Source organism: Antennarius striatus, chromosome 9 (assembly GCF_040054535.1).
Source record: "Antennarius striatus isolate MH-2024 chromosome 9, ASM4005453v1, whole genome shotgun sequence".
Classification (NCBI taxonomy): domain Eukaryota; kingdom Metazoa; phylum Chordata; class Actinopteri; order Lophiiformes; family Antennariidae; genus Antennarius; species Antennarius striatus.
This window is the reverse complement of record NC_090784.1, coordinates 7,808,949-7,953,127: the sequence shown is the minus strand read 5'-3', so window position 1 is coordinate 7,953,127 and position 144,179 is coordinate 7,808,949. Positions and strand designations below refer to the sequence as shown.

At 39.5% G+C, this 144,179-nt stretch overlaps 6 protein-coding genes and 1 long non-coding RNA gene across 8 annotated transcripts; 1 reads left to right on the top strand and 6 right to left on the bottom strand.

The window, feature by feature from the left end:
• Nucleotides 1-44,825: 44,825 nt before the first annotated feature.
• On the bottom strand, nt 44,826-55,449 carry trmt11 (tRNA methyltransferase 11 homolog). Of its 2 annotated transcripts, none has more exons than XM_068324234.1 (13): nt 55,285-55,449; nt 54,993-55,058; nt 54,796-54,869; nt 54,634-54,715; nt 54,440-54,532; nt 54,154-54,288; nt 53,906-54,062; nt 53,742-53,822; nt 53,398-53,562; nt 53,202-53,274; nt 50,536-50,670; nt 47,480-47,600; nt 44,826-45,133 (listed from the first exon to the last, which is right to left on the bottom strand). In XM_068324234.1, exons 1-13 carry the CDS (start codon nt 55,387-55,389, stop codon nt 44,993-44,995), a joined length of 1,428 nt encoding a protein of 475 aa, XP_068180335.1. In that variant the 5' UTR covers nt 55,390-55,449; the 3' UTR covers nt 44,826-44,992. The 2 variants fall into 2 exon arrangements, with proteins under 2 accessions (XP_068180335.1, XP_068180336.1); XM_068324235.1 differs by having other exon boundaries at nt 55,292-55,446.
• Nucleotides 55,450-55,921: 472 nt separating this feature from the next.
• Nucleotides 55,922-57,542, top strand: si:dkey-29b11.3 (actin-binding Rho-activating protein-like). Its single transcript, XM_068324236.1, has 2 exons — nt 55,922-56,046; nt 56,354-57,542. Exons 1-2 carry the CDS (start codon nt 56,043-56,045, stop codon nt 56,896-56,898), a joined length of 549 nt encoding a protein of 182 aa, XP_068180337.1. The 5' UTR covers nt 55,922-56,042; the 3' UTR covers nt 56,899-57,542.
• Nucleotides 57,543-57,811: 269 nt separating this feature from the next.
• On the bottom strand, nt 57,812-60,320 carry hint3 (histidine triad nucleotide binding protein 3). Its single transcript, XM_068324237.1, has 5 exons — nt 60,141-60,320; nt 59,463-59,580; nt 59,129-59,198; nt 58,499-58,625; nt 57,812-58,367 (listed from the first exon to the last, which is right to left on the bottom strand). Exons 1-5 carry the CDS (start codon nt 60,276-60,278, stop codon nt 58,320-58,322), a joined length of 501 nt encoding a protein of 166 aa, XP_068180338.1. The 5' UTR covers nt 60,279-60,320; the 3' UTR covers nt 57,812-58,319.
• A 1,306-nt stretch (nt 60,321-61,626) lies between these two features.
• Nucleotides 61,627-65,945, bottom strand: ncoa7a (nuclear receptor coactivator 7a). The gene is made up of 8 exons (XM_068323594.1): nt 65,844-65,945; nt 64,941-65,133; nt 64,435-64,569; nt 63,924-64,076; nt 63,656-63,808; nt 63,447-63,545; nt 63,263-63,336; nt 61,627-63,077 (listed from the first exon to the last, which is right to left on the bottom strand). The coding sequence occupies exons 1-8, from the start codon at nt 65,867-65,869 to the stop codon at nt 62,939-62,941; spliced, it is 972 nt and encodes a 323-aa protein (XP_068179695.1). The 5' UTR covers nt 65,870-65,945; the 3' UTR covers nt 61,627-62,938.
• Nucleotides 65,946-83,615: 17,670 nt separating this feature from the next.
• On the bottom strand, nt 83,616-84,512 carry LOC137602114 (uncharacterized). The gene is made up of 2 exons (XR_011037130.1): nt 84,241-84,512; nt 83,616-83,767 (listed from the first exon to the last, which is right to left on the bottom strand). It is a non-coding gene; the product is annotated as an uncharacterized lncRNA (long non-coding RNA).
• A 4,409-nt stretch (nt 84,513-88,921) lies between these two features.
• LOC137601817 (zymogen granule membrane protein 16-like) lies at nt 88,922-90,556 on the bottom strand. Its single transcript, XM_068324244.1, has 6 exons — nt 90,480-90,556; nt 90,272-90,347; nt 90,011-90,137; nt 89,576-89,675; nt 89,331-89,420; nt 88,922-89,248 (listed from the first exon to the last, which is right to left on the bottom strand). Exons 2-6 carry the CDS (start codon nt 90,333-90,335, stop codon nt 89,111-89,113), a joined length of 519 nt encoding a protein of 172 aa, XP_068180345.1. The 5' UTR covers nt 90,336-90,347; nt 90,480-90,556; the 3' UTR covers nt 88,922-89,110.
• Nucleotides 90,557-92,212: 1,656 nt separating this feature from the next.
• Nucleotides 92,213-93,876, bottom strand: LOC137601877 (zymogen granule membrane protein 16-like). Its single transcript, XM_068324332.1, has 6 exons — nt 93,793-93,876; nt 93,583-93,658; nt 93,322-93,448; nt 92,860-92,959; nt 92,615-92,704; nt 92,213-92,532 (listed from the first exon to the last, which is right to left on the bottom strand). Exons 2-6 carry the CDS (start codon nt 93,644-93,646, stop codon nt 92,386-92,388), a joined length of 528 nt encoding a protein of 175 aa, XP_068180433.1. The 5' UTR covers nt 93,647-93,658; nt 93,793-93,876; the 3' UTR covers nt 92,213-92,385.
• Nucleotides 93,877-144,179: the final 50,303 nt, after the last annotated feature.

The window sequence follows — 144,179 nt, the reverse complement described above, 5'->3', positions numbered from 1 at the left end:
TCCACAGTATGCAAGTTTGTACCAAAAAATGTGTGTATGTCATACACAGTGGAAGCATATGTGTGTGTGTGTGTGTGTGTGTGTGTGTGTGTGTGTGTGTGTGTGTGTGTGTGTGTGTGTGTGTGTGTGTGTGTGTGTGTGTGTGTGTGTGTGTGTGTGTGTGTGTGTGTGTATGTGTGTTTGTGTCTGCCTGGGACATTCCTTAATAACAGGAACCACCAGAGACTCCATTACAATCAGCTGCAGAATGGGTGTAAATGTATTCCTATTCTCAAACTCCCCAACAAATGTAAAATCATGTTTCTTGTTTCGACTGCGATCCCTCATGCAGCGTGAAGCTCAGCCAGAGCCAAAGCTGGACAGCAGCTCAGCGCTCACTGTGTAATTGAATATGAAAAAGGCCTTCTCTCAAAGTATTTCCTTGGCCCTGACAGTTCGCTAATGAAAGTATTGATTGCAATAACGCAAGCTGATGAAGGATCAATGGGCCAAGTGCTGTACACTGACATCTGTTAACAATGCTGGCTGATTAAGTGTGGCTTGGAAACACAATCTCTCTCCCCCTGGCCATTCACACTGGAGGTAGTTCCCATAAAAAAAAAAAGCTAAGGCTGCCTTTCCCTGTTGAGATGCAACATGTTTCCTGTGATCGTGGGTGCAAGAAGGGAAACAATGAGAGGAAGAAAAGTAAATGATCTATAAAATCAGTGACAGAAACCTCACAATATGTAGCCACAATGAGATGATTTTTTTTATTGAATCAAGAAAAGCTGTTCAAAGAAAGTACTAAATTAGAGGGCACTCAGAGAAAGCAAGTTTTTTTCTGAGACTTTGTGGATCCTTGTTTTTCTATTGTTGGGGACTCTTGCTTTCCTCCCTGTTGTCCTGGTGTGACCTCACTCCTCTGTGCTATAGAAACAAGATGATTATTTGCCTAATTCCCATTGCTATAGGTTATTATTTCACATTGTGTAAATTATTGTTGTTGTTTTAATGTAAGATATTTATTGCTATCAGACAACAGCACAGTGTTATTATCTTCATCCATTACACAGTTGTGCAATGTGAGAAACACAATCCTTTACCAAGCCCCAGAAGCAGAACAGAATGGGTCAAAGTAACACAATGAAAAATTTTAAATTTTATGTGTCACCTGTGAAGCGTCCGGAGTGTCCCCCGTCTCTCTTATGGATGGATGGATGGATGGATGGATGGATGGATGGATGGATGTCACCTGTTGTCCTCCCCACTACTCAAATTCAAAAAAACTTCAATTTTTTTTTTTCATTATCCTGCTCACATGTACACACAGAAAAACAAAATGACCACTGGTACCAATCACAATGCTTCTTCCAATTCTCATGTTGGAAGTCACAGTAAATTAGTGTGCGTCCTGTAAAGCTGTCTTGCTTATGAGTTGTCGGTATTATTTATAGGGATGACATATCCAAACAAGAGGAAATAGGATGCTGAGTGCATTTTAGTTTTCCACTTGTTTGGTAAAGGAACCCTAACATGCATATGGGGCTGTATCATCATTTTCAGACACTGTTTAGTTTTTTTTCCCTTAAGTTTCCACTTTCAGACACAATAAATAAAGCAAATAACTCTGTTTCCCAGAACTGCTCATTAAAGCCTTAATACTTCAATAAAATATGGTCAGTGAGTTGTAATGGATGGGGAACCGTGGGTGTTCTGCATTAATATCATGACTGGTAAAATGTGTATCACCCCCCTACCTACAATGCACACACACACACACACACACGCACGCACGCACGCACGCACGCACGCACGCACGCACGCACACACACACACACACACACACACACACACACACACACACACAAACGTCTCTATTTTCCCAAATATATTCCTCTACCTGGGATTAGACCAGGAAATTGTATTGTTTTGTTGTCAGGGTCTCATCCATCCCTGGCTTGTCTGGAGAGGCTGAGGTGGGGATCTTAACATAAACTGCAGATAGCCACATGATGGATGGAAGGATGGATGGATGGATGGATGGATGGATGGATGGATGGATGGATGGATGGATGGATGGATGCAGCATGGTGCATGTCTAACTCTTTCAGAAACAAAGCAGGTCTAAATGAGAATCAGGAAAATAAGATGAAAAGGCAAGTAATTGCCTCAGGTTTTTCTTTGGATGCTTCCTATTGTATTTGGAGAGTCTAATTTGAGTGTCAAAGCTATGATTCATAATGTTCCCCTTCTGTTCAGCTACTTCATGGTGAAGTCCTACAGAGCTAATTGAAACTGAGTTGAAACTCTCAAACAAACACAAGGCATTTTCATCCTGCTTTTTGGATCCATGAAGCCTCACATTGCTTCTTTTGATGTTTTTCGTCAAAATAGTCCAATAATGTGTCATTGTTGCTGTAAGAAATATTTTTTATTGATTGCAATAATTGCACAATTGAGATGAGCAGGTGGAAAATTTTCCCATGTGCGCTTCATGAGTGATCTTGAAACTAAATAGCCTGAGCAGCAAACTATGATCTGCATGCATGAATTAGTACTTGGTGCCACTTCACCAGTCATTTAAAAATGTTCTTGGTTCCTCTTTTTAATGACAAGGACATGGATAAATATATAATAATAATAATAATAATAATAATAATAATAATAATAATAATAATAATAAAAATAATAGTAATAATAATAATAATAATAATAATATAGAAAGTATCTCTTTTTGATCACTGTGTACACCAAGCAGGGTTTGAGTCACTTCGGTGGCTGATGATCAAAAATGTAAAAAAAAAATGACTCCCTGACAAATGAAGGGAGACACTTGTGGTGAGTCTAAGGCCTCTGTTTTAGTGGATGAGTATGCTCTGACTCATGAGATGGATTTGTGGATAGCTCTTCCATTAGTAGATCTGTTATGAAGGATTTTACCAGAGACAAGGCTGTGGGTTCTGAAGGAGTCAGAAGTTCGGGTTCCCTCAGAACTGGAAGTAAATGTTGAAAAGGAACAGTTGATGTGATGTGCTTCTATTGTAAGGGAAAGGTGTGTGTTGTGACAAGCTGTCTGTGTGAACGAAGGAGAACTAAAAACCAGTGGATTTGGTGAGAAAGTTGGATGAAACCTTGAATATCTTCTCTTGTTCTGGTCTGCCGTAGTGAGGACCTCACTGGAGATCAAGTTTTTTTTGTGTTCCCTCCTCCGTTGTTTTTTTGGTGGGTTCAGTCATTCTGGTTTTGTGGCTTTATTTCTGTTGTTTAGGGTTTATTTGGTTTCTGTAATAGGGTAGAGAGGAGAACCCTGTTCCACCAGCACTATGTGGCCAGACAGTGGTGACTCCTCTGCTTTTGTTCATTTTGACTGGCCCACCAGCATTTTGTATTTCTGTAGGAGGTATACCCCATATAGACACTCCTAAGCTCTTGAGGTTAAGTTGGTTCCTTATGTGGTTCAATAAAAGAATGTTTCTTTAGGCAACGAGCTCGGTTAATATGTCCAGTCGTATAAAGGTCCAGCTAGCGGCTCATAAAAAAATCAGACATAGACCTTTTCTAATTAACACGTTAGAAGAATTATTAATTTATTATTTTTTTCTGAGCCATTAATCAGCAGAATAATTTAAATCCTATGGAAATGGAAGTACAGAAACCCTCATACTTTCACCTGACATATCCTGTTATGAATACCTCAAAAAGTATGGTACCTGACATCTTTAGACCGCTGTGACCTGTGTGTGTGTGTGTGTGTGTGTGTGTGTGTGTGTGTGTGTGTGTGTGTGTGTGTGTGTGTGTGTAGTTTGCACAGGCTCGAGCTGCTGACTGAAAACCTCATGTCTTGAAATGACCGAATCGCCTCTTGCTTCTCTCTCTCTCTCTCTCTCTCTCTCTCTCTCTCTCTCTCTCTCTCTCTCTCTCACACACACACACACACACACACACACACACACACACACACACACACACACACACACACACACACACACACACACACACACACACACACACACACACACACACACACATACATTTCCTGTATTAAAACACGGCAAATGTCCAGAATACCTCTGAACCACATCCAAGAAAATTTTCCAAACTCTGCTAATGATTTCAATGGAACGAAAAAACAAACAGGTTTTCCTTGTGTGCCTACATGATGGCCATTTGGGTGCAATTTTAAGCTATTAATACTTCATTTTCTTAATTGTAGGGTCATCACTGGGGTGTCTGGATATTTCCCCAACAGCTGGCTGCACAAGAAAGGTTTAGTTTATTCTGGAGTGTCTGGTTAAACTTACACCTTCAAAACTAATGTGATTATTTTTATTACTTTTTTTGAAGTTGTTTTAGGAGTACAAATAATTTAAAAAAACAGCAACTGTCATTCAAAGAGATTGTGTTAATTTTTTTTAGAGTGATCAAGAAAATTTAAAAAGACAAAAAATACTTTTTGCTGTTTAGAAGTGAAAAATTGGACTAAGCTGCTAAGTTCTTAATGTGAATAAGACATTTCAACATTTTTTTATTAAAAAAACCAAACAAATAAATAGAAAATTGGAGGCACCTGTCATTAAATACAATTTTGATAAAGCTTTAAAAGAAAAGTTAAAGAAAAGTAGAAAAAATTCAGTCACTTTCCTCACATCCACTCTATCAACAGAATGTTTCTTGTCGTGCGCCCAACCCTCCCACCACATTTCATTAAATCCTTTGCAGTAGTAGTAGCAGTTTTTGTCTAATTCTGTTAACAGATAAAAGGATTCATACCAAAGAAGATATGGAAATTCCTTACCACAAGACCAAACTCACATTGTGAGAACACAGCTAACTTCACAACAGCCATAAGAACAGCCATAAAGACCATTGGTTGTGAAGGAAAACGAACGCACTGCAGAGGTAGTAGGTCGGACTCCGCTTCAGTTCAAACCTTTCCATGCTCAAGAATGACCAAAGCATACGGCCAAAACCTCAAGCCATACATGTATTCATGTCTGTGGCTTCTGCACCACTAGCATTACTACTCTTTTCATGCCCAATAAAACGTAGCTGTCATGTACTATATCACCCACAAAACATTTATTCACAAAATAATTCAAGAATGTATTTGCATGTAAAATCAGCCACACAGTAATTTAATCAAGAATGATGGAAAGATGTTGTAAGACTCAAATTGTGTTAGAGCTTAGTCCACCTGGCATACAGACTTTTTGTTTTCCCGAAAAACCTTAAACAGTTCAGTTCCAGTCCAGTTCAAAATAACAAAAGACAACAAACCGTAAAAAGAAAGAAAGAAAAAAAACGTATCCAGGTTTTCTCCCAATACATGCTCCGTAAGGTCAGCAAATCCAGCAAACACTGGCTGGGAAACGGTCATGACTACAGTATTATTCATTCAAACCTCACAAACTTCAGAGACGACTTGTATGTTTTGTGCGTATAATGGTTTAATACAGTATGGTTTTCATAAAAGTCCCACAGCAAAGCTGAACTTAGACAATCTGGAGAAGCACAGACCTAATCTAACCCCTGCTTGAAACAGCAAACAGGCACCAGGCCTCAGTGAACTGTCACTAACCTGGGTGTGGACGATCACCTGGAGAGAGACGGAGAACCTGTGAAGAAGGCGGAAGGCAGTTACTACTCAGCACTCCTGCTCTGTTGTTGACGTGAGAACATTAGGTTTAGACTTGTTGAGGTCTGGAGGATCATCTGTCTGTCCACCACTGTCAGTCACAAGTCTGCTACATAGAAGGAAGGGAGGCTGACAGTTCCACGGCTCCCTCACAGAATGCAGTCAAGTGTTTTTGTGTTCAATCAACCATCAAATGTGGCCAGGGCCATGCTTGTGGAGAGCAAAAACAATAGAACGAGACCAAAGCTGCTGCAATCACCCTGAAAACTATACAAGTATAAACACGAAGGAAAACGTCAGCTGTGAGCCTCAGATGAAAGTGTGCTGCAGGAGATGGCATCGTGACATTTGCTCATTTGTAGAAATCAGCACCTCCTCCCTGCCATGTGAAGCGTCCACTGGTTTACGTCTTGCGTGATCATTGTATTGTACAGTATAATATAGATGATTATGAACATGGTTTGCAGTTACTGAAAAATGCTAAATAATATACTAGAAATTATTTATTAAAACAGTGAAACTTTTTGCGAAAATTAGACTCTATTTTCAGGTTTTGTCTTCAGGTCCAAGGAAATTAGCTGGCCTACTACTGATTTTTTTTATAAACACATAATTTAAGATTTGAATGCAAGACAGTTCTTTACTACAATCTAAAAATATCACATGTTCATATATACATTTTATAGTAACAAAAAGAATATGGTTAGATCTCCCAGGTTCAGTTACTAAGAGGAGTTGGTAAAAAAAAAAAAGGTTAAAAAAAGTGACAAAACTAGAGGCAAACAAATGCTAATTAAATCATGGAAAAATCATTCAATCTCATGGCACCACTTATATCAAACCAATGTGATGTAAAACACACTTTTCTTCTCTGTGTCTCACTCTGCTTTCCTGCAGGATTAGACATCTGCAAAGCACGGCCACCATTCAGACAAAGTGTCCTTTTTTTATGTTTACATGCAGCACAGGTTTCCAGCTTGAGGCCTGTAAAGATGAATTATATTTGATACATTATAAAAGTCAAAGTCTTATGTAACGGAAGTCAAAAATACAGAGTTCATAGTAAGGAAAATATGACAAACAAGTGAAAAATCCTCAAACACGTGTAGAATTCCCCAAATTCTGCTCAATAATTGCGCTGAGAGGGTAAATGACAAATAGGAGTTGTCTAACGCAGAGCTCTGTGGGAACACTGCTAGTGATTGGGCTTTAATGATATTAGACAAACTGTCATCAGAGAGATAAGATCTGAACAAGCTAAGACAGAGAACAGTGGCACCTGTGGATGTAACTCTGTCTCCGAGGATGTTATTTGATCCTGTGTAAAAGACAGAACTGGAGTTTGATCAACAGCCCAAAAATGACCATCAAGAGCTCATTTGCACATTTGACCAAGAGTGTGTATGTGATGGGCACCAGGGTGGCATTGTGAGTGCTTTTGCCTTGCAGCAATAAGGTACTGGATTTGATTCCTTTCTGTGTGGAGTCTGTATGTAATGATGGATGTTTATGAAATCTATGATGATTAATCATTAAATGACATAGAAATCCTGACCTAGTCATAGTATAAGCACACATATTCAATGATATTTTAATGATGAACAAATACTTTAAAACAGATGTGCTAAAATTTTTAATTCACATTATACTTAAGAAAGTACATTACAACATCCATACATCCACTTTATGTAATGATATTTAAAGCTGTGGTTCTCTTTATAGTTGTAAATAGCCTACCACATACTAAAACAATGCATTACAATTCAGATGTATTTAGTATATTTTAATATGTCAGGATGTTTTTGGAAACACAATATTTTGAATAATTTAGTATACAGATTATCAGCATGTTTACATGTCAACTGTAGTAATTAGTTACCAGTAAGCCTTTGCATGTCTATGGCTATATTATATATATTTGTACAGTATACTGTATATCTGCATTCTAACATGAGCCATTGCTATTCTGTATTTCAAAGTCAATAGTCCTACAATTGAGACCATTTAGAGCAACTAAATATCAGATTCTGTTTCAGAAAAGAGAACTCATTTCACAGAGCACCTGTTTATTATGACCATTACCCAGCTATCTGAATGAGAGGGTGTATGTTAAGTGCATCTGGCAGGGTTTAATACAGCACGCAAGCTACTGCAATGGTAAGTAACCATAAAACCGCACATGTAGCCATTAATATCCACTTCACTCTGTACCATTAAAAACTGATTAAGGACTTCAAACAGTCTCCTTTACAGAGGCGCTCTTCTGCTTTGGTTTAGGAGAAAACAGTAAGGATTCTATAAACAGTTCTTCTTTGGACTGCTGTGGTCTGTTTAGTTAGTGATAATGATTGCACTGTACTTTGACTAGAGATTTATGTGTTTGTGGAGGACATAAAGAAAATGAGCGGTATATACAAGCAAACCTTGGTTTTCGAACGCTTTAGACATCGAACAAATCAGAATTCAACCAAAAAATTCGAAAAATTTTTGTCTCAGAAGTCGAACAAAATTTGGAAGTCGAACGTGAAACAAATGCCTTTTTGGGGCGACCATGGCTCAGTGGTATAGCGGGTCGTCCAATGATTCAAGATCGCCAGTTCGATTCCCGCCAAGTCATTTGTCGTTGTGTCCTTGGGCAAGACACTTTACCCTCCTTGCCTCCAGCACTCGCTGGTGTGTGAATGTGTGTGATTGTTCCACTGGTGGTCGGATGGGCGGTAGGCGCCGATTGGCAGCCACACCCCCGTCAGTCTGCCCCAGGGCAGCTGTGGCTACACACGTAGTCTACCATCACCAAGTATGAATGAGGAGTGAATGAATACCAGATCCAATGTAAAGTGTCTTTAAGTGTCCAGAAAAGCGCTATACAAATCTAATCTATTATTAATACTATTAATAATAATATAATAATATTATTAATAATAATAATATTAAAGGCGAGACAAGTAAAGCGAAAACGTTACGGTAATGTGCTTTTTATTTTAGTTTACTGTATTCAATAACTGATCACCACCTGGTGGTGAGTTGGGTCCGTTGGCGGAGGAAACCTTTGGATAGACCTGGTAAGCCCAAACGAGTAGTGTCGGTGAATTGGGAACGTCTGGAGGAGGACTCGGTCCGTGAGGCCTTCAATTCACATCTCCAAAGGAGCTTCTTGTGCATCCCTGTGGAGGCTGGGGGCATTGAACCTGAATGGTCGATGTTCAAAGCTTCCATTGCTGAAGCTGGAGCTGAGAGCTGTGGTCTCAAGGTCTTGAGTGCCTCAAGGGGCGGTAACCCTCGAACACCGTGGTGGACCCCGGTGGTCAGGGAAGCTGGAGGATGATGGGGGATCAGAGTCAATCTCTCGGGGCGAAGTCACCGAGGTAGTTAAACAACTTCATGGTGGCAAAGCCCCAGGTGTTGATGAGATTCGCCCGGAAATGCTGAAGGCTCTGGGTGTTGAGGGGCTGTCGTGGATGACACGCCTCTTTAACGTTGCGTGGAAGTCTGGGACAGTGTCTAAAGAGTGGCAGACTGGGGTGGTGGTTCCTCTTTTTAAAAAGGGGGACCAGAGGGTGTGTGCTACAGGGGCATCACACTCCTCAGTCTCCCTGGGAAAGTTTACTCCAAGGTGCTGGAAAGGAGGGTCCGGCGGATTTTCGAGCCTCAGATTGAGGAGGAACAATGTGGGTTCCGTCCTGGTCATGGAACAACGGACCAGCTTTTTACTCTCACAGGGATCCTGGAGGGGGCTTGGGAGTATGCCCATCCAGTCTACATGTGTTTTGCAGACTTGGAGAAGGCATATGATCGAGTCCCCAGGGATATACTGTGGGAAGTACTGCGGGAGTATGGGATGAGGGGGCCTCTCCTCAGGGCCATCCAATCCCTGTACGCCCAAAGTCAGAGCTGCGTTTGGGTTTTCGGCAGTAAGTCGAACTTTCTCCGAGTAGCTGTTGGCCTTCACCATGGCTGCGCTTTATCACCAATTCTGTTTGTGATTTTCATGGACAGGATATCAAAACATAGTCTTGGTGAGGAGGCTTTACGGTTTGGTGGCCTGAGGATTGCATCGCTGCTTTTTGCAGATGATGTGGTCCTCTTTGCGTCATCGGCCTGTGACCTGCAGCGCTCACTGGTCCGGTTTGCAGCCGAGTGTGAAGCGGTGGGGATTAGGATTAGCAACTCCAAATCTGAGGCCATGGTCCTCAGCAGGAAACCGGTGGAATGCCTTCTCCGAGTGGGGAATGAGGTCCTTCCACAAGTGAAGGAGTTTAAGTATCTTGGGGTCCTGTTCACAAGTGAGGGAACAATGGAGCGTGAGATTGGACGGAGAATTGGGGCAGCAGGAGCGGTATTGCAGTCGCTTTACCGCACTGTTGTCACAAAGAGGGAGCTAAGCCAAGAGGCAAAGCTCTCCATCTACCGTTCAATCTTCGTTCCTACCCTCACCTATGGTCATGAGCAATGGGTCATGACTGAAAGAACGAGATCGCAGAGACAAGCGGCTGAAATGGGCTTTCTCAGGCAGATAGCTGGTGTCTCCCTTAGAGATAAGGTGAGAAACACTGCTGCTCACGAGGGGCTCAGAGTAGAGCCGCTGCTCCTTCGCGTGGAAAGGAGTCAGTTGAGGTGGTTTGGGCATCTTGTGCGGATGCCTCCGGGACGCCTCCCAAGGGAGGTGTTTCTGGCACGTCCAACCAGGAGGAGACCTCGGGGCAGACCCAGGACCAGGTGGAGGGATTACTGTATATCTCAACACTGGCCTGGGAACGCCTTGGGATCCCCCAGTCAGAGCTGGTGGATGTGGCCGGGGAAAGGGAAGTTTGGGGCTCCCTGTTGAAGCTGCTGCCCCCGCGACCCGACTACGGATAAGCGGTGGAAGATGGATGGATGGATGTATTCAATAATTTTTCACTTAATTTGTGTTCCATTGCCTATGGTACGAATTATGGTACTGAAAAACTTCTCACCAAAAGACAACGGTAACTCGTACCTTAGGCTAACCTGATTACATCTATGTTTTTTTTCTTTCTTTCTTTCTTTTTTTCTTTCTTGTGTTTGCTTCTTTCTCTTACACTTCTTTGTTTTATAACAATACAATTTGATATATAAATGTCATTATGAAATAACATATTATGTTGAAAAAAGTTTTGTAGCATCTTGAAAAAGATTAAGACCATTTACATTATTTGTAATGGGAAAAATGTATTTGGAATTCGAACAAATCGGTATTCGAACAGCCTTCTGGAACGAACTGTGGTCTGAAACCGAGGTTTGCCTGTATATATATGTTTCTCATACATATATATTAAATGCTCATAAATGCACAACGATTGGATTGAATGAAACAAATCACTCCTTCATTCCCAAGTGATTTAGACCATTGAAGATGAGGTGACGTGGTCTGAACCACTTTCAAAACCACTTTCTCAAAAATTAATTAAATGCTTTTACAAGATTGAAAATGAACTTCTTTATGGAGTTATGATATACATATTAACTTTTTTTTAATCCCAGCATGGACATCAGCATCGAAAATATGAAGAATCAGAAGTAGACAGAGAATTATTTGTCATTGCTGCTGAGATGGTACAAGTGAATACCTGATAGACATGGAAATATACTGAAACAGATTGTGATTTTAAAGTTGTAGCATTTTTGTCTTGTGTCACTGAATGGGGAAAAAAAACATTTACATATGTTAGGTGCCAAAGCTATTCTTTCCCATTATCTCCCAAAAAACATGAGGTATGTGAAACATCTGTAAAGCATTTTCAGAATTAAAAATAAATTAATAAATAAAAATGAGCGTTCTGTGTTCTGCTGGGAATCTGAGTCCAGTTTAATGGCACATGGCTTCATGGTTTGCATTAATTTACCCTGGGCTTTGTCGTTTTCCAGCAGGCTGAAATGAAAGAGACTAGCCTGAGGCCAAATACATCATATTTACTAATAGACTCATGTCGGAGCTGCAGGTTTTCCCGAGCTTACCCTGCCCCCCCTAAATGACTGAGTTTGAAGTGCAAATGTGTCCGTGTCTGGTAAGAGGGCAAATTAAGGGTGAATATAATTTCCCAGCTATGCATACCAGCAGCACATGATAAGAAACTTGATAACATATTACTGTATTGGTCTTCCAGGAACACTTTTTAAGAATGAAAAGTCATATAAACATATATATATAGATAGGTAGATATAGATAGATAGATAGATAGATAGATAGATAGATAGATAGATAGATAGATAGATAGATAGATAGATAGATAGATAGATAGATAGATAGATAGATAGATAGATAGATAGATATCAATATATATACAACATCATCGAATAGTATATATACATAATATACTATGTGCGTGTGTGTGTGTGTATACACACACACACAAGCACGCACACACACATACACACACAGACACACACACACACACACGTACACACACACATGCACGCACACGCACACGCACGCGCGCGCGCGCACACACACACACACACACACACACACACACACACACACAGTATATCCACAACCTGTAAGCAGGCAGGAGAAAGGAACCTGCTCTTTAATGAAAGCACTTCATACACCACAGATGGTATCACATACCTTATTCCTGAAGAAAGGTTATGGAAATACTTTCTCATTTTGGTTGAGAGAAAAAGCAGCTTGGTAGCAGCTGCTAGTAGTGTTTTATCTGTAACCTTGATCAAATTGTGACCCTAGGCTTTTGACAGTAAACTGTGATGCTGATCAAACACATTCAAACAGGCTTGCTTGTTCTCAAGAAATTGTTAGTTCAATTAATTCACCTTCTAAGCATTTGAATGGGCTAAGAAAGTCATTTTAAACTCATTTTGCAGATAAACGCTATTGAAATATAGGTATTTTAGACAATTAGCAAGTCATTTACAACACATTTTTCTGCTTTCAGCTTTGTATTGATGCTGGCTGTAGGCTCTTAGAGTCGATCAAAGGCCCTTCATACACCATTAACCAGGAAGTGCTACTATAACGACTCTAAGCTGTTGCCAGTTCTGACACCGTTCCTGAATTCTTGATTTATCCACTCACCCTGAATAAAACCTCTCAGGTCAGATTTAACCAGTATATTCCACATCCTGATGCGTGCTAACAGGCTGGTCATTAAGCAACAATGGAACAGTTGCCCTGTTTCAACATTTAGACATATTATTTGAGCATAATTCAGTTTGTAAATTCTAATACAGTATATGCTTGAGGTGGCTTTTCTTTCACACACACACACACACACACACACACTCGCACGTACGCGTGCACACACATACACACACACACGCACACACGCACACACGCACGCACGCACGCACACTCACACACACACACACACACACACACACACACACACACACACACACACACACACACACATTGATGGCTTAGAAATTAAAAGATTTGTTATTTAGAGGAGCACTGTGTTTGATATTATTATGAGATGCTAGCTGTAGCTTTATATGACTTGCATGTGGGATTAAATCTTAATCCTTGCTGATTTTAGGCCTTGTTTGCATTTAATTGCGTGAGCCGGATGGAATTTCCCCCGGAATGCAGTGCACATGAGTTTACTGTCAGTAGCTTATTTTTAACAGTATGTAACTTATATCAGTAAAGTTTATGTGTCTACTGCATAGCTAGCTGAAAGTTGATGGCAAAAACAGTTCTGTCGAACTTACACTTTGCTCATAAGGCCTTAAATTTATTCACATTTTTCATTTCTGGAAAATGAAGAAATGGGCCTGAACCTTTCCTTCTCCTTACCTGCCTCAGTGCCCCGCCCAAAGGTTTTGTGATAGGACCTGGGTTAGTATTGACCGTCTGGCATGTTTCTGTACATTGATTTAATACTTTTTTAATTACTGACACACTCTATAATCCATAGTTAAAGTATGTGAAGTCTGTGTGATGATGCACATCCATTAGTAGATGCTCCATTAAAAACCGATAATTTGTATAGTTAAATAAACAAACAATTAAATCAATAAAAAAAACTTCTATGTAAAATGATCTCATTAAAAATTCCCTGCTTTGACATGATGTCCACGGTTCTGTATAGGATGTTATTCTCACATATTAAAACAACTTGCTTGAAATTATGAGCCGATTGAGATGAAATGGTTTCCAGTCCTCTTTGACAAGCCTGATCAAGTGCTTCTGGATATCATTTTGGTCAATGAATCACAGGTCACACCACACACACACACACACACACACACACACACACACACACACACACACACACACACACACACACACACACACACACACACACACACACACTATACATCTGTATTGCCAGAGGGCTTTCCTAAATTATTTGTTAAATGCATGACAAGTGCTGAGACCTGGCATATGAAAGTGTAGATCGCTCACTTGAACTCATGCCTGTCAAAATACCTACAGCACATTAACCCTACTTAAGCACAAAAACATTGATCAAATCAAACAGCAAACCAGCTGCATGTACAGCCGTGTTTATCCTCATATCTATGTGTTGGATCTACTCCTTTCTGAGTAGAGTACATGGTTTGAATGGTTCTTGTTAGACTCAGGCACACCCATGAGAGTGATGCTGTCATCCCCATTTGAATTGCTCTCTTCTTGTCTTGCAGCCTGTTGGCTAATCGTGACCCCAGAGCAAATACATTTGACCATTCTTCAACCTGCTTCACACACACACACACACACACACACACACACACACACACACACACACACACACACACACACACACACACACACACACACACACACACACACACACACACACACACACACACACACACACACACACACACACACACTATTGCTTCAGGGGAAGCTTATAGCTCTTGACATTATGTATATTATCAGGATCGGATAAAATATGAGTGGTAAAAATAATGTACATCCTTTATCTTTAGTTGCATTGGGATGAACACTTAGCCAACAAAACTATAGAGCCAGTTCATTGCCCCCTACTGAGTCCACACAGTCATATTTCCATAGGAAGGAAACAAGCAGAGCAAATTGTTTTGGGTCTAGAAACAGCAGGGGGTCCAAAGGCTTATTATGTGTAAAAGATGACAGCTTAATCTAGATAAAAGGCTTCGGCATGCTATGTACAGTGTACATGACTTTACATTAGATTAGATAACACATGCTATTGTCCTGCGGCACACACCTGGAGTCTGAGTTTCACTTATGTTAACATATCTTGCAACATAAAAACAAGTTCCAGTACAAATTAAAATATAGCTGAATATTTAACTGCACAGATGAGTAGATTTATGTATGATGTTAAGGGGGGCATACGTGTAAACATTCTGACAAAAAATAATCAAATAATTTTTATGTGTCTACACAATCAGTATTTGGTAATGTTGAGAACATTTTTGTTTGGTATTATATGATTACATGACCATTATGTACACTTGACGGTCATTCAATACATGTACGTGTACATGACTACACTGTAAATCACCCTAAAATACAATTAGCTGACATATTAAATTGAAATATTAAGATAAAACTGATTGAAATAGATAAAAGAGCAAGTTGACAATGACATTGAAACTAGGACAACCAGTGCCAGTATCCTCCTCTGGCTTACAGCAGAATCTGAAGAATCTAGGAAATAGCAAGAGAGGAAGATGATGATGAGAGAGGAGGCAGCAAACAATACTGACTTTCCAAAAACAGAAATGGTTCATGTTCTATTGTTAGAATAGTCTGCATTTCATGAGCTCACTTTATCATAGACTATAATAAACTCTTTTTAATTGTAACATTCAGCTCACAAATAGAAATTTCATGGGACAAGAGTATGGAGTTGCTTTATTTTGTGTTTGAAATGGAGAACTGAGACATGAAAATGACCTTCTGAGAAAAGGTTTGCTGAAAGATAAAAACAGAAAGAGTTAGCTAAGGGAGTTTGTTTGCATTCCCACACAGTGTTTATATTAGTGCACACGCACACAGTACTGCTCTCTAGGACTGCGTGTGTCCTCGAGAGCGCGCGCGTGTGTGTGTGTGTGTGTGTGTGTGTGTGTGTGTGTGTGTGTGTGTGTGTGTGTGTGTGTGTGAGTCAGTAAATCTCAATCATAGAATAGTTTGACATTTGAAGAAAAACAGTTAATTGCTTTGTGTCTCTTCAGTTTGACTCTAAAGCCAAGTAACACATAGTCTAACAGATAAACTACTAAACCCGTTTCCAGTCTTGATTTTAAAATAGGCTCCTCACTCTAGCTTTTTGCATTGAACAGCATCCTGTTCCGAAAAATACAGCAATTGTTACACAAAAGGGGTATTTGTTGGATAAAGCAGTAAAAAAATACACAAAATACCCCCAAATGAACTAAGTACTGCAAGATGCAGTGGCAGCCATTCTTTTTCCTCAGGTGACTCAGGTTGGTAAAGGAACAAATTCCCGTGGACTTCCAGCCTACAACAACACAGCTGCAGCAGCAAAATAGAGCCAGCCCATTCCTGTGGTGTCAAGGTCCAGGGGTGTCAAGAGAGCTGACCCTCAACGTACAGCAAATAAAACTGATTTACTGCGACATCGCTGGCTGCACTGCACTTTATAAAACTGTCCTGGGCAGAGTTATGATACCAGGTAACACGAACACGCGCAAACAGGCATGGTCTTATAAACACATGTACACGTTTATTTGCTCAGCAGTAGACTCGTGATTGTACAAGAAAACAGATAATTTAAAACACTGAGATGTACAGACGAACCTTATATGGAAGAAAATAGGACACTAATAAAATGATAACCATTGCTACTAAAATTATGACTTCAACACATGAGAACATTTCATTTCAAGGTTTGTATTTAACTTTTCTGTGAACTGATCATAATTTCTGAGGCAATTTTTCCAGTAATCCAGTCGTTAATCAATGGAGAGAGGAAGGGTTGCAAGACAGGGAACCAATCCAATGAAATGAATCAGTGCATATTTCCCTGTGAATGTGTGAGCGCTGCCTGCTCAGCAGCGCCATTCTCCAGGGTTGATGTCAGAGGTACTGGCTTGGGAAGGAGGAAGAAAGAGCAAAATGGGGGGAGTTTTGTTATAAAGCTTTTCTTAATTTCTACACTGTATTTCATCACACTGTGAGAAATCCTGCACCTCATACAAGCTGACCTCGGTATCATTGCATTTCACATCACTGATGGGGTAACAGAAAACAGAAGACACACTGTACATTTGAAGAAAAAGTCCAGCAAATTAAATCTGGAGTGAAACGCCGAACTAAGTGACCTTGTTAATATAGTGTAGTAATAATTCCAAATCTATTGTAATTATGGATTTATGATTTGGAAAGTTAAGAATGCTATCAATTAAGTAATACCACTTAATGATATAACTTGACAATTTTTTCTGATGTATTATATGCTTTTTGTATTGACTGTGGTCTGCAGCGACTGTCCTCACTCTACTGGAGATGATAATAACTCGCTAAAAGTATTTTAAAAGGTGAGCATCAGGTTAGCAAAAAGCTCTCCAATGTAAAACAACTCTACATTTTAGAACTCTAAACTATTTGCTGTTTTTGTAGCTGCTGTAAAAAAATAATTTTAAAAAACCCTTAAATCCGTAGCAACATCTGCTTTAAGAAATATAATCTGTCTTGTCCACCTACGTTTGAGCACAAAAAAAACAAGAAATCATGTGTTTTTTTGTTTCAAGCAGACCAACTGTTGAACTTTTTGTTTTCAAACTCAAAATGAGCCATGAACTCTTTTAATACAAGTTAATTTTCACTTATGTTGACAAGCACTGTGAAGCAAGAGAAAAGTTGCCTTACACGTGGGCAACTTCGTACCGCAAAGTGCTCACTCTCCAGAGAGAATAAGTTAAATGGATTAATTATCAGATGGTTAGAAATGTGGATGACTCTGTGATAAATTAAAACTATTAGTCAGAGGAAGAATGTAAACCTCTGACCTCTTAAAACAGGATACTACTGTGTCTGGTTGTACTTTATTGTGTATGAGACCGTGAGACCACACACACACAATGATAGACGCTACGCACACATAAACAACCAGTCTAAATAAAAACACATTCAACACCATTGCAAGAACTCCATTAACAAACTTTGCACAACACTCTAAAAACCCTCTGTTTTTGGTCACCTTAAACTTTTCCAAAAGAGCAAAAGCAGGGCCATCAACTCATGAGTTTAAATCACCCACCATGAGTTTAAATCACTGCAACACACTCCCCTCAACAAGTTCATCCCTCCAGCCCTCTACCGTGGCATATCGTTGACACTAAACAGATGTGCTGCTTTTTATCTTGCCGTGACACAGGCCTACTCGAAGAAACCCTTAAGAATCAGTTCCAAACTGATTTGGACTTTCAGTACTACCTGATACTTCATTAAATGCAGGATTGTGTGTTGTATCAATACAATAGTCTAAAAACAAAATGACTGAACTTTGACATTGAGTGGATGCTCTTGGAAGATGCATCTATAAGCCTCAGTTTCCACAGGCCTCTTTCATAGGGTTCTTGGAATATCCAAATGTCTGTGTGAACACTGTCTGGCCTGAACTCTTTCACCATCGTAAAATCTGTGATGAGTGCTGAGACTGAGCAGATGTGCACTACTTTATCTTGTCATGGTACAGCGTTACCAAAGTCAGCTCCTCCTCGGTTTTCAGAAGATTTGCCTGCCTGCTGCCCTCCTTAGCGGCCCATGACAGCTGTTACAGTTTCCTGATTAACACCAGCTGTCAGTGCGATAGGTGAGATGACCAGTCCCACAATGAACTGTTAACTCTTTGCTGTATGGTCATTTAGAAAGAGAATGGTCTTTTGACATATGAAATGTATACAGTATTCTAGGTACTGCGGTCTCATGGACTCATCGCTGACGGTTTCGTTGATTCTTCTGGACTCTCATTTCACATTGATTACTTAACAAAGGAAAAAACACTTTTCTAAATGTTGTGCAGTGAATGTGGGGTCACACTCCTTTAATAGATTTTCATGTCCACAAGAAGCCCAGTTCCACTCTGTGAACAACAATTGCATGATTAACCAATTAGTTAAGGCTACATGTGATGTATGTCAAACTGAGATTTGTCAGTTCAGCATAGGGACTTGATATTTTTTCAGATTACAGCCTATGCAACTATTTAATTGTGATGACAACCAAACTGAGAGTTAATAGTAATTGCCAAAGTGCCTTACAATAAAGAATTTATATGCTGAGTGATCTCAAAAAAGAAAGAAAATAGAAATAAGAATGGAAAGTTGATGTAAACTAATACTGACATTAGATATACATTTAAAACAGATAACAAGAATAAAATAAGATCAAATACAGATATTAATTCATCCATAGAATGCACGTGAGTACATGCATGTCTGCATACGCACTTGTGTGTGTGTGTGTGTGTGCTCCTTTTAAAAATATTTGGTGATCTGTCTTCCCTGATATCCGTAGTACAGTATTCCATAGTTTTGGGTCTTAATTGACAAAAGCTGCATCCCCGATTTTCTTTTGACTATTTCTGGGAACAACCAACAAACCAACAGCAGATGATGTCTGCATTTTTAAAGACAGATAGTGAACAAAGGAGCCAGCAATGTAGCTGGGTCTCAGTCCATTAAGAGCTTTGTCTCTGTGGAGGAGGACATTCAGGTCAATTGTGAGTGAGCCAAGAAGTCAATGCAAAGTAATTCAATCTGAACTAATGATCTCTCTGCCTTGGCTGTGCTTAATAGTCAAGCAGCAGGTGTTGAATGAGCTGAAGTCTGATGTTTGATTTTTGTTTTAGTTGTTTGGCTTCTACTAAAATGATTTAAGAATTTCAATGAGGATAACTATGAGAGTGCATTGTGGCTAGCTGGTACTGTGAAAGTATTAATTTGCTGTCTTTGTCGGCTTTTGACCAGTTAACTAACAGTAAAGAAAGAAGAAGACATTTTTTTTATTTAAATAGGATAAAGCTGGCATTGAGCTTTGTCAAAATGTTTGTCATATATCACATCTACAGTCCTCTATGGGCAGGTTTATTCAACCTTTTTCCAAATGTCTTCCCCATCTCTTTCCTGCAAAAAATATTCCTAATACTGTCAAAAAATGAGAGTATAAGAGATGATCCCAGTTGATGTGACATCATAGAGAAACAACCGTGGCTTGGTAGCAGCTGTCCAGTCTTTCCAGGGGATGTTAGATGTTACAAAAATGAATCTCTAAGAGCACCGCGCAGCGTTTCCATCAGGATGAGAGATTCATTTCCTCTCACGTACAGTTCATCTAAAAATTGATTGGAAACTTCTGAGATCATTTAGACAACTTTAGCCCCAGAGAGCAGCTCCTTCTTCTCTCCTCCCGTCAAAATTCTTTTTTGATCAGAAATGTCACCATATTTTTGCAGCAGGCTTAAAACATCAGTAATTGAGCAGATAATGGATTTTTACAGATGGAACTAATTGAGCTGCACTAAACGTGGCAAATGAGAACTGTGCGGAGTTTGGAACCTTGTCACACTGTGACTGCAGACAATATGTCAGGTTCATTTCTTTGAAATGACACAGTGATGTGAGAAAGCATTCCCCTCTTTGCTTTGCAGAGCGTAACAGAATGAATGTGTCCACGATGAACAGTCTTCTTTTCTTGTCAATTAGCCAATCATGTGCTCATTTCTTGTTCAGAAGTTTGCAGAGATGTGGATGTGGATGAAGGAAGGATGAAATTCTGCAGATGACACGCAAACAGGAAAGCTGGGCACATGAAGTCTGACATCTGAGCAAACTTTCCTTTATTTGCTGTTATTTTGACGTGAAATCTTAACCTTTGTTACGTTTTGCACACCATTTGCATTAGACTAAATCCTCTTGCCATGTTCCTGTGATCGGCCCTTATCCTTGGTCCAGAAGCCTAATTAGGACATCTTCCACATCGTAGTTGGCAAATAAAATTAAATGTTTCATGTTTTTATAAGTTTCTATAAGATGTGAATGTTCAACTGCTCTGAATTTAGGCTCATGGGATCTTCATGAACATGTTTTCTTTTTAATAATAAAGAAAAAAATCCCCTATTCTGTTGTTTGTTTGTTTGTTTGTTTTTTGACAATTCACACCCTGCATTTAACTGGAAAATATTTAACTTTGTTTTATAAATATTGTGTACTAAACTAATTTCTTCAGTCCGACAAACAAAAAGTATAAGCCCATATTTTTAGTTATCTAACTGTCTGAACTTCAGCAGAGAAAACCATTGAGTTACTGGACTTCATGCAGTCCCCTGGAGGGGAATGGAGGGCAGCACAAGTGAAAAAGAGGAAAATCTGGTGCTCAGACGCAGACCATGACAATGTCAGCTGATATGTGTGTCTGATGTGATTCATTATGCTAAGCCTCACTCTGTTGTTGCAGGTTGATCTTCTGTATTGAAGTGCATATGTGAAGAATAGCTCATGTGACCCTTACAAAGGCAAGGACACAGACAGTAAGCATGTCAGCTATGACGGTAATGTTCACCTTCTCCCTCAAAGTTAGGTCAATAATAGCAGCCACTGTTTCCATTCCAATTACATAGATAATAGAACATACAATGCATGTGCCATCATCTATTTCTGTCGTGCTGCTGCTCCCCACCCTCCCACTTTCACCTCAATGTGATAAAGACCAGCTATGAGAATTTGGCTACAGATTCCTAGAGGTGGGAGGAAGCCTAATGCCAGTCTCTGTACTAATCAATGAGAAGTGATCCTGGGATTAGAGATCTGTTGGTTCAGGAGACAGACTGAACCAACAGATCTCTTATGACACAGAGAAAGCAGACTGATTCACAGTGGAGTGAGAGTGATGAGAAATAGTAATAACGGGTAAAATTATATTGAATTGAAATTATATTGATGAGTAGTTATTAGGGGTCAATTATTGCTGGGGTTGAGCCGGGAACTCGTGTCAAGCAAGCATTTTTGACAAGCGCGATACGAGTAAAACTCGTCAATACTCGTGCTGAAGGAAAATCCTCATAACCAGCAGTCCCCAACCTTTTTCGTGCCACGGACTGGCCTTCTTTAGCTCGATAATCGTTAATGACGCCAGAAATCTGTAGTCTAATAATAAATCATCCGCAGTGGTTTTATGTGAAATGCAGACATCAACAGACAATAAACAAACTTTTTTCATGAATTAATAGTCAACATCTATTAACAAAATAATTTTAGGAAACAATTATATTAAAAACTCGATTCAAGTGACTACACTGATGAGGTTTATTTTTAAATATAGCGACTTACAATCAGGGCATTCAACATAGGAGAAATACTGATCATTTCCAATAAAAGGGTGAACAAGTCAATCAAATAATAATAATTACAATAGTGAGAATTAGTGGTTGGGGACCGCTGATCTAGGGGTAACGGTAGACAATGACACCTGAAGTGTGTTCTGGACGTCCGGTCTGCTCCGCAGTTTGGTTTTCTTTACGGTCACTGCAGAAAATCCCGCTTCACAAAGACATGAGGTTGGAAATTGAAACAGGGTTTCAGATACTTTGTTGGGCGATCTCAGGATAATCTGCCTTGGCTTTAATCCAGAATACTGGCGCGGTTGTGGGCGCTTAATTTAGTGGTAACGGCTGGTAACTTATCAAGCGGGACAGACACATGCATTCGTCTGTATGTCATTTCACACAGACGTCACTTTTCAAAATAAAACATCATTAGACTGGTACTCAATAAACAAAAGAAAGTCAAACGTTTTGTGCCACCCAGTACCTAATGTCTCGCAACCCGGTACCAGGTCGCGACCTGGTGGTTGTAACAGAAAATCTCTGCTCTTATTTTGACACTTTCTCACTTCAATTCAAATTAATAATTTATATATTGTATAGATAATTTAACTGTTACATAGCGCAAACACACACGCACACACACACACATACGCACACACACACACATAGGCACGCACACACACACACACACACACACACACACACACACACACACACACACACACACACACACACACACACACACACACACACACACACACACACACACACTCACACACAGATGTGCTGTCTCTATCTCTCTCTCTTTCTCTCTCTCTGGCTCTAGAAATTAAAAAGAAAATTAAAAAGAAAAATTATGTAGTTCATAATTTCTTATTGCATGCATTGTATTCATTAATGCACTTCATGTTCTGAGTTCATAAAAAAACTGGGTAGCGCTGTTGACGCACAGCAAGGTGGTTCCGGGTTCAAGTCCCACTCTGCGGAGTTTGCATGTTCTCCCGGTTTCTGCGTGGGTTCTCTTCAGGTTCTCCGGCTTCCTCCCACCTCCAAAAACATGTGCTTCAGGTTAATTGGCCAGTTACAAATTGCCGGTAGGTGTGAGTGTGTGCCTGCGTGTTTGTATGTGGCTCTGCGGTGCACAGGCGTTGTGCCTGGAGTGTGTACGGCCTCACGCCCCCAGACCGCTGGGATAGGCTCCGGCAAACCCACAACCTGCGACAAGGAAGAAGCTGGTAATGAAGATGAACAAATGAATGAATCTTTCCAACATGGATGTTGTACTCAAGTTGACACCAAAGATCATCAAAAAAATGAAGGTTCCACTCACACAAAGGACTAATACAAGATGGTGATTATCTATTCTGGGCTAACTGTTTGAGACCTGAGGCTGTATGACATCAATAATGAGGCTGAAAGCAGACAAGGGAACTAAACCAGGCTGCATTAGACCTCCCCTTTACACAGGTGCAGTACCTATTCCATGGGAGACAGAGGTCATTGTCACCACCACTGTGGTATTGAGGGCTAACTGGAGGGATGAAGTGACCAGAGGACAAGACCCTTTCAGGCTGTCTTTGCTTTGACAATGGGTTGCTTCTGTCTGGCTAAATGGTGGGGTTGTGTGTAGAGAGAGGGCTCAGGTGTGTTGGTTTGTGTCAGAGAGAGAGGAAGAGTTGTTACCTCACTGACGCACAAAACTACACACACACACACACACACACACACACACACACACACACACACACACACACACACACACAAACACACAGAGAGAGACAGAGAGGGAGAGAGAGAGAGAGAGAGAGGGAGAGAGAGAGAGAGAGGGAGACAGGTACCGTCTCTTTGGCTGTGCTTTGACCTTGTACTGACCTGAGCCAGTATCTGGTTCACCTGTCCACAGGAGATCTCCTCATCCTGATGTCAACTCATCACTCTTTATCCAAGCATTATACCCTCTGTGGCTGCAGACTGGGCAGAAAAGTGTGTCTATTACTTTATTAGAAAGATTATTGTTAAAGTACAAAAAAAGGTTACTTAGCGGGTGAGACTAGCGACACACCTCACTGCAACAGAAAAGCAAAAGTTGGCAAAAAAGAAATGTCATTCTTGCTCCATCCTGGGGTCAAAGCACTTTCTTATGAATAACTGTTACCCTTTTCCAATTAATTTATGCTAAAGTGAAAAATTTAAGACTAATTATGTTTAGTCATAGGTTTTTTAAGTTGATTTGATCATATCCTACTTAAACAGTAAAGACTAATGCATTTCTTTAAAATGAGAATGGTGTTTAAATGTTGTTTTGTCAAAATTGTAGGTGAAAGGGACGAGGACTTGCACAAGAGAATCACTGTGTATGAACAGAGAGTTATAAAGGGTAGATTGTTATGTGTGGAGTATAAGCAATGGAGTGGATTTAATAGTGTTGTCCAGAGTTTTCAGCGGCTCCATCGGTGAGGGCTGAGTGATGGCGGGAGGAGGGCATGGCCTTCACCTCTGTGTGACACCCATCCATCCACCGCCGTAACAGGAGCACATCAGAGCAGCAGCCAACAAAGGCAGCTGGACTAGTTTGAGTTGTGCATTCACTACAACAAAAGGTCACAGAGAATATCTGTGTGTGTATGTGTGCATAAGTGTGTGTTTCACAACAGAGACATCCATGGTTTGGTCTACGTAGTCTCTGTCCTATCATCAAAGGCCACAGGTGAGAGCAGCATTGTGGGCGCTGACTTCTCAGGTTACCCTTTCAACTCCAGGAGGGCAAATCAAAGACAGGGGCTTGAAAAGGACACACAAAATCATAAAAAATGCAAGTATATATGTGTCCACATGGAGTTATTTGGTCACACACAAGCACAGTCAGAAACACAGTGCCACATAAAGTGGTTTGCAATAATATTCATACCCCTTAAATTTTTGCAAATTTTTTATGTTACAATCACATGCATGGATATATTTTATTGTAACTTCATATTAAAGATCAAAGTGTGCATGATGATTGCTGAATGATTGAATGTTGACCTAATGACTAAATAGAGTCCACTGGTCTGTCCACTGTGCGGAACTCAGACTTGGTTAAGAAAATATTGGGAAGCAAACTACATCATGAAGTCCAAAGAACAGACCAGACATAGGGATAATTTCCCAAGCTTGGAAAATCTCATGGAACAATGTTGAATCCTTCACACAGAAATGTCATCCATCTAAACTTACAGGCCGAACAAGGAGAGCGCTGATCAGAGATGTAACCCATGGTGACTCTAGATGAACTGCAGTGTTCCACAGCACAGGTGGGGGAATTCATCCACAGGAAAACTATTGGTAATGCATTACCCAAATCTGGTCCGTATAGAAGGGGGGCAAGAAGAAAACCATTGTTAAAAGAAAACAACAAGAACTCCTGTTTGCAGTTTTCCAGAAGCCTTGTCGGGGACACGGCAAACATGTGGAGGAAGGCAGGTTATACAGACCGTTCACATTAAGCTAAAACCTCCTGTCATGTTGGTGTGATCGGCAGTTATCCATGGTCCTGAAGTCTAATTAGGATATCTTCATCATCTTCATCGTCCACATCGTTGTTGGCACAGAAAATTAATTGTCTTTTAAAGTTTGTATTAAATATAAATTTTACCATTAACCTGAAAAGAATGAGGCTGATTCATGTATTATTTTCTCAATGTTAAAAACAAAACAAAACTAAAAAAAGAAATCAGACGTGTGTGTGTGTGTGTGTGTATGTGTGTGTGTGTGTGTTTTTGTGTCCGTCCTCTTAATTATACATGATTCCCTAGTAATTAATTCTTATTCATACACCATATCCCTGTATCACTGCAGATTCACAAATTTCACAGTTTCCCCAGCTTTGTTGGTCTCAGTAGGCTCATCAGCCACCACCACCACCACCAGTGTTGACTGACATCACATATCACTAGCAGTTCATTTGTTTCTACAGGTTGAAAGAATATCTTTGACACAAAAGTTGAAATATGGTCTCATGACATCAAAGCAGTCTTCTAAAAATGAATATTTCTGCAAGAGCCGAAAAGTTCTGCCCTTGTGTAAAGTTCATTTGGTTCTTCCTCTGGATCTTCATGAAGAAGACCTGTCAGGCCCTGTTAGTGGGACATTGTGAGTATTCCAGGTGCTTCATAGCAGCAGCGGTCTGTGTAATGAACAAAATGCATGTAAGTAGATGTACCCAAACTCACAAGCACAGACATTAGTGTGCCTAAACTTTTACTGTGCAAAAAGTAGAAGGCTGTTCTGTGTGGCAAGAACTGTTAAAGCAAAAGAAAAAACAAAACAAAACAAAAACAAATTAATAGCAAACTTTCAAAGCAAAAGAAACAAAATGACTGCGACTTGAAAATTAGCCAGTTAGATGACACTTTCAAAACGTTTTTCATTGGGTTCTGTCTTGCTTATGAATGATGACAGTGAATCATAACAATGCTCAGTGAGCTTGAAAAAGCAAAGAGCCTCTGTCTTTTTTGTAATGATCAATATGCCAAAGAGATTGAGTGATACAGGTCATGTGTTTATGTCCTTGCAAATGAAAACAAACCATGTCTCAGCCCACTTTCCACAAAAGCAACTCAGATTACGATTCATTCCATTTTTGGTTTCCTCATATCGTGCACTGTGAACTTCATGAACCCAGTGTAACATGAGACCTGATATGAACAACAACTCTCCTCTACGAATCCAAGTCTACGAAGATGTCCATCTCTTGTGCTGATCTTATTTAAAGGACCAGTTTACCCTGAATTCTTCAGATTAATCATCATATTGGTAGAATGACTGTAACATACTATATTGTCATTTATGTTCACCATTTTTGTATTGGCTCACACATTTCAGACTAATCACAAGATTTGAATGTCACAGTATATTTTTCTTACTCAAAATCAAAAAACCAAACCACTCCAGCAACAGTTGGTACATTTTGTGACCATCTATGAGTCACCTGATGTGAATATATTAAATTAGACTTAGAAACACTTCCCAGAAACTAAAATTAAGAAATCAGATCAAGATAAATTATTTTGAGACAAGAAAAGGTTTTCATAATTATTGTTCCTATAATAACAACAACAACAACAACAACAACAACAACAACAACAACAACAACAACAATAATAATAATAATAATAATAATAATAATAATAATAATAATAAAAAGGCCACCAAAATGGAAAAGGCCACCAAAATACAATCAAGCACTATCGCGGTTCGGTGTTGCTGCTCTGCTGTGCTGGGGTCTGGCAGGAGGAGAGGCTGAACTTTTGGGCGGAGTCTCGTATCCACACCTGTCCCTCATCTCAACACCTGGATTTGAACAGGCTGGTTAGCCTGAGGCTTCTTAAACCTGACTCTCATCTCATTTAGTTTGTTGGATTTTTCTTGTGTGTCCTGAATTTTTGCGTTACTGATTAAAATATGATTGAAAGCTTCTACAAGAGTGTTCTGCATTTGGGTCCGAACCCTGCTGCCCTGACCAGCAGCGAGCTCTGGGATCCAGAATTAGCTGCCGAGAGGAGGCAGCCTGGGGACAGCCGCCCTGGCATGGCTGTCGGCCTACGCAGGAATCCCAGCTCCAGTTTTTTTGCCAGTCCCAGAGCCTGTTCCAGTGCCGGCTTCCACGCCTGCTCCCGAGTCTGTTCCCGAGTCTGTTCCCGAACCCCAGGCTGCTTCAGAGTCCGCACTCCAGTCCGCCCCCAGATAGTCCCCACGCCAGGACCCCAGCCCTTTCCCTCGACAGGATTCCAGCCGCTTCCTAGACCTGTTCCCAACTCTGGGCCTGAACTCGGAGCCTGATCCTGACCCTAAAGACACTCTTTTCTGCTTGCAAAAAGGCTAGTGGACAAAATGTGTCACAATAGTCTGCTCAAAGGTGACAAAAAAGCTGGGGAAAAAAATAGCCAAATTCTGAGAGTAGCATACACTCTCCCAGTAAAACGGCACACAAATATAGAAATCAACCTATTCTGGACAATATTTATATCTATGTTTATATGACGCAATTTGACATAAAATTCTGTGAGTACTGTGGTTCAATTGTGTAGGGATGTTCACTAAACAACAGAGACACTCCACAAACATTTATCTGTCCCTTTATCTCTCTAGCATTAGCATTTAAATGCATTGAGTGATGAGTAATGCAACAATGCAGCAGTAAAAATGTCTTAAATTCATTTTGTAGATTAAGCATATTTGTTTTACAGACCAGATTTTTAGTTGCCTGTTTGATTTAGAGCTAATTTCTTATAAGTATTTTATTTTGTTGATTGGAAAATCTGTTCTTCCCTTTCTCTTGATTTTCCCCTGAATGTCAAAATTAATTGATGAAAACATGAAAAGATGTCAACATTAGTGATGTCAACATTACAAGTCACAAATTTCAAAAGCTTAATGAGATTTTGGTGAACTCTACTTTCAGTTAAATTTAAATCAATGTTAGGCATTGGCTTAACATTTGGTATAACTTAGGTTCGCCTTTCTGTCTGTATTTGTGGTGAACGCGTTAGTCTATTAAGACAAAGGTGGAACCGAGCCAAAATGTCATTTTCACTTCAGCAATCACAGTGACTGTTTTATTCTCACATGAAAAAGCTGTTGATGTTGAGACTTTCCTCGCAGGGTGTAGACTCCACAGTGAAACAGATGACCTCCACATGTTTAACTTTGGGTTTGATTGAGTCCGGTCATACTTAGTTTTGTGACTGGGGGCAATTAAAGAACTGGATTTAAGACTCAATGATCACACAACTCACTATCCTCCAACTTGGTTTACTGGTCCAAGTAAGAATGAGATCCAACCATAGAAAGCTTGAGAAAACTTGAGATTTTTTTATCATATGGTCTGCGATTCTATGTCTTAAAGTGGCTGAATTGCTCCAATTGATGAACAGCTGGGGCATAGTTGGAGACAAAGAAATGAACAGAACACGCATGGTGACAACGCTACTGCATTAACAACCACTGAAGGAATGGAAGTGAGACGGCATATAGTCAGCTATGATCTCAGTGACGGCTATGACCTTGATGAAGAGGGTGGTGTCCAATTGGAAGATGTGGAGTCTAAGGACATGAATAGTGGAGTTTAAGCGTGATGGCTGGGTTGCAGTCTTTGTCCTCGTAGAGATGACTCTAGTAGATTCACACGCAACGATAAATCATCAAACAGCTGTACAAGGAGTTGAGAAACACTTAGTTGGGGTTTTAATCCTGAACTTTAGTTGTAATGACTTCATAAAAAGCATTTGTGCATCCATGATTTGTTCTAATAAAAAGAGAAAATAGTTTTTATTAGAATTTTGTCTTATTAATGCTTTATTATTTTTTCATGATGGTACAAACCTGAAATCAATTTACTTTATTAAGCTTTTTTTGCCCTTGCTAATATGATCTATAAAAACATGTTAAATAACAGAGGTTAAACTGAATTACAGCTCAATTGAAACATGCTAATAATTCTAATATAATTTGAAATTTACTCTCATTATAACATTTACACCAAACATGTGAAGTGCAGCACACGTTTCTGTACTATAGCGGGTTTGTCTCCTTATTCTTTCACTCCACGTCAGCACCTGTGGAACTCGCCTGAAGTGCTCTTTGTGGGGTTTTTAAAAAATATTACTGCTTGCTATATTGTGAAACACTTAAAATAACTGAATGTTTTCCATGTGGATGTCGAGGAGGGCCGGTCATGAAAGACTTTGGCACGTTACACACCCTCATCTGATCTCCTCAGTGTCTTCCCATGTTTGTGAGTCTCTGTCAGCTCTCAAATATGCTTTTGATCTGTAGCTTGAGGTACATTCATTCCTGTTCACTGTACATGGACACATTTGTTAATATATTCTATTTTCTATCATCTTTTTAAAATATAGCCATGCACTTCCTTTAGATAACTTGATTGCCATTTTTTGACAAGAAGTGTGTCATAAGAAAACAGTTATCAGTAGTTGAATAAAGCAAATATCTATCTATCTATCTATCTATCTATCTATCTATCTATCTATCTATCTATCTATCTATCTATCTATCTATCTATCTATCTATCTATCTATCTATCTATCTATCTATCTATCTATCTATCTATCTATCTATCTATCTATCTATCTACCTATCTATCTAGCATGAAAATTTAATTCTGAAATTATCATACATTTCCTAAAATTACTAACTAAAAATATTCCTCCAGAATACAAAGGGTCAACTTTATTATTTTTAGTCATTAATGGTAATGACGAGTTAGTTAAAAAGATCAGATAAATAAATCAGAGGCCTAATAGAGCATGTCATGGCCTTACCATTGTAGCTCACAATTCACATTCTGGTACAAAATGCATACTTATTCACAAAATAAATATGCAAATCAGGACATGTTCATTGTCTGGATATAGTCCTTAAATTGACTTAATGAAATCAGACACTTTCTCCAAAGCAGCATTTTTGATCATTCAACCTGTTTTTCATTAGATAATGATCGATTGAATCTTATGTAACAGCAGAGTAAAATGTTGGGTTTGGCTTCACTAGATGATCTGAAATGTAAATTATAACCTGATGTCGTAGAAAAGACAAAAAAATTAAATGCCTTTCAAGCACTAAAATAAATAAAAATTTCAACATTATCCAGCTACAAAAAAGACTAATGAGCGTGAACTACAATTTCAAAATGGATACTGCGAAAACAAAAAAACAACAACTGAATACTACATTGAAGATTTTATTTTGTAATACATTATTTGATCATCGTTTCATGAGTAAACCCTATGCACCTCAATAAATCTAAAGGTCAGCATGTTCCAAGATTCCATATGAAGTCTTGTTCTCCTCTAGATAGATCAGATGTCATATTACATACAAACTGAATCCATATTGGTACTGATTGTTATCATCTTAACTTGCAGCTCAAGTGTCTCACAAACCTCAGAGGTTTCAATGGCATAACAAAAAATCCTCTGTTCTCTATTGTTCCAACCCACGCTACTTTTGTTCAACCATACAGTATACATATCCTCCAGTTACTATCAAGAAAGAAAATGTTGGGGGGGAATAAAACAGAGAATAGCTGGTAAAATGGTTGTAAGTGGTGTATAAGTTACTATTATCTGCAATTTAAAACATTAAGCAAACAAGGTTTGTTTACCTACCTTCCCCTCTGCCAATGCATTGTTGCCTCGTAAATTAGCTCACGTGAGATTTTTTTTATAAGAAATAACAGATTTTTACAGTGACAAGCATTTATCCTTCATTTAATATTTTCTTTATTCTTCCTCACTATTAATCCAAATTTTCAAATTCGTGTATACCAACAATACTGTGTGCATTTTGTATGCTTGTATACTGTATATGTTTATGCATATGTGTTTCAGCGTACTGAGTCTGTGCCCTCTGCAGAGGTAGGTCTAAAAAGTTGGTGGAATTTGGGAAGTCTAAATTTGTTACACTGGATAAATAAGACTGATGAATTATCAACTCTGCTGTGAGTTTACTGGACATTAAACCACAGAGCTTTCAGAGCAGGCACATGTTTTGGAACTGATAAAGAGTATGTCAAGAAGAAATAAAGCACAGTAGTCCATTACCTCATAACTTCAAAGCTTTAGCTGTTTAGTGATGGGTAAAATGCAGAATAGGAGCATATTTATGGTCGTTATACAAGATATGTCATAAACAGCTTTGTCTCGTTTATCTACTGTAGGTGGACAGTTACAGATGTAGATCATAACTCACCACATTAAGTACTAAGTATACTGTAGCTGGTTGTGTAAAGTTTGGCTGATCAGCATTTATCAATGTTTTCAACTTATAGCAATTGCATACCTTTTACAAATACATCAGAGACCAGGGGTCACCAACATTTGAGAGAGCACAGTGGAGTTTTCACAATGATTTATGGAGGGAAAGACAACAAATATGAATGTGAGTTAGAAGGTTGTGTTTCCATGTTTGTCACGGTCGTATAAGTAGAGCCAGGACCCAGATGCAGAATAAACTGAAGATTGGTTTAATTACAACCAAGTTCAATTGAATATCACTTCACGGGAACAAATGCAAAATATACAAAGTAAGAAATGAAAATCACCAGAGTCAAAGTAAAAAATACACACAAAAAACACCTCAGAAGGAAATACTCACAAAGCCTACAACAGAAATTCAGGAGCAAACTCGAAATTGGTGAAATAATCAGAAGAACACCAGTAGTACAACAACTACTAGAGCAACGAGAGACACATGAAACAGGAGAGCAGCTAGAGAACAGGTATTACGCATGAAACAACAGGAATCTTCTAGCATTGGAGAAGTGTAGAGACTGGCGTTAGTAGCCAGCTGATTGCAATGATGCACAAGGGTATCTTGTAAACTCTGCAGACGAGGAGAAGAAGAGAGATGGGATCAGGAAATGCACCAGAGCAGGACCATGACAATATTTGCATTGTTGGTGAGCTCAGTTCAGCCAAAAGAGCACTTCATTCAGTTCTCCATGGAACATGTTGTGTATTTATGAACTGAAAGGAATTTATTACAATGCAAATTAATGGGTGACAGGTTCATCATCCTTTTTTGTAATATACTTTATTGATCCCTGTAGGGATATTGTTAGAACACCCCAGCACACGCTGTTAGTTTAATCACATATATTTACAGGCCAGTAACACACAAACACACAAGGGGCCTGTAAGCATGCAATGTGGGGGAGGTAGAGTGGCGTGCAGCTCCTTTGTGGTGCACCCTAATGAGCAACTCCTAAAGAGGATGGCGCCTTGCTCAAGGGCACCTCAGGAGGCGAGCTGACACCTCCCACTGTCAGCTCACACTCCAAGGTCACTGGGTGGGAACGGGAATCGCACCACCAATCCTGGGATCATCGGACAACCCGCTCTACCGCTGAGCCACCCTGTATCATATTAAGATCTGAAATATTTGTGCAATATAGGCACTATACATTTGTATTTTTACATTTGTAATCTATTTTTTCCTTTGAAATTTGGAAAGTGATGAAGAGCTGATTGCATTGTTTTTGTTTGGTTAAAACATGAACCCTAACCCCAATCTGACTTTCAATTTGGTGAACATCACAAACCTATTTTAGAAGTTCTGTCAGACCTCTGCACGGGTGGAAGTTGACTTACTGGACCTCTGACAAGTTTAATGGAATGCCAAACACTATCATGGGGCTCTCGGCATAACAGGCCTGTCATCCCCTGTAGCTACCGCTCAAAGTGAGGAAAAACTGATGTTCACCTGTTAAGGATTGTCCAAGCAGATCAAGTTAAAATTCCATGTAGGAAAAAAGACACTTCCACGCATCTGTTTGCATTAACTTAACTAAAGTATAAGTCATTTTCACGAGGATGACCTGATTTCCACTGCTGTCTCCATCCTCTGTTCAGCACTGCCCATTTTTAACTCAAAACCACTGGACAGGTTATAGTGGGACAGTACGAAAGAAGTGACCTGCTGATAGAGGGACACAGTGGTTGAGTGAGCTGTTTCAAAATGATGATGATGAATAATAGCAAAGTCTGCTTTTGTTTATTGGAGAAAGACAAACGTGAGAAAAGCAGATGAAGAAAGGCTATACTCAGTGGACCATTACAGAAGCACAGCTGTGTCTCTGGGCGGGCCTGAGTACACTGAGGAAGGCAGTTGTACATTTAATCAAAATTGCATGCACAGACTGCAAATGTCCCTTTATATAAAAGGAATTTATTGTTATTCAGCAATCAAAACTGGCCAATTTACTTTATCATGAACAGATTTTTAAACAGGCGGTTTTATGTGCACTTATTTTTCGATGCAGCACTACTTTTATTATATCTTTAAAATATTTAAGCAATGTCTATTCAAATACTGTTGAATGTATCACCGTGACATTTCATGATCTCACAATGATTTGAAACTGTCTGACTCTTCAATTCTTCTGGAGCACATCATCAAGTCCAAGAAATTTGTTTTCCCAGTATTTTGGTTCATGACCAAACTGCTCTAAAACGATCAGCGCTCCTGTCAGCCTCAAACATAGGCTGCGTTGTGTCAGCTGTTAAGAGAGGAAAATACTTATGTGTATTTAACATTATATTTTCTTTAAGTAATGTTGGTGCAATAAGACCATCAATGTAAGCATTTTGTTTACTGTATTCAAAGTACCCCTGTACAAAAATGTAGTATCACTGTCACCTGCACAACTGTAGACTTCTTCTCCTCGAAGATTAAATTATAAGGAGCAAAATTTTACTGTAAACTAATCCAACACAATTGGAACACAATTGCATGACTCATTCACAACTAATGCTTAACAGTACATACTGGAACTATACATACATACTTTAATATGCTATATGTCTTAATTCTTATCCATTGTACAGTAACATGATGTGCTTTTCACTGTTTTTTGGTGATTTTACTATTCCACTATTTGTGGTGGACAGAAATCAAGTTGAGTAAAATGTAAATTGATTTTTATTTTTTATGAAAACTTGCGTATAATCAGGAACAACATAACTTAAAATGACATAAGCTGAGGTATACCGATATTATATTTAATTTACATGTTTTTATGTCCTGTAATTGTTTCTGATCAGTCTTAGAGAATATCACTTTCATATTTAGAGTAGTATTAGCATTTAAATTACCTTGAATAGTGATTATAGATTGAAATTAAACAAAAAACGACTTACTGACAATTCAGTTTAAGTAAATTATTTAACCATTTGTGTTCATACCTGTATGTGTGTGTGTGTGTGTGTGTGTGTGTGTGTGTGTGTGTGTGTGTGTGTGTGTGTGTGTGTGTGTGTGTGTGTGTGTGTGTGTGTGTGTGTGTGTGTGTGTGTGTGTGTGTGTGTGAGAGAGAGAGAGAGAGAGAGAGAGAGAGAGAGATGAACTCAAAGATTATTAATAGAATTTTGTTCTATAATTGCTACTCGAAGTCATTTAAAGCTATTATTACTCTAAATATGGAAGTACTATTCCCCAAGACTTACCAGAATCAATTACAGGGCATGAAGACAACACATAAATGACATCAAATACAGATATACGTCGGCTTATGTCATTTCAAGGTAAAAAAAAAAAATCGAAATTAGTCAAATCTAATAATTAAAGGACATATGACTCATAATAGAAGAAGTTTTCAAATCTGAAAAAGGTAATGAGTGAAATTCCCATTCAACTTGTCACATTGCACAAAAAAAGTTTTGCAATGTAAAACTCACAGACACAGTTTTCTCGCACAACCTCAACAATCCTCGTTGCTTCTCTTTCCAGAGACATCTGACCTCAGCTGGGTAGACATTCTCAACATTTGTTTGGTGGCATCTTAATACTGGAAAAATATACTTCAGTTGTGGGAGCATGGCGGATGTTGGCAATGCTCTTGTGTAAGAGCATTCAGCTCTTAAGAGCCAGCCTAACAACGCTAAGGTTGATTCTCCTTGGGGCCTATGAAAGTGCATTTAAGCTCTGTCTTTGCACCCAGGCCTTAATTTCACTAGATGTGACATGTTCCCACCCCTCCACCTCCTTTGGGAGAATTGGCAGGAGACCTCACCTCCTTGCTGCCTCCATGGCATGTCTGTTTTTTATTACAGGTTAAAAGTTTTTCCCCTTAATGTTTTTTTTTTTTTTCACCCTTGGAGCTTTCATCACACAAATTGTTCTTTTTTAAAGATAAGTATGTGATGATTAATGACTGTTGGAGGCACAGTGTTAAGCTGCGGGCACATGTGCACTCTGATGTGGAATGGAGAGACGGGTGAGAGGTACGAAGCTGGTTTGGTGGAAAAACCAGCTTTGTACCTTTAAAAACAAAGGTTTCATCAAGAATGTTTAAATTAGTCATCGGAAAGTGAATTGGCACATTTATTTGAGTGAAGGAGAAAATAATTTCAATACTTATGAAGTCAGCGAGGAATTTCTCACCTAACTCAAATGCGAGCTTCACATGTGGCACCGGTCCAAACATGTGGAGCAGGGTCTTGTAGAGCTTTACAGATTATCTCTGTTTCTTTGTTTTCTATACCGAGTCAAATATGTGATAACTTGAAAGAATGTAAAGGAGTATGGCTGCCAGCGCTGGGATCCTTTCCACCTCATGAAAGAGCCAACCTGTGTCTTGACCACTTAGATGGTTCTACAGCAGCTTTTAAAACAGATGCAGCCAGTTCGCAGTATGGTGTGTGCCGGGAAATGCTACCAGTAGAAAGCCCCAGCAACACCTGCCAGTCAGTCACATTCGCTGCAGGTTGGCAAGCCTCCAATCATCCTTTTTTACTATTACTCTGTCTGGAAAAATCTGATGAAGTGCTAAGTGTCTAATAAACTAGTGAGATAAAACTCCTTTATGCGAGAGTGACTCTGTCCATAGTCTTTTAAGAATTGCTTTATCATTTGCCAAAGAATGTTCCCAATACTAATTGGCAACACATATGGTCACTAGACCCAATTCAATTATCAAGAGACTAAAAACGTCACCTTATCACAAAGTGTTGATACTTTTTATAACGACATATAGACATGGAATGCCTCTTGTACCGTGGGTAGAAAAGGCATCTTGCGACATAAACTTAAACGGGTATGATAACCATTTAGCAACTTACACAAATGACCGTAAGCAATTACTCAGAAGAAAAGCCCGTGAAATCTGTTTTTGTTTTTTATTTACCTAAATGAAACACAATTTAAATGAAGTGCCTCAAATTGCACAGATAGTCAGAATAACTGTTCATGCCTGTGGTGCTACAAATTTACATAAATGTATTCAAATAATACAAACAATATGTCACAAGAACTCTCAGACACAACAAATTCCAAAGATATAAATCTAAATCAATGAACAAAACTCTCAAAACCAACAGGCAATGACTAACAGAATTAAGAGCAAGTCCAAGCGTTACATGACAACAGTTTCTCTGGTGTCAGTAGCTATGGTGTTTGAATCATCCATGCTGGTGTAATATGATGTTTCTAATCCTTAGCCTATAGTATGTAAAGCTGCGCGTGAACTTTGGGGACCAACTTACTTTGTACCAAACTCAGCTGAAAGTTCCCACAAGGATTCTTACATGACTGAAGCAAATGGAGCTCAACAGCTAAAATAGTTCTTTTAACTTGCTAATCAAAAAAAAGCCAAAATTGAATTTTGATTTCTTCAAATATAGTATTGATAATATATCAGAAGAGGAGTGAAAATAGACCAATTTTCTTCATTTTTCATTCAATGAAGTTGATTTTGCCCTCAAACAGAGTCAGCATTCTGCTACTGAAGGATGTATGGCTGGTTTTCACGACTGAGTGTGTCCCAACACATTTCTTCAAGGTTTGCCCACTGAGACTACAGATGTTTTTAAAGTGAAATTTAATTTACATCAAAAGGAAGGCAAGAAAAACGTTTTTTTTTTTTTTATGAAGATGAAAAAAATAGTGATCTTGCACATGTCATAACAGAGATATTCCACCAGTGATTAATTCTGTTAAGTTTGGTACTGTTAAAGGGCTTGTGTTACTTACAGACAGTACTGCTAATAGTGTTACTAATATTACTATAAGAGAAAATCAACATCTATTAAAGAACCTTAAGAGAACTTGTCATAAGTTCAAATTTTGATCTAAGTATATACAGGTCAAACAAAGTCAAAACCTAAAAGAAAATCATTGAGTATGTTCAATTGCGCCGACTGGTTGTTGTTTTCTGACAGATGCTGAGTCTGGCAGGTGGGAGGACAAAATCATCAGGAGGGGCGAAGAGTGCATATTTCAACGGGGGGTAGCTGGAAGGAAAATTTGCGAGCAAAGAGAGAGATGTTCTGGAAAGCCCCCATGAAGCAGATTCACACACACGCACGCACACACACACACACACACACACACACACACACACACACACACACACACACTGGGATATGCACATGCAGAAGCTTACGCAAACATGTTATTTATTTAGATTGATAAAACCTCAAAATGTTCAACAAAAGCCACGCAAGAATGAAGTAAAGAGCAACAGCAACAACCTTTTCATCATGCAATATCCAAACACACAAAATAAACAAATGAAACCAACTTCCCACCGGCCTTGTATTACTCACTGGAGCTTGTTGCATGCCTTCCACATCCCAGTGAAGACTTCCAGGTGAATGAGGGGGCTTCTATGTCATCCACATTACCATTAATGAAAAGACGTTCTCTAAATGAACTGAATGCCCCAGAAACCTGGCAGTCACACAGGCAAGAGCCATCAGCAGGATCGCTTGCAGTCTGCAAATTGTTTCTGGTTTTAAGGCAAGAGGTAGTATAGCAACATAGTTAAAAAAATAAAAAAAAAAAACAGTAAAAAAATATATAAAGAACTCAAATAAACATCATTGCTTGCGGTTTGTTTGAGAATGTTAATCTGCCCACAACACTTAATTTTACCACAACCATTTTAAATGTCTTAAGAATCCCTGTCCTTTAGTCCGGCATCTGTTGTTGTTCAGAGAGGAACTAAAGAGTCTAAACACATTTACAAAATGCTTGAGTTGGATTAACTATACAGCTTGTTCTCTTATACAGGAACAATTGAAAGTTGGTGTTATTTATTGTATTTTTGCACCAAAAAGACAATTTAAGCACATTTTTACCAGCATTATATTTTAGTTTCCCTGCTGCTCTGGAATATAAAACAGAGTTGCTCTGCACTGGGCAACTCTAAAAGCTCCATGGATGAAAGTCAGTGTCTGTCCGCTAATGCTAAGCCAAAAAGCTGTAACAACAAGAACAAGCACTAACTCAGATCTATGGGATTTATTTGGTTTTAGTTCCACACTGTCAGATATTGGCAAGGTTGTTCTTGGCCAGACAGCACAATGGAGAGGAAAGTTAAGATACAAAATGCTTTATCCAAGAACTTGGACATGAACTGAAGATCACATCAGATGAACTTAATAGAAATATATAATTAAGCTGTCTTTAAGTTCTAATCTAAGGTTGTACCTTTCTCGCTTTTTTTGCATTTAGACGGGATGAAATATGGTAGCCTCTATTAATACTTTATGTTACTTGCATACATTTCTTGATTTAACTACTCGCAACTTTTTTTTCTAAAACATTTTTCTATTTGTCTAATAAAAATGAAGCTAGCCAGCAGATGGTTGTCTTGCAGTTGGCGTGGCTCTGTTCACAGGAGGACAAAAGTCGGCCCATGGCAACGCTTCTAAAGCTCACTAATAACATAGCTTTTCCAGTTACTACAATTTGCAAAAGATGTTCTGACTGTTTGGTGGGGATTCTGCTGTGAAGTACTGAAACCGACCTGGTTTGGTTGAGTGTTTGAGTGCCTCCCCAGCCTCCAAGTCCAACAGTACCATAAATAAAAATCCTAGTTGTCTATGACAATATTGTCAGACATAATTTATATGATGTATCTGGGCATGAACCTACTATGAAGTTCAGAGCTCCTGTGATAAAAATCTAGGAACCATCTTTGGCTGTCCAAGCACGGCAAAACCTATTGGTCACAAAGTTTGTGTGTGTGTGGCTATAGTAAAAAGCAGCTACAATTTTCTTCTAGATAACAATTTCCTTCCAGACAACACGGCAAATAGTTTTTCCCCCCAAAAATATTAAAAGAAATACTCATATTATTAATTATTAATTAAGAATTAATTATCAGGAGCGGCATGGTGGGGCAGTGGGTAGCGCTGTCGCCTCACAACACGGCAGATCCGGGTTCGAGTCCCACTCTATGCGGAGTTCGCATGTTCTCCCCGTGTGTGCGTGGGTTCTCCGGCTTCCTCCCACCTCCAAAAGCATGCACTTCAGGATGATTGGCCGGTCCCAAATTGCCCATAGGAGTGAGTGTGTGTGTGTGTGTTTGTTTGTATGTCTTTGTACGTGGCTCCGCGGTGCACTGGCGTCGTGCCCAGAGTGTCCCCCGCATCACGCCCTATGCCAGCTGGGATACGCTACAGCTCCCCGTGACCCGCTACGGCGGATACAGCGGCGGTACATGAAAATGAATGAATGAATGAATGAATTATCAATTAATGTGACTAGAATATAGAATTTACATTTACATGAGTGTAATGAGACTGAACGACATTTTAAAAAAAAATCCCTGGACCCGTCATTAAATATAAAGAGAGAAATAAGAAAGTAATTGTGGTCAGACATAGTCAAAGCAAAATATAACATAATACAGGTTGAGGATGTCTGACAGAGATGTACAGCCGAGCAGACACGCAGGTGAGCCGGGCCCCGTTGGTCCTCAGCGGGGCCACCTCAGAAGGAGACAGGTGTGAGACTCACCCAGCACTGATGAGGGTGGAATACTCTCCACCTGTCCCAGATCTGAGCACCACACATGTATCCTTGTCCCGGCTGACGCACACCCACACATGAAACACATTCCACAGTTAGTGTGATCAGCTGGCTACACATCTACGCAGCCACACTTCATGGACACACAGCTTCCCGATGGAAACACACACCAGGAGGACCCCTACACCTCAATCAAACCCTCTAAACAGACGCTGAGGTACATCCCTGAAATTCAAGCTCAGCACAGAGCAACACTTTTCACTGTAGAGAGGCAGAGTGGAAGTCATTCTGAGGGAACGGTAACGTTTAAAGGTTGAAGTGGTCTTGGGTGGGAAAGCAGAAAAGAGATTCAGAAAAGTCTAAAAACAAATTCATGCATAGGAATCTGTTAGTACACGTGTAAATATGTATACGGATACTTGTTATTTCAGAATGGCATATCAGAACAAAGTTTTTGCCAAAAAATGCACGACAGACATTTTTAAAGTGACGGTGAACTCAGTATAACATGCACACCATAATGGATATTTATATTTTCTTCCGTTGATCCTGAGTGTATTTCCTTTGGCTGCTCCAGTTTCCTCCCGCTACACAAATTCATGCAAGGCTGCTGAGACTGGAGTTTTAAATTTGCTCATTAGTGAGAAATTCAACATGACAGGGTGCATTTATATTTTGTCTGTGACAGGTCGGTAACCTTGCCAGTCTTAAGTCCAGTGCATGCTGGGAAAGCATCATTGAATAAGAGGTTTTGGAATATGTATAAATGGCTGAAACACGTTCACATACTGGCTAAACCTTTACTGGTTTCTTTGGCCCAGTTAGAAACATTAGAGCTTTATGATCCTTGCAAGACTAGAAAAGGAAATGTGTCACAACCACCATGTTTGCCCTTGTGTGTGTGTGTGTGTGTGTGTGTGTGTGTGTGTGTGTGTGTGTGTGTGTGTGTGTGTGTGTGTGTGTGTGTGTGTGTGTGTGTGTGTGTGTGTGCGTGCGTGTTCACTTGGCAGTTAAGAGTCATTAAAAAAGGGCGTGAAGGAACCATCCAGGGTTTTCTTGTCATTAATGGAAAATGGCACCGACAACCACAAGAACTGATGTAACAAAACACTAAAAACAAAAAAAAAAATTTTTAAAAATGGAGCACATATGCAGACATTAAAATACATCCATCACTGGTCGACACTTTGCACCCTGATTTTCTCCATTATAACCACATTTATTCTTCTTCTTTGTCACATTAAGTGTGACGGTCCCATAAATACATCAAGACGCAGACAAACATGTAATTATATAAAATCAACAAAGCATGTGTGAAGTCTTCTGGAGGCCTTAAAGGTCATGTGTTCAAAATCAAAGAACTGCACAAACCACTTGGAGACATTTATTTAAAGCAATGCATCGGCGGTTGTAGCTTAACTTCGAGATTTACTCTGTGATTAAAACACTGTCATAATGTCAAACCCGGTCAGTGAGCTGTGGATAGGTGGGAGAAGGGTGAGGATGTTGTGTGACAAGTCGTTCAGTCACCCTCTTTACTTCCTGGGCCAACAACCCTCACCACTTCCAGGCGAGTATTTTTAAAGAGGATGTTTTGTGTTCCGAGCTGCTCTGCACTTTCTCAACCACATCTCTATCACTTCAAAAGCTTAGCCCCTGAACTGTTTGTTAACAAGCTGCACAGCATTGATTGCATGGCAAACAGTCTCTAAGCTGCAGTTAAGTATACACAGATCATACAAGAACTCTGGGGGATCACTTTGGGGGGGATGCTTTTAAAGCTTTCTCTGCTCAAGGCTGTCATCTAGTGGCATTGAATTCAACCCAAGATAAGCTGCTGTATTGCAGACTCTAAAAACACAGGAAAACCCGTAATCTCCTCTTTGACCGCTCCCTTTTCATTGCTCATTACTCTCTTCCACTTTTTTTTTTTTTGACTGGCTTGAGTTTCACACATGTGTGAGATGGGATTCCTGCTGTGATTTGTAGCACCTTAATGGCTATTTTTCTTCTGGGCTTCTCCTCCCAAACGCAGAGATAACAGCTCTCACCTTACGTCGATCAACAACCAAGGAGCTGCCGGGGGCTTCCCGGGGTGTAGGAGGGCGGTGGAGTGACCTGAGGGTGGGGGAGCCAAAACCAAAGAGGGGTGGAGGGCTTGCAGGTGTCCAAACTCCCCTGGCTACAGACAGGTGCACCGCACCTGTGCTCCATATGTTCAGGCAATCACACGTGTGTGTGTGTGTGTGTGTGTGTGTGCGTGCGTGCGTGCGTGCGTGTGTGTGTGTGTGTATAAGTCTTGGATAATCCTGGATACTTATGCTACCTGTACTATGAACTTTCTTCTAGATAAACATCCAACTTTCACTGATCACACCTCAGATGTGAGCGTTTTGTGTGAACTTGGATGAGTGGAACATCTTTGTTGGCTCTTTTCTTCTGCTTCTACTGACTGACAAAACAAAAGACAAACAAAAGTGGGTATAGAAAATGGATGGATGGATGGAAATATGCTTATTCTCTTTCTTAAAAGATGGTTTTTCATGTTGATGTGCTAAATATGAAGCTACAGCCCATAGCTGTCTAGTTTAGCATAAAGACTATGAAAACCCAGCTTCATTGTGCAAAACAAAGAAAATCCACTTACCGGTACAAACGTAGTTTGCCGTGTGCCACAATTGTAATTGTTTGTACTATTTCTAGTCTTTATGCTGAGTTAAGAAATGAAACAGGAATAGGATGAATATCTTTTAAAATAAATGTTGAACAATCTATTTACAGGTGGCAGTTATGTGCAGTTTGTGATTTCTCATCTAACATTTAAAATATGTCAATTTTGTCGTACGTTTTATACTAGACTCTGAAAAATCTATTTACAGACCTAAATGGACTTGTGTGCACAGTGTGGATATGTCTACCAGTCCTCTCCTGCAGGGAGCTGTTAAGGTTCTCATAGTGTATATACAGTATACATAAAAGCTGAGTCAGCAGTCTGAAGGTCACTTTCAAACAGGGGAGTTTAATCAGGAGCCATTGTTCCAAAACAGTGGCTCTTTCCTTCTGCAGGGAGTTCCCCTTTGAGAAAAGGAGAAGCCTGTAGATGGTGGAGGAGAGAGGAGGAAAGGGCAAAGGTGCTGCAGGTGGACGGGTGATGGGCAGGCGCGGAGAATTTTGAGGGGAAAAAGAAACAGCCTCTCATATTTAAGGACGACACACATATTAAAATGAAGTATCAAAGGAGGGTTGTGGAGAAAGAAGTGAAGCCCAACCAAATTTTCAGATACGGCTTTTTACAGGTCAGGTCTCAAATCGTTTTATTGCCACTGGATTACACCAGGAAAGTGTTCCGCTGCAGTTAGCGTCCAACGTAAAACCAAACCAGATCTCACACATGTATACACACACAAACAGAAGTTGCATGTCTGGATAACATTAGATGTCGTAGAGAGGAACCCATCCACCCCTTCCTAATTACTGTTTGTCACGGAGAGTGAGGGCACCGTTTATCACCGCATTGCGGCCACAGAAACTCTTTTCATACAGTAATAGAGGGGCTGCGTCGAAAGGATCGTCAACATAAAAGGCTCTTATTGTGGCAGATGGTACATGTGACCCACAAAGGGTTGTGAGGTTAGGGTCCAGAAGTGAAGAGTAACGATAGACGAGGTCTCCAGCTGCCCAGCGGTGGAATCATTTGAGTTTTCTGGATGATTTTAGATACATGAAGGGGCGCTGGGGGAACGATAAACAGCCACTACAAGCGATGGGTATCATGATGGAGCCTATGAAGCAAGGCGAATGTGGAGAGGCAGAAGGCCAGCTGATAAACACAGTAAAGGGCCGGTGTACATAAAGGTCTGCTGCGCCGCTCTCATAAGATGAATAACCAGCCCGACTGCATGTAAACTGTGGTTAGAAACAACAAAAGCTGCTGACTAGCTGTAGTGGTGTGTGTTATGGAGGGACACCCCTGAGTCAGGCTGGGGTTTCTCTCAACAAGCACCTTTGTCTGAACAAGGTTGCCTCAACCTGAGCTGCTTTTAGATTATATAAACATTACAGAAACAAGACAGTTAGTAAATTAAATCTACCAGGCAATTTAAAGGACTTGAAAAAGACTTAGACTTGGAAAATAAAGTAAGGTTGTTAGGGAGCTCCAAAATTAAATATTAAGTAAACATTAAGTCAAATAGAATTCACATTGTGAAAATTTAGTTGTATTTATGCTTGTGCTGTAAATGGAAAATTGGCGTGTTCTTAAAAAAAAAAAACTAAATTCATTGTGAACATATGAATTTTGAAACCTCTATACATTTTAAAGGAACTTGTCTGTAACAAACGGGTTTCATGGGGTTTGAGTTAAATGTTTACCAGATATAACAAGAAGTGCTTTCAAGTATGTAAAGGATGTTTGGGATCCAGTCAGAGATCAGTCAGAACATCTCAGCCTCGGCTGCTTTGATTTGAATATTTCCGTTATCAATCAGTCTCTACTATCAATTTGTATCAAGTGTGTATTCAGGCAGTCCAACTTCAAGATGTTGTAACTGTCTTGTACTTTTAATAATCCACGCTTCGGGTCAGACAGAATTTATTTATTAGAAAAAAAAGAAAAAAGAAAATAACAGGCATAAAAAAAGATCATAAATTACAAAAATGAAGATTTAAAAACATTTAAAACAACAACAGACATGTTTTACCCTCGGGTCCACAAACAACCACGTCCTGGTTCTGCGTGATGGGTTGTTGTTTTCTCAATGCTGCGCAGATCTCTGATCACCTCGGGTAATGAAGTCGTTCATTGTCCATTGAAATCCGGTTTGTTGTCCTCCTTACCAGACCTCTTGTTCAGCCCACTGAAGTACTTCTCTCTGAAGGCGTTGTGTCTCTGGTTGGGGCTGGAGCACGAGTCCACCAGAGGAGTCAGGCTGTCGAGTTCCTGTAGACACACAAATGCATGGATGGCCTTACTTAACCTTACTGTCCAAAAGTGCTGTTTGTTTTCCCAATGACCTGGGAAAAATATTTAGACAAATTATTCTTTGTCAAACGATGAAATATGTGTATTCAATTTTCATCTTCTGTCTTTTTGAAAAATAACACTTCATAGAGATCCCTAATGCATTTTTTTTTTCTTTTCAGTTTTTCAGCTTGTTAAAGATTATTTTGGTAAAAAGAAATATTGAAACAAGCAGCAGCCTCTCATCCTATCCGCTGTGCTTCAGCGTGTGGATAGAGGTGGATGTTAAAAGTTGGAACAACTCTTCCTTTGTCTGGTCAGTGAAGCATCTCCCATTACATGTCAGTATCATACGAGCGTCACATGATTTGCACACTTTTTCCACATTTGCATGTCGCAACAGGAGAGTGTATATTAACAATGTACATAAACTGTTATGAACCCCCTCAGTTAAACAGTTTGTCTTGGCTGTAAGGTAGCTGGTGGTCAACAGAGGGATGAGGGGAGGAAGACGAATAATGAGGTGAGCCGAGTCGAAAGTGATGACACCTATACTGGGCCTGTAATTTGTCAGAAAACACCTCTCTTTTGCTTGCTCATGCTGCCAAGCAACCTGGAGACAACACAGAAAACGTAACCACGACTGCAAATTAATAAGGATAGGCGGACACGACTACAAACAACTGAAAACTACGAGAAACAACCACCCAGCCTTCGCCAACAGCCGTAGATGCGAGAGACTTCCATACATTCAGTGTTAAAATGGACAAATAGGTAATTTACAGCCACTAAAACCTTGTGTCACATTTCATGAAGACGAAAATGTGAAGTTTCAAAAAGAACTCTGTTCACCAGTTTAACAGGAAACATTTATAGTAATTTGGCCGTCCGTTTATTGTCAAAACGCTGAAACCAGTGCCGACACATACACATGTGTCATTGGCATACAAACACATTTAAGTGCGCACACACTCATACACACAAGCACGCAGACATCTAAGAATCCTGCCGGCTGAACGCAGACAGGTGAGGACTTATTTGAAAAGAGGAAAAAAAATTTTTTGACTTTCCCATAAGATCAACAAAATGTGTGTCTGTTCGTGTCATACAAGGGCATTTATGGGAGCAATTTGAGGTTTTGAAATGGAATGTATGTCAGATCCTTAGATTGACTGTTTTCCATATGATGTGTGATTACACCATTTAGAGCTCCAGTATAAAAGAAATGAGCCAATCATAGCCAGATGGTGTGGATTTACCCCAGATTTACAGAGACACCATCACTGCCAATGGGATGACATGTAAAAAGCCTACACATAAGCACAAGCAACACTCATGAACATGACACATACTTATGTGGTTACATATACAACAGCAATTCTAGGAACCACACGTAAAAACTTGAAAGAGCACGCACACACATGCTTTCATTTTACCAAATCATATCTGTGTTGCTGTTCATGCTCAGAAAAATCGAAAAACAGTAAACACATTCTGCAGCTCACACAGGTTTGTACAGCGCACGTAAGATGTAATTTATTACTGAACAACCACAATGCATTGCTTAAAACATTGTTCTTAAGAGGTGGTGAATAAATAGTTTTTGATGATTCTGTGGAGCTATAAATACAGCGACAGAATGTTTGATAATGATGCAACTCAAAGAACAATTCCTGACACATCTTGTTTCAGACACTTGAATTCTGAAGTATAAATCTTCATTCAATTATTTGCTCAATTAAACAGGAATGGTCACAGAAGAAAACAGTCAAACAACAAACAATCACTCGACAACACCAAAATAATAAATCAATTGTTGCTGGCCTACTGTATTTCAATTTTACTTAAAACATTACAACAAACTATTGGGAAATAAAACGTTCATTTGAAATGAAAAATCTGTCAACAAGAACCACAAACAGAAATGTCTTTACGTGATGTAATAATACTGGTTCAGTGAATTATTTTCACTTACACAGCAACTGAAACTTCTGCATGTGTGCACGTACATTCACACAACATTCAACAATCATTGTGAACCTGGAAAAATATCTGGTTTTCAATGGCATTGATAGAAAACACCAGTAATAAACATTGTTCCATTTGTGTGAATATTAAGGATCCAAGAGAATTCAAGTGTTTAACTCTCTATATATCTATATCTCAAAAAAATATTTCAATTTGACAAATCTACAGCTCCACAGAAAAGCTGTTCTACAAATTACCATTTCTTTTTGTCTGTGACTTACATTTTCATTTTTCTAACTTTATTCAACTTATCTGTTCTTTCACTGTTAAAATGTGCTGAAAAACATGCCATCACACCTCAGGCTCCTTTATCTTCTCCATGGTGATCAGGCGCCGTGACGTGTGGCTGGAGAGCATCTGCTCACAGTTGCTGATGAGCTGGAGACATGGATGTAGAGGTATCATCTCCTCCGAGTACCTGAAAAAAACACGCTCGCTGTTAGACAAAATCCATTTGCAGACATTACATGTTTACTACACACACCCAGAGAGCTGCATGGCTTCCAAACCACCTTCTCTTTCCGGTGCAGCATAACAGCAGATAAAGTAGGAGGTGGAAAAAGTAACTCTGACCTGACAGTTTCCCCTGCTGGCTCTGTCATCGCCAGCCAGGTGAGGTTAGGGCCTATTAAAAGAAGACGCTGCATGTGTTGGCAAATTTGTGTCAGAGACACTTTCTCTTCATCATCAGTCCTGACTCAAACCCAGATTTACATGTGCCTGTTTATTTGCTATGTTGCCATAGTGTTGATGCAGCTGGGTGAGGATTGTCTCCTGTCTGTCACAGGTTATTTATGGAGAGTCTTACCTGCTGAGTGACTCCACATCCGAGCAGAGACAGGGATTGTTGTTCACCTTAAGGGCTCGTTGTTCTTTAGATGCAATTATTTTGTAAAGGACATGTTCACAGAAAATACTAATGCTCTCTATTCTAGCTGCCGATGGATACAAAATATATTAGTCAACACTGAGATTATGTAACATATAGTAACCATTTTGGAAAAAACTGCATATAAAAATTGCTTGACATTTTTTGTAAAAATAGTAAAATTTACTCAGCAGAAACACAACAAGGCTAAATTTGAATAACATAACTTATCTAGTTATGTGCCTTCCTCCTTCTGGTCACTCCTAATACCAATACCATAGCTTGAATAGATCAAGAGCTGGAAAAATAATGTATAGGCATGTAATAATACCCAAAGAATCAAATCTATATAAAGGTAAAATAACTGCTAAAAAATAACTTCAGATTTTCATCGTAAGTTTGTACCTATAGCATATTGGCAGAGCATTACTTTCAAAATTAGTAGACCAAAATATTTGCTATTTTTATTACATCAAGTTCAAATTTGAGAACAAAATCTGGCTAATTGCTCAATATTTCTAAAAACATTGCACACTCTGACCTACAGGCGAGGTGAGCTGCAGGTAACTGTCACACTCGAACCAAAACAAGGCAGACAAATGGTATTGATTAGAATCCATCTGATACATTCTATATTATTTGACTCTTAAGCCATAAGGTTCTCATTTCAGGGCATCCAAGATCTGATGCTGAAACAGTCCACAGTGGGCCTCTAAATGACATTCACAAAAATGTCTGCGAGCTTTACCTGTAATGAAAATGACCTGCAAACGAAAACATGGATCGTTTATACTCGACAACATCTGTATCACCTTACTCCTGTGTCACCACTGTCACCACTATGCTTCAAATGTTTATGTTGTAAGTAGGTGATTTTATTGCTGTGCAGACTGATGTTCCATCATCTGTGCTGATAGTTCTTCTTCTTCTTTCATTCATTGTTTAATTGCAAAATGAGAAAAGAGTTCACAGGGATTGGTCTGGTCTACAGTGTCTTCTGTTGAAAAGACTTGTGTCCCCTGCCAACACACACACACACGCACACACACACACACACACAGACGCACACACCTCCTTCTCATGAAGCAAACAGACACACATACACATTCCCACTGTTTCTATCATAGCCATGGATGCAGATACACACATGTGGGGGTGACAGAAACCTGATACCTCCCCCGTTGAGCCCCAGATTAGGCTCAGGAGACAGGCTACGTCTGGGTTTACACACACACAGACATGCATATCCAAAAACACACATGCAATTGTACACAGACACACACACAGAGGTCAACTTGCAGACCACAGAGACATATAGTTCACATATCTGACTCGCCTGGCCTCGGACGTTTATTTTGGCTCAGAACTCTGACAGGCACCGAGTCAAGCACCAGTAGATGAGTAGCAAAGACAAATGTGTGAACATGATGACATACATTTATGCATGGGATCATACGAACGACCACACACATTCATGCATATGTACAGACCCATCCACACACAAAAATACAAGGTACAGTTGAACATGTGCTTGTTTTTTTTCTGACATACACTGATTCACATACATGCAAACCAAAGCCCAGAGGATGCAGGATGATCTCATCCTCCGCCTAGCCTTATAATCAGTGACCCCAGCTCTGCAGGGGGTTTTCTTCCCCCAACGCCTGCTGCTGCCAGCTTCAGTTGTGGTTCATACGCTCAGTCAAACAACCGCACTGTGAGACAGCACTTAACTTCCTTTACGTGTACAAAACATTTAACAATGCACAAGTGTGTTTCAGAAGAGCTGTATAACAAGGACAACATATAAAGGGCTGTGAGTTGTGGTAACCTCAAGACACCTGCATATAATGCTGTAAAAACACCGTCATTCATGCAGGTGGTTCCACATGCAGGACAGTAATTTATAGGAGCGGGAATGAAATAGTGCTGCAAAGGAAAAGCTGAGCAGTTGAACATCTTAGTGGACACGTGTGCTGGAAAAGGACTTTTTTGTGCCAGTGTACTGGGCTCAGACTGAAACAAGGAACAACTAACTTTGGGTTTTTCAGCAGCTCATTGACTCATTCCCCAAAACGCATAAATGAACAGACATTTTATCTTGTATGTGTTGTATTCCATTTATACCTACATACTGTATTTATATAGACCCAGTCAATTACATACTGCTATTAAATTGTATTAATTGCATTTTTACATTGTAATACTTTATTTTATATTGTTTATTTGGTGGCTTGATTAACAATGGATTTGTAGCTTGTGCTCATGAAGAGCTTTCATCAAAGGTTCTATGGGATGAGTCTGCCCCCTGCTGACAAACTTACTTGGAGGAGAGTAACATTTAGTTAGAAGTTCAGAGTCCTTCTGAACGTGTGAGGACAACTCATCAATAAAATTAAATTTCAACATGCTTCAGTAATTTATGAATCTGCATGAACCAAGGCGTGCTTTAGAATAGTTAATTTTTATAAGGCTCCATACTCACTCCGGTCTATAGATTGGCAGCCAATAGACCAGCCTCCCTCCCATAACCAGGTAGTGGGCAGAGAAGTTCAACAGATCTGTGAAGATGTCGCTCAGGTGGTACACCTGTGAGACGGGGACGTGAGACTCTACGTAGCTAGGCAGAGGAATCAAATAAACAAACAGGCTTAGACCAGAGAAACAAAGTATGATGATTTCATCATTTCAAACTAGAACGGCACGACAAGAGCAAATCCCTCAACAAAGGTGCTTCAGCTCACTTTCAGTCTCACCTCAACCAATTATCACAGCCCTGTAATCATTTTTATATTTGAATATTATACACACAGTCAGAGAACCTGTATTTGATACACTACTGACTTAACAGGTTTTCCCACTTACTAAGCATGAGGAAATGTAATTTATTATCAAAGATACTCTTCAACTGAGGTGGAATCCAAAACAAATATCCAGAAAATTCCCTCCAAATTACATTGTAATTTTCTGGATTTTTTATGAATTTTCATTTTATTGCATGACATTAGTATTTGATACATCAGAAAATAAGAAATTAATATTTGTTACAGAAACCTTTGTTTGCAATTACAGATTAGACGTTTTCAGTAGTTCTTGAGCCGGTTTGCACAAACTGTGGCAGGGATTTTTGGCCACTCTTCACTACAGATCTTCTCCAGATCCTTCAGGTTTCAGGGCTGTTGCTGGGCGCTATGGACTTTCAGCTCAGTCTAAACATTTTTTATTGGGTTCAGGTCTGTAAACTGGCAAAGCCACTCTAGGACTTTGAGATGCTTCTTATGGAGCCACTCCTTAGTTGTCATGTTGGAAGACCCAGCCTCGACCCACCGTCAATGCTCTTAGTGAGGGAAGGAGGTTGTCAGCCAAGATTTTGAGATACATCCCCATCCATCCTCCCCTCAATATTGTGCGGTCGTCCTGTCACCTCTACAGAAAAGCTGCCCAAAAGGACGATGTTTCCACCTCCATGCTTTACGACTGGGATGGTGTACTTGGGGTTGTACTCATCCTTCTTCTTCCTCCAAACATGATGAGTAGAGTTTGGACTGTCGTGCATTTCTGGGCTGATCCCTAACCTTCCTCATGATCATTGATACCCAGAGCAGTGAGATCTTGCATGGAGCCATGAACTTCTTCCATTTTCTAATAATTGCACCAAGCTGCTTATCTATTGTCCTGTAACACCTCAGGCCTTGCGCAGGTCTACAATTTTATCCCTGAAGTGCTTACACAGCCCTCTGGTCTTGGCCATTGTAGGGGGGCTGGAGTCTGCTTGACTGAGTGTGTGGACAGTATGGACAGGTGTCTTTTATACAGGCAACAAATTCAAACAGGTGCTATTAACATAGGTAATGAGTGGAGAAGTGCTTCTTAAAAACACAGACCTGTGACAGCAGTAATTCTTTCTGGTTGGCAGGTGATCAAATATGAATATGACACAATTAAATACAAATTATTTGAAAATCTTCAAATATTATTTTCTGGATTTTTATTGTGGCTTCGTCTCTCACAGCAGAAGACTGTCTGTGCTAAAAAAACAAAAAAAAAACCCAGACATCTGCATGCCTGGTAAGTGGGAAAACCTGAAAAATTGACAGTGTATCATACACTTCTTCTCCATCCTGTGTGATTGTGTGTTTTTATATATATATTTTTTTAAAAAAGTGGTTTGTTTTTTATATACTGTATATAAATATATAAAAGCCTTTATTTCTTGAAAGGTTGATGATTATGGCTTACAAATAAGGAATGAATAAAATTTAGTGTCTCAGAAATATAATTACATAATATCAATAAAAAAAGAAGTACAGCAATAAACAAGTGCCCGGCTTGTTTAATGTGTGTTCATTATAACGTACTGAATACTTGGTTAGGTTTCCTTTTGTGTGAATTACTGAATTAATGCGCTGTTGCGCAGAGACGATCAGCCTGTGGTATTGCTCAGGTGTAATGGAAGCCCAGGCTGCTTTGATGGTGACCTACAGGTCATCTGTATCAGTTTTCTGGTCAAACAGGCACAGTAACACCATGGTCATCGAACCAGCTTTTGATACCTTTGGCATCGTGAGCAGGTTCTTATGAAAGTCCCCCAAACACTTAAATGGCAAACCTCTGCAGGCTGTGGTTATGCTTTTTTCCGGTGTACATTTTCCTACCACACTTTTTCCTTTCACTCAACGTTCTATGAATATTACTGGCTACAGCACTCTGAACAACCAGCTTCTTGAGAAGGGTGTCAAGTGACTGTCTTTTGGACATCTGCCAAGTCAGCAATTTATCCCATGACTGTAAAACCTGCTGACCGAAACTGAGAGACCATCTAAAGGCTAAGGAAACATTTGCAGGGGTTTTGATCAAGGTGTGACACAGAGACCTTCCAATATTGAACCTTTTCACAATATTCTCATTTTCTGAGACACTGAATTTGGGTTTTCATTATTTGTAATCATCAAAATTTCAAGAAATAAAAGCTTGAAACATTTCACTCTATTTGAAATATTATATATATAATAAATAAATAAATATATGGGTTTCCCTTCATGACATGAAATGAAATGAAATGAAAAAAAAAATTCTGAACTTATTTCTGATATTCTAATAGTTTTTTAGATGTTTCTGTAAATATCCCAGTAGATCATCTACTGAATTTACCTGCCATCAGGGGGTTTAGCAGCATCTTTCTGGGAGCCTGTTCTCCTGGTCGACTCACGGATACCATATGGAGCTGACATCAGAAGGAAAACACTACATTCATTACATATATGCTATTGTGACATCTATTATATCTTCACACTTAGGAGGACCTCAATGTTAATAGTGGTCTGTTAAGAATTCAGTAAGGACCTACGATCGGTAATGATGGCGTCAAACAGAGCAGTCTGCCTCCACACAGGTTTGGATGCATCAGACACCATGACATCTAAATACATCTTTTCTGTTCCGTACTGTCGCAAGTTAGCTCTGATATTCTCATCAGGTCCTCGCCATTTATGGTTTTTGCGGCTTGATCTACCTGAAAGACAAATGCAATGATATTAGGAGCTGTCAAAGTTTGGCCCGGTCATTATTTATTCTGAACCCACAATCCTAAACTAATATTTGAGCCAAGACTCAAAAGGATGGGATAAGGCCTAAGTCTTAAACTATTAGTCTGTAGATGATATGTCATTAGAGTTGATTAGAAAAAAATACCTTTCCCATGGATGGTATTGTAATCAATATCTGCTCCACAGACGTAGGCTCTGAAATGAGAACATGCTACCAACAGGCTTCCTGAAACACAAAGAGATGGAAACATTATTGTTGAAATTATACACTGACATACTGGCATACTGTATCTGCCAGGGGTATCTCACCAGTGCCAACAAATGGGTCAAAGACTAGGTCATTCTCTTTGACCCTAGCATGGTTGGCCATAATGAATGAGAGTCCAGCATCCATACTGGTGTTCCCTATGAAGTGTCTGTTCTTTACACTGTGAGAGCCAATCAGGTCACGCTGTCCATCTGCTATCTGGTGCAGAAATGTGTAAAAATGAAAAGTGCTGACCTACAGATAACTCATAGTCACAACAGTCAGATATAAACAAGCAAATGGGTCTCACCCATCGGCCAAAATAGATGTAGTTCGGATGTTCGGGGATGTCGTTAGGGTCTGTACCGTAATCTTCCAGTAAGGAGAAGATATGCTGAGGGTTCTTCAGACTCACCGTGCCTTTAAATGGAAGATACTCCAAAGCCTGATGAGTGATTAAAGAACATGACATTGTATAAATATACAAGTCTTCAAAAATGCCACACCCAGTAATGAAATTAAGTTATACACACACACACACACACACACACACACACACACACACACACACACACACACACACACACACTACTCACATCAATCTTTTTGATTCTGTCAGGAAACTGTAGAGTCTTGTTGAAAGTGTAGACATTAATTCTGTAAGTTGAGTTGCTGTGCATAAATGGTAACTGTGGAGGAACGGAAGAACAAAGGACACAAACAGAATTGAATTTTATCCATTTTTATTTATCTTCCATGTATTATAATTATGAGTCATAGCATCACAAACCATATTCTCAGATGGGTAGTTCAAGAGGGATGTTCTGAGTTCACTGTGTGTTGGTCCATGGCCCCACAGTTCAAAAGCAGACCTGAGAGCATAATGTAAAAGTTACAGCTACATCTCAAGCACTTCACATTTGTGACCTTCATGTAAAGTGAAAACACTTACTTGGCACAAACAGATCTGGCCATTATGCTGCGGACATCCTCCTCAGACAAACCATTCAGACACCAAAAAGGAGACTAGACACAAGTCAAGATGAGGAAAAGAGGTCAAGATGACAGGAACCTTTGGATCTTCTGATGCAACAGCAGCCAAATCATTACACAAGAGACATAATTAAATGAGTTAAATTATTTTCCAACCTTCTCTCTGAAGTTTTTATGAGGTTGGAATGATTTTCCTCTGAGAGCCAGCAGCGCTTTAATCTCCTGCAAGAATGAGTACAGACATAAAGAAAACTCATGAAGAATCAGTCGAATTTTGTAGTACAGCCATAAAAGATGAATAGTCAAGCTTTTATATTACTGTATACTAGCGTGTGGAGTAGCATGAGCAGCTAACGTAATTCAATTTTACTTCACCAAAAGCAAAAAACAAAACGAAAAACACAAACAACAGCTTGATAGAAGCCCGAGTAGTTTAAAAAAGGTTTACCGGTAACCTGAATTCCAGATTATCCTGGGCGAGATGTAGTACACAATTGAAGCATGATCGGCTACCGGTGATCGCCATTTTTTTTTTTTTGAGCATACAAAACATGTCCGTCCTGAAACACTGGACTAAACACAAAGTACCGTCTGCCTCCTGCACTATCGTGGATGGAAAAGAATGCTGAATTACTCTTCCAGTTTCACAAAGTATACAGCCAGAGTCAATTATTTTAAGTTGTTTTTTAATTCAATTCTTATATATGCGCGTCTTTTATCTAACGGTGGATATCTTCAGACTTTCGGCTTGCACCTGTCAATTTTAATATTTAGTTATCTGCCTTTGTATGGTCCAACGCACATATTAAATTCAATCAGTTGGTTTTTTTTATCAACAAAACGATAATTTACCGCGTAAAAGCGACGTTTTTGTTGTCAAGTTAAAGTATATTATTGTTTTATGAGTACAGTATAGCACTCTGACGAACCCCCTTGCTTGTGTGTAATCAGCTTTACTTGACCCTTGCCACACCCACTCTGGTCAGTGATTGGCTGTCTGGATCTTCTCTAACAGTCCATTGGTTGAGACAGACGTCCGTCAGTATTCTTCACTTCAGTATTCTCCACTAGTGTAACAAGAAACATCCGCCCCTCTGGTTGTTGCCCGCAGAGTTGTCGACACTCAGTTGGAGTTTTAGGGCTGGTTTGCACTTTGACTACAACAAAATATAATTTCAGGCGACGAGAAGATCCAGTCATTGTTTAATGCGTAAGTGGCATCACGTCTCATAATGTCTGCTCTAAAAATTTGTAAATTTAGCTTCAAAGTTGGTTGCTCATAGTTTTGATTACGATGAGGAAAATTAACAACTAACCTGTTTGAGTTCAGCATTTGTGAACGCAGCTAGATTTGTATGCAAAAAAGAAAATTGAATCACAGAACCAAATTGAATAATTCTGTCTATGTTGGTGATTTTTGGTAGTAATTCTAATTGTAGAACGACATATTTTACTCTTAAATTTAGTACAACTTTGTAACACCGAAGACATTTAAAGTTAACAATTGTTCTCGGCAGAGAGAGGGACGGAGACGAGCAGCCAGAGAAGTGCTCCCATGGAATCAGACCACAGCCCAGTTGACCCTCACCTCCATGAGGACACTGCAGTGTGCACTGCCTCTTTCAAAGGCCTGAAGGAGAATTGGCACAAGTGGTCTAATGAGCACCAGGACTATCAGAAGCACAACCCTTTCAGTCATGACAACAGACCGAGTGTGGTGGTCCCTCAGAGGGGGCAGGATGACTACGGGAGGCCCATATATGGTTCCCTGACAGAGCAGCGAGGGAAGGATGCTCACACACACATCAGCAAAGAGGTCCAAGAGTTGTGCGATGTAATAAAGGCCATTGGAGTTCCTAGATACACACACGACAGCTATGGGAAAGTGATCACTGTGAAATTTGGTAAACTGTTTGAGCATTACGTGACTATCTCCAACAAACTTGTGGGAATTCTTCTACGAGCGAGGAAGCAGAGGCTAATTGACTTTGAAGGGGAGATGTTGTGGCAGGGGCAGGATGACCATGTAGTTATTAGTCTGTTGCAACGAGAGTTAAATTAGCATGTATGCCTTGGTAGATGCACGACATGCAGTGGCAGTATAGAGGAGCTTCATGACACCACTCAAAACAGGAGCAGTGGGGTTGCACTATTTGTGCTTGAATAATTTTCTTTACAGAAAGCTAATTTTACTTGTATGAAATAAATGATTTAACCACTAAAACACAACATATAGGCTACTGGAAAAAAAAGCAGATATATGCAGGAAAAAAGTATTGTAAAACCCTGAATGAAATAAAATGACATAATTACAATGTGAGGAAAGAGGCTCAGGCCAGGTGACATTACAATTAGCAGCAGCAAAATACTGCATCAGAATTTAATATGCATTGTGAAAGCAATTAATAGCCCCCCCATAAAAAAGGCCATTTGCACTTTAAATGTAAGTACATTAGTCAAAATGAAGACCATTCAGTATATGCGAGATATAGACAGATTAGCTGTATTTTAATCTAGGGAAAGTAGAGCAGTGAGCAGCAGCAGTATGAGTTTAAGGACACTGAAGAGGACAAAGGCTACCCTTGACTGAGGATTCGGTGATACAGAAGCAACCTGATCATCCCTGGTTGGAGCATTTCACTGCATACATTACTCCCTGCTTTATAATTCAGGAAACCACATTACTGTTGGAAACTGTTGTTATATTGACTGTATCATAATTATTTTAATGGAATGGCAACTTAATAGTAAATTGTAGTTCCTTATACCTGCCACATTGGATGCTGTTTACAGGTCATTGTAGCTCATTTTTCTATCAAAGGCAGTAGTTTATTGATAAATTAGAAAATACTGCTTATGAGACAAACCAGAGGGCTGACTGTTTTACCTGTAGGATGCTTGTGAGCTGTAAACACTGGCTAGTGAAGTTAAACTAATGACTGGGAGAGAGGGTAAACCGATATCTAAGACTCAGTTAATCGGAAACACACTGACAAGCAGCAATTCATTATTTATTCTCGATTAAACTCAAAGTGCACAAAATTGAATACAGTACAGGCAGAATAATTTACATCCCTTATTTCAAATACAGTATATCTGATACAGCCGAGGAACACGACGAACACAGCTGTCCAATATGTTACGCCTCTACGAGGATTACACATTCATTTTTCGGAGTAATACAAGAATTTCATTCATACATGCATAAAATATCTGTTCTCCAGATCATCGAGGCAATCCTCCTTGGCCCATAAAGTACAGCAAATAACATTGGTGGAGATTCAGTGAAAGATACTGGAACAATGACATGTATCAAGTAGGAAGAAACTTTTTGGCTTCCAATCTATTAAGTGCCTGCGTCAAAGATAAACTTTTAACTTTGACCAGACAGCAGCTCAGTGTAAGTGTATGTCTGACATCAACAAGGAAGATGGACGTGTGAGTCTCCTCTATAAAATCAGATGAGAGCTGGATCTAAAGAGATCAGTTCGTCTCTCCTTTAGAGTTGAGATGCTCTATCAGTTGGTCTGCCTGCAACACATTAACATTTAGACAGAACAGAAATTAGACTGATAGCATCGTGGTAGGAAATGAGATTACTGTGTTCAAAGAGAAAGTTCATCTTTATCAATTATTCTATTACAAGTAAAGAAGGTGCTAACCGTTATAAACCAATAAGAGTTCAGTCTATAGAAGAAGCGAGACATGAAGCCCATTTGACTGACAGGTGCCAGGACATGAAGGTGTAGATGTGTGACAGAGCAGAATGGAGGCCAATGAAAACCAAATCTGTTGAGAAAAACTCTTTAGTTTCATATCGGGAATGAAATGTATGAAGACAATTATTCAAATCATTAAGAATATTGATGTTTCAAGGAAGGTCAAATATTTAAACTACATCATGAAAATGTATCTTAAGACTGGAAACCTGTTTCTTTTCCCTTTCACTCAATACGGATTTTATAAAATATTATATATATATATATATATATATATATATATATATATATACATACACACACAGTATTTATATATATACACACACACATAATAGAATAATATATTACTGCATTCTTTATCAGTATTGACTATCATTAAAGGAACATTTCAACCTAAGTGTGTCGTAAACAACTGAGGTGAACTTCGTCCTGTGACTGATAGATACCGAGTGTTAAAAGCTTGGAAATGCTCCCTTGGTAGTTGTCATGTAGCAGAAACACATTACATGCTTATGTCTCTGTTGGTTATGTGAGACTAGTGAATTACAAAACATGAAAGTGACTGTGGCTTACCTGACATCACTGAAATCTGTCAAGTTATTTTTCTGAAGAATGTCCTTCCCTGTCTCGACCATCCGCTTCACTTGGTATGAACCCCCCCAAAAAAACATGCTCCTTAATGATCACAATTTTAAGTTGTCATCAAAGAATAAAATTTTTATATTTATTGTTGTTTTTCCCTGACAGCTATCAGAATGTTATATCCACATGTCACATAATTAGCAGAAGTAGCAGGTTTCGGTCTACCGTCAGTTAACAATATACGGTCAAAAATAAATTATTGGTAGACACATAAAGACAGCAACATTTTTCAAAGTGCCATAGTAAGTTTGTAGTTTAGCCTTACCTAGAGGTACATGTTCTTTACTGAGTGATTTACAGTTCCCAACATGTTTGTTTGGGACGACTAGATAATGGTGGGGAGCTCCAGGTCTGATGTCCCTGAAACATGAAATCTCTTCATCCTACAGCAGAGACAAATGAATAAATCAGTAAATATTATTTATTTAAACTTCAAGAACTGCAGGGTAAATGGGCATGGATGGTAATCGTTGCTTTCCTGACAAGAAATGTGAAACATTTACTGTGTGATGTTATTTAATCCACACAGTGAATTGTCTAACTGGGAACTCTCTACTACTGTTTATGTCCCTTCTACTACAATGGAACAGCCAGGGGGTGGGGGGGTCTTAAAGATGCTGAAGAGGAAACTAATTCACGGTCCTGGTTATGAATGAGTTGGGGACATACAGTACGAGCTACATGAAACAGGCCCAAGACCAAAAAAACCGCACAACATATGAGGAACAATACTTGTTTTGAAAAGCGAAACATTAAAAAAATACCGTAAATCTACAATCTGCACGAAGAAGTAAGTGAAAGTCTACATACACGTTTACTAGTTAGAGTCACGTAAAGTGTCCACAGGAATGTAAATCAAGCTACATCCTCGGAACCAGCCTAACCTGACTGTAACGGGCTAACATTAGCTAGCTACTTTACGTAATTTTGACAAGATTCTCACACAGTGAAGAAGCTCCGTTTCGATTTCATTGTTCACAATTTTGCAGAAAATACATTTCTTGTGATATTCTAAAGCTGCAACGCTTTTAGGTTTGGAAATATCGTTGTAAGAAGGTTGGGCGACCTCCTCTCCTGCCATTGTCACAAACAGTCGAGAAGACTAGCCTGAATCGATCGCAGATATCATCGAATTTAAAAGGGGTAATAGAACGATTGCCGAGCCAGAATGCGAACGCACAGATGAAAAACTGTCACTGGAGGGCGATGTTATTTGTCGTCTTCTTCTTTTCCTTTCGGCTTTTCTCTTCAGGGGTCGCCACAGCGAATCAGTTGCCTCCATCTAACCCTGTCTTCTACATCCTCTTCTCTCACACCAACTACCTTCATGTCCTCTTTCACTACATCCATAAACCTCCTCTTTGGTCTTCCTCTAGGCCTCCTGCCTGGCAGTTCAAAACTCAGCATCCTTCTACCAATATACAGTATTCACTATCTCTCCTGTGGACATGTCCAAACCATCTCAGTCTGGTCTCTCTGACTTTATCTCCAAAACCTCTAACATGTGCTGTCCCTCTGATGTACTCATTCCTGATCCTATCCTTCCTGGTCACTCCCAAAGAGAACCTCAGCATCTTCATCTCTGCTACCTCCAGCTCTGTCTCCTGTCTTTTCCTCAGTGACACTGTCTCTACACCAAACTACATCGTGATTTAGTCTAATGGACATTATTACCAATATCTATTCCAGCAGCAAAATTCATACATTTGTATTTTTTATATGAAACTAATAAGGAAATATTACTTTTCTTCCATAAATATGACCTGGTTCATCTTACTAACCTGCTCCACATTAATTAAGCTCCTTCACTTTTTGTTCTAACATTGAGGGCTTAATTTTTTTTGTAAATTGGTCTCCTTTTTAATAGTGGTTGATGATTCTTAAAACAGAAAAAGAATGTACCAAATCTTCTCAGACAGCAATTTTTTAGACATTAAAATATATGTGTTCATAGTGACTCTACAGACAAAATGGCATTTAGAATAGAAAATATTATAAATGGTTATATATTTTATTTTGTAATATTTTGGGTTTTTCTGACCTTTGTTCTATGGAAAGAGACATTCAGTTTCGGCACAAGTGTAAAAGATCCCCTACCTGCCTAAAAACGTACCCATACCCTTGAAAAATGCTTTGTGGTTTGTATGTTTTCTGTGGTACTTTACATATGGTGTGTGATGACATCTACTGTTTGTTTCCCTCGAAACTAGAAAGTAGGTTGTTTGAATACTCTCCAACCCATTCTCATTAAATATAGAGTCCATCTTTCCCCACTTATTCACAAAATATGTGTCAAATAGTCAGAAAAAAATGGCAACCTGTGATGCAGGACAAGAGGCCCATTTTACTTTGAAACATACTTATCAATTGCATCACGTATGTATGATTATTCAACTGAACATACAGTACATTTAAGAAAAAAAACATAGCAGATTTGATGTCAGCACCTTTTTAAGTTTTGTTTCAACACCAGAACCCCTAGGTGAGATATCAACCCATCCTACGAGAAATTCATCTTCAAGATTAAAATTTTCATCGCTGTGAGTGTGCATCTTAATACAACCTGTTAATTGTCCTATTAAGTGTATAAATATACAGTACAATTTACATATTGATATCACAATGTACAGATAACAATTATTTTTGTGTGGAAACACGACTCTTGTAGTGGAGATGGTAATGTTTATAATAAAACAGGACAGCTATAAAGCTTTTTATCAGGAAAGTCAAAATTTTAATGTGGCATTTACCCTGCAGTGCCAGCACTGCCGGGTAGATTCTGATATATAAACAAACACGAACAATGTTAAACAACCAGTCAAACATGATCAACATGAATATAATTTGCTTTCCTATTCAAATTTTCTTGAAAAAAAAAGTTAAATATGTTTAAAAAATCTGAAAGGACATCTTCTTTTTTACTAAAAAAAATTGTCCATTCATGTAAAAAGGCAGGTATCCGTCCATCCATCTATCCATCCATCCATCCATCCATCCATCCATCCATTCATCCATCCATCCATCCATCCATCCATTTTCTACCGCTTATCTGAGGGTGGGTCACGATATATTAAAAACAGAAGTGACACTTAACAGTTGCATTCTCTTCCTCTCCAGCAGCACATGTCATGAGCATAAGTCCTTTATAAAGCATTAGTTTAGATCAGTAGATCAGTTCTAAAAATTATCTTTTAACCCAAACAGGTTGGTCTTCACCTGATGCTGAGCACAGCAAAGAAATAAAAGTCAAGATAGGTAATTATTTTTGTCACATTCCAGCGTTTTCACCATATATTAATATTCTGAAACTATATGCACAAACTAGCACACATAGATATATAATGTAAACACATTTAAAACTTAACACAGTTGGTTGTCTGCCAGAAAAAAACACATTTTCCTAAGATCCAGATTGTGCTTATAGTTGTTACAGACTTTTCAATCCAACAATGTGAACTTTGTATTATAATGCCCACAACCAAGTAGCATGTAGGGCTCAAAGCCTGAAATCTGAGTTACTGGGACTTGTACTGAGCTGCCGATAGCCCAGTTTAAAGCAGCAGGATGAGGATTTGAAAGATTTCATCATCTCAAAGTCCATCCTAAGAACTGCTACACCAGATTTCATATGTGTGTGTGAACCTGATCCAAATGCACAGACGCTTACAGCAGCTCTTTGAAGTTTTGCCACACGTCAAAGGACAGCAAGTTGTAGTTTTTAATCTTGTCAGATGCTCTCTATCAGTTCTGCACTGTCCAGACTTCAAGATCTTGTACAAGGAAATCTTCCTGTGAAGACAGTGATGCATTGTGGAACGTGGGACAGGAAAAGCTTGAACCGCGATACAGATCAGCATCAAGCCAAAGACCAAATCCACCGCTGCAAATAAACAAACAAAAAGCATAACTTTAAAATGAAAGCTTTCGAAATTTACTCAAATACAAATACAGTAGCCACTCATATAAATAAATACAATTTACAGTATGTATTTACTTCATAGTCTTGCTTTTTACACCTTAATGACACCACATTAGCGATGTGAAATCAGTGACTATATAACTTACCCTCCTCCACCAATCTGCAGAGACTCTAGATTACCGCTTACAAAGTAGGAGTTCTCACCGCTCCACCTGTATGCCTATGAAAACAACCAAAGAGACACATGAGAAACATAATCTAAGGTATGAAATTCATACATTGAAAAATGATCTGCAGTCATTCTGTACATACGATGAAAATTGCTCTAACAATACCTGAAAGTCGGTTGAAGCTGAAAAGAAAGGTTTCTCCTGTGCCATAGCAGTGCTTACTAACTCTGAAGGGATCAGAGGAAAATGCTCCAAACACCTGAAAAGACACAACGCACCAGGTTATTGAGGGTGTGACAGCTATGTTCCTGAAAGTTGACCAAATTTATGCCCCGACAAGAAATGGAGAGTTGTGATAAAAACACAAACCTTTTTGTGCATGTCTTTGATGACTAACAGCACAGGGCTGTCCAATTCAGCCATATTCCTATACAGGGTCTTCAGGCTGCTCCCGTGGACAGCTGTTCCATAAACCAGTTGCCAGAGATTGCCCTGTGTCCTTGCAGGCAGGTGAGCTGCAAGCTGTTGGGATAGGAGGCGTTAACTAAAGCATGTCATACAAATATAAAAGTCTCAACTCATCAAGGCAAAAGTTTGTTGAGTGTAATCTCTGATGTAAAATGTTGCATGAACTTACGGTTTTTAGTTGGTGGTCATCCAACAGCTGGCTGTGATCGGACAGGATAGGAAGAACATCGTCAACCTTCTTCTGGTACTCGTGCTCCTCTATCTCAGAGTCCTCAGAACTACACAGGCTTAGGCGGCGCTTGGCATCTTTCACTGTGATAATCTGTAAATACAAGCCACAACATGTCAGAGAGAGTTCCACCTTTTCACACGCTTACATAGTACTTTGTACGTCTACGAATTTCCTCTGTATTATATGAGTCTTTGGTCTGAGCAACTCATTTCCTGACATTACATTCGGTGCGGTGAAAAAGTAAATGCTGCTGCAGTTGCAACGTGCAGATGAGACTAACACATCAACATCATAAGTGAAATATTGATTGGAAGGAAAGGTGGGTGAACAAACAAAAACATAAAAATAAAAATAAAGAAAAACAAAAACAAAACTTTTTACCCCACAATAAAATTTAGTAACCCACATACAGTCCTGCTGTATAATGCTTTTTACGTGGTACTCCTACCTGAACATAGGGCTCCACACAATCGTTGGCAAAATAATGCACTTTGATATTCTCTGGAAGCAGCTTCATAGCTCCTAATGTCTCCCTATGCACTCTGCAGTACCACATGTCTGTTAGCCACACAAGCCAGTCTAATCAGTTTTGTACCATCTGAGTTGCTTTCACACTGTGTTTTGAAATTTCATTGGCTGGATACTTGAGAGCGGGTTTTCTCATTGGATAGTTCTGATACCAAACAGTTTCACTTCTCACAAAACAGGAAAGTGGGGCATGGGATGTTGGGAGGGAAGTAAAAGAGAGAGAGGATGTCCATATATAGAGACAATGGGATTTCCCACATGCTCCAGGATAACTGCCAAGCACTTGGTGCTTCACTTACAGTAAGTCAGGGATATTGGAACTCTTTATCTATGGTGTTTTAATTGTGCTCTACTTATTCTCCTGAACAAATGTTAGCTTGCACAGAAAGTGCTTTTTGTTAATTTGCGTGTTTGTGCAAATCTTACCTCCCAATTTTTAGCAGCAGTGTTAGGGTTACTGAGAAGCTTGTTGATTACAGCCACCTTGTCGCCATCCACCACCAGATAGCGCTTCTGATGTTTGTCTCTGATTAGGTAGTGGGGCTTCCTATTTTTCTTGTTTCCCTTAGTGTAGATTTCTGGTGACCACTGCACAAAAAAGGTGTAGAGGTGGTCAACCCTGCAGAAGCAAAAGGACAACATACATTTCTTTACTGACAGATACTCATCGTGTATGGTTGATTCATGTGGCCAATTCCCGATCAAATTAATAGATTTGAACTTTTAAAGTATGTTGCCTGAAACACTAAACACACAATGACATAATATGACTCAAACTTAGACAACTAGCCCAACCTTTACTTCCCATATGAAAAAAAAAAGTTTGAATGAGTGCCACTGCCAAACTAATGGTGAGACATGCTGGGACTTGAACAGTAGGAAAGTGAAGCACGCTTTGAATTTCTTCAGTGTTAATCATGCTGGACTGATTGTATCCAAGAATGGCAGAGAATATCTGGAACCTCCACAGTTAACAGTTTCTTTAAAAAAAAATCTGGGCAGTTCCATTCAGAATTCCAGGAAATGAATGCATTCCAATATTTAGTTTCATGTTTTAACTTAATCAAACCCAGTCCCACCATACCCATACCCCTGCAACAAATGAGTAATGAGTAAGACATAAAGAAAACATGTCCTTCCTGCTTATTTGAATGTTTAATTAAGATGATCATATTTATAAGGTTTGTTAACAACCTTTGTAAGTTTGTGTTCACATACCTTTGTTTGAATTAGTTACACGTGTAAACCAAAATACTCCAAATAGCAGTAAACTGTTCCAGACTCAGCATAATAATCATCACAAGTATTTTGTGGATTAATTTCACTTACTCTCCGACACTGTATGCAATTCCCATAGCTGATGAAAGATGATTGCAGTGATGGTTAACTGCAGGGACAAGGACAGAAGAGGTGGTATGGTTCAGTGACGAAGCAGCATGTCCACTCTGATTCTCTGCCATCGCCGGCCTTTATACCAGAGGATCAATCCCTTAGATAAGCCCCTTTGGCTGTAAATCATCCCTTTCTCCCAAACTGCTCTAAATGACCAGCACGTATTCACACAGAGATTTCACAACGGTGCCTAAAAGCCAAATGTGGTCACTCATTAACTTGACCTGCTCTGGGTCCATGTTCTTACATTTGGCTTCAGTTCAGGCAGTTACTGTGTCAGGTTGATGGATTAGTCATTAAAAAAGTCTGTATGACTTTTCATTTTGCCTTCCTGGCTGTCTATCGTCCTTTAAATCTTCCCACATATCTGATCTCCTCATTCCATCAGTGTTGTAGATAATATTTCCAACTCAGGGATCTCAGAAGCACTTATACTTCTCTTAAGTGTCTCGAATTCTGGCTTCAGATGAGATCTGAGGGGAAATATGGCTCCTGTTTATTCTCTATACTACATCATTAAGTTAGTAATGTCTGTCTTCATTGATATATGAATGCCAGTGTAAGGTACTTGTGTTCAAGGCAATAAAACCTTGATTATGACATGGCTGTTGTATCAAAGAAAACATTGCTTCATGCATTCATTTTCTTACTGCTTTTTCTACTTTTGTGGGTCACGGGCGTTGCTGGAGCCTATCCCAGCAAACATATGGGTGAGAGGTGGGGGTAATGCCAGGCGTGATACCGGTGCACTGTGGAGCCACAGGAAAGACAAACAAACACTCATGCACACACCTAGACCTACAGTGCCGTTTTGAACCACCCAATCCAGCTAAATTGCATGTTTTTGTAAGTGAGAGGAAGCTGGAGAATTGGAGAGAACTCTGCACTGAACAGGACTCAAACCCCAAACAGCAAAACCCATTACACCACCATGCCACCCTCAGTGAAAACATTCCGACATAAACGCCTTGATCAGGCCAAAGCTATCATCGTCAGAGATCTAAAAATACATTAGATAATAGTGGTAATCATAGCCATCAGCTTTTGGCTTCTTCATTTACAATATATTCTGACTTAGTAATAACGCAATAATTCATGTATTGTTGTTTGACTAAATATTTGCTAACTTAAAATTATTCATTGCTTAAAATTTACATTGTAAAATATGATGAGTATTTTACATAGCTTATATAATTTTTTTTCTCTTTATATTGTAAATAGCAAATTGTAACTTTGTAGTAATTTTGTTGAGTGACATAAAGTGACGACATTAGTGAAGAACTTTTTTTTTTAAACGTATTTTACATGGATGGGAAGTGAGACCTGATATGTTGGAAGTTTGAGAGACAAGCGGTAATGTCACGCAAGATGAACACATAAACTTCAGTCCTTTCAATAAAATCAGCTCTGACTCAAAAAGTTAGGTACATAGCACATTACTGCTGTTACACATAAATTTAAAGATATCAGGTACATTTCTGTATGTTAAATAGTTAGTATCTCTTTGTGTACAGATTGTAAACAGAGGTAACAGCTAGCTGGACACATCTTTACCTTGCATTATCTTTTTAGTTAAATCAATTCAGAAGGGTGAGGTTAAGGTTTTATTGGGGGTTGGAAAGTGGTCAAGAAGTCACTTATCTAAAAACCACTTTATTATTTGGACAAAAGCTGTCACATGTTTATCACTGAACTTTCAAGGTGATTATGAGTTGTCGGCTTCTTATGCAGGCAGGATCTTCCCCACTGTTTCCAAGCTAGCTAACTCTGACATGGATAGATAAATCACAAGTCATCCTTCTGGCTTTCGTATGACATTGGTATGACATTCTGCATAAACTTTTATTATACTGGTAAACAGGAAAATGTCCTGTTTGAATCACAAACATTCCGGGTATCTCCAAAACAATGGTATCTTTGCCAAATAGTGACATGTTTAAAGATGTGAAGAACTGCAGTCAAAATAATCCAGCAGATTTAGCCATTTAGCAATTATAAACTTGTAGACAGTAATATACAGTACTTAATTTACTTTAAGGTGCACTGAAATATAAGGCACACCTTCAATGAACGGCCTATTTTCAACCGAATAGGGCGCACAGCATTATTAGGTGCATAGAATAAAAAACTACTGTAGTGTCTGTGGTTGCATTATGCATCCACAAAGGGATTGCATTCACAACTCCGCAGCCTTTTCTCAAATTTCAAGAGCCAAGTCACTGCTAGCCAAAGGTGCCCGGCATGCTGCAATTGATTCAAAAATGTGGTTGACACCAGAAACAGCAGGTAACTGTGTGTGTGTGGGGGGGTTGTGGGGGGGGGTTGGGCACAGCTTAGATTTGTGTATTCTGTCTGGGCTGCTGACCAGGTAGGCAACAGCGTGGGGGTTGAGGTTACAGTTGAGAGCTGAGAACTCATTTTTAATTAATGTCCTAATTTAAAGCTTTTTTTCCACATATAAGGCACACTGGATTATAAGGCGTACTGTTGGTTTTTGAGAAAATTAAAGGCTTTTAGGTGAACCTTATAGTGCGGAAAATACTGTACATACAACAGAATTCATACAACAGACATTTATCCACTCCCTCAGGATTAGTTTTAGGCCCAAGCCTTCATATCAAGATTCAATCAAAGCAGCAAACCTTGATTATTATATTGACTATTCATAAATTATCAGCATTCAATAGTAGCCATTCAAAGACAATTCATCTGAAGCATTGGTCCTTACCGGACTCTACAAATGCTGAAGGGTATTGAAGTGGACCAAATGTGAACATGTTGCTATTTAGGAGAGCTGCTGTTAGTTATAAATACTTTTCAACAGTCTTTGCTGTACTTGAGGTAATATTTTGCATTTTATTGCATTTTATGTTCTGTATAACTGTAACATCTTTGAAGTTGCACTGATGACAATAGAAAGAAACAACAGCAGTACCAGAGATCAAACACAAGTTTGTTCATGTTCCAATGTTAGGAGATCAGAAGGTGACAGGAGTCAGGTCAAGTCAAAGTTTATTTGTACAACTCATTTCATGCACAGGGTCAAACTCTGTTGTACATAATGTGGCAACACAATGGCAACACAAGTGGAGTGATGCAACTAATAAGAATGTACAAGAGCCGATGCATTATATAAATACAGTATATTAAAATGGGCAAAACGTATAAACACACAAACACACAAACTCTCTCTCTCTCTCTCTCTCTCTCTCTCTCTCTCTCTCTCTCTCTCTCTCTCTCTCTCTCTCTCTCTCTCTCTCTCTCTCTCTCTCTCTCTCTCTCTCTCTCTCTCTCTCTCTAAGAACTTGTCCATACAAATGCTGTTGTTAAACTCTTAACCTGCTTTAAAAGACAAAGACCTCTCAGTAGGTGTGAGTAATGTTTTTTTTATACTACTGCCAAGTGCTCTTCTAACTATTAGCCTTGTCTACAATCAGACCCAGATGTAGGAGAACCAGTGCAGAGATGCAAGGAGCAGTGTGATGTGTTGGTCATGTGTTGGTGAAGGAGAAATTTCAGCATTCTCGTGTTGTTGTTACAAATAATGTGGCTGCAAGAGGGGACAAGCCAGTGTCTTATGGTGCCGGTCCCAAGCCCGGAAAAATAAACAGGGTTGTGACAGGAAGGGCATCCAATGTATCCACAAGAGGACACAAGCCAGTGTCTTATTGTGGCGGTCCCTAGCCCGAATAAATACAGAGGGGTGCCAGTGGAAATTGGACTACTGTTGGTCGAAGAAAGAGAGGAGGAGAGTGTGTTCCTATGGAGAGAGAGAAGAGAAATGCCAAGAGTATAGGACTGAGAGAAGGGACTTTGAATGTTGGAACTATGACAGGAAAAGGTAGAGAGTTGGTTGACATGATGCAGAGGAGGAAGGTAGACATACTATGTGTCCAAGAGACCAGGTGAGAAGGTAGCAAGGCCAGCAAGTTTTGGAGCAGGCTTCAAGCTATTCTATCATGGTGTAGATAGGAAAAGAAATGGAGTCGAAGTTATCTTGAAGGAGGAGTTTGTTAGGAATGTCCTGGAGCTAAAATGAGTGTCAGATAGAGTGATGAGTCTGAAGCTAGAAATCAAAGGGGTGATGTTCAATGTTATTAGTGGGTATGCTCCACAGGTAGGATGTGAGCTGGAGGAGAAGGAGAAATTCTGGTTGGACTTTGATGAAGTGATGCAGAGCATACCAAGAAGTGAGAGAGTTGTCATTGGTGCAAGACTTCAATGGATATTTTGGTGCAGGAAACAGAGGTGATGAGGAGGTAATGTGCAGGTTTGGAATCCAGGAGAGGAATGCAGAAGGACAGATGATGGTTGACTTTGCAAAAAGGATGGAAATGGCTATAGTGAATACTTTCTTCCAGAAGAGGCAGGAACATAGGGTGACCTATAAGAGTGGAGGTAGAAGCACACAGGTAGACTACATCTTGTGTAGACAGTGTAATCTGATGGAGATCAGTGACTGCAAAGTAATGGTAGGCGAGAGTGTAGCCAAACAACATAGAATGGTGGTGTGTAGGATGACTCTGGTGGTGAGGAAGAGGACAAAGGCAGAGCAGAGGATGAAATGATGGAAGCTGAAAAAGGAAGAGTGTTGCATGAGTTTTTGGTAGGAGTTAAGACAGGCTCTGGGTGGTCAGGAGGTGCTTCCAGATGACTGGACAACGACAGCTAATGTGATCAGGGAGACAGGTAAGAGAGTACTTGGTGCTTCATCTCAAAGGAAAGTAGATAAGGACCCTTCTTAGCTAACTTCTTCTAAGGTTAGCTAAGAAGAAGTAGGGCACTGAGAGGACTAAGGAGAGTAGACAGGAGTACAGGGACATGCCGTGTAAGGGGAAAGTAGAGGTACCAAAGGCCAAACAAGGGGCTTATGATGACTTGTATGCTAGGTTGGACAGTAAGGTGGGAGAGACTCATCTATACAGGTTGACAAGACAGAGAGACGGAGATGGGAAGGATGTGTAGCAGGTTAGGGTGATTAAGGATAGGGATGTGTAATGACAGGTGCCAGTAGTGTGATGGGAAGATGGAAAGAGTACTTTGAAGAGATAATGAACGAGGAAAATGACAGAGAACAAAGTTGTGGCAAAGAGGTGGCTGTTGTGGACCAGGAAGTAGCAAAGATTAGTCAGGATTACGTGAGGAGGGCATTGAACAGGATAAAGAGTGGAAAGGCAGTCGGTCCTGATGATATACCTGTGGAGGTTTGGAAGTGCCTAGGAGAAGTGGCAGTAAAGCTTCTGACTGGGTTGTTCAACAGGATCTTAGATAGTGAGAAGATACCTGAGGAATGGAGGAGAAGTGTGCTGGTGCCCATTTTTAAGAAGAAGGGAGATGTGCAGAGCTGTGGCAACTACAGAGGAATAAAGCTGATGAGCCATACAATGAAGTTATGGGAAAGAGTAGTTGAAGCTAGACTAAGGGCAGAAGTGAGCTTTTTTTAGCAGCAGTATGGTTTCTTGCCAAAAAAGAGTACTACAGATGCAGTATTTTCTTTGAGGATGTTGATGGAGAAGTACAGAGAAGGCCAGAGGGAGCTGCATTGTGTTTTTGTAGATCTGGTAAAAGCTTATGACAGGGTGTCCAGAGAGGAACTGTGGTATTGTATGAGGAAATCTGGAGTGGCAGAGAAGTAGGTTGAGCGGTGCAGGACATGCATGAGGACTGTAAGACAGTGGTGAGGTGTGCTGTAGGTGTGACAGGAGTTCAAGGTGGCGGTGGGACTGCATCATGGATCAGCTCTGAGCCCCTTCTTGTTCGCTATGGTGATGGACAGGCTGACAGATGAAGTTAGACAAGAATCCCCATGGACTATGATGGTTGCAGATGACATTGTGATCTGTAGTGATAGCAGGGAGCAGGTGGAGGAGAAGCTAGAGAGGTGGAGGTTTGTCCTGGAAAGACAGGGATGACGGTTAGCCGAAGTAATACAGAGTACATGTGTGCGAATGAGAGGGACCCCAGTGGAAGAGTGAGGTTACAGGGAGAAGAGATCAAGAAGGTGGAGGATTTTAAATACTTAGGGACAACAGTCCAGAGCAATGGAGAGTGTGGAAAAGAAGTGAAGAAGTGTGTACAAGTAGGATGGAATGGTTGGAGAAAAGTGTCAGGTGTGATGTGTGATAGAAGAGTTTCAGCTAAAATGAAAGGAAAGGTGTACAAAACTGTGGTGAGACCAGTGATGTTGTTTGGTCTAGAGACAGTGTCACTGAGGAAAAGACAGGAGACAGAGCTGGAGGTAGCAGAGATGAAGATGCTGAGGTTCTTTTTGGGAGTGACCAGAATGGATAGGATCAGGAATGAGTACATCAGAGGGACAGCACATGTTAGAGGTTTTGGAATCAGAGAGGCCAGACTGAGATGGTTTGGACATGTCCAGATGAGAAATAGTGAATATATTGGTTGAAGGATGCTGAGTTTTGAACTGCCAGGCAGGAGGCCTAGAGGAAGACCAAAGAGGAGGTTAATGTAGTGAAAAAGGACAAGAAGGTAGTTGGTGTGAGAGGAGAGGGTGCTGAAGACAGGGATAGATGGAGGCAACTGATTCGCTGTGGTGACCCCTGAAGAGAAAAGCGAAAGGAGAAGTGTTGTTGTTACAAATACTTTTTTTTTCTTCATAAAAATCTAAAGAAAAGTACGGCAACAAGTCCTATAAGATGAGCAATATGCCCTTTCAAATTTACAGTATATTGTCATGTATATAATCACCTCACGCTTCACCTTGGGGTCATCAGTCATGATTTTCTTAAGCAAGAGATATAAGATGAGGGAAATCAATCATAGACTGGAAAAGGCTGACACACAGACAGGATCAATAGGCAAACAAATAGACACGCACATATGCACACTTTAAAATACAGATAAGGACACAAAGATGAGCAGACATGCATGTTCTCATACAGCACATGCACACCTCATGCATGCTTTGGTGACATGCCCACAGACATGTAAAATAGAGAGTAGAGTAGGACTTTATTCATCCCTTCAGGAGGGTCCATCAGGGAAATTAGTTGTGGAAATATTCTTGTTAGGTTGTAAAAATAATTTGTTCTGTGTTTTGTTTGTTTACAAGGTAACACCAGCAAATCACATCTGCATGCATGGGTGAATCCACTTCCCAAGGCAGAAAATTACCCTGAAGCCCAGAAAATAAACACTCAATCTAACTATACAGTTTTTCACTGTTTGGACTAATATGTGCCTCTGTAAAACCCCAAACCTTTTTTTTTTTTTTACCCTTTTTATACCCATCAACCTTCATGAAAATCTATAAAATGAAATGAATTGACAGGGGAGAAAATAGTACAATTGGCCAGGAGGTTGTCTTTGGATCCAAAACTCTGGTCTGATTTGATCTGTGACAAATTGATTATAGATAGGTTATTGGTAAGAACATGGTAAATGACTTCCACTGTAACTGCTGTATCTAACAATTGTCTTTATGAATTTGTGTAGACCATATAATAATGTGCAGGTGTAACAGCTCTGAGTAATCCACATACAGACACACATCCCTTCTCTTTTTCTTGCCAGATGATTGTGGCTTGTTGCAGAGTTGTTGCCTCACCCCACGCATGATTCCTGTAAATCCTCTCTGTCCATGCACGCTTCTAACCACACAGGGAGGGGAAAAATGAGCCAGCATACTCATTTCCTTCCACTCAACACACACACACACACACACACACACACACACACACACACACACACACACACACACACACACACACACACACACACACACACACACACACACACACACACACACACACACACACACACACACACACAAACAAGAATCTTTCCTCAGACATATTAGGTCTTGTTTACTCCTGCAGGCATTTAGTTTGTGGAGAATGGAATATTGCGCAATTTACAGACGCAAGTTGGGATACTACCTAGACTTGCACGTAATTGTGGCACTGCAACAGCAATAGTGCACGAGTAAGCTGAAAGAAAATGGTGCCTGTTCATAAATCTATAGCCAAGGTTGCTATCAGTGATAGATAAATCTAACGATTGATGCTGTTATTTGGTTCTATAGTGATTTCAGATGCCTGGTAAGTCCTAGTGTCATGCAAAAGCACGTCGTTGCAGCACGTAAATTATTTGTTTTTGGCAAACTCTGTAGATGAAATAGACCCTGCAGTAACCTTAAAAAATGTCAAAATATAAAGATTATCAAACCTTCAGACTCAAAGAGGAACATAATGTCATTGCAGCTGTACTTGAGTTAACTAGAAAGCATTCATCCATCCTGTTTCACGAAAGACAAAACCTACTCATGCTCACATGTACGGACAATTTAGTGTAACCAGTTCACCTAAGCTGCATGTTTTTGGATGTGGGAGGAAGCCCTTAGAACCGAAAGAGAACCCACACAGACACAGGAAAAGCATGCAAACTACAAAGTAAAAAAACAGATCCGAAACCTTCTTGCTGTGAGGCAACAGAGCTGCCCACTGTGCCTCCATACTGCCTGACGCAACGATCTGTTAGTATATATTTACTAACTGATCTGGTTACCCGGATGCAAACAACCACATTTTCCTTGGAGTATTCTATCCATTATTAATCTTTCAAGTTGATTTGGTTGTGACATTGCCAACATCCTGTCTAAGTACATCAGTATAGTCCAGCTTTGGCCTGTGACAATGTGTCAGTTTCCAGAGTACTAGTTGATAGGCACTCAGTTTGGAGTGGTTATGAAAATGATCACCCAGGTGCATTCTTCATGCAGTCACTGTGTTCTCCATTGGAGATAATTCACCACACAAGTCCTTATTAGGAGTGTGTGACAACCACTAGATGTCAAACACTCTCCTCAGCATTCTGGTATATGAACCATTTAGTGATTTTTCTAGCTAAGGGATTACAGTCCAACTTTCACATCCATACAGCATGATCGATTCTATGGCAACTACAAAGAATCACATCTTGGTTGTCTTTGATATTTTGGAATTCCATGTTTCTCTTATTGAGGACCTGCAATGCTTGAGCTTTTCTCACTTGGTTGTCATTATCTACCCAGGATCCAAAATATGTGAAGTCATTGTAGCATTGTATCTTCAAGGTTTTCAGTGGTTCAGGGTCCTCACTGTTTCAGACTATGTATTTGGTCTTCTTAGCGTTGATGCCTCATCATACTCTTTAAAAGATTGCCGAACCTGAACTATTTTATCTGATAACAACACTATATCAACGGTAAAATCTAAGGAGTGATGTTTTAGGGTGTCATGATGACCTTTTACGTCTTTGGCTTAATGCACAGTCCAAAACTATGATAAATAGGAAGCTTGGAGCTTGTTTGAGGGGGGTTGACATACTGGTGGGCAACATAGGTGATATGCATATGCATATACTTATACTTATAGTTATAGTACTTATAGTTACCTATCACCTCCACCTCAGTGATCATCGAGGGCAGTGAGGTGGAGGTGGTAGGTAACTATAAGTACCTGGGACTGCAGCTAGACAGCAGACTGGACTGGTCACTCAACTCTGACTGTGTGTACTAGAAGGGGCAGAGCAGGATGTATTTCCTGAGGAGGCTGGCCTCCTTTAAGATCTGTCCTAAGCTCCTTCTCATGTGCTGTCAGTCCGTAGTCTCCAGTTTGCTGTCGTACGCCAGTGTTTGGGTGGCTTGGCCAGGAAAAGAGACATGGACCATCTTAACAGACTCATCCGCAGAGCGGGCTCAGTGGTCGGGCTGAGTCTGGATTCTATGGAGACACTTCTGCAGAGTAGGACCATTTCTAAAGTTAAGGCTATCATGAACAACACCAGCCACCCCCTGCACACCACCTTCTCTCTGCAGAGAAGCACCTTCAGCGGCAGACTGCTGTCACACAGCGCCTCCACAGAGAAGCTGAGGTCCTCCTTCGTGCCCCGTGCCATCAGGGGGTACAATGACTCTCTCGGGAGGAGCGGGGAGGAGGTGGCGAGGTCAGCAGGCGGTTGAATGGATTTTATTTAATTTTATTCTGTTTATTTTTTAATTTATACTGTTTATATTTTAGTTATAGTACATGTCCTGTTAATGCTGCATGTGTCTGTTAGTGTAGTGTATGTCTTGTGGTATGTCCTGTGATGTCAGTGTTTCTTTTTCTCCTGGTGTTTATCCAGTATTTATTCGTTATGTAATGCCAGGGCAGTGAATATGTGCAATTTCTTTCTTTCTATCTATCTATCTATCTATCTATCTATCTATCTATCTATCTATCTATCTATCTATCTATCTATCTATCTATCTATCTATCTATCTATCTATCTATCTATCTATCTATCTATCTATCTATCTATCTATCTATCTATCTATCTACTTACCTACCTACCTACCTACCTACCTACCTACCTACCTACCTACCTACCTACCACCCCTCCCTCCCTCCCTCCCTCCATCCATCCATCCCTCCATCCATCCACCATCCATCCATCCATCCATCCATCCATCCATCCATCCATCCATCCATCCATCCATCTATCTATCTATCTATCTATCTATCTATCTACATGATAGCTACAGGAAACCTAAAGGAGGCCAAAAGAAAGTCAAGAACAGTCAACACCATGACGTGAACCATGACGTGGACACTGCTAAACTTATGAACAAAATTGGTTCTGAGAGGTTTTTCACGAGCAGAATTATTTGTACGTCATTATATCTGTAGTTCCCTTTTCTGCCACAACCCCTGCTGGGCAGCACACTCAATACGCACACCTCCAAAACTCATCTGCCTTGTCTCGCCGAGTTCATTCTTACAATTACAGATTGAAAGTTAATATATAAAGACTTACTAAAAATTCAGCTAATGAACAGCCTCTCAGAACTTATTGTAAGTTGGGCACTGTCTGTATATTAAAACGGAGGCACTAATCAGCAGCACAAGAACAGAGAGAGAGAAAGGGAGGGATGGATGGAGGGAGTGAGCAAGAAAGGAATTGTGAAGAGAAGATGGAGAGAATGACAGAGCCAGACATGAACAGAAAATCTGGTAAAATACGACAAACATTGCAAATAGTGTAAATATCAACAACAAAAACAACATTATCATTAGTAGTAATATTATAACTAATGATTACACTAATATTGCTACTAGGGGCGGCATGATGGTGCAGTGGGTAGCGCTGTCATCTTACAGCAAGAAGGTTTTGGGTTTGAGCCCTTTCTGTACAGATTTTTTATGTTCTCCCTGTGTCTGTGTGGGTTCTCTCCATGTTCTTCGGTTTCCTCCCACCGCCAAAGAAATGCGCTTAAGGTGAATTGGTCGGTTTCAAATTGCCCCTAGGTATGAGTGTGTGTTAACAGTTGTTTGCTTCCGCGGTTCTGCTGGCAACGTGTCCGGACCTTCTCCCCGCTTCATGGCCATTAGTCTGGAATAGCTGGGATAGGCTCCACCTACAAATTTGAATAAGCAGTTCACAAAATGAATGAATGAATGAATGAATGAATGAAGGAAGGAAGGAAGGAAGGAAGGAAGGAAGGAAGGAAGGAAGGAAGGAAGGAAGGAAGGAAGGAAGGAAGGAAGGAAGTACGGACGGACGGACGGACGGAAGGAAGGAAGGAAGGAAGGAATACACTATGTATAGTTAATATCACTTTTCTTTTTTGATTGTTTACTGTCTCTAATTCTGTAAACCATTTTCCGTTGCATGGTATGTGAAAAGTGCTGTATGAATAAGTTGATTTGATTATTATATTAATATTATCATCATCACCATCAATATCACATTAACATTTTATTTTTAGCATTATTTATATTATTCATATTATTGTTGTTGCTGTGAGTGTTGTTGTTGTTTTTAAACTACATCACTACATTATAACTATTTTTCAAAGAATTATAGATCATAATGGTAAAGAAAAAAATATTGAAACAATTTCTCTGTGCTTTCATGGTGTGTTTTTATTTGGTTATATTTTGTTTTTTGGGGTATTTTTTTTTATTGGTCTGCCAAAGACATTATGGTTGTCATGAAATAGGAAGAGTTATTTTCTCTATCAGTGTCTTTCAAAACCATAGGATGAATTTTCATGTGAGGAGAGTCTGGCACAGGGAAGAACCCATCAAACACCACCCAAGCCGATCCAGACCCAGATTTTCTTTTGCATTGCTTTAATGTACAAGGGCTTGGGCATGTAGCAATGATTAACCTTTTAGGTTTGCAGTGGATACAGATAAAGGTGGGATACGATGGGAGGTTTTTTTCCCCCCTATGTCTTCCTATGTCCATTTTTCTTCTTTAAAATTGCAAGTTTCTGTCAGGCTCAGATGAAAATGCCAGCTCCAAATACAGACAAAATTAGGGGACTGGAAAACATATTTTAAAAACACTTTAATAAAAAATACTCTAAAAAAACTACAAAAGTTCAAAATAGGCATTCAAACACTTCAACCATGAAGTAAAATCCAAAAAAGGAAATTAAACAAGGAGAGACTATTTCTAGCATTTATTTTCTTCAGCTACAGTACTATGTGCTCTCAAGGCCACACTACACAGGGAATATGATCATATACAAGCTGCGGAAATGGGCTTTCTCAGGCGGATAGCTGGTGTCTCCCTTAGAGATAGGGTGAGAAACACTACTGTTCGTGAGGGGCACAGATTAGAGCCACTGCTCCTTCGCGTTGAAAGGAGTCAGCTTAGAGTGGTTTGGGTATCTGGTGCGGATGCCTACAGGGCGCCTCCCTAGGGAGGTGTTTCTTCATTCCCAACACTTGTATGCATCCGTGCACGTATCCTTTAAGTGTGTGTTTAGACATGCCTCTTTTGATTTTATTTGTTTAAGAAAGTGTATTTGTAGGTTTTATATCCCTCCTTTGTTTATGTGTTGATGTACAGTATGCACATGAAAATCACTAAAGTACATGTCTAAATGATAATTAAATAGGATGGAACATTTGTCAATCAATTCAGATAGCATGGCGACAATAGATAGAATATGTCTGTGCATGCATTCATGTGTCTGTGTGTGTTCTGAATATGTTATTAGCGTTTCTAAAATTGTATGTGCTTTATTTAGCCCCACACACTTTCCCTTTTTTTGTGTACAGCCACACTTTTGTTCCACCATGGCTACTCACAGTGAAGCATTAGTGCTAAAATAAAATTACACAATTACTGGATGCTGGAAGGTCAAGTACCAGAGCTCACAAGACCTGCTTTAGGCCAGCTTGTGTCACAAGCTATGCTTTTTAATGGACATGCAGTAGCAATATAAGGCATAACTGTACCATGTACATGTTAAACCACAAGACTGTAAATGTATGACTATATTGCATCAATATCCTTCCTGTCTTTATGTCTAATTCTCATTGTCCCACTTGTCTCACCAGGGATAAACTGCTTACCATGTACTTTGTTCCTATACACATTTACCGGACATTTATTGACACTCTGATGTAATGTATGTATCAGTCTGCAGTAAAGGACCAGTTTAAGCCCGATGACACTGTATGAGTTCTGACTCTGCTGTGTCGGTCAATGTTAATCAGTAATATTTTAGGGAGAAAATGGTTTCCATTGACCCACATACAGAACAAGACTCAGTGTGGACTATAGAGCCTATAAGAGACCTAGCAGACCACTTGAGAATTCTCAGAAGACTCTAAAATGGGACTTCCTCTACATCCTGGGTCTTGCTTCAGAGGAAATTTAAGTGGTTACAAGATAAAAGTAGAGAGAAAGATCATGGTAACAAGCTATTTCTTATTGATTCCACATTGTAAAGGACAACTCCTAGGAGATAAACAGAATACTGTTACTAAAATGTTTTGTCATAGAGGCAAAGGTAGCTCAGAGTTCACACTCAAAGAGGAGACAGGCAAGTTCCATCACAAATACCCAGTGTTTAAAATGATATTATTGTTGGAGCTGTTTTTTGGGGTGGCAACTACCAACAACCAAGGACAAATGCATGCAGACCATTTGCCCATTTGGTGTGTAAGGAGATATACACTGCCCGGCCCCCCCAAAAAAGTCACTGTTTTGGTTTTAATAAGCAAATTGCAGTGTTATGATCAGGGGTTGCTTTGGTTGGTCAAGTCTAGGCTCAGCAATATTATTCAGCAAAAAATTAAGTCAGCTGAGTATCTGAATGTACTGAATGATGAGGCAATCCCATAAATGAATTTTTTCTCCTGGATGGCACGATAATATTCCAGGACAACAATGCCAAAATTTATCGGACTCTAATTGTGAAAGAGTGGTCCAGGGAGCGTGAGGAATCATTTTGACACATCAATTGGCCCCCACAGTCCTGAACTTAACCCCATTCAAAGTCTATGGGATGTGCTGGAGAAGACTTTGCAGAGTGGTTTGACTCCTATCGTCAATAGAAGAACTCGGCCAAAAATTAATGCAATTCTGGACAGAAATAAATGCTGTGACATTGTACGAGGTTGTCGAAACAATGCCGCGGCAAATGCACACTGCAATCAAAGCTACAGGTAGTCCCACGAAATATTAGAGTGTGTGACTTTTTTTTTGGCCGGGCAGTGTAGAAGCAGATAGAAATGGCACCAGGACACCAGCATCGCTGGATAGACAGTTTATAGACAACCCAAAGGGGGTATTATTCTTTATCCATTACATTATCATACAAACAGCATATTATTAATAATGATACTTTCAAACAGAGACCATTCCTGTTGCCAATGATTTCAATAATTTCTCTATAAAGTATGACAAATTTACATATTTTAAAAAAAAAAACTAATTAAGCACTAACTTAGCACTGTGGAATACTTTGTTGGGGCCCTTGGTGTCAGTCTATAATTCGGTTCATCCACTTATTCTTATGTCTTTCTCATTCCTATGCTTCTTCTATGTCTTATTATGCTTCTTCCATGTTCTTATACTTAATTTTTATGTTATGTGTACTGTTGTTGTTGTTGTTGTTGTTGTAATGAATTATGTAATGAATTATGTTAATTATGTAACATCTTTTTGTCTGTGTCAGTCACTGCTGTGTGTATTTATTTGTATTTTTTGTGAGCAGATGTTACTCTGAATTTCCTTCAGGTTTAATAAAGTATCTGTCTGTCTGTCTGCCTGTCTGTCTATCTATTATATGTAATTGTTTTTCCAGACATCTACACAGCTAACTCTCTGTACTGCCCCTGTTGCAACAATGTCTCATTGAAAGTAGTTCACACTATTGCTTAACTTTTTGATTTTAGCAATGCAATGCCAAATCCTGCTAAACTGATGTTTGTTTAATATCAAGAATTGTATCTGGTCCAGAGTGGAAAATTTTCCATTTCTATTTATATTTCCTAACTTAAACTCTTCCACGGTAGATCTTCTTTGAAATAAATGTACAGGCATTATTTGCCTTTAAATGATGACCCCTACCAACTTTTATTAATAGTTAACCCAGCTCCAGTTTTAGGTCAAACTTTTAATTTGTCAAATAAACAAATATCACTGAAGACTTTTGACATTTTGTCCTTAAAATGCCTTAGTTTTCTCATGACTTCACATAGATAAAGATACATACCAGTTGTTCTCCTACCAAATGCACACAATTATATGAATGTGGTTGCAGATTCTTTGTGCTTCACAATTTTAATATTTGTAAACCTTATCTGTCTTCGAGGCAGTAAAATAATTTAAGGCCAATAACATTTGGAGTTATTATTGTCACCTCTGAACTTTTAATTTTGTGTTAATAAACATATTAAATGAAAACACAGTATTGAACCTTGGTCACAATTTAACATTAAAAGTCTACGTAGTGTCCTGCCATTCACTCTGGTTCTCAGCTCACTTTTGCACTTTAGACCAGACCCTGCTTTTCAGCAGCCATGTCCAGCGCTATGCTTCATGCACATTTTTATTTTCATTTCAGTTTCTTTTTGAATGCAGTTATATACGTCGACATTGTATCTTACCATTGCATTATACTTTTTTGTTATATGAGACTGTGGTAAAAATTATTTCACTCAGGATAGAAAAGCAAAGCAACAGAGACCAATCAGTGCAATGAACATGAGAAGAACGTGCACTGTATTTTTTTTTTTTTTAGGAGTTTGTTTGGTTAGAGTAGGAGGTGCCTGAACCCGGTCTGTTGCACAATCCCCTTCATAAGATAGAACAAAATGTGACCTGTTATGTTGTTTGCATGAGTGCCTAAATAAACATAATTATTGTCAACAATAATCGATGGATACCCTCTCCATGTTCTCCACCTTGCTACTATCTTGTCTCTCCTCATCATTACCACCATTACATCCACTGCCCCCCCAGCATCACCGGGGCGGCAGTGGCTCAGTGGTAGAGTGGGCGGTAGAGCGGATGGTCCAATGTTCCGAGATCGGCGGTTCGATTCCCGGTCTCACCCAAAAACATCCGGAGTGTGAGCTGACAGTGGGAAGTGTCAGCTCACCTCCCGAGCACTGCCGAGGTGCCCTTGAGCAAGGCGTCATCCCCTTTATAAGTTGCTTATTAGGGCGCACCACAAAGGAGCTGCCCGCCACTCCACCTCCCCTGCACCTGCATGCCCACAGGCCCATCGTGTGTGTGTGTGTGTGTGTTACGGGCCTATAAACACTATGTAGATGCATGTAAACTAATACAGTGATACCTCTGTACTCGACCGCCTCTATACTCGACCAAATCGGTGCTCGACCAAAAAATTCTAGTAGAAAATGTATCGGACCCCGAACAGATTTTCGGTACTCGACGAGCCGAGTCGACCCGAACGCGCTCCTCGGCTGCGCTCCTCGGCCAGCGGGTAAGTGTCAGTTCGACTCAGACCGCCAGCGGAGTAACACGTACGCAAATTACGTACGCAAATTACGTACGCAAAGACGTACGGAAATTATAGCAAAATATGAAAGTGGTGTACGAGCCATTTCCACTATCTTGAAGCAGAAGCAACTGACAATGGACAGGTTCCTTCTTAAAGAAAAGAGGAAGGCTACTGCCCAGCCAGATTCACCTCCACGGAAGAGAGAGAGAAGGGAGAGAACCCCTGGAGGCGCGTTACCTAGCGTCATCATGGAATTGATTCCCCTTCCATGATGACGCTAGTGCCATCAACCGCTCTTAAAACGTAAAGTAAATTATACAAAATGGTTTATAATGCTTTATCTTTATCATGTACTGCTTGTGCACATTTACGTCTTCATTGTTGTTTAGATACACGTTCTTATAATATTTTAGGTATTATTCTAAATGGTAAGAACGGATTAAAATACTTTCCATTATTTCTTATGGGAAAATTGGTTTCGGTGGTCGAACAAATCGGTGCTCAACCACCACCTCAGAACGGATTATGGTCGAGTACAGAGGTATCACTGTAATCTGTATGTAGAGTGTATGTAGCTGCTTAGCTGCCATCTCACATCTTCCACGTTCCACATGCTGTCATGATTGGAGTCCAATTCAGAGGCCAGCGGTAATTAATTCCCCCCCCGGAAAATTAAGACTCCACTCTTAATGAAAATGTAAAAAAAGCAAATGTTTCTATGTGAAAATAACAAAATTATGTATTTTCTGATCTATGTAGGACCATAAAGTCAATTTAACCCTGAATCAAAAGCTGAAACACTTGAAAACATGAATGAATGAATGAATCATCTGCTTTACTCTCCAGTTTTCTTAGTTGAAGAGATTCCAAGTTTTAAGATAACAGATCAACACCATGTATGTAGTGTGAGTAATGCAAATCAACCCACTCAAACAGGAAAGAATGAGGCTAACAAAGGTCATTCATTTGTATTGGAGTTGTCTGGGTTAAATATCAGAGTACCAGGGTGTTCTGCCATCTCTGCTGCTCTGCTGCCATCTCATATCTTCCACGTTCCACATGCTGGCATTATTGGAGTCCAATTCAGAGGTCAGTGGCAATTTTGCTAGACACACAAAAATGAACTTTAACTTGTGAGAGATTTCATGGCATGTATTCAGGTCAGAGTGTTCACTCTCGGTTTAAACGCACATTTTTATTTTAATGAGAGGTCACCTTTACCACAGGCCTTCCTTACAGACGATAAACCTGTATTGACCTCATTTTTATTGAATATTCAAACATCAAGTTTAGCCAAATTTTAACATCTTTAACATTTAGCTTAAAGGGGAAAGGCCATCTCCATATCAGTGCTTGGTTTGTCCATTCCAGGAATAGAAACTTGGCAGTGCAAGCTGGTGAACTGTGCGAATGAGGACCCAGCTCTTCTGCAGAAGCTCATTGTAAGGTGATTAAAGACAGTCTGCTGCCAGCTCCAAGGGTGTGTGAAAGCTAACTGAGAGCTCTGAAGAAGACCTACTGTTAATTTACATAACACAAAGATTATGTACAATCTGGAAGAAAGTTGGACATGCACACCTGATACAAGACTTTATCTCCTGCTGTCAGCTCACACTCCCAAGGGTGTGAGCGGGAATCGAACCACCGATGGCTGGGCGATGTCTGGTCTTCAATATGTCTGCTCTACCGCTGAACCACTGCTGCACCCGGAATCCTGTGAAAATGACACACGAGTAGCACTTGCCAAAGTGAAGCCACGCATATCTGAACTGGTCTCTCAATCTCAACAGCAGAAGTCACACTGATTTGCAGGTAGGTCATTTCATGTCAGTTCATGCACTGTCTTGGTTTTGTTCTTTGAAAAAGGTGACATTAATCCACACTTCATTAAATACACTAGTAAAACATATACTTATGTCTTAAATTTGAAAAAAAAACAACAACAAACTTCTTTGGTAAAAAAAAAAAAAATCCACTAAAGAAGGGTTCGGTGAGTGAGCATATGAAACAGGCAGGGTTCGGTACCTCCAACAAGGTTAAGAACCACTGCTGTAGATGAAGTTGATGCCTTTTAAATGAGCCATGGAGGACATCTATTGGTGATTCGACGTATTGCAGGAAATCACCAGAGAAAAACATCAATTACAGCAGCTGTCCCCAACCTCTTTAGCTCCACGGACCGGTTTCATCTTAGACAATATTTTCACGGACCGGTCTTCTTTTGCTCCAAAACGTTAATGACGCCAGGACAGCTGTAGTCTAATAAATCACCCACAGTGGTTTTATGTAAAATGCAGACATCAACAGACAATAAACAACCTTTTTTTTCATAAATTAATAATCAACATCAAACGAAACAATTGTAAGAAATAATTATATTAAAAACTCGATTGAAGTGACTACACTGATGAGGTTTATTTTGAAATACAGCGACTAACAATCAATGCATTCAACGTAGGAGAAATACTGATCATTTCCAATAAAAGGGTGAGCAAGTCAATCAAGTAATCAAGTTTACAAAGACAGGAGATTGGAAATGGAAACAGGGTTTGCGATACTTTTTGGGCGATCTCAAGATAATCTGCCTTGACTTTAATCCATAATCCAGAACACTGGAGCGGTTGTGGGCGCTTAATTTAGGGGTAACCTGTCACGTGACGGTACCTGTCAAACGGGACAGACGCACCCATTCGTCTGTGTGTCATTCCGCACAGACGTCACTTTTCAAAATAAAACATCTTTAGTCTGGTGTCAATTAAAAATAAAGAAAGTCAAACCTTCTGTGCCGCCCGGTATTTAATGTGCCGCGATCAAGTACCGGGTCGCGACCTGGTGGTTGGGGACCACTGACATAGATGGATGTAGCAGAGAATCGGGTAATTTTTCAAAGTAAAACGCCTTCCAGACTCTGAAATAAATAAAACAGAAGTAATGTAGCACACTTCTGGATGCCATCAGCCAATAGAATGTACGTACTGTATCACGTGACTACCTACACAAAATCCACAATGAGGTGAAGTTGTGTGTGTTGATGCACAGATGTGCCTGGGATTGCTGTTCTTCTACATTGCCATGCTGGACATATGGAGCTACCACTGTAGATTTCTGATTGCATGTGAATTACCATTGGTACTTAGATGTAAGAGCTGGAAGAAAGACAGCAGAGAACAGACACCGTGGTAATATGGACACCGTGGTTAAGCAAAAGCCATCAGGAAATGGAACAACCCTTTGCCTCTGAAAAATATTATTGACTGAATTTGCAGCGGGTACGCTGGAGCAGTGAGTAGTGTTGGCCTTTGAAACAGCACTTCAAACCACGCCCCAGATGCGGTATGGTTTTTGTTTTCCTGAACCACTGCTCCAAGGCCTGCTTCAGACATGGAAAAGCCACATGACTGATAACGTTTGAACCAGTCAACTGGTTCATTCACCAGGTGAACCAGTTTAGTGATTCGGATCAGTGGGTGGGGATTTGAAACTCTGGCGGGTCCCAGATGTGTTCAAATGGATGAAACAACTTATCAGGTCAATGTCAATTTGATTAGCATTCGGATTGTTTAAGAATATAAATGTACTCGAACAAAAAAGGATGGAAACCAAGTCAGTTCTGAGATTAAAGTCAGAATTCTGACTTTTATCTCAGAATATAGACCTTGTTTTTTCCATTGGCCCTAATCCTCTTATGTAAATCATGGACACAAATACATACCTCTAAATTTATATTACATATACTGTATATGCATGAACATGTTATAATTTACATCTCTTATTGCTTTATTGAAACATGCAAGAATCAATAATCATGAATCGATTTCTACAGTAGAGCAAGCAAGAATTACCATCCATCCATCCATTTCCTACCACTGTGTCCGCTGTAATGTGTCATGGGGAGATGGAGCCTATCCCAGCTGGCATAGGGCGTAAGGCGGGGGACACTCTGGGCACGATGCCAGTGCGCCACTGAGCAAGAATTATTATATTAAATTAAATTAAATTAAATTATATTCGGTTTTACTCAAAAACGTATACAAAACAAGAAACCACAAAGTGCTGCTTTCTGGGGTCATCGACCGTTGTGTGGCTGCAGTACAGCCACCTTGCCAGCAGAGGACGTCCACGTTCTCAATGAATGTAAATGAATGATGCTTCCAGTAATAGACCCATTTTGAACACAATTGTCAAAAAGGATTCAAAGCCTCACAAATCCTCATTTGGACATCACTACAGGTTTGCACTGTTGTGATGCAAATAATGACTAGTGAGATTACACACTCATTTAGGCATAATCCATTTGCTCGACAGAGATCTCTGTAACGGCACTATTTGCGAGGCATCGTGTTTTCTACTGTATGCAGTGATGAGCAGATGACGCTTCGTGGGGTTCGTGGCAAATTGTCCTATGTTCTGTTGGCATTTCGTGTAATATCGAAATCTGGTGGAGTTCAATCATCACACATGACCAGGAGTGTGATGATTGAATTGTGTTGATAAATTAAAAAGAAAAAAATAATTGAAGTGTGTATATATTCCAGTTTGAATAAAAAAATAAAATGATTATGACATTCTTCATGGCATCAGTTCTAACAGGAAAACATTGTCATGTGAGTACAGTATGTCACTGCCTGTGGGTCTGAGAGGACTGTAATTACATCCCGCTTCAAATCAGTGACGTATTATAATTGTCAGTGTTTGTGTGTTTGTTCATTTGTTCATCCACCAAATATCTTTAAAACCGTTGCAGATAGAAAGATGAAGCAAACACATTACTCGAGCAGCAAAGGGGGTGAAAGTGAGATGATGACCTTGACCTTGAGAAAAGTAGGTCATGGTCAAATTCCAACTAATGTACACTCAGGAACAGGATAAGACGAGGGAGAAGGCCAGTGTGAATAAGACCCCTATGCACTAGCTTTGATCTATGGTCTTACTCACACTCGCCTTCTCTATATATGCTAGTCTATGCACTAGTCAGGTACTACTTTCAGGGTACCCTGACCTACCCTGAAAGTAGGTCAGGGTAAGTGTGGGATGTTGCAGTCTCTGACTGCCTTGGTTCTAGTTTCATCTGTGCTGTGTGTCGTGCATATATGGCACATTTGACAGTAAAGTTGATTATGACTATGACAATTGCAGAAATTAAACACAGCTGTTTCACAAATACTAGAGTCGACTGCTAACTTAAACCACCAAGTGTCACATAAAGCTTATACTTTTTGTATTGGATTGCATGACGACAGGGCAGACACTGCACAGGTATTCATTTTTCTGCAAGGAGTAGAAAAAACATTTTGCATTACACAGGAGCTGCTTTATCTAAGATGTCTAAAGGGAACAACAACGGGATATAAAAGAAGTGGAAGATAGTAAACAATTAGAACTTATCGAGATGCAGCGTGATGATGCTCTGAAGGCGTAGCATCATCAAATTTTGTCCCCAACTGACTTCTACGAGAGACTGGAAAAAAACATGTTCCCTCGGACGTGATGACAAACAAAAAGAATGACGAGTGTCAACATATTTGTGAGTAAACCTTTTCTCTATTAACTCTGCACAAAAGCAGATTGAGAATCAAAATGGATGACAGCAATCTCTGTGATGGACTTTGCATCTTAACCACTAAACTGACACCAGACCTGCCTTCCTTAAGTACAAAGCACAGCACCACGGCTTTTACTTCAGGTGTTTGTAATACCAGCAATATCATATTCATTAAATTTACCCTCTTGTCCTCTTTATGCAGGACTGTGAAGGAGGCATTCTTCATCCTGTCTAAGAACAAATATGCTATTTTGAGTATGTGCTGTTAACCCTTTTGCAAAAAAAAAAGATGAAGAAAAAACTTTTAATAGAAAGTTGTGATGGATGTTATTTTCTTTTTTTTATTCAACCATATAGAGTTATAAGGCATAATTACCTACATTTGATTGATTTTATTCACATTACATCTAAGAGTGGACCAACCCTTCATATATATCTTTCTGTATATTACCCTCAATTAATCATTACAAAAAACAAGTGCTTCTGAAAAAAGCCGGCATTTTGGACAGGTTTGGGTGCGTGAAAGGGATGTATGTATGTACTGTATCTATGTATGTATGGATGAATGGATGGATGAGTAATGATTACTATTTAGTTGTTTTTATATGTTGATACAGTGTATTTGTTTTGATATTTTTGCATGTTTTCTTTTTTATTTTCTTAATTTCAATAAGATGATGAGGAATGATCTTGAATACAAATATGTGCTGCATCAAATAATAGTTCAGAAAGTTTATTATACAGATTTCTCTAATCATAAAATATGCAACAATTTGTATACTGTATATATGTATGCATTAGATCAAACAGTTATTTGTTGCTAAAGATGTGCAAATACTTCATTAAAGTTTTATTCAAGTTGATTAATTTGTTTTAATGAGTATAGGTAGGTCATTTTTAAAAATGCTATTTAATGTCATCAATTTCCCTCAGGAGAGCTGTCCCCCAGTGAGCTGCGATGGCAGTAATTCTATTGTACTGTTGATGCCCACTCAACTTCACCAGCTCCCCATCGCTGAATTCAGGGTACATATTAAATGATATCTGCAACACAAATAGCAAAATGTTATATATGGCCATAAGTAAAAATTGTGCAATTTGCAGGAATCATTCAAACCATTAATACCTTATTTGGCTGGCCGACTATCAGGAAGCGTCCCCGTGAGGTTACAAATATCAGCTGATAAATAATAGTGGATTGGTATTTGCCAGAAACCTGGATTATAAGAGAATATTAATGTAGATTCTTCACAGACAAGAAATTAATTTTGTCCCACCAAATACAGACTGATTTACTGTATAATGAAACATTTGCATGTTGTGTATTAATTAAAAAACAAGAGTATTTTAGCATTTATTGATTTTCCTGACCTGTGTGATGACCTCATTCTCAAATAGCTTCATTTCAGTTTCAAAGTGAGTTTTGTAGCCTATAACTTCATCCCAGATGTGATTGAAACTGAGCTGGAAACTATAAGGAAACACAAAAAAGAGAGGAAACACTTGTGAGCAAAGGAAGGTCTACCAGGACACGAAGACACCAAATCAATGATGAATGATCAGAGAAGAAAAATTAGACCAAATAAATCATGTGAAAACAATCCTAACAAATCTAACAATTTAAGGCAATAAGCAGTAACATTTTATTATCCATTGGACATAATCAAACATATGTTCCAGCTATTTTTTCTGAAGCAAGAGCTACTAATTGAATAGATAGCAGCAACTCATGTCTATACTGTCTGATTCAAACAGACTCTAAGTAACTCATAAACAAGATGAGATGAGATGAGATGAGAGACTCACCCAGTAATGTACGAGTGAGGCGCCTCCCAGACCCTGATCGCTGTGATCCTTCCTTCTCCACTTGTTGCATATGATTCTCCATTCCCAGACCCAACAGATTCAGAGAAGGAGTTATAGATGTAAAGAGCTGGAGAGGTCAAACACATAATATGAAGGACATGGGTGAGCTACCATCCCAGGAATCATCTTGCCTTCAACTTTAATCTATGAAGACCTGAATGCATGCTAGGTGTTTTTAAAATAAATTAATAAACTTCTTACGTTTTGACAGGCAGCCAACAAAGAGCACCGTGAAGACCAGGAAAGAATACATTTTTGAAGTCATTCAGAGTCAACACTACAATCAGAAACAAAGTCATTAATCATCATTACTAACTTGATCATTTAGTCCTAATTATCAACAGCTCTGTAATGTTCCCCCGATACAACAACAAACTCACAATTTTTCTTTATAGATGCAGAAACTCACCTCAACTCACAGTCACCTGCAGACAGGATTTCCTGAGACCAGCTTGAGTCTTGATTAGTGGACTGACTGAATTACCACCTTTATATACACCTTCCTTCTTCCTCATTTGCCTCCCAACATTCCTACATCTGACGTCAGTCAGTACCACACCTGCTGCTGTCTTTTTTTTGGCTAAATGTTTCACTGTTCTGGTAATTTCCCAATGACGACGGAAGTGGATATAATTTTGAAGTTTGTGTTTGTCTTGGCATTCTAAAATGGCATACAGTTCAATTATGAGAAGGGAAAGTCCTTGAAGATTAAGTTTCAAGAAACTGTGCAAATGAGACTCTTATTGTACATGTTTAGTGGCATTAAACTGTGTAGAAACTCTGAATATATTCCTAATCCTTCTTTGCCATGCAATATCTTTGTCCGGCAGAAAAAGAAGGGCTTCAGCTCTTACGTATTCATGAGCAACACAGTTTAGTTGTGTTCACTAATGAAAGGTTGCTGTAAAATGTTTCCTTTTTCAAGTTTTTTAGTATATTTTGCACGTACATGTCCACACAAATTTAGTTTTTTACAGTTGTCATGAGATTAAAAAAATTTACACAGTAACACACTACATGCAAGAGTAATAACTAAGAATAAAACTTTCTTTTGTGTAAAGGCATCCAAAGATGTCGTCATCAGTTCATAGTAATTTTAGCCCTGCAAACTTTTCAACATAAGAATAATTTGTGATGTGAGTTTTACAAGCTAGCGCACAATGAGGCTAAAATTAGTAAAAACACGTGCTCAGTGAATGAAACTTTGAGTAATAAACCAATTTTCAACACAGTTGTTAAAAAGGGTTTAAAGCCTCACAAATCCTCTTTTAGACATCACTACAAGTTTGATACCTACTGGGATCTTTCTGTGCAGTTTGAATGTTCCCCCTGCATCTCCAGCTGCTCGGCTTCCTTCCACCTCCGAAAAAATAGGCAACTTGAATTGGCGAATTGGTCACACCAGACTGACTGTAGGTGTAGTTGGAACGAATGGGAGCATCACTGCTCCCATCATATGTGAGTCAAACATATATTACTCATTCATATGTTGACAAGCCCAAATACAGTACTTATTAATGTTAGTCAAAGTTTATTTTGTAACACATTTTACTTAAGGTGTTAACCATACCAGCAATAACTTATTTACATAACTTAAATTTACCCCCTTGTTGTGTTATAATCCCTCTTTATACAGGACTGTGCGGGGGCTCTTTATCCTGTCTTAGAACCCATTTGTTATTTTGAGAATGTGCTGTTAACCCTTTTGCAACGAAGTTAAGGAAAATCCTTCAATGAAAAGTTGTGATGTAGGCTTTTTTCTTTTTTATTCAAGAATATAGAATTATCAGGAATAATTTCCCTACACTTGACTGATTTTATTCATGGTAAATCTAATAGAGGACCAACCCTACAATTTTTTTTTCTGTATATGGTCCCCAGTTAATCAATTAAAACAAGTGCTTCTGAAAAAAAACGAATTTAGCCAGGTTTGGGCGTGTCAAAGGGATGTATGTATGTACTATATGTATGTATGTATGGATGGATGGGTGATTGATGATTATTATTTAGTTGATTTCATGTTTTTTATGTAGGTTGATATGTTTTTTGAATACTGTATTTTTGCATGTTTTCTTTTTCATTTGCTTAATTTTAATAAGATGATGTGGAATGAACTTGAACACAAAAATATGCTGCATCAAATAATAGTTCAGAAAGTTTATTATGCAGATTTCTCCAATCATTAAAATTAGCATTTTCCCGTTGGCTAAATAGGATCCAACAGAGATTTGTTGCTAAAGATGTGCAAATTCTTGAATTTTTATTTAAGCTGATTCATTATTTTTAGTGAGTATATACTGCATAGGTGTCATTTATTAAATATGCTCTTTAATGTCGTCAATTTGCTTCAAGACGGCCGTCCCCCAGTGAGCTGCGATGGCAGTAATTCTATTGTACTGTCGATGCCCACTCAACTTCACCAGCTCCCCATCGCTGAATTCAGGGTACATATTAAATGATATCTGTAACACAAATAGCAAAATGTTATATATGTCCATAAGTAAAAATTGTGCAATTTGCAGGAATCATTCAAACCATTAATACCTTATTTGGCTGGCCGACTATCAGGAAGCGTCCCCGTGAGGTTACAAATATCAGCTGATAAATAACAGTGGATTGGTATTTGCCAGAAACCTGGATTATAAGAGAATATTAATGTAGATTCTTCACAGACAGAAACTGTGTTTTGTCCAATCAAATACAGACTGATTTACTGTATAATGAAGCATTTGCATGTTGTGTATTAATTAAAAAACAAGAGTATTTTAGCATTTATTGATTTTCCTGACCTGTGTGATGACCTCATTCTCAAATAGCTTCATTTCAGTTTCAAAGTGAGTTTTGTAACCTATAACTTCATCCCAGATGTGATTGAAACTGAGCTGGAAACTATAAGGAAACACAAAAAAGAGAGGAAACACTTGTGAGCAAAGGAAGGTCTACCAGGACATGAGGACATTAAATCAATGATGAATGATCAGAGAAGAAACATTAGACCAAATAAATCATGTGAAAACAATCCTACATTAGGACAAATCTAAGACAGCAGTGATTAAAAATCGAACTATTTGAGGCAATAAGCAGAAATATTTAATTATACATTGGACATAATCAAACATATGTTCCAGCTATTTTTTCTGAAGCAAGAGCTACTAATTGAGTAGAGCAGCAACCTGTGTCTACACTGTCAAACAGGCCCTAAGTAACTCATAAACAAGATGAGATGAGATGAGATGAGATGAGAGACTCACCCAGTAACGTATGCGTGAGGCGCCTCCCAGACCCTGATCGCTGTGATCCTTCCTTCTCCACTTGTTGCATATGATTCTCCATTCCCAGACCCAACAGATTCAGAGAAGGAGTTATAGATGTAAAGAGCTGGAGAGGTCAAACACATAATATGAAGGACATGGGTGAGCTACCATCCCAGGAATCATCTTGCCTTCAACTTTAATCTATGAAGACCTGAATGCATGCTAGGTGTTTTTAAAATAAATTGATAAACTTCTTACGTTTTGACAGGCAGCCAACAAAGAGCACCGTGAAGACCAGGAAAGAATACATTTTTGAAGTCATTCAGAGTCAACACTACAATCAGAAACAAAGTCATTAAGCATCGTTACTAACTTGATCATTTAGTCCTAATGATAAACAGCTCTGTAATGTTCCCCCGATACAACAACACACTGTCACAATTTTTCTTTATAGATGCAGAAACTCACCTCAACTCACAGTCGCTTGCAGGATTTCCTGAGACCAGCTTGAGTCTTGATTAGTGGACAGACTGAAATACCACCTTTTTATAAGGTATATGCATGTCCACACCTTCTTTCTTCCTCATTTGCCTCCCGACATTCCTCCATGCTGTTTCTCACAACATTCAGTACCACGCCTGCTGCTATCTTTTTTTTTTGTAATTCTGGTAAATTCAAGATGATGAAGGAAGTGGACATGATTTTTTGAAGCTTTTGTTTGTACTGACATTTAAAAATGCAAACAGTTCACTTCTGAGAAAGGATCGGCTGATAATGAGGCCCAGTCTGAACAGAGCCAGATCACATTTGGGCACTTGCTAAAAACAATGTGAACAGTCAGCCCTAAAAATTGGACATGGAAGGAAATCTGATTGGTATCCGATATGTCTGCAGTTTAAATGCAGCCTTATTGCAAATGTTTAGTGTCATTTACCTGTGTATAAACTCTAAATATAAACTCTAAATACATTCCAAATGAAAATCCTTTTTAGCCATGCGATATCTTTGTCCATCAGAAAAAGAAGGGTTTCAGCTCAGACGTATTTATGTGCAATACACACATGCGCACACGCAAATTTAAGTTGTCATGAGATAAAAAAGAATTTACACAGTAACACGCTACATGTAACAGTAATGACTAAGAATAAAACATTTTTGTGTAAGGGTGGTCAAAGATGTTTTTTGGCCTATACATTTTTTTTGACTCGAGTTTTACAAGCTGTAGTGCAACAATGAGGCTAAACTCAATGTAGATCATTAAAAAAACAAAGATTCAAATAATCAGCATCTCCTGTCAAAAAGAGGTGGTAGTTATAACTCTGACGCTTGCATTCATGTCTAGGATGCCCCTGCAGCTAATACAGACTCTGATATTCATATATAGCCTTCTCTGTTAACTGAATCAACCAATGAGCAGCACATCTGCTAAACGCTGGTTGGATGTCCACATTTCTACACGAGCACTCTTGAAGCTGGTCTTTACAATCAGCAAACAGCTGCAAAACACAGCAGACTGGGGCACATGATTTTTTTTCCGATGTAGTTTCCATTTCAACAATAGAAATGAATACAAAGGTGTTTGCTTGCACAAACCTAGATAGCACAAGATTTATTTCCTTGTTTGTCACATAACTAAACACAAAAACACACGGCACACAGATAACAACTGATAAACGTTGGGCTGAGGTAGACTGATAAAGATCACAGTCAATGAACATTTGGCGTTCCTCTTTAGTGTTCTGTTGCCGTACATGTTGAAGAGCCCACCACTATATCCTTACCAACTTTGTAACTACTGAACTGCTTTAGTAAACTTTGTTCATGCCACAAATTGTCTCATGTTTTGATGGTACACCTCTCCATCGAGATAAAAGGACCAATGACGGTTGTTGTTCAGGGAATGGCGAGAATTAGAGATCTGTCCTGTATTAACTCCAGACACAGATTTTATAATACAGTGCGCCCTCGTGCATTCGCTCATCAACGCTCGCAACTTCACCTCATCGGGAGTTTTGGTAGGCAGTCACGTGATACCGTACGCGCATTTTATTGGCTGACAGCATCCGGAAGTGCGCTAGGTTCCTTGAGTCTTGGACTTACGTGAGACACAAAAGTGCTTTAAACAGTCGATAAGAGTGTGGGAAAAGGTAATACAGATAGAAGGTGGTTTAATATCAGTATGGGGAGGGTTCATAAATGTTTAAATTACTGTAAAAAATAAGATAAGTGGTTTGTCACTCTATCGGGGAAATTCTTAATCGCGTGTGGTTTCTGGAACGCATTAACTGCAAAGAATGAGGGCACACTGTATATCAAAAAAACAAACAAGGTATTTTGGAGAAGCAGAATCAAGGATGACCTTTAATTTGTCACATATATAAACAAACCACTGAAAAAAATGAACGAAATACAAATGTGCAGCTTTACATTAGATCAAAAGCAAAAAGAATTTCACATTTGAGCCTTTGCATTGTACATTGTCTTGTTTTTCATCAAGTTGCTTGAGCACAAGTAAATTTACACAATGTTTGAATACATGTGACATGAACATAAATATTGGGTGAATATTAGCCAAATTAATTTGCATACCATTATAGATTTATAATCAGGCACTAGAGGGTATTTTATTAGAGGAATACAGAATTACAGTAAAGTGAAGTACACACCAGGGACAAAATGTATAAATGACTGTTCATTCATGTGTTGCTTCACTTCAGCGTGGGTAATGAAAAATACTGTATACTGAAAATTATACTTTTATATATATATATATGTGTATATGTATATATATATATATATATATATATATATATATATATATATGTGTGTGTATATATATATATATATTCCTGTTTATTGTATCTGCAGTTTGTCTGGAGGTATTAATTTGACTGCAGACTTTTCAATGCTGAAGTTTCATCTCCCTCAACTACTGTGTGTCTTGTGTAGTTCTCCAGCCATGCTATCTACTGGTTGCACAGCAGTGTGTTGAGAAATGAAAAAAAATATGAAAATGACAGAGGAAATGGACAAAATGAGATGGAGTGAAATATATATGACCCGCAGCGGGTAACGGGGAGCCGGAGCCTATCTCAGCGGGGGGGGGGGGGGGGGACACTCCGGGCACGACGCCAGTGCACCACGGAGCCACACACAAAGACATACAACTATGCACACACACACACGGGATTCGAACTCGTGTCCGCCGGAAAGTCCTTCAAGATTGAGTTTCAGTAAACTGTAAATGAGACTCTTATGGCACATGTTTATTGGAATTAAATAGAGATAAGATCGGGCCTAAAAACTTTTCGGGGCTGAACTGTCATCTCCCGCAGCTACTGTCTGTCTTCTGTAGTTCTCCTGGCATGCTATCTACTGGTATCTGCTGCTTGCATAGCAGTGTGTTGAGAAAGGAAAACAAAAAATTAAATGATAGACGAAATGGACAAAAATAGGAAGGAGTAAATTCTTACTAGCATGTACTATTTGGCAAAACTCTGGAGTAGAAAGGACTGTATTTCACATTTCATCAGATACAGAATTGGTGTTACCTCTCTGTCGAGCTGTGGTGTCCGTGAAAATTAATTTATATAAAGTATAATACACAAAGATGAGTGTCACCAGTGTGTGTGTGTGTGTGTGTCTGAACCACTACAGGTTTTGTTCAGGGAACATGTGGTATCCTGTAGACGGTAGTGCAGTCGGTAGCGCTGTCGCCGCACAGCAAGGTGGTTCCGGGTTCAAGTCTTGCTCTGTGCGGAGTTTACATGTTCGTCACCTGTCCTCAAGCAGAGGACAGATGAAAATACGACCTACCAGAATCCAAACCAACACACCCCACACCTGCATTCAGAGTGGAGACTTTTATAGTCTCAGGGTAGACAAGGAAATAAAAGAGAGGACAAACCAGAATAATTTTCATTCAGCGTCATTACCTGCTTACTCGGCCTATCCCAGCCGACTGGGGGCGTGAGGCAGGGGACACTCCGGGAGCGACGCAAGTGCACCCCACAGCCACATGCAGACAAACAAGGATGCACAGACACACACACATAGCTACGGGCAAGCTGAATCCAGCCAATTTGCCTGAAGTGCATGTTTTTGGAGGTGGGAGGAAACCGGAGGACCCGGAGAGAACCCAAGCAGACACGGGAAGAACATGTAAACTCCTCGCAGAGCGAGACTTGAACCCGGACCCACCTTGCTGTGCGGCGACAGCGCTACCCACTACACCACCGTGCCGCCGGAAATCGAACACGTCAAAGACAACCAAGATCTGATTCTTTGTAGCTGCCGTAGAATCTATCCACACTAAATTGTCCTCAGATGTGAGCATGAGCAGGTATGGTGTTTTGCCTTTTTGTGAAACAGGATAGATGAATGAATGGATGCAAACTCACACAGACTGGGACTCGAACCGGGCCATCGGGCCGCCCAGAAAAGTATTTTACTTTTTTATTTGTTTTATTTTTACAGACTGAAAAACATTACTAAATTACAAAAATTGGAATATGAGTTAAATAGAAAAATAGTAGAAAATCCAGATAAAATGGTACAGATGATGTTGGAAAGACAAGTTAATTATATCAATCCATTTTCTTGATCTGAGACAACCGCAATCATCTCATCTTCAGTCACATTTTCACCTTGCAGGTCTCAGGTCTAGTGCAGCCTATCTGTGGGCGAGGGGTGGGGCACACCCTAGAGGCACGTGAAACACAAACAACCACTCGCACGCTCACCTAAGCTGCATGTTTTTGAAGGTGGCAGAAGTCTGGACAACATGCAAACTCCGCAAAGAGGGGATTGAACCCTGAACCTTCTTGCTCGGAGGCGACAGCGCTGCCCACAGCACCACCTCCGCCAGTTACTGATATCATTGTGATGAAAATGTATCAGGCATACTGTTTTGTTATCATTTGTTTTTCTATGATCAGTATTGAGATTCCATGACGCCTCTTCCCATGTGATCAATGTTTTTGTGAAGAACATTTCCTCATTTCAAGATAACCAAAAATCACCTACGTGATTCCTTTGTGCTGGAGGTTTAGTATCACAAAAGGATTATTAGATTTAATTCCATCCTTTTCATTTCCTGTTATACGATTGAACCAGACTCTTTCTAAAGCCAGCAGTATCCTGAGAGCAACACCTGTCATAAAGCACAACACGTATCATAATGTTGCTGTATCTCCCTGGCATTAGTCTCTTCTTGGCCAATCACTGAGCCCCTAACAAACCCCACTGCCACACTGTTGTGTAATATCCAAAAATAGTATCCAGGATACACTAATCAAAAAATGTGATCAAAAACTTGTTGGGTTTTTTTTTGACTTTCAGATCAATCATGCTGCCATGAGGGGGTGGAAGACAGACTTGATGTGTGTGCTATGCTTTGGCTAATTTCCAAAAGGGTAATTTTCATTGTCAAAAAAATTCCAATGTTTAAATCAGCGCACCTGTACTGAATGTGGATCTAGTGGCAGGCAGCCAGATTCTATTAATAGAAGGATTATCATTACATTTTCCATCAGCCTTAGTAGGAAGAGAAACAATAATTGGAAGGAAAGTTGAAGACTTGAACTGTTTGGTCTGCTTTTAGTTCACATCCGTCCTTCATAAGAAAGCATTTCTTGTTTGTTTTTTAAAGTCGGTATATGGGGCAAAATCTATACTATTATTAATTTTATTAAATTCAGAAATGCACCAGAACTGAAGTAACCTCGTGGATCAGAGGAGAAACATCTTCAAGAAACTTTCTTAAAGTCCAGTGGATTGATTTAAACAGCTTTGGTTAACCATTACAGTATTTTCCACACTAAAAGGAGCACTGGATTATAAGGCGCACCGTCAAAAAATGTCATACATAAAGTGCACTGGATTATAAAACACATCTGAGAACTCATCTTCAATGAATGGTCTATTTTAAAACTTTTTTCATATATAATGCACATTGGATTATAAGAAATTGAGAAAATTAAAGGCTTTTAGGTGCGCCTTATAGTGTGGAAAATACTGTACCTAGATAACTGAGAACCTACACAGACATACTAAGATGTGGTATCACCACTGTCTAGTCCCTGAGTCAAAAGAGGAAATAGACAAGTAGACATGTAGAGATACGTTAATCCTTTTTAGATTGAGACATGGAGGGTTTTTTTTTTTCCAATTTCTTTATTTAAATAAGGCATGTCAGAAGAGGATTCAAATTTGATAGAGTAGTTTGTTTCTTTTAGAAATGCTGTTGATGCCCACGTTGTTGTGATTGTTATAATTGCCTTTGTCTTCATCTGGGAATTTTGTTTTGCAATAAAATTCTGGGGTTAGTGAGCTAAAGCCCCCTAGCTTTGGGCTGGATAGGGATCATTATCAGTAAATGAACATCAAAATTTGCACTTTGACATTTCATACCACCATATGTGAGGCTGTCCATAACACGTGACCGATGGTGTGGGTACTAGATAGCTAGATAGAGCTCAGTTGTCATTCTATGATGAATATCTACATAAAATTCCAAAACAGCCAGCTTTATTAAGCAAAGTCGGAGGAAAGTACCTTTCTTCCAAAAATACACTAAAATCCTAAAATCCATCCTTCTTGCTTCACAGCATTCCTGCTGTTACAGAAAGGTCAGTGGACAGACTTATTTACGTGAAACTAAAGCCAGCGTTTGGATCACTGAAGTGATCCAGATGCATCTAAGAGGGATTCGTAAGAAATAAATAACTATGAATACAAATATTATTGCCTGTTGCTATAAATACTTCGTAAGTGTAAATATTCCAAAATATGAAAAGTCCCTGTGGAGCAGAATATTTATAGGTTATTTCTGACTAAAATATGGTTTTATATTGATGTTAAAATAAAACACAATACTTGAACACCTGTAATACTGAATAATTAAATACATCTATTGCAAAGGTATAACAATTGAAAATAGGCAGGTCACATGTTGTGGGATGAGATCAACCGGTTTAAATTAGATGAGAACACCTGTTTTTTTTCCTGCCAGGTCATTGTGTGAGCCATTGAGGTGAGTGAGGGTGTGAATATGTGAAGAATGTAGGGACCTTTGTGGGGAGTGGTTGGCAACTGGTGGTTTGTTTGTCTCCCTGTCAGACGTGGACAGTTTGTGCTGCTCCTCCCTCCAACCATCTCTGTTTGGCTGTAAGAGCCAGTTCTGCTGTGTTCAATTGTGCAGTTGTTGCTTGGTGTATGCTGCCATTAATTTTTCTGTGTTGGATGTTGTCTATTTTTTATCCATATTTCTTTGCTGACTAATTAAAGAACAGGGCGGGGAAGCTATAGGGTGTGATTGGTTGGGGGGGGGGTCACCTCCCCTCTGGTTTTTACATCTCTACCTCTGCTGAATCACATCCTTATTGTTGAGCAGAACAGAATGAATGTGTCCACACTGAACAGTGTTCTTTTTGTCGCTGTTAATGGGCCAGTGGTGTGTTTGTTTCCTGCTCAGAAGATTGCAGAGACGTGGATAAAAGTAGGATGAAACAGTGCAAATGATGCACCAACAGGAAAGATGTAAAGACCACATGAAGTCTGACACCAGAGCAAACTGTTCATTTAATCTGATATTTGCTGAGTGATTTTGACATTACATGAAATCTGAATCCATGAGGTGTTAATGGTACGTTTTATCAGTGGTGGGCAGTCAGGGCCAGCAAGGCCTTCTCTGCTGGCCTGATATAGAAATCATCATAATATTTATGATAAAAGTTAATTATGTGTTAATGTATTTTCCTTAAATATTTACATAAACATTTAGATACAATAAACAAAATTTTAGGTGACATATACTGTATGTTGTTCATCATTATGAATAATAAAAGAAGAATTTTTTTTTTTGGATGTCTAGCATCATCCCTTTGGTCAGAAAACCTTCAAATCTGTGCTGCAGCAGCTTCCGCATCCTGTGGTCATGTGGGGTCATACGTCATTGGCGACATACTTCACTTCATCAGTCAGCAGCAGCCATTATCAATCAATCAACTTTTATTTATATAGCACTTAATCACATCTGACAATTCAATTCAAAGCGCTTTACAGATAAAAAGCCAGCAATGCCCTCCAGAGCAAGCATAAGCGACGGTGGAGAGGAAAAACTCCCTCATTTAGGAAGAAACTCCGGGCAGGACCCAGACTCTGGAGGGCGGTCATCTGCCTTGACCTGTTGGTTGGGAAAGAGAAATACACTGGGGAGAGCGATAGGTCAAGTAAAAGAGACGGAGGGAGAGAGAGAGAGAGTGGCAATAAGGCCAGTTTGAGTTTAATGTCCATAGTGCACTGTCGCTGAATTGGGGGCGGGATTTCCAGGCCTTTCGATATCCTGTCTTCAATCTGTGTTCTCCACCTGTTTAACAGAGGTACAAAGACAGCGGCAGTATTGTGCAGACAAAGAGTGTAATTTGACAATAATAATAAATTCTAGAAGCATAGAAAGATAAAGAAAGAAGTGACAGAAGCTCCAGAGTATTGGAGAAAAATACCCTCAGCAGCCTAGGGCTATAACAGCATATCTAGTGGGGTGTGTGTTATTTTAATTGTAGGCTCTATCAAAGAGGAGGGTTTTTAGTTTACTCTTAAATAAGCTAAGGGATTCTGCTAACGTAATGTGGAAAATCCCATTGATGGGCTAGAGCGCTAGCATCGGTAGCACGATTAACTTTTCCATACACACAGTAAACCCAAAGGGAACATTGTAACTAGTTGGATATCTCTGTCAGAGTGTGATTCAGATGAAGACACCTGGGATGAGTCGCTAGATGTCCAAACTCTCATCCTGCTCAGACATCGGGTGATAATTACCCGGGATAATTACCCCCCAGGTGGATTCACAGGGAACTCGTCCTCAGTATCTGATGATGATGACATGATTTTAGATTATATCGTGATAAATATTAGTGAAAATGTCGGCTTGTTACCTTGTCACTTGCTTTATCGGCATTGATATTTATTCACCCTGATGTTTACGGGTGCGTCAGTTCCGCTGTCATGCCAAAACTAAATTTCGTTTCAAGTCCCTATTGATCATAAAAAACAAAAAAAAACACCAATTCATTTTGGTAACTTATGTATTTCAAATACAGACCTGGTTTATTTTGACTTTACTGTCCCTTTAATAGACATAATAATACAATAGTTAATAAAATAATTGGAACAGAAAATTAAATGTTCACTTTTTTAAAGTTTGTTTTAAATATGAACGTTCAATGTCTGGAATTTAGGTTCATTGGGCTTAACATCAACCTAAAAAAGAATCCGGCCTGTGATTGCTAAATCTTTCTTTCATATAACCCCCCCCCCCCCCCCCAGGTTGACCCAAATGACTGAGAATCCACACCAATGTAAACTGAGTTCGTTTTATATCTCCATATCATTTACTACCATGTCACTAGATTGTGCATACATGAGGCAAACTAAGATTTAGGGTGAGCAAAGAAAATGATTCTCTTCTTTAAATGAGTGAGACAACATCCTGCACAGTTTACAACAAGGATGTAACAGAGCAACGAAGACCATTTCTGTTTTAAATGGGTATAAAATTTAGAGAAGAGACAATGCTGCGATCTCGCCAACCAATCAGAGAGTAGAAGCTTTGCTGCTTCCTTCCTAAAGCGCCTATCCCCCGCAGCTACATAAACAGTGAGTGGATGGGACCACTAGGTGGCAGTAGTTACACATGGACAAACTATAAGCAGACGCAGCACAGTTATTGATCAAAAAATCAAGTTCAAACCAGTAGGAGGTACTCCATTCTGACACCTCAGTGGGCGTGTTATTGTTTTTGTTTTGTTTTCTCGCTTTTTTGATTGTTTTCGACAAACTAGCACAGTGGTCATGTAGACATGACTCATCTAACTGCTTTCCTGCAGAAACCTGAGTGAGTCAAGTTTTACAGGTACCATTTGATACAACAACAGCAGCAGCACAAACATGCAAATAAATAGTCCAGTAAACTTGACAATAAAGTATTTATGGTGCTGGAGAAGTAGCCTGGGCCATGTTCGATCTGACTGGATCTTTGAAATGATTTTTCCCATGTTACATTGCTCCATCACTCTGTTTCCTGAAGGGAAATGAGAGGGGTTCTTTGTTCAGGTTAGTACATGTAGGCAGCGCAGTAAAAACTCTTAACAAATAGTTTTGTCTGTGTATGAGACAGACCTCCTCTACCCACAAACATTGGTGTGTGTTCAAAGCCTCGAAATCTGTCCACAGATTTTCTATTTGAACTCCTTAACAGCAAATTATTACAGCAGGACTGAGGTCATTTTCATTCAATTGATTAAAAAAGGAAACACAATGTCAGGTCCATTTATTTATGTCAAAACATAAATGAATTATTATTATTATTATTTGAGCATGACTACAGTTTGGGGGGGGGGGGGTCATGACCAGTTTCATAAAGTTTTAGATTTTAAATTTATCCTTAATTCCAAAAAGGAAAAAAAAAGTACACAGAAATCAAGCTGCTACATGTTTTGGTTGTAATATTCTAAATATTATGATAAATTATATAAGTTTTAAAATATTTTTTAAAATTCATATTTAAAACTTGCTGCACAGTGGGTAGCGCTGTTGGCGCACAGCAAGGTGGTTCCCGGTTTAAGTCCCACTCTGTTCTCTCCGGGTTCTCCGACTTCCTCCCATCTACAAAAACAGGCGCTTCAGGTTAATTGGCTGGTGTCAGATTGCCCGTAGGTGTGAGGGTGTGCGTGTGTGTTTGTGTGTGTGTATAAGTGCTTCTGCGGTGCACTGGCGTCGCACCTGGAGTGTACCCTGCCTCATGCCCACAGCCGGCTGGCTGTGGATTAAGTGGGTGGATTAAGTGGGTATAGAAGATGAATAAATGAACATAAATAAAAATGAGATAAAAAATACAGAGACAATGACAGAGACTAGGGACAGAACCAAGGGCAGAGACAAAAACAGAGAGAGGAAGAAAGAGTGACAGTGAGACAATGACACAGAGCGAACTCTGCACAAAGCAGGACATGAACCCACAGCTGCCTTGCTGTGCAGTAACAGACCTACCCACTGCGCCACGGTGCTGCCCTATTTATGTTCATCATTTTATTTTTCTTCATTTTTCACTCTCTCCTTCTCTCTCTCTCTCTCTCTCTCTCTCCCACTTTTGTCACCCAACCAATCGTGGCAGATGGTCGACCACTATGAATCTGGGTTCTGCTCAAGTATTTCCTTGCCTCAGTCACCAAAGCTTTTGTTCATGTAGAAAAGGCTTGATTCTATAAAAGCAGATCTACAGTATATCTGCTCTACCTGGAAAGTGTGTTAAGGTATATTTTTTGACTGATCTAGCTCTGTACAAATAAAAATGATTTGAACTAAATTGAGTTGAACTGAAATCAGTTGAATTGAATTGAGTTGAATTGAATTGAATTGAATTGAATTGAATTGAATTGAATTGAATTGACCTGAAATTAATTGAATTGAATTGAGCCTATTGTACAAGGAGAGGGTGAGGAAGAAAGCTCTGAGCATCACAGCCGATAGCTCCCATCCTCTCTCCAGAGAGTTTGTGCTTCTGAACTCTGGTAGGCGCTACAGAGTTCCCCTAGCGACCAAAAATATTTATAAGTCTTTTGTCCCCAGAGCAGTCAACATTCTTAATTTGACAGAATGACCTACTGCATGACGGTGGAGGTGATGGTAATAGTGGTAATGATGGCAATGATGATGATGATGATGATGATGATGATGATGATGATGAAGATGATGATGAAACAGGTTTTTTAATGTTGGACTATCTCTTCTTAGTGTTGTTGTCTTATCTTTCTATGGTGTGATCCTCACTGCTGCATTTTGTCTTAAAAGTCTTGTCAGTAAGTCTGGTGAGCCAAAGATGAATTTCCACCCCGGTGGACAATAAAGATTTATTATTATTTTATTATTATTATTATTATTATTATTATTATTATTAATAATAATAATAATAATAATAATAATAATAATAATAATAATAATGGTGACTCATTCAGGGTGTATCTTGTAATTAGCCAGGTACAATAAACTCCAGCATAACTCCAGCAAATTTCAGAGGAGCAGCTGAAGAAATGACAATTACGATCATATTGTCCCTAAGACAATGAATGAATGAAATAGTTAATAAATGAACTAAGGAATGAATGAACGATCCACCACCAAACAGTAATGCACAACCACTAAAATAACATGAGACTAGAACACGTTTTGCCCAATGACCCGCAAGGGGGATAAGGGGCGGTAGACAATAACGGTTGTCTCGTGTACAAGAACATGGATGGATGGATGGATGGATGGCTAGAATATATTTTCCTACAATGGATATGTGAGAAAAGGGAAGAAGGCCTCACATAATATCTTCAAACTCTAAATTCAGTATTGCTGGTGCTTGTCAGTTTGTTTAACGTGAATTAAACCATCTCACACTGTGTCCCTCTACCATCAACAGTTGTTGAGTCTGTCAAGTATCAATCAGTAGAACAAGATGAATAAATTAAAGGAATTAGTGGTTCACAGAAAATTGTTCATTAAACCATAAACAGTACACTTTGTTAGTATTTGTACCTTCACTCTGCACCTTTTTAATTGGTGGTGGAAGGACAAAGTGTCGTCATCACATCTGTGCAGGAAACACGCCCTTCTAACCTTCAAATCTCCATTCCATTGTCAGCATTGTATCCATCATTCCTCTCAACCCCCCATCACACACACGCACACACACACACACACACACACACACACACACACACACACACACACACACACACCTACACACACACACACACACACACACACACACACACACACACACACACACACACACACACACATACACACACACACACACATGCACGCACGCAGAGAGAGAGAGAGAGAAACAAATTTACTGAAACAAACTACATACTGTACTAATATGTAACTAACCTGAACTCCCCCTGAACCTCCACTCCCCCACCCACCGGACAAACACACATACATGCACATGCAAAATGCAAACACACACACACACACACTCACACACACACACACACACACACACACACACACACACACACACACACACACAGACACACACACACACACACACACACACACACACACACACACACACACACACTAATAAACCTGTATTGCCCAGATGCCGCACTGTAGTTGGCTGCTGTGGCTTTCAGCTGTGGTGAAGATATTTTTAATGCACACACTCACAGTCACACACATGGTAATCTGTGCCACTGTAACATCTGCCACATCCCCCAACACATATGTACACGCAAACACAAATCATGCATGTGACCAACATCACCACACACAACCCCTCCCTTTTTAACCAACAGCTCTGACATCAGTTCCAAATAAAATGATGTGGTACCTCAGTGAGAAACACAACCTCGCCCTCTGTGACTTTAGCTGCTGGTTTCTGTCCTCTGTGCTGTTTCACTCGAACTGTTGGAGTGACCTTTGGATCCTGAGGAGCTAACATTTCCATTGAAACTTAGAGTGAATAAATATGATTTTAAAGAGACATCTGTATTGTCAGAATAGTCAATCAGTAAGATTTACTTAAAGGGGTCCAACTATGAAAATCACATTTTTCAGGTCTCTACATATACATAGTGGTCCTCCCTAACCCAACCAACTCCGAGAATCTGGTAAAAAAAAAAACCTTCTTGCATCAACAGATCTTTGGAGTTTTAGAAATTCATGGCCCGGATTGAATGAAAACGATCGGATTTTGCGAGAGTTGCTATTCGTGACGTCACAAACAGCGCTCTGTGATTGGACAGAGTAATTGACGATATTGATTGGTTAACATGCCTAAGGGTGTGGCCATGCCTAAGGGAGTTCATTCAGGCTATGGTAGGATTGTGCGGTAATGTCCTAGCTCGGAGCTACACACTGAAAGTTCTTCACAAACTGTTGAAGTCAGCTAGCATTTGGCTAACTAGTTAGTCCTGCTCCAGTCAGTTGTGTATGTTTGGGGGGGGGGGTCGCGTTCAGGCTACTGTAGTGGTGTTTGATAATGACCTGGCTCAGAGCTACACACTGAAAGTTCCTCACAAACTGTTGAAGTCAGCTAGCATTTGGCTAACTAGTTAGCTCTGCTTCAGTTGTGTGCGTGTCTGCTAAAGGCGTATCCTCATCGTCATGGCAAACACAGCTGCGTGTATCCACACCACTCACGAACAAACAGCCTAAACCTTAATTTACATCCTGACACATATTCATTGTCACCAGCCAAGGGTTACGTTCAGATGACATAAACCCTGCATGAGAAATAATCCAGGCAGAAATCAGTAGGTGAAATTATCACTCAATCCCAGCATTGTGAGAGACAAAGGTTGGATATGTTTACACACACACACACACACACACACACACACACACACACACACACACACACACACACACACACACACACACACACATAAACCTGTATTGCCCAAATGCTGCACTGTAATTCGCTGCTATGGCTTTCTGCTGTGGTGAAGATTCCCCTACTTCCCCTGTGTTGTAAAAAGTTGAGGCAAAACCGGTAATCTGACTGAGATAGAAGTGACTGACTCTGTATCCACTACAGGATGTAAAACCCTCCACCTGTTCCCTGCTCTCACTGCAGATCACAATGTCATCTGCAAACATCATAGTGCATGGAGATTCCTGTTCTCTCTCAATTTCCTCATTCATCAACTTTTCAAAGTACTCTTTCCATCTTCCAATCACACCACTGGCACCTGTCAATACCTGCTTCACATCCTTCCCATCTCTGTCTCTTTGTCTTGCCAACCTATACAGATGAGTTGCTCACTCCTTACTGTCTAACCTAGCATACAAATCATCTTAAGCCCCTTGTTATGGCCTTTGCTACCTCTACTTTCACCTTACACTGCATATCCTTGTACTCCTGTCTACTCTCAGTCCTCTCAGTGTTTTCTTAGCTAACCTCTTTCTCTGTATACACTCCTGTACCTCCTCATTCCACCACCAAGTCTCCTTATCTACTTCCCTTCCAGATGACATACCAAGTACTCTCCTACCTGTCTCCCTGATCACATTAGCTGTAGTTATCCAGTCATCTGGAAGCACCTCCTGACCACCCCGAGCCTCCTTCCTAAAAGTCATGCAACACTCTTCCTTTTTCAGCTTCCAACATTTTGTCCTCTGCTCTGCCTTTGCCCTTTTCACCTTCCTCACCACCAGAGTCTTCCTACACACCACCATTCTATGCTGTTTGGCTACACTCTCACCTACCATTACTTTGCAGTCACTGATCTCCATCAGAATACACAGGCTACACAACATGTCGTCTACATGTGTTAGCTCCTACCTCCACTCTTATAGGTCACCCTATGTTCCTGCCTCTTCTGGAAGAAAGTATTCACTATAGTCGTTTCCATCCTTTCTGCAAAGTCAACTACCATCTGTCCTTCTGCATTCGTCTCCTGGATACTAAACCTACCCATCACATCCTCATCACCTCTGTTTCCTGCACCAACATGTCCATTGAAGTCTGCACCAATGACAACTCTCTCACTTCTAGGTATACTCTGCATCACTTCATCAAAGTCCAACCAGAATTTCTCCTTCTCCTCCAGCTCACATCCTACCTGTGGAGCATACTCGCTAACAACATTGAACATCACACCTTCTATATCTAGCTTAAGACTCATCATTCTATCCGACACTCTTTTTACCTCCAGGACATTCCTAACAAACTCCTCCTTCAAGATAACTCCTACTCCATTTCTCTTCCCATCTACACCATGATAGAACAACTTGAACCCTGCTCCTCAACTAATAACCTTGCTACCTTTCCACCTGGGCACCTGGACACACAGTATGTCTACCTTCCTCCTTTGCATCATGTCAACCAACTCTCTACCTTTTCCTGTCATAGTTCCAACATTCAACGTCCCTACTCTTAGTCCCATACTCTTGGCATTCTCTCTCTTCCTACGAACACACTTTCCTCCTCTCCTTCTTTGACCAACAGTAGTCCAGTTTTCACCGGCACCTTGTAGGAGAACAGCACTGATAGCGGTCGTTGTTAACCCAGGCCTCAACCGATCCGGTATATAAGTAATACATTTGATTCACTTGTTTGATTTGGCAAAAGTTTTGCATGAGATGTCCTTCCTGACACAACCCTCTGTATTCATACGGGCTTGGGACACTGGCTTGTGCCCTCTTGCTGCTACATTGTTTCATAAACTGTGATGTGATATTTAATTATTCTTTCAGTGCAGAATAGCAGTGCAGAATAGCAACACCCTTAAATAAGAAGAGTTGAAAAGAAGCTGTGTAAGTGTTACCCTCTTGATTCTGAGTTGATAACTAATAGAAAGAGTGGAGATTATTAAAAATTACCATAATGCCACCAAAAAGCAAATCTATATCATGATGTCCAGCATTGGATGATAGACTGTCTCATGTAATTCTTTAGTTCTTCTGTTCCGATGTCGCTCATGTTGGTAGGCATGTGGTAGTCTCTTTTTTTAGATTTAGATTTAATTACTGATTGTTATTTGTAAAATAATATGAAATGGACAGCTGAGAGAAGTTTGTAACCATATTAAATGAGCACTTGTTGCAAACTATTTTTAATAAGGATTTGGATATCACCATATAATAAATTTGAAACATATTGTGAAATGTTTCATGTTAGTTTCTGCCTGTTCTCAATGAGTTAAATCATCACAAAAAACCCCATATAATTACTGCACATTAACAAAGTGTAGACATGTAATGAAAGAGGACATGTAATGAAAGAGGACATGAAGGTAGTTGGTGTGACTGAAGAGGATGCAGAAGACAGGGTTAGATGGAGGCAACTGATTCGCTGTGGCGACCTCCGAAGGGAAAAGCCAAAAGGAAAAGAAGAAGTAGACACCCCGGTAAAGCACTGAGGGGTGATATGATCTACTATATTATGTTGTATCATCCACACAGCTATAATAAAAGGTATTTTTTAAAGTTAACCAACTAAAAGACAGACGCATGCAGATGCTTTTATTTTCAAAATAAAAAGTATCATTTTAAATAAACACTGCTTCGTCCAGATTGGGAGTGAAATGCCTTCACCACCATCTCTGGATGAGCAATTACTAGTTAAGAGACAGAGGGAGGAAGGGGGAGGGGGAGAAAAGAGAGGCAGGGAGAGAGCGACCGATGGATGTATCAAACAGCAGCCTCCTGCTGAGCGGGGAATGGAAAAGCTGCTGGCACTAACATGAATATTTCAGTAGATAGCTACAGCTCTCTGTACTCTCTCTCTCTCTCTCTCTCTCTCTCTCTCTCTCTCTCTCTCTCTCTCTCTCTCTTCTATCTAGCTGTCTAGCTGTACATCTGTCTGTCTCTCTTTCTTTATCACTCTCTCTCACTTTCCTCCTCTACTATTCCCTTCCTCCTAACCCTCCAACCCCCCCCCCAACCCTGTGTCTCTCCCTTTGCTCTCTTGTTGAGTGGACAGTGATAATAGAGGGGTTGAGAGGTGGAGAGAGAAAAAGACAGTGAGAGAGACCTGGTCGAATGGAATTCTGGGTAGTAGAATTAGAAAATGGCTCCTGAATATAAATCTAGGATAGCTGCTGCAGAGTGTTGCCTCAACTTGGCTTCCTCCCCAATCCCCCTAACTAGACATTTGCAATGGTTTGGCCTGGGGTGGTTAGACAATAAAACAGAACAAATGCAGAAAAACAAATATCGGCAGGCAAAGGTTTTCTCAGGAGCCCTGTTTTTATATATTTAAATATAAAATTTTAAATGAAAAAAAAATTAAATTATATATATAATTATGTATATAATTATATATAATCATAAATATACAGTATATATAATTATAGACTACACACACACACACACATATATACACATATACTGTATATATATATATATATATATATATATATATATATATATATATATATAATATATATATATATATATGTGTGTGTGTGTGTTTATGCAATTCTAATTATATATATATTTTATTTTATTTTTATTTTTTATTTAAATTGTATATTATATCTAAGCCTAAAGCTTTGTGTAATGGGATGATGATGAAAACCATTGATCAATAAAAAAATCCCTTGATAAGTAATGTTTCTGATAAATGAATGTTGGTGTGATAATGAATTTGGATGCATAACACAGTATTAAGGTGAGCTGTTGCCTGAAGGAGAATCTGTGGTCTGAACCAACAAAACAGTGAATGCCTCTAGAAAGCATACGCTTTAAGCTTGAATAAAATGAGCCACTTGAGATTGCAACGTTATTTGAATAATATTCAAGCCTGATCTGTGCAGCTGCTTCTAAGTTTCTGGCAACATACTCACAATAAACAAAAGCTTTAGGTTGCTGGGAGTTTGTCATCAGAAGAGGGAATTGGGGATTTAAAGGTGTTTTATGTATCCCGTTTTAAAAACCCTCTTTCACTCGTTTTTAGGCTCAAAAGCCGTGACTGAAAAACTTTGATATAAACTTTATTATAAAAAGCCAATCTGGTTTTCATTTTCTCAGAGTGAAGACCCATTGTGAGAGGAGTTATTCTAATCCAAAATTTCCTTTTTGTTAATTTTTCCATATAGGGTGATATTTGACTCCAACTCTATGAGGCCTTCAGGTGGTTATGGCCTATCACTTGTTTATAGTTTTATAGTTATAGAGGGCTAATGGGGGGCTAACTCAGTTGGCCTCTATTGGGATTGACTCACTTATAGTTCCAACAGAATAAGTCAGACAAATAGCCTCCAACCTAAATATCTTGTACAGGTTCATTATTTGTTAATTTCTCTCCAGAAGAAGGTTCTGGGTTCATTTCCTTTCTGTATGACATTTACAGACCAGACACTAGTGAAAAAAATGTGCATTTCTCTAGATTATAAACTTAAATCTGAACTAGTCCTCGGCCTGCTTCTTCCTCTTGTTGATAAAAATATTTATGTTTTAAAATATGAGCCAATTTTTTTTCTAATTTTTGAGTACAATTCCTTTTCCAGTCCACCTTGCCCTCTCTTTTTATCTGTTTATCTTTCACATACACCCACATGCAGGCAAAATGAATTCACATTCCAGCAGTATAGTAGTCTTTTTGTGGATGTGCTGGTCTTGTTTTTGTTTGAATCATGTGCCAGTTTGAATGAATATTGTTCAGGCTGTTCTTGCTCGTGTTCCCAGTGCAGTTTTCTGATTCATAGTTAATAACATGTTGAGTTTGAATCATGCAAAATGAAAAAGACCACATTGCTTCTCAAAATAATACTGAACAAACACACAGAGAAATCTGCAGAGTTTAAATAATTGGTGCACATGAAATAATTGCTCTTTTGATTTGAGCCTACAAAAAATAAGTGAGAAGAAATTACAATAAAGGTTGGAATGGGAAAAAATCCTAATTCTTCATCTTGATGCTAGTTCTAGCTATGGACTCCTTATCTGTTGCTGACATGGCCAGGAATCTTGAAACAGTTTGTTGTTTGCCAGTGAGGTGGTGAGCGATGGTGGGGTTGGGTTTATGGAAATATAATGCAAGGCTTGAATTAAAGTAATCTTACCAGCTGACAGGTTGGCAAATAGAAAATCTAACCTACAGTACTTTCATGTTTTTTGTTGTTTGGTCATGTATTATTAACTATTTTTTTCTTTTTACAATTCAATGATTCTATTGAATTTTTGGTGGCCTTGGTGATTCAGTTATTTTTTTGCAATCTGTTAAGCGCCTTCCGATTTACAGTTTTTAATCTTCAGAAGTAAACTATAGCTTGTATAGACTTGTCTGTGACAATGTACAAAATTGTGACCAAAAAAATATTAACCAAAGATTTTGGTGTTGTTGGTGGTCGTACAGAAATATTTCTTGACTGACTGGTATGAATGTAAAACGACACAGTTTTATGATTCAGTATTTTAATTTCAATCTTTATATTGGCTTGAGCAGGAAAATTGGGTCACTAGATACATCTATGAGTACTACTCAGACAAAAATTCTTAATTCACATAGGCAACACAAGAATATGAGTGAAAATTGGGTTATGGTTTCATGCAGGACAAGAACAGCCTCTGTAAAAAGCCCGTGTTTTACCCATCCATCCACCACGGCCTCCACTGTGCATCTGTTTTAAAAGCTGAGGGATATAACAACACATCAGTGTTTTAGAAGAGGTGCGATGGGACAAAATTGATGAATAGAAGAGGTGCATTAGGCTTGGCTACAGGGAGCAGTAAAATGGAAGCAAATGGAAGAAGGGTAGATAGAAGAGTAGGTCCCATCAACATTTTGCAAAGCAGTTGTCAGGCTATTGACCTCACAGAGATGCACTGGACAGCAGCAAAGAGTGTGTATGAGAAGTGTGTGTGTGTGTGTGTGTGTGTGTGTGTGTGTGTGTGTGTGTGTGTGTGTGTGTGTGTGTGTGTGTGTGTGTGTGTTTGTGTGTGTGTCCGTGTGTAATGGGGGGTTAATACCACATGCTCTTAATGATAATTTCAGCCAGTCACCCTTCTAAAGGCCATCGCTGTGGGCCATCAGCCAGCCACACACAACCACTGCTACACTGCAAATGTCACTACAGTTGGCTGTGCATGAGCATTTGTGTGTGCGCCAGTTTGTGTGTGTCAGTGTGTGTCAGTGTGTGTGGGCTGAATTGCTTTCCCATTAAGTCCTTTTACCCCTTGTTGGTTGCATTTTTCTTCCCTGTATCTTTCTTTCTCTTTGTGTTTGTATACAGCTGTGTTCAATCCCCCCCCCCACACACACACACACACACTGTATTGATCAGATGAGCTGTAAATATTTACATGTACTGAAACCACTGGATTGATTTCTGCCCATTTCTGTCTCACTGAAAAGTATCATTTTCCCATTTTCTCACTGTGTCTCTCTTTCTTCTCCTGTATTTTCATTATTTATGTTTTCTGTGTTTCCAACAAACTCAAATTTGAACATTTCCATTAACTACTGACAGCCAACATCATCTCTTGTGTGTGAAATGTTTTATCAACATGGGACCCAACTAAACTATTGATAATGCATGCAAACATTGTTGTTAGGAGAGAGAATTCTTTTTTTTTTTTCTGCCAGGAAATATATTGTTGTTTTAGGGTATTTTGGGAAACTCATGGTTTCTGCAGAAAATGTGTGTTGCACAACTCCTTTGGATATGCAGTTTACAGTGGGGGATATATAATTTTGCCATTTTAAGAAGCTTTTCTTGGCATCAGATAATAACAAAATTGACTCAGAAGACTTCAGTGTTTAGCTTTCTTTCCCTGTAACCCAAATCACTTCTTCCACATTTATCATTTATAATAGAGCTTTGCCATATGTCACAAACCTTTAACATTCAAATAAAAAATTTAAAACGGTGCATATGGGTCTCACTTTGATAGTGCAGTGCAGGGCTATACCTTAGGTATATTTGGGTGTTTCCCTCATTGCTGCATCACACTCCATCATCCATCAATTCATTGAATTTTAAAGTTGGTTATCCTATGCAGGGTGAAGCCTATACAGCTGCCCCTGGGTAAGAGGACAACCCCACCCCGGTCAAGTCCAAAATTCACAAGGGCGAACCATAGAGAGACAAACACCCTCCCTTTCACACTGAAGGGCACTCGTCACCTGTATATTGTTCTTTGCTTTGAGTTTCCAGGAAGCTGGAGGATGTGGAGGGAACCCACACAGACTCCACACGGAAACAACACTCCATGTTGTGACTTGATTTACTGTCTGATTGTATTTACGAGCTCACATTTACTGTACAATGAATGACCGTGTTACATTATAGTGTCAATGTGTTTTACATCATTTTTTCTGTAACATATGTAGGTCAATACAATGAAATTGAGATCTTAGTAAGGACATTGGTCAGATTAATTCTGACCTACTTCTTAGAAAATCTAAAGTTTTTATGACTTAATGCACGAGGAAGTGTTAGACACACGTGACAACTTAGCATTTATGATCACACGTCATACTCATGTATAAACAGATGAATATGCAATATACAAAGTTCCTAAATAAATTCCTCCTACAAAGTAGCGGAGTATCCCTATCATGATCAATGTACCCAAAAGTAGTAGTCCAATGATAACATGACCCTCGTAATGTGCCTCACAATGAAACCATACTGGTTCAGTTACAAACATGTTGGTTTCATTAATTTGAATTAATCAAGAACGCCTATATCATTTTATTGACATCATTTTAAGTGACTTAATGTCTGGTAATTTATGTGTAACTAACCAAAATGAAAATTAGTCTTATATTGCAATGTTCAGAAATGTTAAACTGGATTCACTCCAAAATTTAAAGGGTTCTTTCTCAGTTCACGTCCAACCATTCTATACAGTGTCTTTAAAATCTATTGGGTCGTTTATACATAATACTGAACATTGTAATGATTTTTTAAAAGCTTAATAACATACCTGACTCTGCTCCTTTCTCCAGGTTCACTCCAAAGAGATTTCCCTGCATTTTCTCAACCGTCCTATCAGGTGTGATGACAATATTATATATCACACAGTTGTGCGATTACTATCTTGATCTGCAATAGAAATAGTAGCAACAGAATTTAAAAAACCATTAGAAAAAAATTCCAAAATCCAGATTATAATCCAGAACAATTACAACATTCAGTCACTTGTAGAGTATATTACAGTCAATTGTTGAAAATTTCATGCAAATCTGCCAATTGGTTTCTACCTAACCCTGCTTACAAACAAACAACCTAACTAATCCCATTACTTCCTTAACAGAGGCAGTAAGTAGACACTACGACCTTATTGAGTGGAGCTCTGTGAAGAGTGGGACGGGGAGGAAGACACAGAAAACAAGTCAAGAAGAAAAGGAAACAGTTACTATTTAACGTCTCTTCTTGAGTTCCATGTTTGCTGACCAACAATGTAAACTCTATATTAGGGCCTTTGACTGCATGAAAAAAAAACCTTTAAACAATGAAAACATTTCCAAAAGAGTGATCTAAAGATAAACTCTGTGATCACTTCAGCTTTGTCTTCCATAATTTAATGCAACACTGGAAAATGAAGTGGAGGCTGACAGCTTTTTGAAATTTACCATATACCTTATGAAGCATTAATGAAACTGATCAGAAAACTCAGTGGTCAGGATGAAGCTGGACCCTCTGGCAATGGTGGCAGAGAGGAGAACTCTGGAAAAACTGCTGGACATAATGGACGATGTCAGCCACCCTCTGCACACCGTTAACAACAACCAGAGGAGCCTGAGAAGCCTGACCAGCCAGAGGCTGCGCCTCCCAACATGCAGGACTACCAGACTGAAAAACTCCTTCATCCCCCGAGCCATTAAACTGCTCAACTCGTCTCTGGGGGAGATGAAGAAGGCGAGGGTCCACACAAGAGCTGAGGGATGATATGCATAATATCAAAAAAATCAGTTAACCGGCACTCACAGATAAATACTTAAATAATTTCTTATGGGCAATATCTTGCCTTATAAGATTTGATTGTTTGTTCTGACGCACCTCCTGATTTGAAGAGGCTGTGTCAGGATGGTTTTTCCACAAATGAATTCTGTTAGTTAATCATGTGTTCTCTGTGCTGATTGGTACTTGACTCTGACCTCACCTGTTTATGATGGATGTCAGTTCTATTGTTCTTGTTCACGCTGATGAAGGCTGTTTGCTGAAACGCGTCCATGATTTGCCCATAATAAATTATTTAGGTATTTATCTGTGAGTGCCGGTTAACTGATTTTTTGATCTTTGCCACTACCGTGCACCCATTACACTATACAAGTTTTGGAGCTGTGAGCGCCATCTCCTTCACATGATATGCACAATAACCATAAACACTACAAGCACTAGAAACACTTTAACTTTCATATGCCTATTTATGCCTTTTCATTTGTATATTTCATGGTTGGTTATTTTTATTCTTTCTAGGTGTTGGTACTACTTTCTATGTGCTTTTTCTGTTTGCTTTTGCGTGGTCACTGTGCTGTGTGTACGACAGAGAAGTCAATTTCCCTGATGGAACCTCATTAAGGGATCAATAAAGTTCTACTCTACTCTACTCTACTCTCTGAAACAAAGCCAATGAAATGGATAGGAGTTCTGTGGCCTGATGTTACGTGAGGCCGGCTGGGTTTAACTCTCTGACAATGGTTCTCTATAGACTTAGACAGTTTCTAACTGACTGAATAGGAATTAGTCTCTATTCACCACCACACCCAAAAGGCCTGACCCCTGTGTGTGTGTGTGTGTGTGTGTGTGTGTGTGTGTGTGTGTGTGTGTGTGTGTGTGTGTGTGTGTGTGTGTGTGTGTGTGTGTGTGTGTGTGTGTGTGTGTGTGTGTGTGTGTGTGTGTGTGTGTGTGTGTGTGTGTGTGTGTGTGTGTGTGTGTGTGTCTAGGGCTGGCAGTAGCATTGCAGAGGGTCCAGTTTTGTATTGTCCTCTGGGAGATCAATGACATTCCCACCCTTTGTGTCCACAAATTTTCTGTCTGCCAGCCTCTCTGTTTTATTCCTTTCTTTCCGCCCGCTAAGCTTTCTCCCTTCTACCATGAGTCTTCTGTCATTCATCCTGCTTTTCTGTTTGCAGAGTTTGTCCTTCTGCATGACTCAGTTAGACCATAACATAAAATAATAAATAAATAAAAATACCAGACCAATTGAACATTCTATGAAAATTGTAAAAAAAAATCAAAGCAAAAACAGGTAATTCAAGTTGATTGTACTGCATTGTCTCTAAATTGAAGGTGATGTGTTTGACATAGGCCGAGGTGCACCCAGTACACTATAATACCCATAATAATCTGTATAATTTAAAACCATCTAAACATCATGACTTAATATACATGGACATCCAACCTTTTAAGAGGAAAAAATCTTGGGTGAAAAAGATTTTAATGTTGTTTATTCTTTATACCCTCTGAAGATGTCACTTATTTGCTGGTATGGGATGAATGGATGTTTGATAAAGTTACTGTGTGCTGAAGGATAGATGAGTGGTCATGACCCCCGCTCCTGCACACAGATGTGTTTTTCAAAATGCAAATCCAAACAAAACAAAAAAACATTTTCCAAAGATATATTTGTGTTATTTCCCTTTTAATTTGCACATAAAAACTTTGTACACATAATTATATGATTCAAGCTCATGACTTTCAACATGCCTGCAGATTTCTGGAGAACAATTACAAGTCTAAGGGCAAAGATACTCATTGCGATTTTATAAATAATGTGTTGTCACTACACATCCACGTTTTGTAGTTCTGTAGTACATTAAATAACACTTGCACTGAACAGTTGCAGTCATTTCAGTGTGAGACTGACTGACGTCTTCCAACAATAATGCATGGATACAAAACAGACTTCAGACATTACCTTGATAGTCATTTATTTCCATGTTCAGAAATATATCTTTTACCTCAGCCAATACAGCAAAATATGGTGAAAAGAGATGTTTTTCTTAACATGTTAATACGCAGCTTGATTTTAGCAGTTTTTCAGCAGCTCAGTGTGAACAACCAATGTCAAGATAGGCCATTTTAGATGTGGTAATCAGAGTAAGTTTGTTCACATTGCCAACAGAGACTGGAATGAGAACATGGGAAAAGCAAGGCTAAAGCAACATTACTGTGTGCAGTACTGTTTTCTTCCATTCAGTAACTCAAAGCGTTAACAAAAATGGATGCCCTTTCAGTTGGACTCTGAAGAGTCAGCCTGGTGATGCACTGAAAGTATCTCTGGAACAACTTTTGTTTGTGCAGTCAGAGCCTGATCCATCCGATTCCTCTGCACTCGGCTGATACTTAAGGATTATTACAAACACATCAATGCACTATGATATGGATCAGGCATATCATAGTTATGCCATCCAACTGTTATATAAAATCCCCACTTTTCTCAAAACATGTGTATATTTGTGACTTTTTTAAACCGCTTTGGCAGTAGAACTAAATGGGTTCCGAGCAGAAGGCCAAAGAGGTGGAGGGTGTCGATATGCATTAAGGAAAACACATCTTATTGTAATTTAATTTGTTGAAAATGAGATGAATAAAAAAATAAAACCAGACAGCTTTAACCTTAAAGACTTCTCTTGGCTCAGCCCAAATGTGAAATTAATTCTGTAAATGTCGAGGACTACAGATGCGTGAAAGAGACAAAACTGAGTTGAAGGAGAAGAGGAAGAGAAGGAAGAAGGAGCGAGGGCGTACGCAGCTGATGCTACGCTCAGCCAGAGGGGTCCAGAAAAACCCACAAAGTATCACTATGTATACGTGCATGCGTGCGCACACACACACACACACACACACACACACACACACACACACACTTTGCCTGTTCTCCACACAAACACATAAACACACAAACACACAGGTGGGACTACGGAGTGTAGTGTGCCAATTTGCTGTGCCCCTGGTCCCCTCTCAGGAGGCTCACAGTCAGGCATGCAGCCATTCTAGAACTGGCATTGGTCCCACTAACACACACACACACACACACACACACACACACACACACACACACACACACACACACACACACACACCTACACACACACACACACACACACACACACACACACACACACACACACACACACACACACACACACACACACACACACAGGCTGCAGGCACTGCTGTATCAAAATTTTGTGTGTGTGTGTTTGTGTGTGTGTGTGTGTGTGTGTGTGTGTGTGTGTGTGTGTGTGTGTGTGTGTGTGTGTGTGCACGCTTCCATTTCTCTCCATTTTCATAGACCACCGGAGAACTCCACTGAAGAGCTGGGAGCACGTGAACAACACTGCTTGTCTGGAATGGAACACAGCCTACTTTAGTATCTGTGAAGGGTTCTGGTTCACACTAGAGTCTCTCATGTGTAACATTTTCATTTGTCTTTTCACGCAGACACTTCTGGATGTTTTGGATTTTCTCCTCCTTTGCATGCAGTTTGGGTGAACATAAGACCACGCAGAACAGAGAAGGGGGTCTTGATTCTGTCATTCCTGCTCATGCATGTGATTCCTGGTTTCTGATGATATGTATCCGGTGGTAGCTCTCCTCTGATGGTGGTAGCTCTCCTCTGATGGTGGTAGCTCTCCTCTGATGGTGGTAGTTCACCTCTGATGGTGGTAGTTCACCTCTGATGGTGGTAGTTCACCTCTGACAGTGGTTTATCATTTTTAACTATGCTGAATTAAAAATGTCTTGACCTCTGCTGTATTTTGCTGATTTAGACTGATGTTTAATTCCTTACACTATTAGCTGGGTAGCAGTTAAAAATCAGCTGGTTCCATCAACATTTTCTTTAAAATAATGAAATAATAAGGACTCTAACCAAGGTGAGCCTCTGAGTCCAACGCCTCCGCTGAAGCTCCACATATAGATTCCCTTTAACATGGTACATGTTTCTCATTTTATACCAAGAGCTCCACATTCTCACCAATCAATGTTCTCCTGAATTCTAGAATTTATTATGACTTTTATATCACAAGGTAAAGTTCATGTTCTTCCTTTTGGGGATGTTGCAAAGATGTACTTTTTCCCTGTAAGCACCGGTGCAAAAAATTATTTATTTTTATGGATTTTTTTTTATCCCTTTCAGTATGATATGATGATTCAGATCAGACTTGTATTCACAGATGCTCAAACTGACACTACTTTTAGAGGCTGTAATACCTGCTTTATTAATGCTGTTTAGTTGCCACAGAATGAGGCAGTTCAATAATGATTATGTTTTATATGTTTAATTATTAAATAATGAGTTATGCACATGTAATCATAAGGGTGCAAACCCATTTCTGCACACACATCACTAAATTTCTTTGACAAAGACAAACAGTGCAGTGCTTGCCCATCTTACTGAGCTAATCCTTCATTAGCAGAGACTTGATAATTTTTGCTGCAGGAGCAGAGCTGACAGCAACAATCCAACTCCTTTTCACACGTTGCATTTAATCGGATCATATTCAGGGACACTTCAACCTCTGACAATGTACTTTGCTGAACCAACAAGACAGACATTTGCTGCTGAAACCTAATTTCTGAAACAAAACCCATGAGTCTTGTTCTTCTGCTTAGTTCATTCTCGCCACACTCCAAGCTGCTCATGTCATTGTCCTGTCCTCTGGGCCAATTATGCAGCAAGGATTGTCTGATTGGACAACTTATTGTTTCAGCAATCAGCAACAATGTGCAAGTGATTTAGTCTATTTTCGTAAGTGTACATGCATTTAATTCATTATCTGATGTGATGACTATCTATGCAGTGGAGATTGGGATGAGAGCAGAGATTGGTGAGCAGAGATAAAACAGAAAGAAAGAAAGACCTGACTCTTGTCTTTCTGTCTTTTCAGGGGCCCCAGTCTGGCTCTAATCAGAGAGATGCAGGGCCGACTGCATTCAATTATTCACTCATTAGTCAGCAAACAGGAGAGGCCACTGAAAGCTGTGTTCCCTGCATGCTGCTGTTCACAGATCACATCGCCTTTTTTGTCTGTTCATCACTCTGTCACTTTTTTTTTTTTTTTTTTTTTACATTTACTAGCTTTAGTGTCCACACCAATCCCCACTGGGGATTCTCAATAATTTTTAATACCCAAACTATAATAGATAAATGACCCAGTAAGCTAAAACCACAATCTGATAGCCCCTGAAAATACAATTATTGCACATGTACAACTACAGTATTTTACATGAACAAGAACAGTGGCAGAAATGTATTTCTCTTTCTGGTGTTAGTGAGGTGTGTGTTGGATGTAAGCTACTTGTTTGGATCTTTTTTTCTGTATCGACACAATCAGAGCTATTCAAAGGAATATGGCAAGACAGCATCGCTCTCAGCAAGAAAGAAATTGGCAACTCAGACAAAATCAATGTCTATAACACAGTCGGCTGTTATGTAGCTTGAAAACATACTGCTGGTCATTATTGTTGGCTAAACTGCACATTTACTTTGGCTGTGAATGTTGTCTGGGTGTCAGAACCTTGATTTCCTGCCTGTGGAAATGATTTGTGTGTAGTGTGTGTGTGTGTGTGTGTGTGTGTGTGTGTGTGTGTGTGTGTGTGTGTGTGTGTGTGTGTGTGTGTGTGTGTGTGTGTGTGTGTGTGTGTGTGTGTGTGTGTGTGTGTAATTCTGTGACTCATTCAGTCGGCTGTATGCTGTAGCTTTTAGAATTCAGCCTGACACAGGATCATATGTTGTGGGCATCTGAAGGCGTGATCTCCTGAACTGTGGATCTGCAGAAATGTGACGATGCCCTGATTGTAAATATAATATTTTATGTTTACTGATTTAATATTTATGTTGTGTTTTTTTTTTATATTATATAATAACAACTCATAGATCTATCTATTCATTGATTCGTCTTCCTGAAGACAAGATGTCCGCAATTATCTCGTCTACAGCCGCTTGTCCATCTTGAGGGTCACAGGATAGACTGGAGCCTATCCCAGCTGGCTAAGGGTGAGAGGCGGGGTACACCCTGGATGCGTTGCCAGTGCATTGCTGGGCCACCCATAGGCAGACAACCACTCATGTATACTCTCACACCTACGGGCAGTCTGGAGTGATCAATCCACCTAAGCTGCATGTTTTTAGTGGTGTGAGGAAGCTGGAGAAACCAGAGAGAACCCACACACACACGGGGAGAACATACAAACTCCGCACAGAAACAAATCAAACCCGGAACCTTCTTGCTGTAAGGCAATAGCGTTACCCACTACCAATAGCCCCCCTTCATTGATCTATTAAATACTAAATATTCTTACCAAAACAGAAACAATTTCACGCATTTTTGATACGTCTAAGTAAAAGATGCGACACAAAGGTTTTTTCCCTTCAACCTGCATGCACAAATTTGTTTTAATCTGTGTTAGTCGGCATTTGGCTTTCATTAACCATCCACTCACCTGATATGTGCAGCATATCAAGACACTAATTGAAGAATGTGATCATTGCTCAAGTGCAGGGGCCTCCAAACTATTTCTTGTAAGGGCCACATAACTTTTCCTTTCTCTGATGGGGTGCCGGGGGCAGTTTGTACCAGATAAACCGTGACGATCGCATGGGTGTCTTCCAGAAAGCCACACATAACCAAATATTAATAACCCTTTCTGGGATCTTAACAGAAAAAAGTCCGGAAATAAATAATAACTATTTATGAAATAGATAATAACGAAATAGCCCTCTCTGGGATCTTCATAGAAAAAAGGCCACTGACATTAAATTTGCAGTGTGCCTCGCACAATCTTAACAGGTAAAAATTCAGCTTTTCTGGCAGAGCAGACTCTCTTACTGTAATGACGCATATGAGCAGTCTCTCAAGGTTCTTGTGTTCCTTCCTTATAATCCTTTTGTGTGGTCCAGTAGACCTGCAGACACCACTGTTTGCAGCTCTGCCTCTCATCAACTTAACTGTGAAAACCACAAAGCAAGCAGGTTGAGAAACCAAACTAAGTGATACAGCACCTACACAGCACAATGGTAAACAACCACACTGGTAAACAGTGTGGTTGTGGAGATAGATTTCATTCCAGTAGATTATATAATGATTGTAATTGTTTATACTCAGAATAACTCATTCTAGTCAGAAAAGAGAGTCTGTCTATGTATGTTCCTCAGTGTGGGCCTGCCTCTGAATGGGGAGAAGTTGAATGTCGGGTTCCATACGAGTCATAGCTAGTCTCAAACACTCATGCATGTGTTCATCTGTCAATCTTGATCTCATTGGTGTTTTAGGTTTGGGAGTGGGGTGGGGGGCATTTTCCTGGTACTTTTTATAGGGCCGTGTCAAATGTGGAGGGGGCCGCATCAGACCCGCGGGCCTTAGTTTGGGGACCACTAGTCTATTGGGAGCTGGGACACTAAAAAGCCACTGTATTTCCTTAAAGACCAGTTATTGTCTGGTGTAACCCCCATTTGTAAGTTGATCAGGTGGTCGGTTGTGTCCTCTGCATTGTTGGTCCACTCCTCTTCAGGGTTTGTGTGAAGGTTGCGCTGTCGTTGTTCAAGCTTATCCACAGCATCCCAACGAGGCTCACTGTGTGACATGTCTGCTGATGCTGGCTATGTAAGAATTGGAATGACTTCACCTACTCAGGATTGCGTACAGATCCGTGTAAAATGGCGCCATCCATTATCACACTCCAAAAGGAGGTGATGGTGGTGAATGAAAGGGATAGCAATGGGCTGACATTTTTAAATTCTATAAACCAGCCATTACTTCAGCTGTTTGGTTGTTGCCAATGATCTTGCAGAAAGAGAAGCTGAAGGTGTCAGTCATGAGCTGATGTGGTTTCCTGTGGTCTGATCAGATGCCAAAGTTGTAAATAGTGTGTAATGAGTAAATAACTTTCATGTTTCTTCTGGTCTGAGATACTGCTGCACTGGAATGACGTCTAGTGACAGAACCAATCACTGGACTGTGAGTCTGAGTCAGCACCCATTCAGAGCTGCTTCATGTTTTAGGCCTGTTCAGGCATGCAGTTTGTGGCGTGACTGTCAGACAGCTGCACTCTTTGGTTGTAACATTGGGCTCTCAGGTCGTCCATACGTTGTCATTTAAGATGATGCAGAAGAATCCTGAGAAGAATGATTCATTTGCAACAGGTAATTCCTTTTTCACTTAACACACACAAACATATATACATGTCTGCACGTGTGTGTGTGTGCGTGCGTGTGCGTGTGCGTGTGCGTGTGTGTGTGTGTGTGTGTGTGTGTGTGTGTGTGTGTGTGTGTGTGTGTGCGTTAATGAAACTGACAAACCCACTCTTGCTACTCCACCCACTCAAAACCAGACCTGACAAACAAGTGAAATATTCATGCTCAACTGTTTGTTTCATATTTCATGGTCTCCTCTGCAGAAGCTCTTTCAGTTCACAGTGAGTTTTTGCAGGCTGTCTACATGGTATACAGAAAGGCATTTTAATTTCAAGAGACACACACCGTATTTTAAGTGAAATAATAAAAGGTACGGCCAATAGAGTAAAGTTGTGTCTCTTTTTCTGCATTTTGTTGGTCAAAGTCAGGGGTATTATCAGCATCAATTAATGACATATCAGATTGAACCACAGCACGTTGAGAGAGATTGCCCTGGTGTTAAAGAGCTCTGCCTCAACCAGACATAGAATCTGAACTTCCCCAAAGCTCAAGTCAGCTTTTGCATTTTTTACTGTGGTAGGTTTCCATGTTTCCTTATTGTACAGATATACAGTGTGCCCTCCCGCATTCGCACATCAACGCTCATGACATCACATCAACACTGATTTTTGGTAGGCAGTTACGTGATAACGTACACACATTCTATTCGCTGATGGCATCCAGAAGTGCGCTATGTTCCACGAGTCTCAGACTTACGTGAGACACAAAAGTGCTTTAAACAGTCTATCAGAGTGTGGGAAAGGGTAATACAGATAGAAGGTGGTTTGATATCAGTATGGGGAGGGTTCATAAACGTTTAATTTACCATAAATAATAATAAATAATTTGTCTTCCTATCGCGGAATTTGTTAATCACATGTGGTTCCTGGAATGCATTAACAATGCAATGTACTGTATATGCAGCCTAATTGTGAATATATTTTGTACTCTTTTAATCAAAATTTTTCATATGTGAAATCAATAATAAATAGTTTCCTAAGGGTGGGAAAAAAGCATTCACACATTATATATCATATACAGATGTACTTAAAATTACCCTCCTGATCTCAAAATATTTATCTACGCATTTTAAACTTTCATTTCAAACACGTTTCCTGATATTTCCTGTCATACAGTTAGATATAGATATTCAGATGATTTTACATTGCAGTGTGAGCTGTTGTCTCACTGAAAACACAAACGTACACCTTCTGCTCTTAGCTATGTACAGTACTGTCAAACACCTGTGTGTGTGTGTGTGTGTGTGTGTGTGTGTGAGTGTGTGGGTGTGTGTGTGTGTGTGTGTGTGTGTATGTGTGTGTGTGTGTGTGTGTGTGTGTGTGTGTGTGTGTGTGTATTTGTGTGCAGAGGCAACATGGCGGTCATGTCTATCCCCACGGCAGTTCATTAAAATGTATGTGTTTTGGGGATTGTTAGTCTGTTGTGTGTGTGTGTGTGTGTGTGTGTGTGTGTGTGTGTGTGTGTGTGTGTGTGTGTGTGTGTGTGTGTGTGTGTGTGTGTGTGTGTGTGTGTGTTTTATTTCTGTGTTCACATAAGTGTTTACATAATTGATGAATATTATAATGACACAAGCTGGCACTGGGCTCATGTAGGCTTTTGTGTGTGTCAAGTGCAAGTGTGTGTGTGTGTGTGTGTGTGTGTGTGTGTGTGTGTGTGTGTGTGTGTGTGTGTGTGTGTGTGTGTGTGTGTGTGTGTGTGTGTGTGTGTGTGTGTGTGTGTGATGCAAAGGCCAGTCCCATCGTACGTCCATCACGTTGGCACGGAGAGTTTGACCATTGACAGCACTTTGTTCTGTTTGCAGACAGACAGGAAGACAGACCGACAGGTAGACAGACATACTGACAGCATATGGTGGCAGACAGAAGACCTGTGGACCCATGTGGTAGTTTGAAAAACACTTACCCCTCTATGCCTCCATCTACCCCCCTCCACCCCCTCTCCTCCCCCCTTGGCATATGCTGTGCGTGGTTGGCTATGCGCCACATGCCGATCCGATGCCCTTGGCACTGCCGGGACTCCGTGCCACCTGTGCCACTCTCTTACACACACACACACACACACACACACACACACACACACACACACACACACACACACACACACACACACACACACACACATGCAAACACAAACAGTAGCTCTCAGATTGCACCTGCGTATGGAAGAGAATTTCAGACAGGAGGAATGTAGAAATCATCTGAGGGATTTAGTTTTGACATGGAGTCAAAAAGCAGTTTATATTGAGTTATTTATAAAAAACATTTTTATATATATTTATCTCAAATATTTCACTACCTAAAGAAACTGATAAATCAGGTAGAAAATTCAGATTGGTTTTGAAATGTGTATATATCAGCTTTTTTTGTGGATATTTCTGTTTATATCTTGCTTGATTAGAAAGATTATTGATATCAATATTAATCACATTATTGATTTTCTGCGTCATAATTTATGTATATCTATTCACTAATTAATTTATTCTAATAAATACTATTTTTAAATACAGTAATGTGTTGTCATATTTTTGTGATGGACACGTCAGTGAGTGCTGGTCCTGTTCAGCTGAGCATCCTCAAACAGACGTGGCTACAGTGCACAGCCTTATTCTGTCAAACAAAGTGGGATCTCCTGCTTTATGACGACATCATGCTGCGTGCTGTGAGGTCATCTGATTTATTATGCAGCTTTGAGCTGTTGGTCCAAGCTCATGCTGGCAGAGAAATGCCAAGATTCTGAACCAATTTCCTGCAAGACATTAAGCCTCATGTTCAGAATTAAAACCATTCCTGGTTAAAGCAGTCATACCCTCCAGACGCTAACAGCCGTACCCACTTCACAATTTAAAGCACTGACATCAATGAGAAGAAAAAGCAAGCAATGGATTTTACACCATAGGCTCCGTGCTGCTGCTGTTTGCCGTGACATATTTCTGAATGGTCAATTCCTTGTTAGGACCAGGCAAACCAATCACGACTGGTTGCACTAGCATTGGGGAAGTCACTACAGATTCCAGATTTAGCTATAGAGACATATATTGTGTGAACTCATTAGGAGAGGCTTGAATGTGATGACCCTTTGTTTAAACCAATTCACAGTCATTTATGTGCTTCATTGTTTTTGATTGCTAGGATTTCACCTTTAGACAGACTGGTTCCATTTAAGTGACTGTGAGGACAATTACATACACCGGTATCTATGGCCCATTTTCAGAGTTGGTAGTCCCTCTGGTTTCCCACTGTCAGTCAGGGGTGTATTGTCAGAGTATCATAGATTTACTTTACACACCCACAAACACAAACCCACACACACAGACAAGTGTGTGAGGGTTTAAGGTAGATTCTCTATTCTTATTCTGAGCAAAACTGGTAATATGTTTTATTCAGGTGTGTGTGTGTGTGTGTGTGTGTGCGTGCGTGCGTGCGTGCGTGCGTGCGTGCATGCGTGCATGTGTGTGTGTGTGTGAGAGAGAGAGAGAGAGAAAGTGAGTGAATGATAGAGATAAAGCAACACAGCTGCAGGTTGTAAACTGGGCATCGTAACAGAAGGAGGAACAAAAAGGCTGTTATTGTACAAGCGCTGCGGTCTGTCACACACACACACACACACACACACACACACACACACACACACACACACACACACACACACATGCATATGAACACAGAATCACTGCAGGCTACACTTTTGTTCAATGAATACATCGTGGAACAAACTCTGGTGAGCACACAAACAGCTTCACACGACAGTCGTGTCGGTCTTCAGTGGAAACACGACTGATCTGGTGAGCCTCAAGCAGTCGCACTCTTTAAGCAAAGCAGGATGTTGTTATTCTCATCGGCCATCAACAGACCAAGACAGTCCGACCTGACATGTTGTCATCATCTGTCAACTCCATGCAGCAAACCGTATGTGTTCCAGATAAATCCGAGCTAATCCCCAAATTCTCAGGTCAGCTATCACAGCTGACCTCCCCACCCCCCACCCCGCCACGCAAATATATTCCAAGCCAGGTAAGCTAGATAGACAGGAAGTAGCACACCTGACCTCACCCCACCATTTCCCAGGCCAAACCAAGACTAAAGGTTACCCATTTACATGCGCCTGGCCGAACACAGACACACACACACACACACACACACACACACACACACACACACACACACACACGTTTTCAACTCCTTGGATTAAGTCAGACTCTGTCAAACTGGCTGGGCTAGGCGGGCACTGGCACACCTGACGCTCTCACTCAGGTGTCCCCATGATAGTCTCAGTTGGCCAAAGGAACCTATTGAGAGAAAACTGCATCAGCTGCTGGGTGAGGAAACTGAATGTGACGTGGATGTGAGCCAGGACAGACGAGGGGATGAGTGAAAACTAGGTTGTTCAGAGAAAAACAAGCTAATAGGAGACACGAAGTATTTGAAATATGAGCACTGACAGTACTTATTTCATTGCACTTTTCCTAACTTGATCATTGTGTTGCAATAATAATATTTGATAATATTATACAAATAATACTAAATTTACATCCAAATATTTAAAAAAAATTGGGGTCATTCATTTTTTCACAAAGCAGTTTCATTTGTTAAATGATCTGCATGCATTATATTTATTACATAAAAATGTAATCCATTTACAGAAATCGTCTCCACAGCCAAAACACATTAATATTTCAAATAAATAGCTCCTCCTTGTGATAAATGTCAGTATTGAATGGAAAGAGTTTATTATCCATTTGGTCTCTGTAAATAATATTCTTTCCAGCTCCAGGGCAATTTTTTAAAATCTTAAAATCTACATTTTGGTTATAAATTGGTTCTCCGGATTCCATATTAGGTTTGCTAGGTCTGCACAGTAAATAATTAGCGCTGTTCTAAATGAAGCACAACAGATCAACCTATTGGATAGAAGAAGGAGCAATTAACGTCTTTATTCTCATAGAGCTGATCTGGGCCCTGGGGCTTTACCTGCTTTGACTGTAGCAGGTGAAGAAGAGGTTCTGTCCACAGAATGTTGTTCTGCTATTGTTCAATGTGTCATTTCTGAACTGCGTAATTTTTCAAAACTCTTGGGAGTTTCATTAATTCCTACAGGGTCAATAATAGCCAGGGTCAATACTGTTTTTTTTTCTTTTGAAGCTGTTGAAACTATCAGGCCAGCAATTTTCTCGGCTTTTCAATCTAACTGTAAGTCGTCGCTTTAAGATACCTATGATCTGATTCTGCTTTGGAGGCAGAAAGCTCTTCACAGTTGTTTCTAACAGCAGATGTTCCTTTGGATATTGTACAGTTATATTTATCCTCAAGTGACTCAGTCACTCCAGCCTTTCATTTTCTGATAATTGTTCCAAATAAAAAATGAAAATCATCTGACCGTAGAGGCCTTAGAGGCCTCACATGTACTACAAACAGAGGTTTCAAATGTATTCACTTAAAAAAAAGAGGAAAAACTAGTTTGACTGCTAATGAAAGAGATGAATTGTCCAGGTCTAGGAGCCAATTTTGATTCAATCACCAGCCAAAGGATTGATCCTGTATCATAATCTGGTGGCGCACGATAGGAAATGTAAACACTATAATCAGCTAAGGAATGTTTCATTCTTTAGCTGAAGATAGGGTTATCAATATTTACAGCATAAATACCTGTAATATCATGTGTCCAATTCAATTGCTACCTTTAAATTATAAATTGTGTTAATACCTGCAGCAAACAACACCAGTCCAGTAAGCATTAACACCATTCATTGGACTATTTCTAACATAATGTGAACTTGTGTCGTTGTTTAGTTGATCTGTTTTTTGTTTTTGTCGATATGTGAAACTGACTGCCTGGAATTGGAATTTAGGAATTGTGTTTGTCTGCTCTTTGCTGCACAAAGCCATTCTTAGAGGTCCCAAATTCAGACCCTGTGGTAACAGGGAGGGTGCAGATATCCTCAACCCCCAAACTTTGGACAGATTAACAAGTCGAACTTCTGTTGTACTGAGCCATTCTCAAATCCCTCACCTTCTGTCTAGTTTTTTTTTTTTTAAGCTTATAGAGAGGCTATGCTTGATATCAGAATTTCTGCTGGTTTGACTTGACAAACTCTTAAGATCCTCCAATTTTAGCAATACATCATTCAATTTGGTCAAAAAGTACCTTTCAATTTTGCAATACCAGCTAATTTCAATCAATGGGGACTCTCTATTTTTTTCTTTAACCTTTCATTACCCTCATTATTGTTGACATCAGCCCAACTATCTTCATCAGAATCGAAATTGGATGGAGAGAGCAAAGACATAAAACTTTGACTGAATCAGCTGCATACATGGGGTAGACGTTCTCACCAAGTTGAAGGAACACCTTGAATATACTGTATGTTGGAGTTCAGCATCACCAGGATTACTTTCAGATGTCTCCAACCTCCCTGGGCGGGGGGCCTACAGCCTCTAGGTGAAAGCTGACTCGTCTTTGATTCTCATTTACTTTATTTAACACAGATATTCAGCTATTCATACAAATATGTTTTTCTATAGTGTTGGGAGTTCAGTCAGAAACATGAAGTTTGACTAAAATGCATTGCTAACTTGATTCATGAAATGATATCAAGAAATGAAAAATGAAATTGTTTCAATGGTCAGGGATAATTTCCTGACTGTCAACTATTTGAGATTCAGTTCATACATTTGCTGATTGTCATGCGTGTAGCACTACAGAAGATCTGCAGCGTGCTCTTCTTCACCAGAGAACCACAATTCTTCAGTGTGAGTGAGAAATGGTTCATCATTAAAATAAAATTACTTAAAATGTTTTTTTCAGTATTTTGCTCACTCCTTTTGAGGTACCTGCTATTACTTCGTTTGAGAGGAACACTGGATTTCTACTTCTGTTCAATTTCACAGTTGTTTGTACATATTAAGCCCTCAGGCCATACTGGTTTGCTTTTACAGCTTATGTGACTGACAATAGAGAACTCCTGGGTTTAATCCTGAAATATACATGCGTACACAAGCATTTATGTATCTGCATATTTGATTTTAATAAAATGCAGATGTGGTGAATGAAGCATCACATAATGTATTATTGAATAAATATTTTTCCTACTGTGACATAAAGATTACCCTCTTTTAAAAGCATCTACAGGGTATCTCCTGTCCAATCTGCTGCTCTTTCTCTCTCCTTTTTCATGTTGACATGAATGACAGGCATCAGTGCGCAAAGACACCAGGAGCCACCATCCAGTTCACTGTATTAATGTATTGCTAATTTACTTTCCTGGCTGAGATCATACTATATACCAACCTCACCATTTTCAACTACTAATGAAGACACTGTTGTCTACCTTTTATAGATGTGCTAGCTATGATTAAATGAAAGGCTATATTTATGGTAGCCTTCTAGATGTCATTTAAGTTTTATACTGAATAACTTAAAACACTTTGCATTGGAATTACACATAAATAATAGCTCATATGGATCCAAAATTAGATTTGTCTACATATATACAATTAGACTTGTTAAAACACTGCTTATTGCTGAATATAGTTTTAAGAGATTAAAAAGTAGTTTCATCTTGCTACCATTCTACTATTATGTATTTATCATTTTGAAACAAACCATGAATATTCTCTAATTAGACATTTTCTTATTTTTTTTCTATCAAGATGGTGTAAATTGAGCTTTTCAGATTGTCATCACGTACCTTCCCTTTAATCAAACCCTCATCTGAATCCCAACAAAACCTGTCAGCCATTAAAACTGCAGCCTTCAAGCCTCTGTTAAATAAGTGGAAATAAACATCATGGATCCATCTCTTTATCTTTCACTATATTCATGAAAATTCTTCAATTACGTTATATGTGTTTTATATTTTACGCTGATCTGATCATATATCCAGTTTATCTCCCAAATTTGGTGGATTCTTCCATGTAACATACCCTTCCTTCCAGTTTCATAGTCGTCTGCCAAGCAGTTATGTCTCATTTAAAAGAAATCCCTGTCCTGCAATGTTGACTAAAAGATGAAAAAAACAATTCTGGATCAGGCCATTTATTTTGATCCATTCAAAATGGTTTATGGTTTCTTCTTTGAGGCCATATTTTCTACCAGATTTCCCCACATCCATCACATGATTTAGCATTAGCTCAAAATGTTTCTTTTTTTTTGTTTTTTGTTTGTTTGTTTGTTTATTTGTTTGTTCTTAAAAGGCCTATTTTGAATATTTTTTAAAAATGTCTTGGCTCTGCCCATTAACACAGACCCATGGAAACATTTCTTTTGTCCTTGTGTGAACAGCCATTCCATCAATATTCATGAAAACTTTAGTCTGCTAACAGACTAATAAACTAACACCTGCAAAAATACTACAACTTGGTGAAAATAAATGCTTTTTCAGCATCCATTTAAATTGAAATTTAGACGGTTATTACAACCCACTGCATGAAGTATTCAGTCTCCTGACACACTAAATATGATTTCTATTTTTTTTATTTAGCCCCCACACCTTTATTTATATTTGATTTCAGTCACTTCCCGTTCATTCCCATCGATCAGTTTTAGTTGGATCCTCCATGACACCAGAACCTGTTTTTTTATGTTGAATTTATCCACAGACTCAGAGAGTTTAAGAGAACTGGTTAAAGAATGTAAAAATCAGAAACGTAAAATAACATGCAAACTAGTGTAACTAGTGTGTTCCTAATGGTCACAACAGACCAGATAAGACTCTCACAGATCACGACTTTTCCATTACTCATATCTCACACTCCACAGAGCTCATTACCCTCTTGACATACCGTTCTGTCTGCTCGAGGGGTTTGTCTGTACCTATCAGTTATGTTCCTCTTCTCCCTCTACCTCTTTTTCCATGCAGCATGCCACTGGAGTCGTCATACCAACACCTCATCTAAGACGCACTCAGCACAACACAAACACACAACACTTCTCTCCAGGTTAGTAACAGGTCTCTCTAAATGGCTACTCCCAGCCTTTAAATAGACACACACCTCTTATGCTATATCAGTTAACAGGGAGTGTGATTAACCATCACTTCACCAAGATTCCCCATCGTCCGCAATATGAATGAAATCCTTTATTCCTTTATATAATCCTTTATATCAAAACCATCAATGTTTGTAAACTGTGATTTTAACCTCTATGGTGTGGAATTTATGGGATTTTCTATTTTAAATTAGCTTTTGCTCCAAAAATTTTTTATTAATAAGGAAACGTGCAATGGAAGAAATGCATCAGTTTGACACTAAGAAACAAAATGAAATTTGATAGTAAATTAATTTCTTTCAATCAGTTGTTTGTGAAAGATGTGCCTATATTTCCAGTACTGACCTTCCCTGAGTCAGCGTTACCTTAGGAACAACAGAATCAACCACCTGTTTGTTTTTCTTTTCAACTTTTCCAAAGCTGCTGCAGTATTAACACAGGATACTACAGCAATGCTGTGGAAGATACTGTTTTATTTCTGACTTGTCTTTCAGTCTCAGGTGGAACGATGACAGAAAACTGAACTAATTCTAAACAAAAACATTTTATTTTAATTTAAATTTCAGTTGTTGTGCTGTACAAATCCATCAATCCATCCATCCACCCATCCATCCATCCATCCATCCATCCATCCATCCATCCATCAACTGACTACGGCACCAGGTCACGTTGTAGGCACATCAAAGGGGGCCAAATCCAGATTGGAATCAGAATTTATCTGCTTGCATGATACTTCACTGTTACAGACCAAAAACCTCCTTAAATCCAACTCTTTCAATAACTTTAATCTTAAATAGTTAAGCTAAATTAGGGTGAAATTGAAAAGATTGATTATTTTGTAAATTCTTGATGTCTGTCCAGATTGTTTTAATGTTAATGATACTTAGATCAAGAGTGGTTGAGCTGTAATCATGGTGAGTGTGTTGTCCCCTTAGCGTAAGGTCAGTAATTTGAGCCAATGAATCCTTGAGCAGGATACTTTTAAAAAAAATCTATTTTAAATTTTAAATACTGATCTGATCCCCAAGGGAAATTATTAAAGCACACTCTAGTTAGTAGTTTCAAATGCATGCATACATATTGGTGAGTACAGGCCCCTGTAGAACAAACACACATGGGGGCCTGTAGGCATGCAACAGTAGGAAGAGTGGCGGGGCATCTCCTTCATGGTGTGCCCCTCATGAGCAACTTGTAAAGGGGACGGCACCTTGCTCAAGGGCGCCTTGGCAGTGCTCCAGAGGTGAGCCGACACCTGGCACTGTCAGCTCACACTCCAGGTGCGGGAATCGAACGGCTGATCTTGGATCATAGGACGACCCGCTCTACCTCTGAGCCACTGCCGCCCCACTTAACCCCAACTGACTCCTCTGGTCCGATCACGGTTGCCCACTGTTCATCACGGATGGGTCAGATACTTGGAACAAATTACTCTGAAGGAAATTCCTAAATAGGATCAATGAAATACGTATGTTTTTTTACATACATTTAGTCACTGCTCATAGCAGACTTAAAACCTATTTCCATCGTTGTGTCTCTGCAATACATTGCTGTGTCCATGATCAGGCAGATTCTGAATTATACTGTATGGCCATTTTTTAACAATAAAGAGCGACAAAAAAAATCACTGGATTGCACTTGACTTTCCTAAATTCTCATCCAAACAAAACAGCCAAAAATACCAATGCGACTGATACACTCCCACTAGTTAAACACTAGTTATCTTAAAGGACTTACTCCTCAGCAGGCCACTGCTTATATGGACAGCAACAGTAAACACAGAAAGATTTCAACAGGATGAATAAATTAGGGTGTAATGATATAATCGTAGACTCTTTTCATGAATTCTCACAATGCTACACACTCTACCACTGGGAATTTTGCGTTTAACCTTGGACTCAATGTCACCAACCAGCCTCACGCTTCTTGATCACTCTGCAGCAATCTCTTCTTCCTCCCTCCAAGAACACCAGCACCACCAGCTCCCCGCCCTAAATTGGTGCGATTTGGGGGTAGTTTGCGTGTGCATATGTACAGTACGTGAACATGTGTGTGCTGCCTTTCAGCTCCTCTCTGATTGTGTTAATGTGACAATTGATAATATTTCAAATTCTGCCCTCAAACGTGTCACCGAGAAAATCAACACACTGAGATACGTTTTGATGAGGCCTCATCACTGTATTTTCTTCCATTTTTCTTATTTTGCCTTTCTGAATGAAAACAAAATAAGCCAACACGTTTTAACATTTTATTATAGTGAAATACGTTTTTTATCTGTATTTTTTTAGAAATAATATTTGTGTGATCTTTGAACTATTAAAATGCAATTATTTGGTGAAGAGAAATGTTTTCCAAGTAATGTGAGCTGCAAGAAAAATGTGCTCTCTTTCTCACAGAGAAATGTCTAAAACAGCCACCTGTGTATCTGGAGAAAGGTGCACAGCATCCAGAGACCAGCAGCCGTCCTCTGCCCACAGTCTGTGGAGCTGTGAACTGAAGAGATGATGCGTTCAGAAGCCAGTAGGTCATAACGGTACTCAGAGGCTCCAGGCGAACACATCACAGACACACCAGAAAGACACTCTCTGGCTTTCAATATTGATCACTTTCTCACACATTCACAAACACACACATCACATGTTAGAGAAATCAATGAACAGACAAATTTTACACTGGCTGTGAACCAAGTAATTGTAGTAGCGTGGGGTTTTCTTTTATTGTATGTCTTGTAGAGTGCACATGCATTACTGGAAAATAGCAGAGTCGGAAAGTTGAAGGATGTATGAAGATCTTAAACAAATGAACGGACTTTGTATAAAGGAGGACAGGAGGCGTAGAGGAGGCGTTGACGAGGCCTTGTCGGAAGGAGAAGAGAGGAGGGGATTAGGGTTGGTGGTTCGCTGTCGAACCAGCATCGATACAACGGCAGCATTTGCCTAATCCCCTGGTAATGGGAGCTTAGCAGCCTCCTCGGACACACAAACACTCCCACTGCCTCCACCTCCGCTCTGCTCCTCTCTTCTCCTTCCCTGCCCTCTTCTCTCCTCATTTACATAACATTAGAAACATTAAGGCGGCTTCAACAAGGCTCTATTGTGTATGTGTTGGTTTTGGGTCCCATAGCGTCGGCCCCAAGGCTTTGGAAAGGAGAGGAGCAGAATGAACCAGGACATCATAGAGGCTTGTCCACTGTTTTGTCTGCTGGAGATGGTTTGTGTGCCTCTAAAGGACTTATTGAAAGAAGATAGAGAGAGAGAAGGGGAGAGAGAGAAGGAGAAAGTGATTAATGGTTATCTGAGAGTTCAGAGCTACTGATCTGATCATAGATGTGTGTCCAAAACAGCTGCAACATCCTGAAAATACACAGGCTTTAGTTACATTGATGCTGTCTGTTTTTCTGATAATTAATTAGGCTGAAGTGACATGAAAAGTACCACGGTAATGATGTTTCATGAACAGTTCTTGGCACCAGAGTTGTTTTTCAGAGCTCAAGTTCAGACATCAAATGAAAAACAGGGATTCTCACAATGTTTTCAGTGCCAACATTTAAGACCTTAACTTCTTTGATTTGTTCTTTTGAGATCTTTTAATCAACAACTATATAATGTATATCATTGCTGCATTACATAGATTTCCTTTAAAATGAACACATAATAATGAAAAAAGAAAATCAAGATTCAACTGATGCAAGAAAAATAAACAAATTTTCTATTTTTGAGTGGAAAAACAGAAATCTCATTATGGTTATACCCTTTACTAAGTATGATGTGTGCTGGCTTTTGGAAATATCCGTTAGAGAAGAATTCCAATAATATAAATACTGTACTAAATATATCTTGAATAAAATAAAGACAAAGGAAAAAAATGTTTTTTTTCTGAATAAGAATTTTTTATTGTCCCAGGTGAACATGTTTTCTATGAAAATTATGGAGGCCTCTGAGCAGGCAGGAAAGACTTGGTAAAAGACAAAGAATTTTAATACAAATTTTTACAACAGTGTACTAATAAGTAATAAATAATAGAGATGTACTGAACCAATATTACTCCAGAGCTTTTTTATTGTTTCATTTGTCATATGTGAAACACGTTCTACATTCTGGATCATCATTAACAAAAAGCAAAGATAAACAGAGGCCAAATTTTGCTTTAAAAAAAACCCAAAAAAAACAGCTGCAGTTAGTTTTGAGTACAATTTTTACACAAAAAACGGATGTTTCATTAAATGTTATTATACCACCAATAATTAAATACAGCTAATAAATCACCAATGTCATACTGTAGTGTCGTATGAATTCATCCCTGTCAGGCTACCGATGACCTCACATAATATTTTGTGGAACTAAATCCACAAACTATAATTAATCATGAAACTGAGCGCAAACTCACAGCCATGAACCAGCAGAAAATGAATAACAAGAGTTTTCAATGTTGCTCCGCTTTTCCCAACTTTCTTCTCTTTCTGGCTTTCATTTAGTCCCATGAAGCAGAGTTTTCAGTTGGCTTCAAAGCTCTGAACCGAGCTCGGTTGGGGGCCTTCAAAGCCCCCTGTCTGTCGGCAGGTTTAAGGCACAGAGAAAGCTTCTTGTTCTTTAAGGATTTGGCTCACAAATAACGCCCAGCCAGGGCCAAGGCAACTAGCTTGCACTCTGACAGGATAGTAGACAGACTTTCTGCATTTTAGTGATGTGTTTTGGGGGCTATTCCTGCATCTATCTCAGTGAGTACCTGCTCCGTTGAGTTTTGTTGTGCTCTGTTCTGACATGTTTTATGCTGGGGGTTTTTTTTTTTTTCATAGAAATGTTGTCTGCTAACAAGAATGTTCTCCTGTGAATACTTAGTGAGTCTGAGATACATAGAAATATATCTATATATTTGTGTTTTGTATTTCTTATTTGTCTATATTATTATCAAAAAAAAGTGCATCAAATTAAAAACTGTAATAAAACTAGCAGAAATTAATCATTTTTTTCTTTGAGGTGTTTTCAATGTCATAAATTATTTCTTCATCTTTAGAGTGCAATGCATTAGAACGGGCTAACATTTTAATTTTGAGAAGACACCCTGCATGGTCAGACAGTTTGTTAGATATGAGGTATCAGATTCAATTTATAATGTTATTATAAAGCTGATGACATCCTATGAAACAACATTATGACCTTACTTGATATTCTCTATACTCCAGAATGAGTGAACCTACAGTATGTTAGATTTCTGACATGAGGAAACTGAAGTGATAGATTGACAAACGTGAACCCTTTAATTTGACACGGGTCAGACTATGTGCTTTCCTACGATTCATGGTTAGAGGGAAGCTTACGCAGAAATAAAACAACAGGTTTCTTCTCTCAAAATCATGAAAAGAGGAGGAGACTCAAACAACCTCCAGCCAATTATTGGCCTATTATTTTCTTTCAGGGGAAAACTGAAATTTATGCAGCAAAAAGAAAGGGAGAATCTGTTTGTTCAGGTTAACTCTGTGTTTGCTGGATTGTTTAGCCTGAAAAATTGTTTGGAGCTATAACAGAAAAGGTTGTGTTTGTATGCCAGACTGCAGCTTAAGTGTGGTTTTGCAGTGTGAACTCATGTTGTATCGTGTGGGCATTGCTGTGCTTTGCATACTAGTGTTTAGGTTAATAAGAAGAGACTACATCTTCATATTAGCACAAACATAAGGTAGAAATGATGACAAGTAGTCACTGACAGGATAAACGCTTGAATCTTAAAAACAGATCACCGGTTTTCTGTTTCCTTCAGTGAGGGGGATTGGAGGCTGATCACTTCTGTTTCTTTTCAGGAAATTTAATGAGAATATTATTTAGTTGACAGACAAAAAATTGAACACGGTTCCGACAAAGAGCTGTAGGTAAGTGTTGTCAAATAGCAGAATGTTAATGAGAGAAAAGGAGAGAAGGATTATTAGCCTCCTGGTTCTGTACTTGATGTCAAAAGATTTAAACTCTGAATGGTGTGAAGACAATGACGAGTCATTAGTGCTGCTGACCTTGACATAACCTTTAGTATGTCATTAGCTAATTGCTATGTTGGGAAACTATATTAGTTTAATTTGACCTTCGACACCTTACCTTATTTTCAGGACTAATAATATTCTGTAAATAAAGATTACCCACTGTATGCTTTAAAATAAAATTAATAAGTATACATTTAATGCATATATATAGGGTATACAACAGCATATTTGTGTATTGGGCCTTCCTGTGTTTGAAAACATTTCTAATGATTTGAAACTAGTCACTATTTCTGAATTATTATTATTTTTCTCAGCTGCTAGTGTGTTCCAGCCTGGTTTTGGTGTTTACAGGGTTTACAGGGTCAGTTCAGGTGGAATTAACCAACAACATTGCTTTGATTTTTCTTGTCAGGGGACGCGCTGATGGAAACATTTATTGTGCTGTCGTCTTGTTGACCTGTCTGAATTCCTCTCACCTGTGTGGTGATGTACCGGTGGTGGTGTCGTCTCACACTCCTGTTCTTTACCAGCCTGCAGAGGATCATGGGATCACACGTTAGTCTTTTCTGTTGCTGCTTATTGTCAGTTGCTTTGGATAAGGGCTCCAGCTAAATGCCTCATGTGTAATTGTAAACGGTAGACCTGCCCACATGTTAGCCCGCCAGTCACAGCAGTCTTAAGAAAAGGAGCGCTGAGTCTGACGGGATGTGATCGAAACAGGCAGCTATTATAATTCAGTCATTCAGCCTTCTGGAGTAGACATTCACTGTTTGTGGTTTGTTCTAAATTCAAAGGGAACCTCTGTGACCTGCTGGCTTTCAAATCGGCCTAAAACCACTCTGCTCCCCCACCCTCCCCTCCAGCCTTTTCCTGCTTTTACTCATTTTCTCAAAGTCTCTCTCTTGCTCCAGGCCCCTCTTCCCTTTATTCAGAAACAATACACATGCAGAAAATTCACAACAACAAAAGGAAAACTTTTCACAAGTTACATTGATGCTATTTATAATTGCATTTTTAGATGTAATAGTTATGGTTTTTTTTCCAATACAGTAAATGATTTTTTGTTTGTTTTTACACATTAGCTTTTTCACGTCTTGAATAAATATGACTGTTTGTGTTGATCATTTTGTTTTCTGTACCGTGTACAGATTTGTTAAAAACCTTAAATGGAAATCACAGCTGTGCTCACAGTGTGTTGCCCTGTTACAAATGAAATATGAGCAAGGGTTGCATGAAGAGAATTGTGGGTCGCTTGTGAATGAATGAGAATCCAACTCAATTCACAGTAGCTCATAATGTGTTTCCACTGTGTGTGTGTTACTGGTTCTACTTGACTCGACTCAGCGTTTGTATTACATACTTTTCTGGAGGTCAGTATCCATTCAGAGGACGATACCATCTCTACGTAGCCAATCAGCTTCAAGGCAACACACACCTCTCATCTACTTCTCCTGACTACCTCATCAGCTACAAAAGCAAGAATACCTGCACCTCCTGAACCAATGAATCAAAACTTACAATTTGGTTTCTTAAATCTATTTTCCAAAATTCTGTCACTAAAAAAAAATTGAGGCTGCTATTTGACTTTTCAAATATTGTGGTCATGGGGTTGTGCTGTGCAGGATAATCCTTGCATTCATGGAGTGATAACAGAAGAATGATCCTCTCTGTTTTCAGATTATATCACCTCACCATCATTACCTGCTCAGCTTTTCTTGAAACAGACATGAAACTAAAAGATTAAGTTCCAGTTACGAGGTGCCTTTACCTAATGGAAAACCAGTTAAAATCATGTCATGTTGAATTTAGGTACCATTGAGTGGAACAACAACTTTATTGTTATGTCATTATTGATTGAGTTATTAAAACACACAATTAAGATTTGGAAAATTTTATTTCTGTAATTGTTCATGTTGAGGAAAAATAATAAGAGTAAAAAGCCTTCCAGTTATTGTCTTTTTTTTTTTTTTAACAAAATGCACTTTTATTTCAGAGTGAGGTTTCGGTCTGAGTTCCTTTTAGCAGTCACACTGGAGGGGGAGAGGGAATAGAGCCTCTCCCAGCATGCACTGAGCACATGACAGGGACACTCCCCATATGGCCAATATGGATAGACAAATAATCGCACTGAAGGGCAGGTTACTCCACACTGAAATTTCCTGAATTAGTTAACCACTGAGTCGCTGTGCTGCCCCGCTATTAACGCAGTCACAACCTGAGTCTGTCTCAACTCTCCTCCCTCCCCCAGTGTGTGTGTGTGTGTGTGTGTGTGTGTGTGTGTGTGTGTGTGTGTGTGTGTGTGTGTGTGTGTGTGTGTGTGTGTGTGTGTGTGTGTGTGTGTGTGTGTGTCACTTCTGTAGCAGTCTGCGGCTCTCAGCTCTCTGCTGTGCTAATCATATTTCTTCTGGCAAGTTGTTAGCTTGAACAGGAGGGAGGCAGGGAGGGGGGAGAGAAGGATTGGAATATGGTGGATGAACGAATAGAAACAGAGTTGAGAAAAGATGAAGTACTTTTTGAAAAGAAGACAGAGTGACAGGAAGTGATGGGAGGATAGTGCTGTAATCAAGTTTGTGATGGTTTGGAACTCAGGCAGATTGTAGAGGTGCGTTGTTGGAGGATACCTAATTCTCCCTCTTCCCTCCCCCCTCTCCTCATCCCAACAACCTCCCCTCCGGTCTCCATCTTCCTCTCTATCTTTAAATAATGCAGCATGAGAGATGGTTCTTACATACTGAGGAGGTGTCAGTACAGTTATGGGAGCGCCATCATACCTACCTAAAGCACATCCACACATGCACACACTTCTGTCTGTCATGTCTGTTTAGTGTATAGCTACACGCTGCCACACTGAGAAGATAATTAGATGGGTTTAGACTGGTAATGTAGCGTTAAGACCCGGGAACATCAAATATGTGGTACCGCCACATATTTATACATAAACACATCCTGAAAGCGTACTAAAACTGGCAAGTCAATATAAAGCATTTAAAAAAATCAAGTTTATTTCAATAAAATAAAAAAAAATACAATTTAAAAATATTTCTGTTTTTTTATTTAATATAATTTTTTTTACAGCAATAATGAAGCAGCTACAGTATACCTGCGTGTGTTTCTCACCTTGTCAACACAGATTTGGTTGTGACGCCATCCTTGTAAATGCCAAAATATGATGATGATGATGATGATGATGATGATGATGAGGAGGAGGAGGAGGAGGAGGAGGAGGAGGACAGCAAATTATCCTCCTTATTAGAAATGTAAAGAGTTTAAATCTAAAAGAAAACCTGTGGGGAAAATTTTAAACTCATGACTTTGTGGGAAATATATTTAAGGAAGGAAAATTAGAAAAAAAAATGTTTTGATTGTATGTGATTTGTAGGTAAGCAGATATAATGACTTACTAAACTCACAATGTGGTGGTTATCGTGCCTACAAGGTGTCTGTGATAGAAAGGCTGACTAAAATCCTCATGTGTTGGATATTCTACTACCTTTTTTATTCTTACAGAATAGTACCAAATGAAACATAACATCTATTATTCAGTCTGGCTCAACCACCACGATAGAAACCACATGGGCCCATAATGAACCTTTCCAGTCATAAACATTTGACCAAGTCCAAGTGTGTTAGAGACTATTAATTTCTTTTCTTTTTTTTACTTCAAGAAACTTCTTTTGTTTTATCAAATATATCCAGGCACTTTTTGTCTGCACATCAGCACTGGATCAGTTGCTACTTCAATAATCTCAATGTCAAATTTGTATTAGGTAAATATCTAATAATAGCCATCCTGTTAGATAGATGGCTCTCGTGACAGTTTAGCTGCAGAGAGCTGTAACACACTGTCAGGATCCCTTTAATACTGCATTGATGAAATGCCTGCCTGCAATACAATTTGGACTCAATTCTGGAAACAATGGAAAACATACTGATTGGTATGTGTTACATTTGTGCATGCATATTATGCGCTGTCGTTATGAGGATGTTTAATTGGCCCGTGACCTTAAAATGACAATACAATAAAATAAAGGAAAGCAAAGTCAGCAAATTATAATTACTTTCCCCCACTGCTGTACCAAAGGGTAATACTGGAGTTAGCTGCGTTGTAGTGATTAGACTTGGAATATGAATAGAACGCTTCATGATTTATGTTAATGTTAATATTGAGGATACAATGCATAAATGTTTCCTGAATAAAATTTTATTACCGGTTCCTAGTTTGTTGTGCATGTGGGATTTAAAAGTGCTG

Bases quoted from the DNA above. Each gene is read 5' to 3' on its own strand.
- hint3 (XM_068324237.1), bottom strand. From the start codon at position 60,278: ATGGCAGGAGAGGAGGTCGCCCAACCTTCTTACAACGATATTTCCAAA. The intron at 59,581-60,140 runs GTGAGAATCTTG...TCTCTGCTGTAG, and splicing joins AAACGGAGCTTCTTCACTGT to GATGAAGAGATTTCATGTTT. The intron at 58,626-59,128 runs GTAAGCCACAGT...TTTTCTCAACAG, and splicing joins ACAGATTTCAGTGATGTCAG to ATTTGGTTTTCATTGGCCTC.
- LOC137601817 (XM_068324244.1), bottom strand. From the start codon at position 90,335: ATGACTTCAAAAATGTATTCTTTCCTGGTCTTCACGGTGCTCTTTGTT. The intron at 89,421-89,575 runs GTCAGGAAAATC...CTTATAATCCAG, and splicing joins AGAATGAGGTCATCACACAG to GTTTCTGGCAAATACCAATC. The intron at 89,249-89,330 runs GTATTAATGGTT...TTTGTGTTGCAG, and splicing joins TAGTCGGCCAGCCAAATAAG to ATATCATTTAATATGTACCC.
- ncoa7a (XM_068323594.1), bottom strand. From the start codon at position 65,869: ATGGGAATTGCATACAGTGTCGGAGA. The intron at 63,337-63,446 runs GTTAGAGCAATT...TTGTTTTCATAG, and splicing joins TCAACCGACTTTCAGGTATT to GCATACAGGTGGAGCGGTGA. The intron at 63,078-63,262 runs GTAAGTTATATA...GTTTATTTGCAG, and splicing joins CTGCAGATTGGTGGAGGAGG to CGGTGGATTTGGTCTTTGGC.
- trmt11 (XM_068324234.1), bottom strand. From the start codon at position 55,389: ATGTTTTGTATGCTCAAAAAAAAAAAAATGGCGATCACCGGTAGCCGA. The intron at 54,716-54,795 runs GTAAGTGTTTTC...TTATGCTCTCAG, and splicing joins GCCAGATCTGTTTGTGCCAA to GTCTGCTTTTGAACTGTGGG. The intron at 54,533-54,633 runs GTTTGTGATGCT...GTTCCTCCACAG, and splicing joins ACTACCCATCTGAGAATATG to TTACCATTTATGCACAGCAA.
- LOC137601877 (XM_068324332.1), bottom strand. From the start codon at position 93,646: ATGACTTCAAAAATGTATTCTTTCCTGGTCTTCACGGTGCTCTTTGTT. The intron at 93,449-93,582 runs GTAAGAAGTTTA...TGACCTCTCCAG, and splicing joins TGTTGGCTGCCTGTCAAAAC to CTCTTTACATCTATAACTCC. The intron at 92,960-93,321 runs GTGAGTCTCTCA...GTTTCCTTATAG, and splicing joins CCTCACGCATACGTTACTGG to TTTCCAGCTCAGTTTCAATC.